Source organism: Papio anubis, chromosome 7 (genome assembly GCF_008728515.1).
Source record: "Papio anubis isolate 15944 chromosome 7, Panubis1.0, whole genome shotgun sequence".
In the NCBI taxonomy this organism is placed as follows: domain Eukaryota; kingdom Metazoa; phylum Chordata; class Mammalia; order Primates; family Cercopithecidae; genus Papio; species Papio anubis.
Window position 1 is genome coordinate 85,560,674 of NC_044982.1, and position 138,974 is coordinate 85,699,647.

A 138,974-nucleotide genomic window follows, 5' to 3' on the forward strand; every position below is an offset into this window, starting at 1 on the left:
CTGTTTATTGATACAGAATAGGGGTACATATTTTCAGGGTCCATGTGATAATTTAATACATTCATATAATATGTAAAGATCATCGGGGGGAAATTGGGATAACCATTACCTTAAATATTTGCTGCTTCTTTACGTTAGAAACATTCAAATGATTCTCTTCTAGCTGTTTTGAAGTGTACAGTAGATTATCACTAAGTATAGTCATCCTCCTGATCTATCAAACACCAGGTCTTATTTTTTATATCATTTCTTATATTTGTACCCATTAAGAAACCTCTCTTTATCCCCATTGCATTTTGAGCACATAAATGCATTTGCTGAGATTTCAGAGCTCACTGGAAATTATTATATAAGTTAGTGTCTCTGTAAATGAAGTTGTTATATAAATTTTGTGTCACAGTGATGTCAGGTGTAGATTGTGTATAGTCTTGTCCAGATACCAGCTCTGACTTTTTCTTTTTCTTTTCTTTTTTTTTTTTTTTTGAGACGGAGTCTCGCTCTGTCGCCAGGCTGGAGTGCAGTGGCGCCATCTTGGCTCACTTCAAGCTCCGCCTCCCGGGTTCACGCCTCCTGCCTCAGTCTCCCGAGTAGCTGGGACTACAGGCGCCCGCCACCACGCCCGGCTAATTTTTTGTATTTTTAGTAGGAATGGAGTTTCACCGTGTTAGCCAGGATGGTCTCTATCTCCTGACCTGGTAATCTGCCCGCCTCGGCCTCCCAAAGTGCTGGGATTACAGGCCTGAGCCACCGCGCCCGGCCAGCTCTGACTTTTTCCATTTGAAACTCTTACTGTAAGAGTTTTCCACGGCCAGGCGCTGTGACTCACACCCGTAATCCCAGTACTTTGGAAGGCAGAGGCGGAGGGATCACTTGAGGTGAGGAGTTTGAGACCAGCCTGCCGACATGGCGAAAACCCATCTCTACCAAAAACACAAAAATTAGCCAGGCACGGTGATGTGCACCTGTAACCCCAGCTATTCAGGAGGCTGAGGTAGGAGGACTGCTTGAACCCGGGAGTCAGAGGCTGCAGTGAGCCAATATCACGCCACTGCCCTCCAGCCTGGGATACAGAGCGAGACTTCCTTCTCAAAAAGAAAAAAAAAAAAAAAAAAAGATTTGGACGGTTACTCATCCTCTCTATGCCTCTGTTTCATAATCTGTAAAATGCAACAACACATACATTGGTTTGTACGGGAAATTTAATGTGGTAATTTGTGTGTGTGTGCACGAAATAACGAAACATGTAGCATAAAACATTGCAAAAGGAAAAAGAAATCTTCATAAGGACGATCAGTCTTAAGCCTCAAGGTGTTAGTGTAGTATCTGTTACTGCATTATCCCCTCTGTGGTGTTTGCAATAAGACAGTATGCTTGTTTCTTTTCCTTACTCCCCAAAGTGAAGGCATTAGAACTAGAAATCAGGGTTTTGTCTGTTTTTGACCAAGTGCTTCTTAGGTGGACAGCAAGTCATTTTGATAGGACCTCTGCTTCTCAGGGACCCTTACCCAAACTGAGATAGAAGAAATCACCTTTTAACATCTTGCATTTACTTGTGAAGTCAGAACAAAGGAAAAAGGATCATCATAAAAATTATATTTTCCATCAGTTTGGTGGTAAATTTGAGGAACTGTCTTAGCAGATAATTAGAGCACCTTTTCATGATAAAAGTATACTACCTGCATGATTTAGTCTCTGTTTTGTACAGAATTTGACGAATTTGACCAAATCATTGACCTTGAGCTTCATTTTTTTTCTACTGTCCTTGGATCCTTTATTCTTCTGTGAAAATATTTTCCAAGGTAGAATTGTTTAATTTACAGCTCTAGATGAAACAGCACACAAAATTATGAAACATGTACAACAGGTGGAAAGTGAGGTGACTGATGTTAGAAAGTACACATAGATAGTAAAAATTGTTCATTGTTATGCATTTCTTTTAATGGCAGTGAATAATTAACACATTAGTCCATAATGTTATGTATATTATTGCTTAGGACCATGTTGTAAAAATGCAAGAGTGAATGAAACCAATAATATTAGTTAATAGTACAAGTGGAATGGGGGCATGGTCCAGGGATGCCTGATGTCTGGGAAACCCTGAGATCAAGAGCTGGGCTTGCCTAATTCAACAGCCTACTTGCCTAAATTTCTCAATTTGTGATAATTCCTTTATTTCTCAACACTAGTCACTATGACTGGTATTTTTTAGTAAATGGTACCTTTTCTTCAAAGGGATTCTTGGCCTCTTACCCTGTCAAGACATGCTCTTCCTTTGAAACCAGGATATTTTCCTTCATGGAGCATCATTTCTTACTCCATCTCTTTGTATCTCCTATTTGGCTCACATCCTTCCCTTAAAAGGAACAAGCTTGGTGGTCCATCTAAAGTAATGGACTTAAAAAAGTAGATTAGAGTTTCACTCCAAACTCTGCTATTCACTAACATGGGACCTCAAACAAGGCACTTTTCTCCTCTTTTCTACCAGGGAAATGATATTAATATTCTTTGTTTCTTATATCACAAATACACAAACCTAGTAAGTCTGATGGTGGGACACTCTGCATCTTGAGCACAGGTGAAAGTCCATGGTGTCTCTAAAATAGTAGAAACAAGGGTTACCTACAAGACAGTCCTGTTGTGAGCCTTAATAAAAATGGCTTGAATGAAATGGCTTCACCCATGTGCTGTTGGGTTCCTTCTTTTTTCCAATGCTCAATGAAAAATTACAGTGTATGTAAATGTTCAGTAGGTGATGCTGAAATTTTCTTGGCTAGATAGCACCTGCCAAACAAAGCTTCCTCTTGGATGTAGTGAGTTTTGAGCCCCTTGATCACCTATTAGTCTAGAGGTAGGTGAAGGGAAGGGAGATAGCCAAGAAGAGGAACTATTACATTGTTGTTTGTTAACTGAGAGATATCTTCCAGGCTATTAACCAGTCCTCTAATCTAGATCTCAGGGGCTTGAGATCATCCTATAGTATCTGCGCTAATGCTTTCTCTTGCTCCATTAAATGACAGTTCTAAATGACAGGACCTCACATCTTCTCTACAATAAAATAGATTACAAGCATGTTTTTTTTTTGTTGCATAGTTTAAAAATAATGATGTAATCTGTATATAATAATTTTATCTCCTGACCTCGTGATCCACCCGTCTCGGCCTCCCAAAGTGCTGGGATTACAGGCTTGAGCCACCGCGCCCGGCCTGAAACCCCCATCTCTACTAAAGAAAACACAAAAATTAGCCAGACGTGGTGGCTCACGCCTGTAATCCCAGCTACTCAGGAGGCTGAGGCAGGAAAATCTCTTGAACCCTGGAGACAAAGTTTGCAGTGAGCCAAGATAATGCCACTGCACTTCAGCCTGGGCAACAGAGTGAGACTCTGTCTCAAAAAACAAACAAACAAACAAACAAAAAACAATATTGTAATAATAGATCATCTTATTCTTGGTCACGAGCTCCTAGCTATAAGCCCTCCAGTTAGCGAGGATGCGACTCAGGGGCTTCTGGACGGCATTGAGAACTTGTTGCCCATTCTGGCTTGGTTCCTATACCTGTACCACTTGACCCTGCTGAAACAGTGGTGACACCTTTTCACCACCTTGTTTCTTCTGCTCCTGTACTGATTGTCTCCCGTAACTAGACTTCTAGAAGTTGGATGGATCTTCCTGACCTCACACAACCAATGTAAGTAAAACCACTCACAGTTCCAATAGGCATAATTGTGCAATTCCCGCCACACAGCAAAAACAGTCAGAGAGATCAGAGAATGAACTTCTTGGACAGGTAGGGGGAGACTGGCAATAATATCCACTACCACATCAACCTTATCCCAAGTTCAGGTGTTGCTGTGCTCAGTGCTCTAATAAAGGATGACTGAATGGCAACAAAGGGGGATGGCAAATCAGAAACAAAAAAGGGAACAAGGGTTGGAGTTAGGACTACTTAAGGACTTACCCCAGGTGTTTTCAGCCTTCTTTTCACACAGACAGCATTGAGCACTGTAAGCAGGGTGACAGGACCACTTAGATAACCCGCGGAAGAGTCCACACACTTCTTTTCCCCCATGAGGTCTGGCACAGCTAGCTGTAAGATACACTTTGGGGTCCTAGAAAGATGACCTAGTCAAAATGGCAGAGATTGTTCCCCTCCAGGGCTAGGTTCCTGGATTGACCGGGGACTTACGCAGGTTACCTTGCAGAGAAAAGAAAGAAAGAGAAAGAAGGCTGGGCCTGGGGGCTCACGTCTATAATCCCAGCACTTTGGGAGGCGGAGGTGGGCAGATCACCTGAGTTCAGGAGTTTGAGACCAGCCTGGCCAACATAGCGAAAACCCATCTCTACTAAAAATACAGAAATTAGCCAGGTGTGGTGGCACTCGCCTATAGTCCCAGCTACTTGGGAAGCTTAGGCAGAAGAATTGCTTGAACCTGGGAGGCAGATGTTGCAGTGAGCCAAGATCACACCACTGCACTCCAGCCTAAGCAGCAGAGCGAGACTCTGGGGGAAAAAAAAAAAGAGAGAGAGAGAGAGAGAGATGGGTATGGGCCCAATGTAGATGCTACACACTCACACAGTCACAGATTCAGACAGTGCACTCCCAGATAGATCCCAACTGAGAGGGCTACATACAAATCTTGAACGCTTTTCTCAACCTCATGGGCCCATGAAGAGCCATGTTGCCCAGGCTGGTCTTGAACTCCTGAGCTCAGGCAATCCACCCTCCTCAGCCTCCCAAAGTGCTAGGATTAAGGCGTGAGCCACTGCACCTGGCCGACAATACTGTTTTTCAAATTTAACAAATCAGAAATAGAGAATAGAGAGTGTATCCAAATGAGACCCATGGGTTGCCCTGTGTCCGCATCAATGCCTCCTCTAGGAAATTGTTGAAGGGAAAAATGTTCTGCTGGAGTTAAAGTGGCTCCCTGGCCAAATTGGATGCTCCGACAGGTTTGAGAAGGGGAAACCATTCCTGCATCTCATCATTCCTGGTCTCTTGGTCCCCAGTGGGGACTATGACTCAGGTGCCAGTGGCCTGGCCATAGCTCCTTCACCAGGTGAAGGAGGCAGTGCCGACAGCTCATTTAACTGAACTAGCAAAGTACCATCATCCCTTTCCTATTACTCCAACAGTACAGGCTTAGTAATAGTCCCCTGTACCATAACTTTACATTTTTCTGTGTCAGCTTATATTGCCAAAGCAACACAGAACACTGTCTATAAGAGATTTCTTTCCACTTTTCTTCCTTGTTACAAAAGCAGTCTAGCTGCCAGATGACATAATAACTAAAGAATCTATTTTTGGTCACTTTTCCCCCACATTCTGATGGATGAAGGGGCCAGGTTGTATTACAAAAGTATTTTTTTCTTTTAATGGATTCTTAGGCAATGGATGCCCAATTTTGTGAAATGCAGCCTAACAGCCTGCCTGAGAGGACAAAATCAGCATTTTTCACATTAACCAAGATAAAATTACAATTAACATACAAAAAAGATGCAAACACCAGTTATTCCACTCAGTGTCTGAGTGCTTTTGATCCACTCCATCGGGGGAGGGATGACCTCTAGCCAGCAATGTAGTGAATGGCCACTCGTGAGGAAGAGGGAACAAATGGCCACCTTGAGCTAGGCCACCAAGATGCTGCTGGTTGGTCCTCGGCACTCACCAAAAGTAACTGTGAGGCAGAGAGGATGGGTTTCCTAAGTCAGGCCTACTGAGCTTCAGCTAGTGATTCCTTTAGGATGCCCCCTGACACACAGGTAAACGGGACAAACAAGAACAGTAATGAGACCTCACAAGTCAGAAATCAGATTTCAGAAGTGAGACCAAGAGGCCCAAGAGTAGTACCCCTGGACAGTGCCCTATGGGCTCCTTCCAAGTGGGAAAGATGCCCTTGAGCAGGTCCCTTTGTGTAGGTGGAGGAGAGTCGATGGGACCTCCAAAGAGGTTGTAAAACCTCTAAGAAGGCCAGTAGATTGGGAGAAGGAAATGGAGGATGTCACCTGTGCTTGGGAACACACAGTAAAGATTTCTTCCATTTCCAGAAAACATTCCTCCCCTGCAAGCAAGCCTGAGCTGAAGGTTGGCAGTGAAATGCTGGCAAGAAAGATTCCAGGGACTTCAGTGGATCTCCAGGTTCACCACAGTGGCAAGAAGGCATTGAACCAGGGACAAATGCCCATGAGGAGCCTCCAGGCTAGCTCTTGTTAAAAACAAGTTTTGGTGCTGCAAAAGGAATAGCACTCAAATGGAAATTTTCTCAGCAAGGCAAATTTACTTCTACAGAAGGATGCAGCTTGTGCCAGTCTCGATGGCAAAAGCACACTGAGCTGGGTAGGACCAGGGTTTTTATCCCTAATGCAATTTGTTCCTACTGCTGTGTCCTTTCTCCACTGGCTGGGGTTGGACTGCACAGTCTAAACTGACCCAATTGGCTGTTTGAAATTGAACACAGGTATCTAGGCAGGAAGGGGAAGGCTATCCCTTATGGCACAAGGCATGTCTAGGTTTGTCAGGGCATGTCAGGGTGCGGCAAGGGCAGAAAGGGTTGTTTACAGCATGAGTAACTAGAGAAACTAGAGAAACAGAGATCCCAGAAGAACAAGGAATTAAAGCCTTTTGAAAAGGAATTTATCATCTCTGACACTCTCCACTAAATTTTAACCACAATAGATTCATTGCCTGGTGCCTAGCAAGTCAACATACCAAATAATGGCAATAAAGGCAGAGAGATAGTGTAATATTCCGAGGGCAGACAGACAAGGGGATGAGAAGAAAACTCAAATCTGCCTCCCTCAGAGGTTTAGGGGTAAGGTTTGTAAGGGGTCTGGACCAGAGCTGATTCATCAGGGATCTCTGATTCATCAAGAAGTGAGGGGTGCAGTCATGGGACAGGGGGAAAAAGAAAACTACAATCTTGTGCTGAGCCAGTTCCTTGGTGGAGGTCTTTAGACCAGTTGGCACCAGCCACAACACTGAAATTCAAGATCTGAAACACCTTACGAAATTCTTGGCCGGGCATGGTGGCTCACACCTGTAATCCCAGCACTTTGGGAGGCTGAGGAGGGCAGATCACTTGAGGTCAGGAGTTCGAGACCAGCTTAACCAATATGATGAAACTCCATCTCTATTAAAAACACATAAATTAGCCAGGCATGGTGGTGGACACCTATAATCCCAGTTACTTGGGAGGCTGAGGCAGGAGAATCCCTTGAATCTGGGAGGCGGAGGTTGCAGTGAGCCAAGATCACACTACTACACTCCAGCCTAAGTGACACGAGGAGACTCCATCTCAAAATAAATAAATAAATAAATAAAATACTGTGAAAGGCAGAGAAACAACATAAAGCCAATATGCGAATTGCCTTTAAATATATATCACTTTGTATATCACATATACAAAGCTAATATATTAATTGACCTTAAATGCACTTTCCTCTTGTACTGTTTTGAACCACTATCTGCTAACCTTTTAGTAAAAGCAACTTTTAAAGAGCTACTTACATGAGTTACTTGTGAGAACCTATTTTAGGAGACCAGAATATGCCACCACAAAGTATGCTCTCTAGCACAAAGATTATTTTGAACTGCTTATTTTGAGAAACAGGATACACAGGAAATCTCTGAAAATAGAGTACACGTTACCCTTTTGCAAGGAAAATGTGCATTCATAAGGGAAACCTCCGTTCTTACAGATGTCTCCTTCTCTGTGCCACAAGGAGAAAGGTGACTCTAAATCACAAGAGACCTTTCTCAGTGGAGAAGGTACTTGACTCAAATCAAACCTTTCCCTCATTTACTCTACTTTTCTGGTCATCTCCCTATGACTTGCTCCCCACATGCATTTTCCTTAGCTTTAGCTGAAGATGTCATTGAAGCCCAAGTTCTAGCCATCCCTTTGAGTTACTCTCTGAGTTTCTCCTATGTGTATATGAGACATGCATGTTACCACATTTCTATTTGTTTTTCTCTTGTTAATCTGACTTTTCTTATGGGGCCCCTGCTAAGATCCTAAAAGGGTAGAAGTAAAATTTTTTTCCTCTCCTACACTATATTTTGAAGTGCATTTATCAAATAAGAAAAAATGGCATTTTTTCCCCATATGTAAATTGATCATTGATGAAGAGCTACTGGTTTAATACTAGCCTCTTCTGAGTTTGGTTGGTAGAGATTGTCATCCCCAGGTGTCTGCTCCTCCCCAGGTGCACTCAAAAATTGCAAAGTTGAGGAACTGCCTTTGGAACATGATGACCAATCTAGATACACTGACTACTCATTGAGACCAGAGTTACAGGAAAGTGTGCAGTCACCTCATGAATAATGTTGATACTTCGGTCTTTTCCCTGATTGTTTCAAGGCCAGAGCCCTATGTCTCTGCGAAGCGAACATGTTTATTATCAGATAAAATCATTTGTGCTAATGTCTTCTACTTGATGTGTCATCCTTAGGAAATGTAATGCCTTAGCCCATTTAACATGCACTGACCTTCTTAGAAACATTCTTAAGGAATTAAGTCTAATAGAGACATCTGTGAGTGTGTGGTTGATGGAGGAGGTGTTCTTTTTCATCCTGGGTGTGTACAGCTTTTATATAGATGACAACCTACTCTATTTTTGTATGAGAAATTCCCATCCCTAGGGTCAGGGACAGCAGATGATTGATGGGTACTTACAATGATTGTTTATCAAAATCGAAATTAAAGTACAAAACCAGTGGGTGAGATGGGAAAGGAAACAATTTTCACTGAGTACCTATTATAAGCCAGAAACCATGCCACGTGTTTTATACCCAGTCGGCTCTGCCTATACCCAGAAATCTGAGTGGAACTAAGTGTGTCACATCGTTAAAATCTACAATTTCAAATCTAAGTTGTTGGAACTCTAAATTATTGGGAACCTTAAAAGAATGTAATTATGGTGCTTGAGTCATGTGCCAGGCAGCTGTAACTAAGGCAACTGTATCTTGGTTTCTCTAGAGATTAAGCCTCGTTCTTACCTGCATTTGTGAAATGCTTTAAATGACTGAAGGGGCCCAGGGAAGACTCATCCCCTCTCAACTGCTGATGTTCATTATGGATTAACTTCCCTCTTCCCTTTCTCATGCAAAGACTTCATTGCTTTCACATTGTCTTTTTGTTTTGTTGTTGTTGTTTTGTTTTTGTTTGTTTGTTTTCGCGACAGGGTATGGCTTTGTCACCCAGGCTGGAGTGCAGTAGCACAATCTCGGCTCACTGCAGCTCTGTCTTCTGGGCTCAAGCCGTCCTCCCACCTCGGCCTTCTCAGTAGCTGGGACTAGAGGGACATGCCACCATGTCTGGCTAATTTTTGCTTTTCTTTTGTAGAGACTGAGTTTCATCATGTTGTCCAGGCTGGTCTCAAATCCCTGAGCTCAAGCGATCCGACCACTTCAGTCTCCCAGTTTCACATTGTCTTAAGATGGAATGTTAAATACACTCTTTTGAGTTGGAAAGGATTGAAAAACAACTATAAATAGAACAAGTCATGTGGTGGGGGCACAAAAGTGTAACCAATTAATTTGTTGTAACTCTTGAACCAGTCTGGTATAGAAAATGCCATTCTCTCTCACTTCTTTCTCTTTTTCCTACATAAAAAAGAACTTAACTTTTAACTTTGGAGTACTGACCCTATTTCTCTGGAGTCTGTGTGCCACAGAATGTCCATTCCCAGCCTTTCACTTTAGTAAATTCTTTTTATTTTTTTTTGAGACGGAGTCTTGCTCTGTTGCCCAGGCTGGAGTGCAGTAGCGCAGTCTCGGCTCACTGCAACCTCTGCCTCCCAGATTCAAGAGAATCTCCTGCCTCAGTCTCCCATAGCTAGAACTACAGGCATGCGCCACCAAGCGTGGCAAATTTTTGTACTTTTAGTAGAGACAGGGCCTTACCATGTTGGCCAGGCTGGTCTCGATCTCCTGACCTTGGGTGATCCACCTGTCTTGGCCTCCCAAAGTGCTGAAATTAGAGGCATGAGTCACAGTGCCCAGCCCGCTCTTAAAACTGGATTTTGACCTTTTTGATTATTTCAAATTGATACCATGATGAGTGCTTACATCACTACTTGTCTCCAGTTTAGCACACAATCATTTATATCCACATGATATACATAAATATATCACATACATTAGACCCAGATACATAAAGTGCACCCTAAACCCCTTGCACAGCCATAGGCAAAAATAGCCTAGATCACCCATACCCACACCAATCACACAATACATACTCTGCACACATAATATATATAAGTGTCACATATATTAGAATAATATATTTTATTTAAGAAAAAGAAGGTTGTTCAGCTTGGGTAGGTATAAAGAGAGTCAATATCAGGAAAAATCTTAGGTTAGTCAAGGATAGATGCCATAGGAGCTGAATCTTGGAAAAAATGTGGGTGTAAATTAGGCAAATTAGGACAAAATTGTATTACAGATACAGACACCACACAAAGATTTGGTATCAAGAAATCGCGAGGTACATAAACTCTAAGTACTTGGAAAACACTGACACATAAATGTAAGTGGGGAGTGGCTGGGGCTATTGATGGAGGCAGGGCCCACCACTTTGGAAGCACTAAATACTCTACCAATATCTGAGGATGTGCATAGACTTTCTAGTTGTTGATAGGTTCTATAATCTTCAGGTCTTCTATGTTATCAACATATCCATCTATGCCACAGTGGAATTCAATGTAGCTGAAGCTTCTGCTTTCTATGTACCTCCTGTTGTACTTCTCCCAGTGACACTCGAGTACTTTAAGGGCACCTGGGGCCCATACATATGCATTTCTATATCGGTTGCTCCCCTTCTCATCGATGCATGTACGCTGAATTTTGAACCATAAGCTATAGATGAATATATGAGACCTTTTGCCTTTCAGAGCTTCTTTTTCTCTCATGAGGACATCACACTTGTACCCTTTGAATTCTCTACTTGGACTTAAGTAATGAAGTTTTATGAATTCTCTCCAGTAAACGTCTTTACTGTATACACACAGCCTGCAAAGGATGTAAAGCAGGACCAAGAGCATGCCCCAGATCTTTAGAGAGGATGTCATCTCAGTCACCAGGGCCACCTGCGTGTCTACAGGGAAGAGAAAGAAAAACATTATCCTGACAATACTCAGAGAACTGAGCTCCACCTTAAAATTCCTTTCCCTGCCAAGCAGGCACTTGGGCACATATTATATTGCTATTTGTTTCCCTATTAGAAGATGATGATTCTCATTAAAGAATACAGTTTCTGGACCGGGCGCGGTGGCTCACACCTGTAATCCCTGCAGTTTGGGAGGCCGAGGCGGGTGGATCACCTGAGGTCAGGAGTTCGAGAAACACCCTGGCCAACATGGTGAAACTCCATCTCTACTAAAAATACAAAAAGTAACTGGGCATAGTGGCTGTAGTCCCAGCTACTCGAGAGGCTGAGGCAGGAGAATCGCTTGAACCCGGGAGACAGAGGTTGCAGTGAGGTGAGATTGCGCCTCTGCACTCCAGCCTGGGCAACAGAGCAAAACTCCATCTCAAAAAAAAAAAAAAGAATACAGTTTTCTAAGAACTAAAAATATGCTTTAGCGTGTGAGAGCCAAACACAAATTTGGAAAATATAGATCATGTACCTTTTGAGAATTTCAAATATCTCCTGTCTACCCTGTCTTCTATCCAATTTGAGGAGCCAATCACTATCTAGCTCTCTTTTACCAAATAAACTCTCAGGAGATCATGTGTCCAATAGAAAAATGACATTTTAAGCTTTTTGTCTGCAAAGTGGAAAAGATTGTTGCATTTTAAGGGAATGTAGAAGATGAGTAACTACTTGGGAGGTGGTTCCTAGGCAGAAGGCATTGGTTCTGGAAACCACAGCCCAGGTTGCACTTCTCTGAAAAATGATGTTTTTCCAACCTTGGCTTCCTTATAACACTTTCCCCAAAGCCTGGGTGAAACATGTGATCATTACTCACTATCCACATCCCTTCTCAGAGGCCATTTCCCTAATTATTGCTATTACAAATGATCTTCATTTGTTAGAGCTTATTGGCAATGCCATCATAAAAGGACATCAGTTTAGAACTGTTGCTGTAATCAATCAGGCACCAAGACTAAAACAGTCCCCCGCAGAGCTACTGTGGTCACAGCATAGGATGTATGGTCATTTGAAAAAGTTATCTCTTTACCAGCTCTCTGTCCTCATTTCCCATGAGGAGTATTCCTGGCCCTACTGAACCTCTAGCCTGATTCACAGCTCTGAGTATCGGTGTCCTCAGATAGGCCCAATAACAGCTTCCTACAGACCTGCGAGAGTCTAATGAGATGCAAGCATGTGAGAGCGCTTCTAACCATGTCAAATGCCCACATCAGACACAGGGTTCCTCATCCACGGAACCCTGTCCTAGTGATAAAGGCCTACACAGGATAGAAGAGTAGGATGCAAGCAGCTTTAATGCATTGTGGTTAGGAGGACTGGCGGTGAAGGAAGGGAGGAGCAGGGAAAGCCTGTATCAGTGGGACTGAGGCTGACCAGAATTCAGGCCTTTGTTTTCCATGATTTAGATCCTTCTCCATTTTTTGCTATCTGAAAGCTCAGTCAGCCCCCTTCTAGTGCTCCTGGCTGTACCCCGAGCATCCTCAGTAGAGCCCTTCTTACCCTACTCAGACTCCGAGTTCAGGTCACTGGTTGTAGTGGGGATCAGCGTGTGGATCTGAAGAGCAGAGTCTGCGTCCTCCTCCTTTTCTCAGAGCCCTGGAAATCTGCAGCAGTGGAGAAAGGAAGAGCAGGGGGAGCTGCAGCGCTCCAGCTGATTGGAGGGGGCGATGGGGAACAGCCTTATTATGTGAACTTGTTCTTGTATCGTTTCATCTGGAACACTTGGGTTCACTCAAAAAGTAGCCTCGAGCAAAGGCTACAAACATCAAAGGCTGAGCCCTGGGCACAAAATAATTGTAAGACCTAGGTGACCCCAGAAAGGGGTTATCTGGTGCTATCAGGAGACAACCAGAGACTTAGCATCTGCTCTCAATTCTAAGAAACTTCTGGGGAAGTCCCTGGAGGGTTATGACTTATGCCATGTTACACGGGAACTTCACTGAGGAAAGCCACTTTTTTTTTTTTTTTTTTTTTTTTTTGAGACAGAGTGTTGCTCTGTCGCCCAGGCTGGAGTACAGTGGCATGATCTCAGCTACTGCAACCTCTGCCTCCCAGGTTCACACCATTCTCCTACCTCAGACTCCTAAGTAGCTGAGACTACAGGCACCCGCCACCACGCCCAGCTAATTTTTTGTATTTTTAGTAGAGATGGGGTTTCACCGTGTTAGCCAGGATGGTCTCGATCTCCTGACCTTGTGATCCATCCACCTCGGCCTCCCAAAGTGCTGGGATTACAGGTGTGAGTCACCGTGCCCAGCCTTTCCTCCTTTCTTTCTTTTTTTTTTTTTTAAGACAGAGTCTTGCTCTGTCACCCAGGCTGGAGTGCAGTCGCACAAACACTACTCCTTGCAGTCTCAACCTGCCAGGCTCAAGCAGTCCTCCCACCTCAGCCTCTCGAGTAGCTGGGACTATAGGCGTGCAACACTATGCCTGGCTAGTTTTTTGTATTAATTTTTGTAGAGACATGATTTCATCATGTTGCCGAGGTTGGTCTTGAACTCCTGAGTCCAGCTAATCCTCAACACATTAGCCTCTGAAAATGCTGGGATTACAGGCATTAGCCACTTGGTCGGGCCAGAAAATCACTTTTAATGTTGTCAATTGTAAGATCTTCCTTGAGAGGTGAAAGAGTATCTAGTAAAAACAGTGGCCAAATAGCTATGAATGATTAGGTAGCTAGTATCTGAAATTTCTCTACTCAGTTCTTTAATTATAACCTTTAGCTGTTTGGTGACACTGTACTGCTTGCTATTAAAATGTCACATAACCTAGCCATAGTTTCCACAATGCTACTATACATAACATCTGACTGTGAAGTACAGGTAACAAGGTGCTGGTTAAGTTGTTTTTCAGGACCTCAAGATTCAGTCCTGAACTCAGCTCAAACTGACAAGACCACGAACTCTTCAACTGAGTTTGTGCAAGTGTTCAATGGGTTACCTTTAACATCACAACCTGAATTTTCCACCATATTTTTCATGCCAACTCCCTGCAAATTGGCAAATGTGACCAATACTGGTTCATCAACGCTAGTCAAAATTAAGATTTATGAATAAAGTAAGATTCTTGCAAATCTTTTCTATCAACACCTCTGAAGTCTGCTCTAGCCAAACCACCTTAGTTGATTTTCTCACTGGGCCACCTTATTGTTGGAATGACAGAAGGTTCAGTTTATATCCAGAACTTATCTTTAAGCTCCCGCTCCTGTCAAGCAATCTTTGAGTAACAGGAAATCATGTGCTGATAGACTGGGTGAACAGGAGATAGTCTCAGAGCAGGTTCTGTGCATCCTCTTACTCTCTAGGTCTTTGGGGGACAGGGGAGAGCAAAAAGGGAACAATTCTGGGCATCTGTATCTGGATGACTTGGGAGGTGATTCTGAGGGAAAGTCAGTTGTTTGTCGTGTGCCCACACATCCAGAGCTCTTTCCAACAAATGTGCATTATCTATTGAAGACTTAAATTCAAGCAGTGACTTAATGAATGTAGAGAGAGGTGGGAGAGAGAAGCCACCTGAGCCAATGTATGAGCCAATATTTCTCAAACAATTGATATTCCACTTTTAATATGGAAAAAAAATATGGACTCCAAGCATACATCCATGAACTCTCTTATGAGCTAAGCCCAAAGTCCTAAAGCTTTTTGGATATAAAACCAATTAGGAAGCAATCTAAACTAAACTGGAGAAAAATATATTGTTATATTTACAGAAATTAGCCACTACCAATGCAGCCCAGGAAGGTAGCCCAACCAGTATTTCTGGAAACCACTTAATGGGTCTACTTCCTAGAGTTGTCTGCCAGCTTCTGTAACAGAAGCTCCTTGGGCAGTGACTTTTGATTTCAGTTCTTAAGGAGGTATTCCCCTTTAAGTATAAATTTTAAATCTCTTGAAAATTATGTTCATCCTTTAAATATTGTCTTTGATTTTAAGTATTTTCTGTTAATTCCTTGATATGTCCTTTTATTATTATTATTATTATTATTATTAGGAACAGAGTTTCACTCTTGTCACCCAGGCATGACCCCAGCTCATTGGAACCTCTGCCTCCTGGGATCGAGCAATTCTCTTGCCTCAGCCTCCTAAGTAGCTGGGATTACAGGCACCCACCAACACATCTGGGTAATTTTTGTATTTTTAGTAGAGATGGGATTTTGCCATGTTGGCCAGACTTGTCTCAAACTCTTGACCTCAGGTGATCCACCCACCTCGTCCTCTCAAAGTGCTGGGATTACAGGCATGAGCCACCGCACCAAGCCAATATTTCTTTTGTTAGCCACTATTCAATTCTTAAATGTTTGTGAACTACTGTTTCACAAAACCATAAAAGTGACTTAGGTTCCTTATTCAGGGGATGACAATGTCTATAGGTGTCTTAATCTGTGATCCACGAACTTCCAAGGGTTCCATGGATGGAATTCATAGCATCAATGCAGTAGTGCAGTGCAGAAAATTACATCTCTATTTTCACTCACCCCTATTGAAATGTAGGGGCTGGGCATAGTGGCTCACACCTGTAATCCCAACACTTTAGAAGGTCAAAGTGGGGCCGGGCGCGGTGGCTCAAGCCTGTAATCCCAGCACTTTGGGAGGCCCGAGGCAGGTAGGATCCTGGAATAGAGATGAGACCATCCTGGCTAACCGGTGAAACCCGTCTCTGCAAAATACAAAAACTAGCAGGCCCGAGGTGGTGGCCTGTAGTCCCAGCTACTCTGGAGAGGCTGAGGCAGGAGGAGAATGGGGCGTGAGCCAGGCCGGAGCTTGCAGTGAGCTGAGATCCGGCCACTGCACTCAGCCACAGGCTGACAGAAGCGAGACTCCCGTCTCAAAAAAAAAAAAAAAAAAAGAAAGAAGGTCAAAGTGGGAGGACCACTTAAGCTCAGGAGTTTGAGATCAGCCTGGGCAACATAGGGAGAAATCTTCTCTCTACAGAAAATTAAAGCAATTAGTTGGGTGTGGTGGCACATGCCTGTAGTCCCTGGCTACTTCGGAGGCTGAGGTGGGAGGATCACTTGAGGCCAGGAGTTGAAAACCAGCCTGGGCAACATAGTGATAACCTGACTTTACCAAAAAAAAAAAAATTTTAAGGCCAGTAGTGGTAGCACGTGCCTGTAACCTCAGCTACTTGGGAAACGGAGGCAGGAAGATTGCTTGAGCTTAGAAGTTTAAGGTTGGAGTTTATGATAGCACCAGCCTGGGTGACTGAGCGAGAGCCTGTCTCTCAAAAACAAAACAAAACAAACAAAACAAAAACTAAAAAAAAAAAACCCCAAAACCCTAGCCCCATACTGCTTGACACACAGATGAGAAGATGAATATAGGCATCAGGCCACACACCTATCATGGTTACATGAGGATTCCCTTGGAGAGAGATAATGGTGGTTGTATTTTCACAATGCTCTGCTTTAGTCAGTTGAGAGAAGTCCAGATAAGATTTCTTACATGAGGACCAGCAAGGTCTATTGAGTACAAAGACTGGAGGAAATCAGACAACAAAGACTGAACACCTCCCCATACCTCTTCTCTCAGGTGGTATTGTTTAAGACTCAGCAGTGTCGTTCCTTCACATACTTTGGTACTGGGACTGCAGACTTAGTACTCTCTGGTTTCCCATCTGCCCAGGCATCAGTACCCACCTCTTCTAGGAATTCTCCAGGGATGAGAAAGAGATTCTGAGCCTGTTGCTGCAACAATGCAGCTTGCAAGGTATAGGCTTGATCTGCGGACACTGTAATATTCACCTATCCTGGGGAAAAGGTAACATTTGCATTCAGTTCAGTCAAAAGATGATGTCCCAAGAAATGGATAGGGTATTCAGGCATATATAAGAAGCGATGCTTTAAGCAGGTCTGTCATAGTTGGAAATCTAGGGGTTGCAGGAATGGTTCTTTTAGGGTCTTCTCTAAAACTGCCATCACTTTCATAGTTTCAGAAGACAATTTGAACAGGTGTGCATTTAATACTGAATAAGTGGCACTGGTATCTACTAGAAAGGCTAAATGTTGATTTCTCAGCATCATAATGACCCAGGGCTCCACGTGGGAAATATGGAGGGTACTAGCTGGGTCAGAGCCTGCCCTCGGACCCCATCATTTTTGATCCTTATTACAGAAGTTCTCAGGCCTAGATCCCTCAGGTATTTCAGGCATTTGGTGAATTGGAAGTTGATTTTTTCATTATTGGCCCCTTTGTGGTTTGGTCAATCTTTTTTTCCAATGGCCTTCCTGTCTGCAGTTGGCACGTGGAATTCAATAAGTAGAATGTTCCTACTTATAGGGAGCCTGGGTCCCAGGGGCTCCTAACTTAAATGGGGCTCCTGTGGTGGGTCCGTGTTATGGTCCAAGGGTTTCTTGAGCAGCTGCTAGCAAGGTGGCTTGCTGCTAAATGTTTTATAGTTCTCTCTGTTTCTGACCAGGTCTCTACCAGTGAACACCTTTGTTTCTACCATTTGAGACAAAGATATGTCCAGTGCCCCTTCAACTTATTGCAAATTTCACTGGATGTCAGGAACACTCTGGCTAATAAATGTCATGTTTATCATCTTTAAATATTCTAAGGCCTTTGGACCAATATCAGTGTATTCTTTGAACACTTCAAAATACAGTCCAGAAAACTTGAAGGGCTTTCATTGGGCTTATGCCTTACTTCTTGAACTTTCTTAAGGCTCCTCTGCTTTGGTACGCCCTTGCAGAGTCCAGGTTTGAACATTGGATTATGGGATATAAGATATAGAAGAAAACAATATGGAAGAGAACAAATTTTCTATTGGCTTTGGATCATCTCAATAGGTAGCCATACTATTTTTCAAATTTAATAAATCAGAAATAGAGAATGGAGAGTGTACCCAAATGAGCCCCATGGGTTGCCCTATATCAGCGTCAATGCCTCCTATAGGTAATTGTTGAAGGGAAAATTGTCCTGCTGGAGCTAAAGTGGTTCCCTCGCCAAATTAGGTTCTCTGGCAGGTGTGAGAAGAGGAAGCCATTCCTGCATCTCGTCATTCCTGGCCTCTTGGTCAAGTGCTGGTGGCCTGGCCCTAGCTCCTTCACCAGGTGAAGGAGGGAGAGCCAACAGCAGTGAGCCGAGATTGTACCACTGCATTCCAGCCTCAGTGACAGAGCGAGACTCTGTTTATAAAACAAACAAACAAAACAAAACAAAACAAACAGATTTCAGAACTGAAACCCATAGAGCCCATAGAGTGGAATAGTTCCGCTGTACACTGCCCTTGTGCTCCTTCTAATTGGTAAAAATGTCCTTGAGTAGGGCCCTTTATGAAGGAGGGACAACAGGGCCTCCAAAGAGGTGACAGGACCTCTAAGAAGGCCAGCAGATCAGGAGAAGGAAAAGAGGATGTTGGAACACTCACCAGAGATGTTTTCCCATTCTGGCAACCATTTCTCCCTTGCAGGTGAGCCTGAGCCATGGTTGGCAGTGCCATGCTGGCAAGAAAGACTCCAGATACTTCGGTGAATCTCCAGGTTTGCCACAGCAGCAAGAGAGTACCGAACCATGGACAAATGCCCATGAGGAGCCTCCAGGCTAGCTCTCCACTAAACTTTAACCATAATAGATTCATTGCCTTATGCCCAGTAAGTCAACATACTGAGATAATGGTGATAGTAGCAGAGAAATAGGGTCATATTTTTATGACAGTCAGACAAGGAGATGGGAGGAAAAGTCAAATCCACCTCCCCAAGAGGTTTAAGGTAGGGTTTGTGAGGGATCTGGACAGCAGCTGAAGTGTAGGGATTTTTGATTCATTGAGAAGTGAGGAGTGCAGCCTTGGGACAGAGAGGTTCCAAAGGTGCATTCTTCTGAGCCTGTTGCATGGTGGGGTCTTTAGACTGGTTGGTGTCAACCTCTCCACTGGAGTTCAGAATCTGAAATGCCTGAAGCAATTCTTGAGCAAAAAAGACCCACGATTCTTGTTTGTGAGTTTCTACCTATAGAAACAATGGGGGAGCATGTGGTCAGCATGCTACGTGACTCTTGGTTAGTTAGCAGCTGCAGGGAAGCTGCTCCAAGTGGACCACCATGCTATGATTAATGTGTAATTATAATTCTTCCTACTTTGATGAGCTGTTAATCCTTTCATTGTATCATTATCATTAGAGAATTACAAATTAACACAATAGATGTGATAATGCTACACATCTATTTCAATGGCTGAAATGCAGTACAAACTGACATCACCAAAGCTGGTGAGGATGCAGAGCTACACAAACACTAATTGACAGGACTTTGTATCGAGGCATATTTTAGGGTGCCATATATGTATTTCCTACAAAAGAAAGTTCAGTTAGCCTAGCTCGGATCTCATGGCAATTGCTTGACTTAGCAGAGGGGACTGCAAACCTTAGTGGACAGCCTTACCAATAAGGTCCACAAAAGAGGAAGATAGGTCCCTAAGGAAATTAATATGCAACTATCCAAATAAGGGATGGAAATCAGGAAAGCTAGAGCTTATAAAGCTCTGATATTTATCCCTGATTTGGAGAGCTGCATATTCATTCATTTCTGTATCAGTTTCACGTTCCACTGATACACAACCCTAATATACTAATTGCCCTTAAATGCACTTTCCTCCTATACTGTTTTGAATTACCTTCTGCTTACCTTTTAGTAAAAGCAACTTTTAAAGAGCTACTTACATGAGAAATTTGTGAGAATCTACTATAGGAGATCAGAATATGCCACCACAAGGTATGCTCTGTAACGTAAAGATTATTTTGAAGTGCTTATTTTGAAAAACAGTATACACAAGACAAGCTCTGAAAATAGAGTATGCATTGGCCTTTTGTAAGGGTAATGCGCATTCATAAGGGAAACCTCCATTCTTATGGATGTCTCCTTCTGGTGCCAGATAGAGAAAGGTGACTCTAAATCACAAAAGACCCTTCTCAGTGGAGAAGATACTTACTTAAATCTGCGTGACCAAACTTTCCCTCATTTACTATACTTTTCCTGATCATCTCCCTATGACTTGTTCCCCACATGCATTTTCCTTTGCTTTAGCTGAAGACGGCATTTAAGCCCAAGTTCTAGCTACCTCTTTGAGTTACTGTCTGAGCTTCTCCCATGTATACATGAGATACACATGTTACCACATTTCTGTTTGTTTTTCTCTTGTTAATCTGACTTTTCTTTTAGGGGCCCCAGCTAAGATCCTAAAAGGGTAGAAGGCAAATGTTTTCCTCTCTTACACTATATTTTAAAGAACATTTATCAAACAAGAAAAATAATTAGTATTTTTCCCCATGTGTAAATTGACCATTGAGGAGGAGCTACTGGTTTTCTTTTTTCTTTTTTCTTTTTTGAGACAGAGTCTCACTCTGTCGTCAGACTGGAGTGCAATGGCGCAATCTCGACTCACTGCAATCTCCGCCTCCTGAGTTCAAGCAATTCTTCTGCCTCAGCCTCCTGAGTAGCTGGGACTACAGATGCGTGCCACCACGTCCAACTAATTTTTGTATTTTTGTAGAGATGGGGTTTCACCATGTTGGCCAGGATGGTCTCAATCTCTTGACTCCGTGATCCACCTGCCTCGGCCTCCTAAAGTGCTAGGATTACAGGCATGAGCCACCACACCCGGCCTTGCTACTGGTTTGATACTAATCTCTTCTGAGTTTGGTTAGTAGAGATTGTCATCCCCAGGTGTCCGCTCCTCCTCAGGTGCACTTAAAAATTGCAAAGCTGAGGAACTGCAATAGGAACATGATGACCGATGTAGATACACTGACTCCTCATCAAGACCAGAGTTCTAAAAAAAGGTGCAGTCACCTCATAAATAATGTTGCTACTTCTGTCTTTTCTCTAATTGTTTCAAGGCCAGAGCCATTCAACATTGCAGGAGACTGAAGAACACAAGATACTTTAATGTTTAGCACTTTTCCTCCCCATAGTGGACCTAGGCAAAATTACATGAAGCAAGCATTTCTTACTTTGTATCTCTCTCCTACAGTTAGCAAACAGAATTTCACATGGTTCCTACCTGCCTGTGAGCTCAACATTTCTTTCTATCTCCTTTCTCATTCATTCCATGAACAAAATTTAGGTCTTAAGTCCACTGTTGAGAACCATTGTATTTTAAAGTCCTCCAACCTCCACCCTATGTTTCTGCCAAGTGAACGTGTTTATTATCAGATAAAATCGTTTGTGCTAATATCTTCTACTTGATGTGTCATCCTTAGGAAATGTAATGCCTTAGCCCGTCTAACATGCATTGAACTTCTTAGAAACATTCTTAAGGAATTGAGTCTAGTAGAGACATCTGAGTGTGTGGTTGATAGAGGAGATGTTCTTTCTCATCCTGCGTGTGTATAGCTTCCATACAGATGACAGCCTGCTGTAGTTTTGCATTAGAAATCCCCGGCATGTACGAGGTCCCCAGTTTACTCTCCCGCACCTCCACCAGTTTTGGGCTGGGTTTGGTGGCTCACACCTATAACCCCAGGACTTTGGGAGGCTGAGGCGGACAGATCACTTGAGGTCAGGAGTTCGAGACCAGCCTGGCCAACATGGCGAAACTCCACCTCTACTAAAAATACAAAAAAATCAGTGGGGGGTGGTGGTGTGCACCTGTAATCCTGAGTTACTCAGAGGCTAAGGTCGGAGAATCGCTTGAACCCGGGAGGCAGAAGTTGCAGTGAGCTGAGATTGCACCATTGCACTCCAGCCTGGGCAATAAGGGCTAAACTCTGTCTCAAAAAAAAAAAAAAGAAAGAAAGAAAGAAAAGAAAAGAAAGAAATTCCCATCTCTAGGCCAGGCATGGTGGCTCGCGCCTATAATCCTAGCACTTTGTGAGGCCAAGGCAGGCAGATTCCCTGAGCTCAGGAGTTTGAGATCAGTCTTGGCAACATGACAAAACCTCGTCTCTACTAAAAATACCAAAAATTAGCCAGGCATGGTGGCTCACGCCTATAATCCCAGCTACCGGAGAGGCTGAAGCTGGAGAATCACTTGAACCCAGCAGGCGGAGGTTGCAGTGAGGTGAAATTGCGCCACTGCACTCCAGCCTGGGTGACAGAGTGAGACTCTCTCAAAAAAATTTAAAAAATAAAAAATAAAAGAAATCCCCATCTCGAGAGTCAGGGACAGAAATGGTTGATGGGCACTTGTTATATTTGTTTATCGAAGTCAAAATTAAAGTAGAAAACCAAAGAGTAATATGAGAAAGGAAAGAATTTTTACTGAGCAACTACCATAAGCCAGGAACTATGCCACGTGTTTTATACCCAGTCAGCTCTGCCTTTACCCAAGAATCTGAGTGGAACTAAGTATGTTACCACCATGAAAGTAAGTAATTCAAAATCTAAGCTGTTGAAACTCTATATTATTTTGAAACTTAAAAAGAAGTGATGATGGGCCAAGCGTGGTGGCTCATGCCTGTAAATCCCAGCACTTTGGGAGGCTGAGGCAGGCAGATCACCTGAGGTTGGGAGTCCGAGACCAGCCTGGCCAATGTGGTGAAACCCAGTTTCCACTAAAACCCAGTTTCCACTAAAAATACAAAAATTAGCCAGGTGTGGTGACGCGCTCCTGTAATTCCAGCTACTCGGGAAGCTGAGGCAGGAGAATCACTTGAACCCCGGAGGCGGAGGTTGCAGTGAGCCTAGATCTGGCCACTGCACTCCAGCCTGGGCAACAGAATGAGACTCTGTCTCAAAGAAAAAAAAAAAGTGATGATGGGACCTGAGTCACGTACTAGGCAGCTGTAACCAAGGCAGGTGTACCTTGGTTTCTCTGATTAGAGACCCTTTCTTGCCTGCACTGTTGTGTGAAATGTAAAATGACTAAAGGGGACCAGGGAACACTTGTTTGCACTCCGCTGGCTGATCTTCATTGGATGGATGCCCTCTTCTGTTTTTCATGGAAAGATTTCATTGCTATCACATTGTCTTGGGATGGAATGTTAAATATGCTCTTTTAAAATTGGAACAGAAGTGAAGCACAGCTACGAATAAATGAAAACAAGTCATGGGGTTGGGGACAAATCTGTAACTAATTAATTTGTTGTAACTCTTGAACCAGCCTGGTACAGAAAATATTGAATTCCTTTTTAATTTCTTTGTCTTTTTCCTACATAAGCAAAAACTGAACCTTCTCTGGAGTCTGTATGTTACAGAGTGGCCTTCCTCTCTTTTCACTTTAATAAAATCATTAAAACTGGATTATGACCTTTTTGATTATATCAACCCAGGATTACAGGTGCACACCACCACCCCCCACTGATTTTTTTGTATTTTTAGTAGAGGTGGAGTTTCACCATGTTGGCCAGGCTGGTCTCGAACTCCTGACCTCACGTGATCTGTTCGCCTCAGCCTCCCAAAGTCCTGGGGTTACAGGTGTGAGCCACCAAACCCAGCCCAAAACTGGTGTCTACATCACAATTTGTCTCCAGCTTAGCCTATAATCATTTACATCCTCATGATACACACAAACGTATCACATGCAGAGACACAGCCACATAAAATATGCCTTAAACTCCTTGCACAGCCTAAGTCATAGGCAAACATAGCCTAGATCTCACACACCCATACCAATTACACAACAATTACTTTACATATATCATATGTAGAATGTCACACATATTGGATAATACAATTTATTTAGGGAAGGGAAGATCATTCACCCTGGGTAGGTTTAGAGTGAATATCAGGAAAAATCTTGGTTATCAAACATCAGATGCATTACAAGCTGAAGCTTGACAAATGTGTAGGAATAAACTAGGTAAATGAAGACAAAAGTGTATTCCAGGCAGAGAAACAACACAGGCAAGGTTATGGTATCAAGAAGTCATGCGACTCATAATTCTAAGTTTTGGAAAACACTGACACGTAAGTGCAATGTCAGGGGCTATTGATGGAGGCAGTGGCCACCACTTGGGAAGCACTGAATACCAATTCCTGAGGATGTGCATAGATCTTCTAGTTGTTGACAGGCTCCACCATCCTCAGGTCTCCTATGCTATCAACATACCCATCCTTGCAACAGTGGAATTCAATGTAGTTGAAGCTCTCTGTGTAGCTATTGTTGTACTTCTCCCACTGACACTCGAGTACTTTGATGGCACCCTGGGCCCATACATAGGCATTTCTACATCAGTTATTCCCACTTCAATAATGCATATATACTCCATTTTGTGCCATAAACTATAGGTGGACATATAAGAGCTCTTGTCTTTCAGAACCGCTTTTTCTCTCATGAGGGCATCACATTTGCAGTCTTCAAAATCTCGGCTTGGATCTAAGTAGTGCAATGTCATGAATTCTTTCCAGGAAACGTCCTTGCTATGTACAAGCAGCCTGCAAAGAATGCAAAGCAGGGCCAAGGGACTGCCCCAGATCTTCAGAGAGGATGCCATTTCAGTCACCAGTGACACCTGTGTGTCCACAGAGAAGAGAAAGAAAAGCATCATGTAGACAATGTCCAGAGAGCTGACATTTATCTTAAAATTCTGTTTCCTGTCAATGCAAGCACTCAGCATAATTTTACTATTTGGTTCCCTGATTAGAAGATAATTCTCGTAAGAGAATAAAGTTTCTAAGAACTAAAAATATGCTTCAGCTTATGTGAGCCAAACACAAAGTTGGAAAAAAATAGATGACGTTAATTTTGAGAATTTCAAACATCTCCTGTCTACTCTGTCATCCACCCAACCTGCAGTGGGTAGAATCACCCAATCACCCTCCAGCTGGCTTCTTTTCACCAGACCAACTCTCAGGAAGTCATGCGTCCACTAGAAAATGGCATTTTAGGCCAGGTGCGGTGGCTCACGCCTGTAATCCCAGCACCTTGGGAGGCCGAGGCGGGCGGATCACGAGGTCAGGAGATCGAGACCATCCTGGCTAACACGGTGAAACCCCGTCTCTACTAAAAATACAAAAAACTAGCCGGGCGAGGTGGCGGGCGCCTGTAGTCCCAGCTACTCGGGAGGCTGAGGCAGGAGAATGGCGTGAACCCGGGAGGCGGAGCTTGCAGTGAGCCGAGATCGCGCCACTGCACTCCAGCCTGGGCGACTAAGCGAGACTCTGTCTCAAAAAAAAAAAAAAGAAAAAAAAAAAGAAAATGGCATTTTAAGCTTTTTGTCTGCGAAGTGGAAAGGGCTGTAACTTTTTTTTTTTGCACATTAAATATTAAAGTTTATTAAAAATTGCTCACATTGAAAAACAAAGACAACAATTACACCCACCCCCACCAACACACACCACATACACAATCCAGACACAATTATGTTACTCGTGTCAGCTCAAAATCGTTAAGCAAATATTGAAATGCAGATAATTTCCAGAAAATAGCAAGCAGAGGCTAGAAAAATATTTATAAAGCTCTTAGTTGTCATGGCAACAGATAAACCCTGGCATCTGAAATTGTAGAAATCAGAAGTTGAACATTTGTGTGACATTGTTTTTCTATGGTTTTTCAAGGGATAAGAGGGAAACTTTTCCAATTAAGTTGTTCCAGGGCCTTCTTGAATTTAACAGATGGCTGCTACAAAGACATTAATTGAGGTTGTAGGACAAAGGATCAGTGGATATCTCCATTCTCAAAAGAAGTGAGCAGGTCTAAAGGCAGAGACTGACTTCCAGGTTAGGCAGCCTGCGAGCTAGTGTTAATCCATCCTCCTCTATCATGCTCCCCATGACAGCCATAAATGCATGGATGCTGAAGGCAATGCTGTTTTATGATTCTTGTTTTCATGCATTGCTCACAAGCTGCAGATGCATGCCATGGGCACTGTTGCCTGCCCTGCCCCTCTCCTTGCCCTCCAGGGCTGTGCCTTTGCTAATGTACCAGTCAGGATGCTTTTTCTTTCTTTTTTTTTTTCTTATAACCAACTTTTTTTTATTAGAGCAGATACAGTTGTGAAAACTGTACATTACACATTTTGGTTTCAAGAATTATAAATAAAGGAACTCACAGGTAGGGAGTTCTTTTTCACAGCAAGAAACTTTAAATAAACAAAGTCATGTTTTATGAAGTACATTGGCAGACTTCATGTGCTGTCCAAAATGTTGAGTACAGTATAACAACCCATTAGAAAGAGCCTTCATGTAAAATACAGCTGTGCACATTTTAGAAAAATACCAACAATTTGAGCTTTGTTTTAAAAAAGCTTATATATCATACATATATTTATAAATAGGACCAACATGCTCACTTTATAAACATAGAGGACGCTTTTTCTTCCTTTCTTCCCGTCTAGGTTTTCGTCAGCATCTTCTGAGTAATGAGGCTGCTGCTGGGCGGCTCCAGAGACTCCACTTCGGTTCCATCTGGCTGGAGAGGTCTCACAATCATGGCAGATGGCAAAGAGGAGAAAGTTACATCTTATGTGGATGACAGCAGGCAAAAAGAGCAGGGCTGTCACATTTTAGAGGAGTGGAGAAGATGAGTGACTACTAGGCAGGTGGTTCTTAGGCAGGAAGGCTTTGATTCTCTGAAATCACAGACCAGGTTACAATTACACTGACTCTGCAAAATGATGCTTCTTCAATATCTTGACTTCCTTTTAACACTTCCCCCAAAGCCTGGGTGGAACATATGATTACTACTAACTACCCATATTCCTTCTCAGGGGCATTCCCCTAATTATCACTATTACAAATGATCTTCATTTGTCAGAGCTGCTTATTGACGATGCCATCATAAAAGGACACCAGTTTAGAAATATAACTGTAATCAATTAGGCAAAAAGACTAAAACCATCCCCACCAGAGCTACTGTGGTCACAGCATAGGATGTATGGTCGTTTGGAAAAGTTACCTCTTTAGCCGGGCGCAGTGGCTCAAGCCTGTAATCCCAGCACTTTGGGAGGCCGAGACGGGTGGATCACGAGGTCAGGAGATCGAGACCACCCTGGCTAACACGGTGAAACCCCGTCTCTACTAAAAAATACAAAAAACTAGCCGGGCGAAGTGGCGGGTGCCTGTAGTCCCAGCTACTCGGGAGGCTGAGGCAGGAGAATGGCGTGAACCCGAGAGGAGGAGCTTGCAGTGAGCTGAGATCCGGCCACTGCACTCCAGCCTGGGTGACAGAGCGAGACTCCGTCTCAAAAAAAAAAAAAAAGAAAAAGTTACCTCTTTAAACCAGCTCTCTGTCCTCATTTGCCCTGAGGAGAGTTCCTGGCCCTACTGAACCTCTAACCTGATTCACAGCTCTGAGCATCGGTGTCCTCACCGATGTAGGGCCTAATAACAGCTCCCTACAGACCTGTGAGAGTCTAATGAGATGCATGTATGTGAGAGCACTTCTAACCATGTCAAATGCCCACATCAGACACAGAACAAAGGGTGGGTACTTCCTATCTGTGGAACCCTGTCCTGGTAATAAAGACCTACACAGGGTAGGAGAGTAGGATGCAAGCAGCTTTAATGCATTGTGGTTGAGACGACTAGGGGTGAAGGAAGGGAGGGACAGGGAAAAGCTTGTATCAGTGGGAATGAGGCTGACTGGAATTCAGGCCTTAGTTTTCCATGATTTCGTTCCTTCTCCATTCTTTGCTATCTAAAAGCTCAATCAGACCAGCCACAGTGGCTCACACCTGTAATCCCTGCACTTTGGGAGGCTGAGGCAGGTGGATCACTTGAGGTCAGGAGCTCGAGATCAGCTTGGCCAACACAGCGAAACCCCCTGTCTACTAAAAATACAAAAAAATTAGCCAGGCAGGGTGGCGTGTGCCTGTAACCTTAGCTACTCAGCAGGCTGAGGCAGGAGAGTCTCTTGAACTCGGGAGGCGAAGGTTGCAGTGAGCCAAGAGAGCGCCACTGCACTCCAGCCTGGGTGACAAAGCAAGACTCCATCTCAAAAAATTAACACTAATAAATAAAAATTAAAGTTCAATCAGCCTCCTTCCAGTGCTCCTGGTCATCCCCTGAGCGTCCTCAGCAGAGCAGTTCTTACCCTACTCAGACTCAGGTCACTACTCAGAGTTCAGGTCACTGGTTATAGTGGGGTTCAATGTGTGGATCTGAATAGCAGAGTCTGCATCCTCCTCCTTTTCTCAGAGCCCAGGAAATCTGCAGCAGTGGAGAAAGGAATAGCAGGGGGAGATTCAGCTCCTGAACTGATTGGTAGCAGAGGTGGTGATGGGGAACAGCCTTATTATGTGAGCCTGTTCCTGTATCGTCTCATCTGGAACACTTGGGTTCACTCAGATAGTGGCTTTGAGCAAACGCTACAAACATCAAAGACTGACTCCAGGCACAAAAGAACTGAAAGACCCTAGGTGACCCTGGAAATAGGTTATCAAGCACTATTAGGAGACAACAAGAGACCTGGCTCTTGCATGTAATTTCTAACAAACTTCTGGGAAGTCTCTGGATGACTAGGATACATTATATGGGAACTTCACTGAGGAAAACCACATTTAACATTGTGAACTTAGGGCCCTCATTGAGAGGTGAAAGAATATCTAATGAAACCAATAGCCTGACAGCTATGAATGATTAGGTAGCCAGTATCTGAAGTTTTTCTGGTCAGCTTATAACTGTGACCCTTAGCTGTCTGCTGACGCTGTAGTGCTTACCATTAAAATGTCACGTAGCCTAGCCATAGTTTCCACAATGTTCCTATATACAACGTCTGACTGTGAAGTGTGGGTCACAAGGTGCTGGCTAAGTTGTTTTTCAGGAACTCAAGATTCAGTCCTGAACTCAGCTCAAACCAGGCAAGACCACCAGCCCATGAGAGCGTCCAAGGGGTGACCCTTCCACATCACAGCCCGGATTTTTCACCGTATGTTTCATAACAACTACCCCAGAATTGGCAAATGTGACCAATAGTGGTTCATTGAAACTAGTCAAAGGTGTAATTTATGAATAAAATAAGATACTTGCATATGTTTCCTATCAGCACCTCCAAGGGCTGCTCCTAGTCAAGTCATCTTGGTTGATTTTCTCACTGGACCACCTCATTGTTGGAATGTCAGAATGTTTACAACCAGAACTTATCTTCAAAGTGCAGCTCTCAAGCAGTCCTTGAATAATAGGGAATCGTGTGCTGACAGACTGGATGGAAGGAGGATAGTCTTAGAGCAGGTTCTGTGCATCCTTCTACTCTCTAGGTCTTTGGGGAACAGGGGAGAGCAAAAAGGGAACAATCCTGGGCATCTGAATTTGGACAACTTGAGCGGTGATTCTGTGGGAAGATCAGTTGTTTGTCGTGTGCCCACACATCCAGAGCTCTTTCCAACAAGTGTGCACTATTTATTGAAGGCTTAAAATCAAGTAATGACTCAATGAATGTAGAGAGAGGTAGGAGAGAGAAGCCACCTGAGCCAATGTGTGAAGAAGCAAGCTAAGTAGGAGATCTATGTGAAAGCAGTTTTTAAGCAATATAGCATTGTGCTGATCTCTATTGTTGATAACATTACATGGTTGTACTACCTCAGACATGTCAACTAGTTAATCTAGTATTTCTCAAATAAGTGATATTCTACTTTCCCACTTTCCCCTTTTTTTTTTTTTTTTTGAGAGAAGTTCCAGGGTCTCCCTCTCTACTCCAGGCTGGAATGCAGTACAGTGGCATGATCTCGGCTCACTGCAGTCTCTACCTCCCGGCTCATAATTCTCCCACTAACTCTCCTAAGTAGCTGGGACTACAAGCAGGCGCCTACATCATACCTAATATTTTAATTTTTGTAGAGATGAGGTTTTGCCCAGGTCCTTTTTTTTTTTTTTGAGACTGAGTCTCGGCTGTCACCCAGGCTGGAGTGCAGGGCTGCATCTCGCTCACTGCAGCTCCTCGGCCCCAGGGTTTTCCATTTTTCATTCTCCTGCCTCAGCCTCCCGAGTAGCTGGGACTGCAGGCGCCTGCCACTGCCCGCTAGTTTTTGTATTTTTAGTAGAGATGGGGTTTCACGTGGGTTAGCCAGGATGGTCTCTGATCTCCTGACCTTGTGATCTGCCCGGCCTCTGCCTCCCAAAGTGCTGGGATTACAGGCTTGAGCCATCATGCCCGCTTGCTCCAGGTTCATCTGAACTCCTGAGCTCTCAAGCACCCACTCCACCACCTCAGACTCGCAAAGTGTTGGGATTACAGGAGTGAGCTCACTGCACCCAACCCCATATTCTACTAATGTGGAAAGTTTCATTGTGGACTCAGATACATCCATAAACTCACCTATGAGCTAAACCCAAAGTCCTAAAGCCTTTTGGATATAAAACCAATTAGGAATTAAGCTAAACTACGCTGAGGGGAACAGTATGCAGTAGTCTTCTATTATATTTGCAGAAATTAGCCACTACCAATGCAGCCCAGAAAGATAGGTTAGTCGGCATTTCCTCTGAAACGTATTTCACTGGCCTCACTTCCTAGAGCTGGGTTCACCAGTTTCTACAACAGGAGTTCCTTGGATAATGACTTCTGATTTGCATTATTAAGGAGATCTTTCTCTTTGAGAAATTTCAAATTACTTGTTAATCATATTTGTTCTTTAAACATTGTTTTTTATTTGAACTGCTTTCTATTAATTCCTTGGCATTTTATTTTGTTAACAGCTATTCAATTCTTAAATTTAGGTGTGCTACTGTTTCACAAAACCATAATAGTGACTCAGATTTCTTTGTGCAGAGGATGAACATGTCTACGGGTGTTTTAACCCGTAATCCATGAGATTTGAAAGGCTCTATGGGTAGAATTCATAGGATCCATGCAGTGGTGCAGTGCAGAAAATTACATCTTTTCATTCACCCATATTGAAACGTAGCAATTCCTTTACTAATGAAAGTAGAAAAAAATAGAAATCATAGACTTTTTATATCCATTTATATTTGTTGCCAATATCTCAAAATATTATTTCACATTGATCACTGCCTCAAAATTATAGTAGTAATTAGACTTGAATTTAAGTCTTAGTACTTAATGCATTAATAAACACATACAATACTATATCATACACTTTAAATGTTTGATATTTGATTTCCTTTGAAATCCCATGTTTTTGTTTTTGTTTTTGTTTTGCATTTAATGATATTTTTCAGAGAACAAGTATTACTGTTCTCTTTTTCTCAATTGTTATTGTTCTCAACTGTTTGGCTTCATCAGAATGCTGAAGGGGTGCATGACACAGAAAAGGTGAACACCTTTCTCCTAGGGGATGGCAGAGTAACACAATGAAAGAAGTCCGATTCCTAAATAACTTGCACTGCTTAGAGAGGAGCTCTCAAGTGAGAGGAAAATAAAATATTTTGCTTTTAAACTACTGAGCTGTTTTTGCAGCTCTTATCCTAAGTAACCCCATTGTGATTATCTTGATAGATGTATTAAATGTTTTCTTTTACTATTAATGATGTTATAATTCAACTTTGTCTTATCTATGTTAACCAGAAATGGAATATAAATATTTCAAAGAAAAAAAAGACAACACACTAGTTTGTTTTTGTTAGGCTTTGGGTGAATTTCTAAAGTACCAGTAAAGCTGCATTCAGGCAGAAATGCACTTATACCCTCATAATTCTCTAACTCCCAAGGCCAGATCTAATATTGTCTCCCTGTCTTTCTCTCTCTCTCTCTCTTTCTCTCTCATTCTCAATCTCTCTCCCTTGCTCCGTTTCTCACTCTTGCTCTCAGGAGGTCAAGCAATTTGGAGGAACTTAAGGAAAGGACATGACCACTGACCTTCTCTGTAAGTTAGATATTGACAGAATACCAAAAATGATCATGATAGAACAATAGGGAACAGCAAAGCTCACCTGATTGGGTCAGGTGTATTAAACACATACGTATCTGATCTCACAGGTTAAGAGCTGAGTCCCATAAGATGCCTCCTACTTTAGATGCCACTGGCAAGTCTGGGCCTCCAGTACTTCTGACCAACCAGCTATAAATTGGGGGTTCCAACCACTCCTTCCTTAGATTTGATAATTTGCTACAATGGCTCATAGAACTCAGCAAATCACTTTATTTATATTTATCAGTTTATTATCATAAGCACAACTCACGAACAGCCAGATGGAAGAGGTGCATACAGCTAGGTATGGGAGGGGAAAGGTGTGGAGCTTCTATGGCCTCTGGGCATGCCATTCATCCCATTGCTGAATACCTCCATGTATTCAGCAATCTGGAAACTCCTCAGATTGTATGTCCAAGAGTTTTTATGGAGCTTGATCTCCAGTCCCTGCCCCCTTTCTGAATGTCAGTGGGTTGGTTGAAAGTTTTAACCTTCTAATCCCTGGTCTTTCTGGTGCCAGCCCTATCCTGAGGTCATGTAGGGGCCCCACCTTAAGTTACCTCATTAGCATAATCTCAGGCATGATCCAAAGGGGCTCATTATGAAAAACAAGACACTCCTACTTAAGCTGAAATAGCCTGCTTCAAAGATGAATAGCCTCACCCTTTGCTTTGTTCAATATTTAACCATATACTTGCTTAAGAGATCCAGGGGGCAATCTTGAAATAAACCAAGTATTAAATTGAGATTGTAGAATCCTCCCTTCTCAGAAAAACCACTGAGTAGTTAGTTAATCCATAACCTGGTTGCATTCATGGTGATGCCAGCCAGACCTCCAGGTGGTTCATTACTGAAGATAGTCATCAGAATGAGACACGCAGTCCTGCGTCCTGCACCACTCCTGCTCATAGTTTCCATGCCTCCTTTTCCTTTAAAATCCCTTTGGCTACCTTAAAAATTTGACATAGTCTTTGAGGCACTAGTCCACCATCTCCTCAGGTTGCCATCTCTTGAATAAACCTGCTTTTCCTTCCACCAGCCCTTGTCTCTTGAGTTTTGCTTTCAAGAGGTGAGCAGCTAAACCTGAGTTTTGTAGGAGACAGTAAATTCCTCTTCAAAGTTTAGCCTGTTGGCCGGGCGCGGTGGCTCATGCCTGTAATCCCAGCACTTTGGGAGGCCGAGGCAGGTGGATCACAAGGTCAGGAGATCGAGACCACAGTGAAACCCCGTCTCTACTAAAAATACAAAAAATTAGCCAGGCGCGGTAGTGGGCGCCTGTAGTCCCAGCTACGCAGAGGCTGAAGCAGGAGAATGGTGTGAACCCGGGAGGCGAAGCTTGCAGTGAGCCGAGATCGCGCCACTGTACTCCAGCCTGGGGGACACAGCAAGACTCTGTCTCAAAACAAAGTTTAGCCTGTTAACGACTTCCTTTAAAATTCAAGAGGGAGAACAATTGTTAAGTACAATGAGCTCTGAGTTCCTCTTCAAAGAACCAATATATCAGTATGTTCAGCTTCCCTGTTCTTTGTTCTCCATTTTAAAGAACAAGCTTAACTTCCTTGTTCTTTACACCTCCTTGCCCCTAGTTTCAGTAACCAACCCCTTCCTAGCCTCTATCACCTGTTCTGTCCTTAGGTATCCTTAGTCACCTGTTCTGTAACTGTCCTTCCCTCCAGAACTACTCACCCCACCACTCCAGCTGGTACCCTCTTTAAAATAGCCAATTGGAATTAGCTTGGACTGTGTGGTCCAACCCTAGCCAACAGGGGAAAGACACAGCAGTAGGGACTAGCTGTGTTAGGAGTAAGACCCTCTTCCCCTCCCTTGTCTGGTGTGCTCTCACCTTTGCTCCATCCGTGAGATGCACCCTTCTATAGAAGTAAATTGGCTTGCTGTGAAAACTTTTGCCTGAGTGCTATTTTCACCCTGCGGCACCGAGCATTTACTTCCAACAAATTTGGGGGCCTTCCCAGGATCCCATTCTTCTCTGCTTCTCTGGGGAAAAGTCTCTGATCACCTCTCGTGAGGAGATGCGTCCCGCTCCCTCATTGCTGCGGCCTCGGGGTAAGGAATCGACCTACCCTGTGTGACGAATAAATCCGGACTCTCAGCAAAGCAGAAAGAAAAGGCCTACAAATAAATACCACGGCAACCAGGTAACTCTGTGCACAGACCAAGATAAGAAAAGCTGTGGGGGCAGTGAAGTATTTCCTTGGTGGTCAGGACATCCTGAAGGTTGAAAGTGTGTGACTGAGACACACAACTGAGTGTAGAGCGAGTGCAGAGTCCAGATCTGGTTCTGCGTTCACCTCATACAGCTTAAAGGCGGCTTGCCCATCATGGGGTTTATACCGACCTGCTCTAGTAGGAGAGATTGAGCCCCGCAGACTCGCTGGGGTGCAAGAAATCTCTAGTAAGAGAGACTGAGCCCTGCAGATTCAGCGAAAAACACTTTCTCCAGGATAGTAAATATAGCAGGTAAGACAAAAGATAGGAAAGATCATCATCATGATAATATGCCCTGTGGTAGTCCCCTAGGCCTAATGTTAGAATAGTGGAAGGGTAATGGAAGGACCCAACACAAGAAAAAGCAGCAAATGATAAAATACTGCTGTTTTATTTGGACTAAAGTACCTTCCTCTCCCCCAACGAGCTGCCACCCCAGACTCTTCCCTTAACCTAAAAAAGGAGCTTAAACCACTCTTAGATGATCCTTATGAAGTGGCAGATCAAATTGATCAGTTTTAGGACCCCAGTTATATACTTGGGCTGAGTTAATGTCTATCTTAGGCATCTTATTCTCAGGAGAAAAAAGGAGCATGATATGCAGGGCTGCTATGACCGTTTGGGAACATGAACACCCTCCTGGTCAGAATGTCCCAGCGGCTGAACAAAATTCCCAGCCCAGGATCCTTAATGGGATAACAACAATACGGCCCATCGAGGAAACATGAAAGACCTCAGGGAGATGGTAATAAAAGGAATTCGAGAACTGGTGCCCTGCACCCAAAATCTTACCAAGACCTTTAATAGAAAACAGGGAAAAGATGAGGGACCAATAGAATTTTTAGAAAGGCTTAAAGACCAAATGAGAAAATATGCTGGCCTAGAATCAGAAGACCCTCTTGGGCAGGGAATGTTTAGAACTTCATTTTGTCACTAAGAGTTGGCCAGATATTAACAAGAAATTACAAAACATAGAGAACTGGAAAGATAGACCTATAGAAGAGCTTCTGAGAGAAGCCCAAAAAGTATGTGTAAGAAGAGATGAAGAAAAACAAAAGCAGAAGGTGGAAACTCTGCTGTCCGCCATACAACAAAGTACTCAAGGGGCCAGAACCTATAAAGAACCTAGACCCCCACTCTCCAGGCAATATAAAGGGTACAAAAGAGTAAAGCCAGGAGACTCAAAGGTAGAGAGAGAAAAAAAAAAATCTTAGAGGAGACAGAAGTGACATATAAAAAACAATAAGCTAGTATCAAATTTTTGTTAATTCTGGAAACAGGGACAAATCTATTAGGAAGAGATGTAATGCTAAAATTAGGCGTAGGCCTCCAAATCAATCATGGAAAATTCCTCCCCTCCCTAAACTTGCTCACCACCACAGACAAAGAACACATTCATCCCGAGGTACGGTCAAAAGACGGAAATTGAAAGTTACAGATTCCTCTGATTCATGTTAAATTAAAAACCCCTGGGAAAGTAGTAAAGAGAAAGCGATACCCCATTCCTTTAAAAGCCAGGGCAAATTTAAAACCTCTAATTGAAGGTCTTCTCCATGATGAGCTTCTTGAACCTTGTATGTCTCCCTATTACACTCCAATACTGCCTGTAAAGAAGGCAGATGGGTCATACTGGTTAGTGCAAGACGTTAGAGCTATTAACCAGATAGTCCAAACTACACACCCTGTTGTTCCCAATCCTAATACTATTATCAGTAGGATCCCATACAGCCACCAGTGGTTTACAGTAGCAGATTTAAAAGATGCCGTGGTCGGGGGCTGCCGCGCAGTACGAGCGAGCGGCTCCAGGGCGGGCGCGCACAGGGATGCTCTGCGGGGCGGCTGCAGCCACCGTGTGGGCTGAGGAGGCTAGGACAGCGCGGGCCCCCGGGCTTCTCCTCTGAGCTGGCTGCCCCGGCAGCAGCCAAGGCTCCATCAGCCTCCGCCCCTTCAGCCTCGGGGCCGAGTCCGCTGCCACCTCTGCCCGCGGAGGCCCGGGCAGCCCCTGCCTGGGCCGCAGCTTCCCCCGTGGGCGTCAGGCCCGGGCGGGGATCCCGAGCCGCTGCCCTCCTCGCCGGCATGCGAGCCCCATTTCCTACTTTTTCAGTTTCCTTGGGAAGGGGCTGGTGGGTCTGGATGAATCGTCTCGGGGGGCCCCCACGAGGCGACCCAGGCGGCCCTGCCCTTTTTAGAGGTTCCCCTAGGGGCCCAGTGGGGAAGGGGTTGTCTTTGCATGGGTAGGGGACTTCCCTAGTCTGCCGGGACCATGACCTGAACTGTGTGAGTGGGACGTGTCCAAAGCCCAAGAACCAGCTCATCTGAGCCGCCCCCTCCCCGGCCAGCATGGCACCTGAAGAGGCCTCTCTCAGGGCATTGGAAGTCTGCTGACAGGAGTTTTTCACAACTGTACAACCGATGAAAGAAAACATGAGATAGAGGAACTTCTTAATAACTTTGCCTAACAAATAGGAGCCTGGAGATTCTGCCAGTACTTTCTCTCCAGCACTAGGAATGACTATGTAATGATGTACAGTTTAACAGTTTTTGAGAATCTGATCAATAAAATGTGGCTTGGGGTCCCATCTCAGGATGAGATGGAAATCCATAGCTGCCTGCCCAAACTCCTTGTGGCTCCCCATAAAACCTTACCTTCTTTTATCATGAACAAGCTCTGCAAAGTTATTGTTGATATTGGACGTCAGGATTGGCCCATGCTCTACCATGACTTTTTTACTAACATTTTGCAGTTGAACCAGTCCCCTGTGACAACCCCCTTGGGCCGATCATGTTGAAGACAACTCCAGAAGAGCTGGCTTGTCCCCGTGAGGACCTCACTGTGGCTGGGAAGGAGGAGTTGCAGAGGTGGCTACTGGACCAGGTGCAGACAGTGCTTGGGCTACTGACAGGTATCTTGGAGACTGTCTGGGACAAAGAGTGTTACTGCTGCCACTCCACCACCATCCCCAACCTCAGTAGACTTGCTGAGTAACCTGTTGCAGACTCCTAGTTCAGCCGAACTGTGGAATCAGCCAATTCCCATCCTTGATGTGGTGAGTGAGTATATCTGTTCCCTGGCCTTGGAGTGCCTGGCCCATCTCTTCAGTTGGATTCCTCTGTCTACCAGCATCACCCCATCCCTCCTTACCATCATCTTCCACTTTGTGCGATTTAGCTACGACATCCGAGCCAGAAACATGGTGTCAGTTAACGGCAGCAGCGAGAACTGTGTCTGGGTTCAGGAGTGGAGCCGGCTGAGGGTCCTGGCCATGTCCTGCATCAAGGAACTCATGTCCAAGAACTGTGTGCCTATGGAGTTCGAGGAGTATTTACTGTGTATGTTCCAGCAGACTTTCTACCTCCTGCAGAAAATCACCAAGGATAACAATGCCCACACGGTGAAGAGCAGGCTAGAAGAGCTCGATGAGAGCTATATCGAGAAGTTTAACGACTTTCTTCAGCTCTTTGTGAGTGTTCACCTAAGAAGAATCGAGTCTTACTCCCAGTTCCCTGTGGTGGAGTTTTTGACACTTTTGTTCAAGTACACATTTCATCAGCCTACTCATGAAGGTGAATTCTCTTGTTTGGATGTCTGGACGTTCTTTTTGGACTATCTGACAAATAAAATTAAAAGTCGTCTTGGAGACAAGAAAGCAGTTCTCAACAGGTATGAAAACGCCCTGGTGATCCTCCTTACAGAGGTGTTGAATCAAATCCAGTTCAGATACAACCAGGTCCAGCTGGAGGAGTTGGATGACGAGACTCTGGATGACTATCAGCAGACAGAGTGACAGCGCTGCTTACAGCAGAGCTTGGAGGTAGTGGACAAAGTGATGGAGCTTCTGCCCATGCACGCCTTCTCCACACCGTTCCCAGTTCTTCAGGATAATTTGAAGTTTATTTGAGATTACAGTAATTTATAGTTACTTCAGGGTCAGGAGACGGGTTGAACAATACCGTGGAGAAAGACTGCCGATGGCTGCACTGCTCCCTGAGAGACTTGAGCTCCCTACTGCAGGCCGTGGGTGACCTGGCAGAGTACTTTATCAGGGATGTGTTTGCTGCACGGTTCAATCATGTCCTCACATTCGTGGAGAGATTGGTCAAAGTTACTCTGTATGGATCTCAGATAAAATTGTACAACATTGAGCCGGGCGCAGTGGCTCACGCCTGTAATCCCAGCACTTTGGGAGGCCAAGGCAGGTGGATCACAAGGTCAGGGGACCGAGACCATCCTGGCTAACATGGTGAAACCCCGTCTCTACTAAAAATACAAAACATTAGCTGTGCGCGGTGGCACAAGCCTGTAGTACCAGCTACTCAGGAGGCTGAGGCAGGAGAATCACTTCAACCCGGGAGGCAGAGGTTGCAGTGAGCCAAGAACGTGCCACTGCACTCCAGCCTGGGCAAGAGAGCGAGACTCCATCTCAAAAAAAAAACAACACACACACAAAAAATTGTACAACATTGAAACTGCTGTACCATCAGTATTGAAATCAACCTCATTGATGTGCGTGCTCAGTCCCTGGCTGCGCTGCAAGCTTACTCTCACTGGTTAGCACAGTATTGCAGTGAAGCTCACCGGCAGAACATGCAGCAGTTCGTGACATTCATCCCTACTACCATGAATGCAATCACACCTCTAATCAGCACCAAGGCCTCGAAGCAGCAAAGCCTACACCTTTTATCTAACTCTGTCTCTCCTTCTGTTCCTATACCCATTTACTAGAAAATCTAAATATGACACAGAGTTAGATCCATAAATCTGTCCACTGTTATATAACTGTGTTATTTCACGTTTCTTTTTAGTTGTAGCCCACATGCATTCAAATACAACTTAACTTTTTTTTTTTTTTGAGATGGAGTCTTGCTCTGTCACCCAGGCTGGAGTGCAGTGGCATGATCTCGGCTCATTGCAAGCTCCGCCTCCCGAGTTCACGCCATTCTCCTGCCTCAGCCTCCAGAGTAACTGGGGCTACAGGCGCCCACCACCATGCCCGGCTAAGTTTTTGTATTTTTAGTAGAGACAGGGTTTCACCACGTTAGCCAGGATGGTCTGGATCTCCTGACCTCGTGATCTGCCCGCCTCGGCCTCCCAACGTGCTGGGATTACAGGCGTGAGCCACCGCGCCCGGCCACAACTTTACTTTTTCAGTTGTCTAAGCTCCCCATGAATACATGGGGAAAAAGTAAAATATCATTCAGATTTCCAGACTAAAAAGTTATGATACCTTTGAAACATTTTCCTTCGTGCGGTAAGCACAGTTGGGCATTGGTTGTGCAGGTACACCTCGTTTTGTTGCGCTTCCCTTTATTGCACTTGGCAGATACTCTGTTTTTTACAAGTCGAAGGCTTATGGCAACCCTGCATCAAGCAAATCTGTCAGCGCCATTTTTTCAACAGCATTTGGTGCTTCTGTGTGTCACATGTTGGTAATTGTTAGACTATTTCAAACTTTTTCCATGACTATATCTGACAGTGATTTGTGATCAGTGATCTTTGATGTTACTATTATAATTATTTTGGGGTGCCGCAAACTGAAGACGGCAAACTCGATTGATAAATGTGTGTGTTCTGACTGCTCCACTGACTAGAGCCTTCCCCATCTTCCTGTCTTTAGGCCTCCCTATTCCCTGAGCCATTTAGTTACCCTACAATGACCTCTACATGTTCAAGTGAAAGGAAGAGTCACATGTCTCTTACTTTAAAAATCTAGAAATGATCAAGCTTAGTGAGGAAGGCATGTCAAAAGCCAGGATAGGCCATAGGCTCTTGAGCCAGTTAGTCAAGTGGCAAATGCAAAGGAAAAGTTCTTGAAGGAGATTAAAAGTTCCGCTCTAGTGAACACACGAGTGATGAGAAAGTGGAACAGCCTTATTGTTGTTGATAAGGAGAAAATTTCAGTTGTTTGGATAGACCAAACCATCCACAACATTCCCTTACGCCAAAGCCAAATCCAGATAAGGCCTTTTAATTCTGTGAAAGCTGAGAGAAGTGAGGAAGCTACAGAAGAAAAGTTGTAAGCCAACACAAGTTGCTTCATGAGGTTTAAGGAAAGAAGTCATCTCCATAACATAAAAGTGAAGGATGAAGCAGCAAGTGCTCAGCAGAAACTGCAGCAAGTTCTCCAGAAGCTCTAGATAAGATCATTGATGAAGGTGGCCACACTAAACAACAGATTTTCAGTGTAGATGAGACAGCTTTATACTGGAAGAAGGTGCCATCTGGGACTCCCATAGATAAAGAGGAGGAGTCAGTGCCTGGCTTCAGAGCTTCAGAGGACAGGCCAACTCTCTTGTTAGGGGACAACTGCCATTGGAGACTTCAGGTTGAAGCCAGTGCTCATGTATCATTTGAAAATCCTAGGGCACTTAGGAATTATGCTGAATCCACTTTGCCTGTCTATAAATGGAACAACAAAGCCCCAATGATAGCACATCTGTTTACATCATGGTTTACTGAATATTTTAAGTTCATTATTGAGACCTGCTCAGAAAAAAACGATTCCTTTCAAAATACTACTGCTGATTGGCAATGTACCTGGCTACCTAAGGCCTCTGATGGAGATGTTCAAAGATACTAGTTTCCATAGTTTCCATGCCTGCTCACACACATCCATTCTGCAGTTCTGCAGCCCGTGGATCAAGGAGTAATTTTGTTTTCAAGTCTTATTACTTCAGAAATAGATTTCATAAGACTATAGCTGCCATAGAGAGTGGTTCCTCCAATGGATCTGGGTAAATAAATTGAAAATATTAATTCAAATAATGGAACCCATTTCACTGCACATATCGTTAAGAAATTAGCCCAAGCACTAGACATAATGTGGGAATACCATACTCCTTGGCAGTCACCTTCATCAGGAAGAGTAGAAAGAATAAATCAAACTCTGAAGAGTCACTTAACCAAATTAGTCTTAGAGACTCAGTTGCCGTGGACTAAATGCCTTCCCATTGCCTTGTTAGGAATCTGAACCACCCCTCAAAAAGATGTTGGCCTATCCCCATATGAGATGCTCTATGGGTTGCCCTATTTACACTCCTGCTGACATTTCCACGTTCGAAACAAAAGATCGGTTTCTCAGACATTATGTACTTGGTTTATCTTCCACTTTCTCTTCCCTTAGAACTAAAGGTCTTTTAGCACAGGCACCATCCCTGGAGTTCCCAGTACATCAACATTAGCCTGGGGATCATGTCCTCATCAAAAACTGGAAGGAGGAAAAGCTTGAACTGGCCTGGGAAGGACCTTACCTAGTGCTCCTAACAACTGAAACCGCAGTCCAGACAGCAGAAAAAGGATGGACCTATCACACCCAAGTCAAGAAAGCGCTCCCCGCTCCAGAGTCGTGGGCCATAGTCCCAGGGGAAAACCCTACCAAACTAAAGCTAAAAATTTTTGTTTGTTTGTTTGTTTGTTTTGAGACAGAATCTTGCTCTGTCGCCCAGGCTGGACTGCAGTGATGCGATCTTCACTCACTGTAACCTCCACCTCCCGGGTTCAAGCAATTCTCCTGCCTCAGCCTCCCCAGTAGCTGGGATTACAGGTGTGTACCACCGCGCCTGTGTAATTTTTGTATTTTTAGTAGAGACGACTATTTATTTAACGACTCATTCATCTGTTAAGCTGGCTGGAGTCAAACCCATGCATACATCACACTTGGGTAAAAATCACCCCTCCCCAACCTGACACGGCAGACAATCAACCTGGTTGGACTTGTGAGCCAACTGGAGAACTGAAGCTACTGCTTAAGAAAAATCTTTTTGTACTATAAGATGAAGTTTCTGTTAGCCCTTATCATAATGAGTAAACTTTTTTGACATCTGCTAAAACTAGTCTATTTCTACAGTGGGTACAACATTATGCAGATAGTCTACACTAAGATGCTTGCTGGGTATGTGGATTGCTACCTATCTCTAGGACTTCTGGGCTACTTTAGTGAGTATCACCCCTGCAGGGAACTGATGAGATACATTTACAAACCTATATGAAAAATTGTTCATGGGAAAATCAGGACCTTGGTACCTTAAGGTATTATTTTTTTAAAATGGCCTGGCATTAATATAACACCTCAGAACCCAGATCCTGGAAAACCCTTTGTTATAACCGAACTATCCAAAGGGCCTCTGTGTATGCAATCCCTCTCTTAAAGGAGTTTCCCTAGATGGCCCCTAAGATTTTGGCTACTAATAACCATTACACGGTAGGTGAGTTTTTGTCAAATTTGGGACAATTACCTCTGGATGATCTCCACGATTAGTCACTTAACCCAAATTGCCCCTTTATGTTGGGAATAAAGGAATCACTCTTAGGATCATTGGCCAAATGTTACTAATAATGTGGATTGGATGCCTCTACATCAATATGAACATTCTTTAGTGGTATATTAGACACACTTGTTTACCACTGACTGGACACAGACCCAAAATTTGGTGGCTGGTCCCCAGCAGAACTCAATAGTTACGTGAAACTCATCTTTAGCCATGTCTACCCGATGGATGGATAGGGCAGTGCACATTAGGACTACCATGGGTCCAGGACTGATAAACAAAAATCACCAGGCAGCCTGAACACTTTCCAAATGTGTTTTCCCTTGGTAAGACGATCTTCTGTCCCTTTTTTTCCTCCAAGCAGGCTTAGAAAGCATCATCTGGCATATTGAGGCACTGACAAATTATAGCAAGTGCTGAAAGACACATTTAAGGGCATCTTATTAGTAACCTCTGAAATGACTACGATGAGAAAAGTAGTCTTGCAAAACCACATGGCCCTTGATGTACTCACAGCTGCTGGGAGGGACCTTGAATCATAATTGAAACTAAACATTTTGTGTATATCCTAGATAATTTGCAAAACATCTAGTCAGCCCTTCAAGACATGCACAGACAAATCAATACTATGTCTGACCCCACGATGTCCCTAAAACAGTGGTTATCTTCATGGTTTGGATCAGGACCTACTTGGTGGAAAAAACTGCTGGTAATTCCAGCTATGATTATAGGAATAGGTATACTTCTCTGCTATGGGTTATACTCTTGTTGCACCATATGTGTGATATTGCAAGATTGCATTTCCCCTGAATGGAAAGGCCCCTAACTCCCAGGTCAATGATGCTGTAAAAAAAAAATCACTTCCATAAGTCGAGGAATGCGTGAATACTTCCAACCCCTGGTAAATAAATTCCATTATTCAGCTCCCTAGTGATGCCCCCATTCAGCAGGAAGTAGCTAGAAAGAAACTGACACCTGATCTCCCATAGAAATGAAACAGGAATTGGCAATGGGGAGTTTGTAATTGGAATAATCAGCCTGCTTCAAGAATGAATAGCCTCACCCTTTGCTTTATTTAATATCTAGCCATATCCTTGCTTAAGAAACCCATGGGATAATCTTGAAATAAACCAGGCATGAATTTGAGATTGTGGAATCCTACATTCTCAGAAAAATCACTGACAGGGGTTAATCCATAAGCTAGTTGCAGTCATGGTGATGCCAGCCAGACCTCCAGGTGATCCATTACTGAAGATAGCCATCAGAATAAGGCATGCAAACCTGCACCCTGCACCACTCCTGCTCATAGCTTCCATGCCTCCTACTTCTTAAAATCCCTTTAGCTAGCCTAAAAATTTGAAATAGTCTTTGAGGCGCTAGTCCACCATCTCCTCAGGTTTCTGGCTCTTGCATAAGCCTGCTTTTCCTTCCACCAACTCTTGTCTCACAAGTCTTGCTTTTGAGCAGTGAGCAGTGATTGGCTGATCCTTAGTTTGGTTACACTATCACTCAGGAAATTTCAAGGGTTTTAGGAGCTCTGTGGCAGGAACCAGGAACTAAGTTCAAATTTATTTTATATTAACCACAGGTCCCAACTCCCATGACTATCTGGATGGTGACAAGGACAGAATTCTCTTCTCATCGTTCTCTCTCACTGTAAATATACACAGACATGCTATTAGGAGGGAAAACTTGCCCTCTACCAACTTTGGTTCAGTGGATGGGAGCCTGTGAATTAACTATAGACAGGATAGCAGGGGGAAAGAAAATAAATGTATTCATAACTTGTGGAAGCATTAAGATGAAGAGGCTTGATGAAGAGCTAGAGATAAAAGTTTATTTATCAACTCATAGGGGAAAAGAAGGAGGGAGAAATGGCTTCTATAGGAAAACAAATGACTCTTGGGAAAGATAAATAGAAGCTTTGGATGAAGTTTCACACAATTTTCTTGGAATATCTCCTGTCTGGGTGAAACCATCTTCACACGGTTAACAAGAATCCTGGACAGAGATATAATTATAAGTAAGCATTAATCAGGCTACTCTTCGATCCACTTCCTTGTAACCAGAAGTCAGGAACATGAGATACTGATCATTTGCATTCTCATTGTTCCCATTGATAAGATCTTTGACATTAGAATCATAAAGCTTTTGTTTAGGAATTGTTTATGCAGATCCTGAATTCCAGCAGAACAGCTGACACCACTCACTTTAAAGAGCCCCGCAGATGAACTGATCAGCATGAGAATACTGTTTTTTAATCTCTCTGTACTATGACTTCACTCTGCATTCTTCAGCCAATTAGTGATCTCTCACTTCCACCTACTCCAAAACCCTTAAAAACTCCAGCCTCAAACTCTTTGAGGAAATGGATTTGAGGTTTCCTTCCATCTTTTGGTTTGGCAGCCCTGCAATGAAACCTCTCCCTCTGCTGCAACCCAGTGTCTTGGCATATTGACACGCTGTGCACATCAGGCAAAAGACCTATTACCATTACATGAGGACTCCTCTGGAGGAAGATAATGGTAGGGGCATTTCTGGGAGGTTCTGCTTTATTCAGGCAAAAGAAGTTCAGGTAAGATTTATTTCGGTATCTGCTGTAATTCAAATGTTTTCAGTTTTGTCCTTACACATGCACACACACACACACACTCACACTTCCCTTCTTAAGCACTTAGCATCTTCATGTATCTTTGTTCCTGTCACATGCGTATGGTGTGAAGAGACCACCAAACAGGCTTTGCGTGAGCAATAAATCTTTTTAATCACCTGGGTGCAGGTGGACTGTCTGAAAAAGGAATCAGCAAAGGGAAATGGGGTGGGGCAGTTTTATAAGATTTGGGTAGGTAGTGGAAAATTACAATCAAAGTGGGTTATTCTCTTGCGGGCAAGGGCAGGGGTTACAAGGTGCTCAGTGGGGAGGTTCTGAGACTCATTCTCTAGGAGAAGGAATGTCACAAGGTTAACTGATCTGTTAAAGTGGGGCAGGAACAAATCACAATGGTGGAATGTCATCAGTTAAGGCGGGAACTGACTATTTTCACTTCTTTTGTGGTTCTTCAGTTGCTTCAGGCCATCTGGATGTATACATGCAGGGTTGGGCTCAGAGGTCTGACATTTCCTGTCTTCTTATATTAATAAGAAAAACAAAACAGTGGTGAAGTGTTGGAGCAGTGAAAATTTTTGGGGGTGGTATGGAGAGATAATGGGCAACGTTTCTCAGGGCTACTTCAAGAGGGATTAGGAGTGGCGTGGGAACCTAGAGTGGGAGAGATTAAACTTAAGAAATATTTGGGGGTAAAGGGTGATATTGTGGGGTTGTTAGAAGGAGCATTTGTCATATAGAATGATTGGTGATGGCCTGAATGCAGTTTTGTATGAATTGAGAAACTAAATGGAAGACACAAGGTCCGACTAAGAGAAGGAGAAAAACAGGTATTAAAGGACTAAGAATTGAGAGGACTTAGGACATCCAATTAGAGAGTGCCTAAGGGGGTTTGGCATAATTATTTGCTTGGTTGGCGAGTTTTGGGACTCTATCCTTGAGTTTTTTTATGTGGTCATATACTAGGCCAGATTGATTTAGGTAAAAACAACACTCTTCATTTAAAAATATGCAGATTCCTCCTTTTTCAACAGTGAGTAAGTCGAGGCATATTCCTGTCTTCTTGTATTAATAATAAGAAAAACAAAACAAAATAGTAGTGAAGTGTTGGTGTCATGAGGGGAACAGGAAGCTGTTGGGTCCCATTTGCAAATTGATTTTTGGGGGTAAGGAAAACTAGTGTACATGTGCCTGTCTAATTAACAAGTACACACATGTAGGTGGAGGAGCCACAGGGAAGAAGAGACCTTGAGTAAGGCAAAACTGGAAATGTAAAGTGTAAAGATGAGAAGGAGAAAAACTGGCCATGATGGACAGAAGTTGAAACGCTAGATGCTTGTTTAGATACCTTATTAGCATAAGCATTGCCCTGAGCGATGGGATCTGATGCCCTTTGATGGCCTTTGCAGTGAATGGCCTCAGTTTTCTTGGAAGTAGAGCAGCTTTAAGAAGAGTTTTTATTAGGGAGGTATTAATGATGGAGAACCCTTATGTAGTGAGGAAACCTCTTTCTGCCCATATAACAGCATGGTGTTGAAGGATGTGGAAGGCATACTTGGAATCGTTATAGATATTGACACATAGTTCCATTGCAAGAATGAGGGCTCGAGTTAAGGCAATGAGTTCAGCTTGTTGAGAGGTAGCAGAAGGGGGCAGGCCCATAGCCTCAGTGATAGATGTGGAAGACACTATAGCATAGCCTGCCTTTGCCGGTGATTGGCAATTGGGCCTGGAAGAACTACCATCAGTAAACCAAGTGTGGTCTGGGTGAGGAACAGGAAAGAGGGAAATATGGTGAAAAGGGGAGAATGCCATGTGGATTAGAGGGATACAGTCATGGGGTTCAGATGTAGTATCGGGAATAAGATGAGAGGTTGGATTGAAGTCTGGACCAGGAACAATGGTAATTGTGGGAGATTCAACAAATAGTGAGTACCGTTGAAGGAGCCAGGGTGCAGAAAGTATATATGTCAAGTGTGAGGAGGAGAATAGATTTTGAAAGTTATGGGAACTGTAGAGAGTAAGGGGAGCATAGTCTATGATTTTGAGGGCTTCCAGAAGTATTAAAGTGGCAGTTGCCACTGCATGCACACATGAGGGTCACCCCAGAATTGTGAGGTCAAGTTGTTTTGATAGAAAGGTAACAGGTTGTGGGCCTGGTTCCTGTGTGAGGACTCTAGCAGCACAGCCTTGTATTTCAGCTGTGGGTAAGGAAAAAGACTGGGACGAGTCGGGGAGTGCTAGTGTCGAAGCTGTCTCCAGGGCCTTTTTGAGAGAGTGAAAAGAAGATAGCAAAGCCTGGTATCCAGAGTTGGAAATATCCAACAATGCCTAAGAAGGAAAGGAATTGTTGTTTGGTGGTGGGGACAGGGGTTTGAGAGATCAGCTGGACACAATCAGCAGGGAGAGCATGTGTGTTTTCATGAAGAATTATGCCGAGATAGGTAACAGATGAGGAAGAAATTTGGGCTTTGGAGGGGGATACACGATATCCTTTTGAGAATAGATGTTGGAGGAACAGGAGGATGTCCTGTTGAGAAGATTCATAGGAGGGGCTATAAAGTAGAAGGTCATCAAAATATTGAATAAGGTGAGAAGCAGATGGACAGACAGAAAGTAAACCATGAGAAAGGGCTTGACTGAAGTAATGGGGGCTGTCCCTGAAACCTTGTGGCAGTACAGTCCAGGTAAGTCGCCAAGGCTGATGGGTGTCAGGGTCAGTCCAGGTAAAAACTAAGAGAGGCTGGGATGAGGGGTGCAGGGGAATAGTGAAAAAAGCATCTTTAAGATCAAGAACACAACAGTGAGTTGCAGAAGAAGTTATTGAGGACAAAAGGGTGTATGGATTTGACACCACAGAGTGAATAAGCAAAACAATTTGGTTGATAAGGCACAGATCCTGAACTAACCTGTAAGACTTGTCCAGTTTTTGGACAGGTAAAATGTGGGAATTGTAAGGAGAGTTTATAGGCTTTAAAAGGCTATGCTGTAACAGGCGACTGATAACAGGCTTTAGTCCCCTCAAAGTCTGTTGTGGGATGGCATACTGGCATTGAGAGGGGTAAGGGTGATTACGTTTTAAAGGGATGGTAAGGGGTGCATGATCAATCGCCAAGGAGGGAGTAGAGGTATCCTATACTTGTGGATTAAGGTAGGGAGATGAAAGGGGAGGATGTGAAGGAGGCTTTGAACTAGGGAAAAGGGTGGCAATGAGGTGTGGCTATAGCCCAGGAATAGTCAGGGAAGCAGATAATTTACTTAAAATGTCTCGACCTTTTATAAGGGAGGTGGGCAGGTGGGGATAACTAAAAAAGAGTGCATAAAAGATTGTTATCCAAGTCAGCACCAGAGTTGGGGAATTTTAAGAGGTTTAGAAGCCTGGCCATCAATACCCACAACAGTTACAGAGGCAAGGGAAACAGGCCCTTGAAATGAAAGTAATGTGGAGTGGGTGGCCTCCATATTGATTAAGAAGGGGATGGACTTACCCTCCACTGTAAGAGTTACCCAAAGCATCTGTGATGGTCCAGGAGGCTTCTGAGGTGATCAAGCAGCATCAGTCTTCAGCTGCTAAGCCAAGAAGATCTAGGAAGGAGTCAGTCAGAGAGCCTTAGGCCAGAGTTCCAGGGGCTCTGGGAGTGGCTGCTGGGCGAATTGAACAGTCCAGTTTCCAGTGGGGTCCTACACACATGGGACACAGCTTAGGAGGAATCCCAGGGTGCAGGCATTCCTTGGCCCAGTGGCCAGATTTCTAGCACTTGAAGCAAGATCCTTGGGGAGGAGGTCCTGGAGGAACACCTGACCACTGCAGTTTAGGCATTTTGAAGTTCTTGTGTGCTGGAGATGTGGCTGGGGTTTCTCTCACAATGCAGGCAAGTAATTGCAACTCAGAAATACGTTGCCACTTGGCTGCCTCTTCTCTATTATTGTACACCTTGAAGGTGAGGTTAATTAAGTCCTGTTGTGGGGTTTGAAGGCAAGAATCTAATTTTTGGAGCTTTTTTAATGTCTGGAGTGGATTGGCTAATAAAATGCATATTGAGAATAAGATGGCTTTCTGGCCTTTCTGGGTCTAGCACAGTAAAGTGTCTAAGGGTTGTTGCTAAATGGGCCATGAACTGGGCTGGGTTTTTATATTTGATTAAAAAAAAAGAAAGAAAAAAAAGCCTAAATGCTACCTGATTTGGGAGAGGTCAGATAAAGAAAAAGGAGCATTAACCTTGACTATGCCTTCAGCTCCAGCCACCTTTTTAAGAGGAAATTGTTGGGCAGGTGGGGGAGGGCTAGTCACAGAATGAAACTGCAAGCTGGACCAGGTGTGAGGAGGGGAGGGGGTAGAAGGATTATAGGGTGGGGGAGCAGAGGCTGAGGAAGAATTGGGACCTGGCTCAGCCTGGCTGGTGAGCAGCAGCCTGGGGAGGGGGGAAAAGGTCAGATGGGTCTGTAGAAAAGGAGAATTCAAAGGACTCAGAGTTTGGGGTGGAGACTAAAGAAACAGGAGAGAAAGAAGAAAGATTTGGGATGAGTCGCATTAGGAGCAGAGACTAGGGAAGGACCAATGTGTGAAAGAGTGCCTGGATGTCAGGCACTTCAGATTGTTTGCCCGTTTTTCGACAAAAATCATCTAGGTCTTGTAAGATGAAGATATCAAAAGTGCCGTTTTCTGGCCATTTGGAACCAGTTGGGTTTGTATTGGGGCCAAGTGGTATTGCAGGAGAAAATAAGGCGTTTAGGTTTTAGGTCAGGGGTGAGTTGAAGAGGTTTTAAGTTCTTGAGAACACAGGCTAAGGGAGAAGAAGGGGGAATGGCGGGTAGAAGGTTGCCCATAGTGAAGAGGTAAGTTTAAAGAGAAAGGTAGAGACAGAGAAGGCGGTGGTGCGATGAGCAGCTCTGGGCCATAATGTGGGTGAGCAGCCAAAGCAGGCATCCCTGCAATTGACTTGCCACCAAGGGAATGTGGGTGAATGACCAAGGCAGGCATCCCCACGGTGATCAGACACCAATGGAATGTGGGGTGAATGATCAGGGCAGGCGTCCCCACGGTGATCAGACACCAAGGGAATGTGGGGTGAATGATCAGGGCAGGCGTCCCCACAGTGATCAGACACCAAGGGAAGACTGTCTTCCGGAGTCCATGACCAGCATCGGAGTTTTGGGTCCATGGATAAAATGTGTCTCCTTTGTCTCTACTGAAGAGGAAAACGAACTAGAATTGGAAGGACAGGGAAATTGAAGGTTAGCAAGACAGGCTGGAGAAGAGAGTGAAAAGACCGCTTACCTAATTTGAAATTGGTGAGATGTTCCTTGGACTGGTTGGTCTGAGGACCTGAGGTCATAGGTGGATCTCCTCATGGAGTGAAGGCGAAGACAGGGGACCAGTCTCCTGAAGGAGTCCCCCTGTCCCGGGTCTTCGGCACTAAATATCACATGCTTCCATATGAAGAGACCACCAAACAGGCTTTGTGTGAGCAATAAAGCTTTTTAGTCACCTGGATGCAGGTGGACTGAGTCCGAAAAAGGAGTCAGCAAAGGGAGATGGGGTGAGGCCTTTATAGGATTTGGATAGGTAGTGGAAAATTACAGTCAAAGTGGGTTATTCTCTTGTGGGCAGGGGTGGGGGGGTCACAAGGTGCTCAGTGGGGAGCTCCTGAGACTCATTGTCCAGGAGAAGGAATGTCACAAGTTTAATTGATCAGTTGAGGTGGGGCAGGAACAAATCACAATGGTGGAATGTCATCAGTTAAGGCAGGAATTGGCTATTTTCACTTCTTGTGTGGTTCTTCAGTTGCTTCAGGCCATCTGGATGTATAGTGCAGGCTTGGGCTCAGAGGCCTGACAGTTCCCTAATTTGTTTCTAAATATTCTAAGGGAGAAGGAAGGGCTGTGAGAATTGTCTTTGAGAGGAATCATTCTCTCTGGAGTAAATGAGATAAATCTTCAGTGTTATGGTCATGGATCTGATAGGCATTAGTCTTTGACCAGAGTTTATGAGGTTATTAAGGTGCATGCATGTTTATAAACTAGAGAAGAATTTTAAAATTGGAGAAAAAGATATAATACCATAGCACAGTCTTCTCAGGTACCTTCAGTTTAAGTCCTTTATTACAAGAAAAACAAAAAATCTTTCAGTCAGCAAGAGCACATGAGTCTTAATGATCTAGTACTTTTTTTTAATACTTTGACTTACTAGGGTGATTCAAAGGTTCAGGAAAAAGAAAATTCCCAATATCATTTTCTTAATCTTATTCAACCCAAACATAACAATGCCAAAAAATACAGAGCTCACATTTTGCTGGCGTACATTGCCAAATTTTTAATGCCTCCCCGGACAGGTGAATTTTGAGGATTAAAAAAAAGCAGAGACTTTAAAAACATTCCTTGTGATGAAGTAGAAAAAGCCCTGAATAAGTGGCCAGCTACACTGGATTTTTGTCTCAATTCTTCCACTAATTTTATAGTCTTCAGCAAATCCCTTAACTTTGAGCTTCTATATGTAATGACATCATTATAAGTGCTGTGGTATTAAAATGTGATAAACATAGATGAAAGCATTTTTGAAATGTTTGAAATACTACATAAATACACATAATAACTAAATTCCACAGGATAGGATCTGAGAGAGCTAAGCTGAGCAGTATTATAAAAGGAAGCTTATTACAGAAAAGCCCAGCCTCATTCATTATAGGTTTATGTCTCCATTTCTCTTTGGTGCAATGTATTTAATAGAATGAGTTATATAGAGAAAAAGAATAAGAAATGAGCTGAGGAGACAGAGCCTTGGACAGCTCAAATGCATTACTCACTGCTATTTAAGGAGTAAGTATAAGGTCAACCACTCGCGATAATCCCTACAGGGTGGCATCTAACTGTCAAAGTGCACAGGCACCTGTGGGTTACCCTCGCAGGCAATGACAACACGTCTAGTGCTCGCCATGGCCCGATATCTGCAGTTGGGTGCCTTGGAACTTCCTGTATCCCTGCAGTCTGTGACCTTCACTACACCCTCATGGCAGTTCATCTTGCCGTTCTTGCATTGGATATTGGTGGTGCTGCAGATACTACGAATGTTCCAGATATCTTCATGGATGAAGGTGTTGAAGCGCTTGCAATGATACAAAGTCATCTTCCGTCTTTGCATCATCATGTTGCAGTAGCGATCATTGCCACCTGTCTCCTCAGGGTGCACATGTTGCCTCAGGAATCGCTGGTACATGCCATTCTGGCCATAGGAGGGCTGGACCAGCCCCAGCCCCAGCAGGGTCAGCAGCAAAAGCAGAAGCAATGAATGGGTCCTCTGCAGAGCCATCAGTACCTTAGAGGTGCCTAGAAAAGAAAGCAAGGGGCAGGAGAAATAAGGTAAGAACTGGGCACTGGAAAAAGGTGTTGAGAATAGCAAGCTGGCATCCTGACTCCATAGTCTCCTCTTTCCTCCTTCTTATATGCTCCATCTCCCCACTCATCTCTGCTACTTTTCCCACCCTCGCTTCCCCAAGAGTGAGTAGTTTGCAAACATGATCTTTTCCGAAAGCAAGACCTTTCTCATTTACAGAGAGAAGTTGCTGCAGCCAGTACAATGACACAGGTCAGGGACTGACTGCGTGGCTGTGACTGCGTGGCTGCCAGGCTTGTGTGGTCAGAGTATAAAAAGAGAGAAAGGGTGAACCTACACGCAACTGCAGTTGTGTGTCTCTTGGGGGAATTCCGTATGTGTATGATCTTTGGGGAGTGTTTGGTTCCCAGGAAGCTCCAATTCCCGACAGTTTGGGTAGACTCAGGATACGTCAAAGAAAGTTTGTAAACTACTTTTAATACCTTACATCTGGGAATCTAGGTGGAGGAAGAGGACAGAGGAATATTTAGGCTTTGCCTTTCCTCTCATGACTATTCTTATTGTCATTAATTTTATTATTTTTCCTTTCTTTTTATCATGTGGCTATTATTCTAATGTGACTTAAAATATATTATTCTAATTCCAGAATAATATATGTTATACATTAATCTAAAAGGTATTATTCTAATTCTAATGTAAAATCAGGTCCTTTTGGAAATCCTTTTAATTCTATTAAAAAAAAAAAAAACCAGAGTACCCAGATAGAGTACTTAGAAGACAGTTGATAATAGCTACTGTTTGAATAAACTAATAAGTGAAACCAGTGAACTAATGAACAAATGCAATTAAATGGATAGAGTAAAGGTGTTTCCCAGGCTTATGAAATTGACTAATAAGAAAAGCTAAGAAATGTCTAAAAAATAAATTTAAACAGCACAATATCCTCAAAAGAAAACTTAGATTGTGTCTTCTTCTCCTTGCTGTTTCTATGCATACATAACCTAAAAAATCTAGGCCCTGGAGATACATTGCTTTGTCTTGCATCTATTCTTGATGTTCCTCCTGTCTTGTCAATAGTTGTTGGTAGCTGTCTGTCTTCTCTAGTTGCAGCATCATTGTGTTGTCACCTGTTGCAGTGAAAAATAAGCATATATTTTATAGCATTAAAAAAAAATCCAGAGCAGCAACAAAAAAAGCATTGCCATGTAGTTTCCGAACATTCGTTGCTTTCGTTGACAGATTAAAGAAAGGAATCCAGGCCTATCTTAGTCTATTCCCTGTGCTCTTTCCACTATCCTCTACTGCCTCTCTCATCCCATGCCCCAAATATTCAGGATATCAAAGACTCTATATATGCTCAGAATTGCTACTTCCCAGCAGCAGAGTTTAATCAAGATTGGAGGTGGAATCACTCACCAACTGACTAGCCAGATGCTGCCATCTGGCCGTCACTCCTGGAATTGACATGAATTGTGAATCGGCTTGACTCTTGCAGTGAAGCAGGTGAAGCAGGGTCGACTTACTACAGCAAAGAAAAATCATCCCTGATTCAACAGGAAGTGAGCAACCCAAATTAGCAAGGGCAATGTTTTGAGAGTCAGGCAGCCCAACTCTACATGGGCAGTCCAAGGACTGACCCCAGTGGAACTCCTAGTTTGATGTATATGGGTACTATTGTCTTTGGATTTCAAATTCTGCTTCATAATGGTGGATCACACTGTGTGAATGACTGAAATGGCTTCCAAGGGACCTGTACCTTACTTTGTTCTGCTGAAAGCCTACCTTTTGATTACTGATAATGAAAGCAGTATCAAACACAGATATTGTTCTTTTAAATGTCACCTACTTTATCCATAGCCACCTTTTGCCTTTGCGCATAAAGATATAAAGCTGTATGTCATATTTGTGTGCCCGCAGCTGTAGATGTGAGATACGATGTTAGGAAGAGAAAGAAGTAAAGAGGTTGTGGGAGGAAGGGCAGATGTTTGATTTCTTTTTTGCCTCAAGAACAATGCATACAACTTCTGAAGGTATACTTAGTACTTGGATTATAGCTTCAGCAGATCAATATACTTTGGCTTGCTTTTCTGGTGGCACCTGGAGTTTCCATAGTTTCATCTGCTTTCTCTTATCCTGATTCTTTGTGACCAAAAATATGGTTTAGCAAGATAACTGGCTACAGAGAAAATCTCACCTATTCATGTGAGAGCAGACCCAGGATGTCAGCTTTTCTACACTAACCAAGTAAACAAGACATAGAGAAATATTTGAAGACAGCAGGCCAGTGTGGACACCAATGGGTGCATCTACAAGAGAAAACTGAATGATCTCCACATCATCCCAACACATACTTTTGGGCCAGGATTTTCCCCAAACACTTTCTTCATTGCACTACCCTAACAGTAAGAACTTCTTTTGACACTGTGGTCTAAAAGACTGAGGCTGTGAGCATGAGAAAATTACTTAACCTCTCTCAGCAGATTCCCTCATAAGCAAAATACGCATACAATACCTACCTCTTAGGGATGTTATGAAAACAAAATAAATCTAAGTGCCTATAACAAGGCCTAGCATATAGTAAATGCTCAGTAAATGTTGGCAATTACTGCACTTTTTTTTTTTATACCACTTCCATTTTTCTTGGTTTCCTCTGCTTCCGTCAATCTGGATAAAATAATGAATGACTACAGAATTGCATATATTATTGACTCCTCTTTATTTCGTAGAGCTAACTGTAGTCTCAAGATATTGGAAGTCTGTTTTTAAACTATAAAATATCTCAGCTACTAGATCCCTAGAAAAATTTTTCCTCTCCAAATTGCATGGAATTTTCTTCCTTGTATGTCACTATTCTTCAAAGGACTTAGCATTTTGGAGTGTTCTTTCTTTTTCCTTGCAAAGCCAACAATCACAGCTGACCAGGACTTCAATTCTTCAAATGATTCACTCAGGACAAAATGACCTGCCTGTGGTTTGACATTTTATTTTAAACAGCTTGTGGTTGTGATAGAACAAAAGGCCCATACCAAAAAGGACTAGGAATGCTTGCCCAGATGCCAGTACCATCAGCAGCTCAGGAAACACCCCCATCCCACTGCCACGTGATTTCCTGTGAAAGAGCCATTTCCTTTAACACCAGAGCAAATGGTGCGATGATAATGCTCCAAGCAGATGTTTGGAGAAGATGTGAGTTTTCACAGCTTATGATGTGATCAATATAATAATGGTCCATGCCTTTGACTTGCCCTATCAAGGCCTTGAGTGGGAGCAATGATCTTGAGTAACTTTGCCTCACCTCAAGAAAATAGCACTGGTTGGAGAACTTAAGAAAAGGGCTCAAATAGTTTACCAGAAACTGGGACTTTCTCATTTCCTGAGAGTTTTTGAGATTTGGTAATATGGCAAATTTTCTAGTAAGAGAGGTTTGGAATACTTTTTCCTGTTTTCTTAAGGAATGACAGTGTTTTCAGTTTTGAAATAGACTAACCGAAGGAGGAGAGACTCCTGTGCTGAGCACACACCAGCAACCTACTTCTCAAACCCATTCCTAAATTTGAATACTTTCAGTGAGGCTGGGCTCTCCTAGGTGGTACCTGGACAGCGTTCTATAACCTGAGCATTGGGGAGCCAGGGCTTTTGGCCCATTTCAGGGCAATACCAGGAGTAGGAGAAGCCACCATAGGGAATACTGGGACCACAATAATTATGTGTTCAGAAGGCAGTGAAACTGGTGATTTATAACTAATTTATTGGCAACTACTTTCTAAATAACATATCCAGGTACCTGTTAACAGAAATTAGGTAACAAGAAGCTGACTACTGAGTCTGTAGATTGAACAGTGTATTTTACAAAGAGAGTGTTAACCTAAGTTATCTTTACAACAAATCTTGAGGAAGAATAAGGGATAAACTGGGAATCTTTCCTTTTTTTTTGAGATGGAGTCTCGCTCTGTCGCCCAGGCTGGAGTGCAGTGGCGTGATCTCGGCTCACTGCAACCTCTGCCTCCTGGGTTCAAGCGATTCTCCTGCCTCAGCCTCCCGAATAGCTGGGACTATAGGTACATGCCACTACGCCCAGCTAATTTTTGCATTTTTAGTGGAGACAAGGTTTCACCATGTTGTCCAGGATGGTCTTAATCTCTTGACCTCAGGATCTGCCTGCCTCAGCTTCCCAAAGTGCTGGGATTACAGGTGTGAGCCACAGCGCCTGGCCAGAATCTTTCTGTAACTTCCCCAAAACATCACACTTGCCAGACATTAGCTGACTAAGTAAAAGATTACAGAGTAAATAATGTAATTGGTTTTTGAATTTTATATAAAATAACCATGACAAGAGAATATCCTGGGAGCAATCCATTCAAACATCAAAACTATCTCTCGCTTAAGACAAAAAGGTGGCTACCCTGAATGAATTTTGGTATTCGTGCTGGATTACATATCTGTATGTGTGTGTGTGTGTGTGTGCGCGCGCGCGCGTGTGTGTAACAGAGAGAGAGAAACTAATAATCTGTTGGTATAGTGGTACTTGGTCCTTGGAAACGCCTCCTGAAGGTCTCGTATTTGTAGAAGTAATATTAGCTTATTATTTGACAGAAAAAACAATTTGCCTCTCTTAAAAATTCTGCTTAGTGGCTATGAGCCCTGGAATTTTTCCATCTCTGTAGATCAACTTACCATTCTTTCCCTCACAGAGAGGTAAAATCTACCTCCCTAATGACTTGTAAAAAACTGACTGATAAGGTAAAAGTGGCCAGGCTCGGAGGCTCATGCCTGTAATCCCAGCACTTTGGGAGGCCAAGGTGGGTGGATCGCCTGAGGTCAGGAGTTCAAGATCAACCTGGCCAAAATGGTGAAACCCTGTCTCTATTAAGAACACAAAAATTAACCAGGTATGGTGGTACATGCCTGTAATCCCAGCTATTTGGGAGGCTGAGGCAGGAGAATCACTTGAACCCAGGAGGCAGAGGTTGTGGTGAGCCAAGATTGTGCCATTGCACTCAAGCCTGGCAATAGAGTGAGACTCCGTCTTAAAAAAAAAAAAAAGAAAAGAAAAGAAAAGAAAAAGGCATTTCTATCCTATGCAGTCCTCTCAGGGAGCAACCAAGTAGAGAAAATGGGGGAAAGATCAATATGCCCAGAATCAGTGAGAAGACTCTGATTCTTACTGATATCAGCGACATTTTTATTTATTAAACATGTTGTCAGACAGAAAACAAAAGCTCCAGGTAGCTCTTTCTTTGGGCCCTTGGCAATGCATGTTGCCACACTGTTCTAGGGTGCAGAGGGGAAATGTAAGGCAAGGGCAGCAGAGCCAGCACTTGACCAGTGGCCCGCTGGTTACGGACGGAAAATGGACTCATCCAAGTGGACAGGTAGGCCATTTTCACAACCAACAACAATGTTTCTGGACCCCCGTGTGGCTCGGTACCGGCATGGAGGCCGGGGGGATCCTCCATGTAGCTTGCAAGTGGTGACCTGAAAAGGAGACTTGCTTATTCTTAGGTTTCCTCCGTAAGGGTTTCCATTCTCATCTCCACAGATGGCGTTGATGTGGTGCCTGTTGCCATGAATAAAGGTGTTGGTGTCTTTGCAGGGTGAGGTCAGGTGCCGTCTCCTCATCGTGCTTTCACAGTATCTGTCATTCCGGCCCTCTGGTGTGCCATCATAGTGCTTGGCCAGGAAGTCTCTGTACCTGAAGTTATCCTGAGCCAGGGTGGGTAGGGTCAGACCCAGACCCAGCATGAAGACCAACAAGAAAAGGCCCAGGCGCATCACCATCTCTTCCAACACAGGCTCCTGCCAAGGGCAAAAGGAGGAATGGTAGATGCAAGAACAGCATCACCGAATCAGGCAAAAAGGACAGGAGCTTTTCTCTCTGACACGGCATCATGAATCAGATCTTTTCCGCCACCAAATTATATATTCTATTCTCCCTTTCTCATTAACCTTACACCTGTTCTGAATCCATTCCTCTGGAAGGTCTATTTAATAGTTTCCTGAGCACAACCTCTAGCTCCAACCATTCTTTCCTATCCCTTAGAATCACTGAGTATTTCTCTATCAGTCGTTACATTACAAAATCCACTCTCACTAATTCACTTATTAATTAATTGAATAATGAACATTACATAGGTCCCTACTGGGTACCAGGGACTGTACTAGGTCCTGACGCACATTCAGACGTACCAAATGACGGCCGGGCGCGGTGGCTCACGCCTGTAATCCCAGCACTTTGGGAGGCCGAGACGGGCGGATCACGTGGTCAGGAAATCGAGACCATCCTGGCTAACACAGTGAAACCCCATCTCTACTAAAAATACAAAAAATTAGCCGGGCGTGGTGGCGGGCGCCTGTGGTCCCAGCTACCTGGGAGGCTGAGGCAGGAGACTGGCGTGAACCAGGGAGGTGGAGCTTGCACTGAGCGAGATCGCGCCACTGCACTCCAGCCTGGGCGGCGACAGAGGCAGACTCTGTCAAAAAAAAAAGACATACCAAATGCCTCCCTAATAGGAAATGAGGCATCCATGGGGAAAGGATGGGGGCTTCAGTGTACTGAGATGAGATAGTAATACAGGAGGTGAGAGATAAGAAGAGAGAGTTTTAGGGGAGTGGTCCCTAACACTTTTGGCACCAGGGACCATTTTTGTGGAAGACAGTATTTCCATGGATGGGTGGGGGATGGTTTCAGGATGAAATTGTTCTGGCTCAGATCATCAAGCATTAGTTTAATTTAGGGTCTCATAAAGAGTACACAATCTGGATCCCGCACATGCGCAGTTCACAATAGAGGGGTCCGGCTCCTGTGAGAATCTAATGCTGCCTGCTGATCTGACAGGAGGCAGAGCTCAGGCGGACAGGCCACAGACCGGGATTTGGGGACCTCTGTTTTAGGGAATCCTGAGCCCAGAGAAGGATCAACCATAAAATTGTTTACGACAGAATTCTAGCTAATTACTCAGCTAATGTGAAGAAAGCAGTTGAAAGCAGTTGCATCCTGAGTTGAAGGGAAGCAGACCTACTTCCCCAAGAAGTAGGTGGTTCGTGGCCAAAGGTGAATTTGTTCTGTACCATTTAGAAAGAAGAGGGAGGAGCATGGAAGAAGACACGCGATGTTTGGAAGATGGGTCTGGAATCAACCCTTACAGAGAAGAAAGAGGAATATGAGCTTATTCTTAGGAGCCTCTCACAGTGGAAGCAATTGAGATTATTCTAGATAATATTTTCTAGTTTCTCCTGCATATGTACATATGCTGTTACACAACAGGCAAAAGGTGCTACCATGTGGTAAAGAAATGCCTTAGACTTTTTTTTTTAAATCAAATCAAAGGCCTTACAGTTTGCTCTAATGATTTCTTAACATCTTCCTCAAAAGAAGAGAAAAAGAGGATTCCTGCCATCACCTCTCAAGAGCTGTCCCTCTCAAACTCTAGAACGCACACATCCCAGGAATGGTGCATCACAGACACTCAACACACCTTTAGGTAGATGCTTTAGGTAAATACGGTGCTTCTTCCTGGAGCTTAATTTTAACTCAATGACTGATCATTGACAATAGAACTAAACAAATATGAATTATAACAAAATAGAAAGCAAATTTCTTATGAACTTTTAAGATTCTATTTCTTATGAAAGTTGAAGATTAGAGAATTGAAAAGTATTTGGTATGTGCAACAAGTAGTTTCTGACTATACCTTTAGTTCTTTGGAGAAAATTTTAAAGACCATTCAGAGCCTTTAAAAATCATTACAGATCTAACCCACATTATATCTAATATATGTGAATGCCCCTATATTTGACAACAAAAATAACTTTTCACTGTAAAATTTTACCTGATTTTTGGAATTTTGCTTTTCAAATTGTTCATTTATGGGTAACTCATTGAATTTATGACTGGCTATGATTTCTTGGTAGTCATCACACATACTGAGAAATTCTCACAAAGGGAGAAAAATCTGATCTTCAAATTGTATTACATTCTTAAATGTAATACAATTCTTGTGACCCCTAAACGTAAAAATAAACGGTACACTTTCATAGACACTAAATTAATTATTAATTTTTATTTGGTGCTTCTCTTGTGTGTAAGTCAATGAACATCTTCATATCAAATAGTTCTGTAGCCTTTGCCGGAAGCACCAATGTTGTACAAGTTGTGGGGATGTTGCTGTCCACAGAAGGGAGTCTGAGCTTAAAAAGGCCATGGGTCCTAGCACTAGGCCTGTGCTGTGGCTAGCCTGTTCTGAGAGCAAGACTGTGGATCTAGAAAGACACAGGACTCCAGTGTTCTACGGTTACATGGGAAGACATGTGGGCTAAGTGGGCTCTCTTTCTAATTTGCATTTGGTGTTGATTCCATTACAAATTATAACCTATGAACTTAATGCAAACATTTCCAGCTGCTATTTACTTCATTATTGTGGAATGAAAAATTCCTTAGCATATAATTTGGTATTCTTCAGCAGTGTATCAAATTTGTCTGCACTGACGTTTGTCTATACTTGAGACGAGTTGCTATCTCTAAAAGTCTGAAATTCCATGCTGAAAGTGTGTTCTTGGGAGTTTAGCAAGAAAGAGGTACATGATTGCAGAATGGAGAGCCAGCCCTAAAGGAGTAACAAGTATTCACTCATGCAGTTGCTCCAATATAGCTGCTGGGCTGCCAAGCCACCCACTTCCCAAGTTCTTTACATTTACATCATGCTTTTCAGTCTCCTGCGTGTGTTTCCTGTTTCTAGTTTTTTAGAAGATCTTATCAAAGTTTTATTGATTTGTAATCAATTAAGTCTCTTGCTCTGTAATGAACAAATACTGACTTCTAATGTCAAAAGTCTCTTACATAGTCAACATCCCTCTGCCTGGTGCCAGAATCCCAGAATTCAAAAAATCAGGGAGCAGAACCAGAGCTGCTAGTACCTAAAAGAGTCATTAGGTGGCAGTGGTGGATAGGAATGTTACTAATGTCTCCTCTAGGAAAGAGACCGGACTTGGAAGAGGTGCCAATGCTGTGTAACTGGTGGGGATATTGCTGTTCACAGAAGCGAGTATGAGCTGGTGAGCCTGTTTAGAATCTCTGTCCAAACCCTCTCTGCATTAGATATTAAGACCAAGGACACCTCACCAGATATAAGTGCCAAAGTAAAAGCCACAAAGCTCAGGATCTACCCATAATGATATCACAAAATGAAGATCGACCTGTTGTCAGGTTTCACAGGTGCCATTTCCAAGCATGCCATTACCCATGTGATCCTGGATGAACAATGGACTATTTACTTGTGAGTGTTTCTTACTGGTGTATATTCTACAGAACTCATATTATTCACCTTGAATCAACATGCTTGCCTTATTATACCCCTTAATAGTTTTTAAATAATTGACTTCATTTTTCTCTCCAGGCCTGTCCATCAAGAAAATAAGAGAGTTGTTAGCTCTAAAAATCTGAAGTTTCATGGTTCTCATTAAGCATAATAGAGGCTTTGCTAGTTTCAATAGCAAAGGTCCAGTGACCTTCAGTTACAAAGACAAATTTTGTGTAAGTTTAGTTGGGGGCACAAGGCACCAACTGAAACAAGGAGATGACAGGGTGACCTGTGGCCCAATCTCATTAAGATGCATCATCCCATAAGGCTCAATGTGTAAGCCACGCTCACATAACACCTCTAGGTAAAGCACTGGACTACACGGGGGCTTTGCCTCCTAAAAAGCCACTTGTTTTTTTAGTATGAAGGCCCTCACATCCCAGTCTGCAGAGGTAAAAGGGTATCTTTGCTTCTGATTTGCAGAATATGCACATTCATTTTGTAACAAGTCAGCTAAGGTTTGCCCGGGCTTACTGTAATCTTGATTCCCTAAGACATCCAGGAGCCAAATCTCAGCAAGCGTACACCAAAACCACCAATATCTAACATCTGCTCCCTCACTCAAAACTTTCTCAATATAGTCAACTCTAAATTTCTCAAAAAGCAAGGTAAAATGGAATTGGGAGAAAACCAGTAAGAGACATATTATTTGTGGTGTAAAAGTGAATCTGCCTAAGCCAAGGGTGCAGAGCCTCACATCTGGTGGCGAAAGTCCTATAGACATATCCTTCTATACCCAAACATGTAACTGTCTGTCAGCTTTTTGTCAGTGGAATTAGCCCCAGCTGTTCTCTGTTCTTTTTTCTTTTCTTTTTCTTTTCTCTTTTTTTTTTTTTTTTTTTTTTTTTTTTGAGATGGAGTCTTGTTCTATCGGCCAGGCTAGAGTGCAGTGGTGCTATCTCGGCTCACTGCAACCTCCACCTCCCTGGATCAGGCAATTCTCCTGCCTCAGTCTCCCAAGTAGCTGGGCTTATAGGTGGCTGCCACCACGCTCAGCTAATTTTGTATATTTAGTATAGAGGGGGTTTCACCATGTCGGCCAGGCTGGTCTCGAACTCCTGACCTCAGGTGATCTGCCTACCTTGGCTTCCCAAAGTGCGGGGATTACAGGTGTGAGCCACCACACCTGGCCCCATCTGTTCTTTAGAGTAACTTTATCTTCTGTATCAAATGAATCTGTTAGTTTTCACAAGGATTAATATTGTCTCCCTCTCCCCACAGGCAATGTTCAATATTCAAGAGATTCATCAAATTTTACACACCAGTGAGTTAACTTGACAGTCTATGATGAGTAACTATAGTTATCATTTTCATCAATGTGGCTTCACGCTTTTATATATCCTAGGGCAAAATCCCCCAAAGTGAGAGCCTAACACCCAAGGCATATTCATCCCTTTATTGCTTTTCCTTCCTTCTTCCCTTCAGCCTGCCAGTGAGCCTTCTTTTGATCTTGGGATGTGTTCCACTTTGTTTTCAAAGAGCATCCAAAACTTTTCTAAGAAAAGAAATTAGCAGAGAAGGTTAGAAGGAAAGAATGCTAAAAACATACTTTCTGTTTCTTTCCTTGTTAAGCCACGTGTAATGCCTGTAACAGAGGTGGACGACGTGGGAGGACTCCCGATGCCCTTCGGCAAATGGCTCCCCCAAACCTTTGGGGATTTTATCACAATTTAGAAATGCCTCCTAAACTTCCACTTGCTCCCAGTCTCACTAATTTCTCTTTATCCACATATAGGCCATCCCAAAGGAAATCTGTTTTCATTTTAAACTTTAGAATCTGATCAATTTCCTTTTTAATTCATGAGCTTGAGCCCAGAGGCTTTAAAGGGAGGAAAATGGCTTCATTAAAATGGATAGATGACTAGAAATTATATATAAAACAAATAGAACAATAGATTACCCAGGAGGAAGAATCTTACAAAAACCTGGCAGTTTCCCTTCAATGGGAGATGGTTCCAGCTGTTTGTTCCTGGAGACGGGTTCTAGCTGTGTGAACCTGGAGGCCTCTCCAGGTTCTGATTATATAGTGTTCTAATAAGGGGGTGGAGAGAATAGAGCTAAGGACCCCCAATCCTGGCAGGGACATGAAAACCAAGGACACTGCTCTTGAACGAACGAGGAGGGTCATTCACCTTTTCGCTGGGCATGATTGGGTTAGATATTAACCTACCTGAATGGATTAGAGATTTGTTCTGGAAGACAAAGTTTGAGAAACATGGCCTTCTGTCCAAAAGTTACCTTTTTCTGCTGTCTGTGGTGCTTACTCTTGTCCATGGCAGGACTGAGGTTTCACTATTCACACATAATAGTCTGGATCCATAAGATAGCATCTCTGATCTCCCTGGGCCAACTCCAAGAACTGCCTTGGAAGATGTCACAGAGTAAGATATGGTCTTCCAGTAAGATGCTTTTCCACTGTACTTTCTATTTATCATTTATCATATCACATTCTATGTATCATATCACATCATTTGGTTTCATGAATGGATGCTAAGCACATTATTCCATCGATTTCATACAGCCAGGAAAGCACTTCTAGAGAAGGTTGTGTGACAGCTATTAGTACACTGCCCCTCCCCCTACACTCAACCTCTCAGCTTCTAACCTCCAAAAGTAGGCTTGCCATGTTTCCTGGGTTTCTCCTTCTTCCATCTTTACCTGTCCACAAGAGACTAACCCTGAACATTCAATCGTCTGGTCCTTATAATGTAGTTGCAAAATTGCTTATCTCCACCATCAAAGCAGGGCTGTAGATCCATTGCTTGCGTAAAAACAGTGGGCCAAAGGTCACCAGGATCACTTTATAGATCTCGTAGTTACCAATATCAGACAGCAGCAGGGTACCAACTGTTTCACAGACCCCCAGCATTTGCCCACAGTGGTGTTGGATCTAGGACAGTGTTATCTTTTTAAAAATCCTCAATCCTCGGTTGTCATCCACCTACCCGCAAGTATTCAGTCTGGCTGCACTTGAGAAGCTGTCAAGAAAGACAGGCTGCCTGCTAGTGAAACAAATGCACTTGAAATCACAATCATTATAATATTCAGTGCAGTCTTTCATTTTGTGAAGCTCTCACATACATGACTACATTCAACCAGCACCAGGACTGTGTGAGGTAGGCATTATGTAAATATGCTCTGCTCATGAGGAAACTCCAAGAACAAACAGCAGATGAATGATGGAGTCACACTTTGAACCCTTTGTAAACAAGGAGAAAACTGACCCGTCTTTCCAGACTTAGCTCAAGCAACACCACCTCTGAGTCCTGAAAAGCGGAACTCTGCCACAACATACAACCCAAGCATACACACAGCGCCATGGCCTGAAGCTCCAATTCAAGCACCAACTCACACAAACAGAGCAGCCTCTGATTTTAGAGTTCTGCAGTAGTGCTGGGCTGGGGCAACCAGCAGCCTCTGAATATAGTCAGGTCCCTTCTCTGCCTCTGGGCCTTTACTGGACAACCTTTGGAGGACTCACAATCTGCCCACAACGCCAAAAGACAGTTTTTTGTTTTTCTTTTAAACTTGGCACAAGGAAGTTTTGTTGAAACAAAAAGTAGGGTTTGGGGGAAAAATTACTATTTCATTAGAACGCATCTAGGTACTTAGTCATTTCTGTTTTAAAATACAACAAGGAATTATATTCTATGATTAAGGAACATCACATCTTTGTCAGTAATTTTAGTACAAATGAAGGAATTGCCAATTGCAAAAAACGTCATATATTTTTTAAATGTTCAGACAGCTTTAACTTGAAAGTCATTCCCCTGTCCTGGAGATTTTTTTCTCTCTCTCCCTCAAGCCAATAATGTCCCTGCACACACACACGGGATGCATGGGTCCTGTTTCCAAGGACTCTAGCGTTGGAGCACTTTCCTCCTTCATACAGAGTATCTATGTTTCATTCTGTCTCAGGACTAAAATTAGATGATGGGAAGAATGGACTAAATAGTTTCTAAATTTCTTTATTATTCTAACAGTTTAGGTCTATAAGCATGAAACTTAATCAGTAACGGAAGTAACAGGTAAAGAAGGAAAAGCCCCCGTGAAAAGAAGAACCACGTCTCCAGGAAGTGGCAACACTACTGACTGAAGGACAGTGGGGACAAAGTCCTGCTGACACGCCTGTATTTCCAAACAAAGACAAAAATTAAACATTTGCTTTTCAACCAACTCTGGGCTTTGTGCCCACTCCCTCTTTCCCAAGTATTTCATGGCATTCTTCTGGGAATAACTGTTTACAGAGAATTACAGAGAATCTGCCTAAATACAGATTAAATAAAAACTCCTAAAGAAAGGTTTCACTGGCCTTCACTGGTCCACTTTTTTATCCATCTACTTTAATTTGAGTCACAGTGACAAATGCTTCCAATAATAACTTGGCAAACCTCTTACACTTGTCTGCTTATAACCTGATTATCTGCTGTCAGCAATAGCTAAAGCCATTCCTCTTTTCCTGGAATGATTTTTTCCATCCTCTCTGCCAAACTATAGTTCGTCTCCACATTACTAGAGTGCCTCATATCCTGTTTCTAACATCGCGCCACTCCATGCAGTCACAGAACAATAGTGGGAGAGGCCTCTGAGACCGTCTGTCCACCCCTCATACTAAAGAAAAGGCAACTGAGGAACAGAGAAAGAGACATGTATTGCCCAAGGAACTAACTCATGGCATTCGCGGGACTAGAAGCTTTCCAATGCACCACACAACTGTTTTTTTTTGCTTTTTTTTTTTTTTTTGAGATGGAGTCTTGCTCTGTCACCCAGGCTATCGGCTCACTGCAACCTCCGCCTCCCAGGTTCAAGGGATTCTCCTGTCTCAGCCTCCCGAGTAGCTGGGATTACAGGAGCTCACCACCGTGCCCAGCTAATTTTTGTATTTTTAGTAGAGACGAGGTGTCACCATCTTGGCCAGGGTGGTCTCGAACTCCTGATGTCGTGATCCACCCACCTCGGCCTCCCAAAGTGCTGGGATTACAAGCATAAGCCACCGTGCCAGGTCCACACAACTTTTATTTTCCATACTAGTACTGTCTAGACAATCAAAGCTAACTTTAAAGGGGCCACTGAAAGTTGCTGTTCAAAGGAAACCTACAGTGACTATTACCATAAATTCAAAAAATATTTTACTCTGCTTGTCATCAGTAAAAGAATTGCTTGAATTGAAGCGTATATAACAAACCTATCCTCTTGCAAAACTAGTTAGTGGCTCTGTGGTTAAGTAAGTCTTGGAATACCTGCGGCTGCTTCTGGGAAGGTGGTCCTGTGCTGCAGATAAATATGTCACTTGGGTTTCTATTGATTACAGTATTACTTGATTATAGGATTCTCACTGTCACGAGGGAGGATCTTGGCTCATCTGAGATTTCCTTAGCCCCCTGAGTGGTGCTGAAATTGTTTTAATAAAGATGTTGCGCTTTACTCATGTGCTGCTGTTAGCATTTGACGTGCTGTCTCAGAGCGAAAAAACGGAGGATCCCAGCCTTCCAGTAGGAAGGCTTAAAGAGGCTGTTGGCAAGTGTCTCCAAGAATTGCACAACGTTTGTTGAGGATGGGTTAAGGGTGGGGAGGCAGAGGAGAGTAAACAGAAAATACCGATCCCCAAATGTTAGTTACGCTTGCAAAAACTAAGGCCTGCTTCAAAAATCTGGTGATTAACCTGAATAACAAGCAAAGCTTTCTTAGTTGTGGGCAAGTGCAGACCTCCTAGGGCTTCCCTTAGGTTCGGCGATTCTGTGGTCCCCCTCCAAGCCTACTAATCAATAGAAGCTAGCATCTCTGCCCAGCTGCGCAAAGTAAAAACCTGAGTGGGAATGTAAAGTCCTTAACTCATACAAATACTGGACTTTCACCTCCCTCCCCATTCCTCCCTCTCCAGCCCAGTCCCGCAAAAGCCTCCCCGAGGAGTCCCAAGCTGCTTCTACTAGGAAAGAACTCCCTGGCCACAACGCCCCTGATGTAGCTACCAAAGAGCAAGAGGAGCAGGAGTGTGAACGTACCTCGGCCTCTGAACAAGTTGGCAGAAACGGGCAGGACGGTAGAAAGAAGTTTTGTTTCTCACCAGCTTCTTCCTCCCTAGTACGACGATGGGGAGGCCGTAGAAAACGCAAAAATGTTCTTTTGAATCCTGCCTTGCATCTGGGTGGAGTGGCGTGCTTGCGTGAGTGTGTGTACACGGACGGAGATGGGGGCGTGGTGAGGAGTGGAGGGTAGGCTTACGAGCCTCTGCGTAGCTGGTACCGCGCCCTGCTTCTCCCAGGAGGCCTCTCCCGCCTGCATCCGCCCTTGGAGCTGGCGCCGCAGCAGCCCCGCCCCAGGGGCCGCAGGGGCAGCCCAGGCAAAGAACGAGTCTAGGATCCACGCTCCTTCCTCAGCTGGAACCCAACGGGCAGCAGCCGCGAGCGCACTGCCTCCACGGAGAGCAGATGGCGGGAAACTGGCTTCTGCTCCCAAGAGCCAGGCGGCCCTTAGGAGACTACTCCTGGCTGAGCGTCCAGGAACCCATGAAGCTCGGTCTTGACACTGGTCGGCAGCCCCATCTGCCACGTACTTACTTGGTGCTGCTTTCTTTAGCAGGACAGCCCAACAAGAGACAGTCTGTATTTCAAATTTAACTGAAACTTTTTTCAGTAGTTGCCAAAAGGGGGTGGAAAAAAACAGTAAACCTAAGGGCTCGTCCGGGATTTGAACCCGGGACCTCTCGCACCCAAAGCGAGAATCATACCCCTAGACCAACGAGCCACTGTGTTAGACAGCTCTTGGACCTGGGTTCATATCACTCTGAATTTCTGTTTTCCGCCTGCCGTTCTGAAGGTTTTTCTGTTTTTGTTTTTTTCTTTGTTGTGACATTTCCCTTTGGCCTTATTTAGTTATTCCTTCCATCTTTACCAAGTTTCAAGTATGGCTTATTGTCTGGCTTATTTTCCTCGATCCAGACGCAGGATGGGGTGAACGAAGGCAGCTTTTTAGACTTTAGACACCCTTGCGTCTCACTGAGCCGGGGAAGCGATTTAAGCCCACTAGAGCCTGGTGGGAACCTGGAGGGGTCTGAGATAGAGATCGAGGGCCAGAGCTGAGCTCGGTTGCAAGGCTGTAGGTTACTGAGCCCCAGGACAGACGCGCGCTACGTATGTACCTGCCGGCCTTTGGACTTAACGTAGAAGCCAAAATATAACACACTTCGGTAAGATAACAGTAACTTCCCCCAAAGGTTGGACGATTCGGGTCTACTGTCTTTCAGAGCTAGGTAACCAACTTTTCATGGCTTGAATAACGCAGCCCAACTCGTGGCTAAGCTGTTTCCTTCGGACAAGGGTAAGAGATAGAAAGAGATTTCATCACGTTAACATAGAGATGTATTGCACAAATGAAGAGCTACTGTAAACCCCAAAACAGCACCCTCTCCTTCGAGCCGGAATCGAACCAGCGACCTAAGGATAACGGTACGGTAAGTACTACAGTCCTCCGCTCTACCAGCTGAGCTATCGAAGGGAGTACGAGAAAACAGCTCCTAAAAATCCCTATTCCAGACATCCTTAACCAGAGACGGGAAAGAAAGAAATCTCTTTATATCTGGAAAGTGATTATTGCAGAGTCGCAAAGCCAACTTGTAAGACACCTGCGTCCAAGGTTCTGAGGACAACCTTTCTAAAGCTGGATTCCCCTGCTTCACTGAGGGGCTCCCAAGCAGAGCAGGTGCCCCTGGAACCTGGACATACCGAGACTGCGCATCCTCTGTGCGCCCGAGGCCTAGTGGCCTCACTGGGCTTGGACCCAGGGGCCTCGCGAGCATGGATGCGTGTGTTTGTGTGTAGGGTGGGGACCGGCACCTGGGCCTCAGAACTGGGGGCTGAGGCTGTGGGACGCACACAATTCTGACTGCGCAACTGTGAACGCCGGAGAGGGCGGGCCTCCAGGCTTAGGCCCGAGCTCTCTGGTGTCCTCACTTCCTGCGCTCCCCTCCCAATCTCGGCTCTTCCGCTTACACGTCCACAGACTCGGGAGGGAGAGGGTGTAGAATGGAGCAGTGGTCCCCAACTTTTTTGGCACCAGAGACCGGTTTCGTGGAAGACACTTTTTCCACGGACCTTGGGGGCGGGGAGGAGGAGTTGGGGGATGGTTTCGGGATGAAACTGTTCCACCTCAGATCATCAGGCATCACTTAGATTCTCATAAAAAGAGAACAGTTTAGATCCCTGGCATGCGCAGTTCCCAATAGGGTTCGCGCTCCTATAAGATTCTAATGCCACCGCTGATCTCACAGGAGGCGGAGCTCAGGCGGTACTGGTAGCTAGCCCGCAGTTCACCTCCTGCTGTGCGGCCGGGTTCCTAACAGGCCATGGACCGGTGTGCAGCCCAAGGGTTGGGAACCCCTGAAATAGAGGACATCTGGGCAAACCCAATGTTTCTGTGTGAATTCGCTTTTGGAGAAAATATTTTCAGCTCATTCAAAAGGAAAGCCACATTTCTCTGCTTCAAAATCAAGTTTAGTGACCCAAGTCTCGCCGCTAAAGTCGGGCCCTTAATTTCCCAAAACCCCACTGGCACATGAAACCTTGCCGCACAGTGTGCATCTATCTTATGGACACCTGGCAAGAGCGGTCATCGCTGGCTCTTCCTGTTTCAGAAGGGGAACCTTGATCTCTACTCCAAATATGCCCAGACTCGGGGCTTGAGAATAGCTTAAGGGGCCATTGTCTCGCCTAGCTGTCCCCATTTCCCTCCCGGCAGCGAACAGGGCTCTCGCCGCCAGTCCGCAAGCCAGGGCGTTGGCAGAGGCTGAGGACGATTTCCACCGCTTGTGTAATGGATTCCGCCGCATTCCAGGAGGTAAAGCAGCATTACTACTGGAACCTAAAGGAAACGTTCTGCTCACCTGGTGTTTATTTAGAAGCTCTGAACGGCGGCAAGAAGTTACAATCTGCCACGTATTCTCAGGGTCAGTTCAGAAAGACTAGGAGGGGAATTTAAGTAAAACCTGAATCAAGAAAGTAAACTCGAAAGGCCCCAGCGAGATTTGAACTCGCGACCCCTGGTTTACAAGACCAGTGCTCTAACCCCTGAGCTATAGGGCCTCACAGAAGAAAAGTGTCTTCATTTCATAGAAAAGGAAAAGATTTTCAGGGCTTCTGCTAAGATCTGAGCATAGAAACTAAGTAAAACCCAGATGTCGTCTCAATGCACTTCCCAACCATTAGACTTCAGTTCACAGACTTTGTTCTTGCTGGGGATGGTGCAAAGTGAAGGCCAGTGACAGGGACCACTACTATCCTAAGACTGGAGAAATCTGCCCAACGCGACACAGTCTAACACAGAAAAACTCTTCACTTGCCCACTTCAGACTGAAAATTAAGAAAGGAAAACCGGCAGAGGAAGGAGCTCACCACAGGTCTCACTTGAAACTGCTGACAGCCGCATTTTGTTTCCTGCTTGTGAGTCTCCCGCTGAGACTCACAGTTGCGAGTCTCAGTGCCAGAGCAGGCATTTGTTAATTTGCAGTTTAATTCATTTCTTCATTCAACAAACACTGCAGTCCAGTCTGTGCTAGGCTCTGCACTAAGAACTAGGGATCCAGATACGATCTTTATCCTGAAGTCACTGTCACAGTCTTGTGGAACAAAAGAACTTTAATTTTCATGAAGGAAAACAATGAAAAGTAGCTGTGCCAGGTGTGAAGGAGCGGTAGCCATGTCAAGGTCCACACATTTACAAAGTGAACTATCCGGAGGGGTGTCCAAGAGAGCATTGGCCTGAGCTGCACTACGAAGGGAGGTTAAGACTTAGACAAAAATTGGAGCAGGGTGTTCCCTGGTAGAATAAAATTACGAGCAAAGTCCGAGAAAAAGACTGAGACATTCAAGGGAACACTGGCTGGGGCAGCAGGTGAGAAGATTTGTAGAAGAAAATAGAAATTCACCAAACATTGATGAGTTTACGGAATGAATTGAAGGGACGAGCAACCAGAGTCAGAAACACCAGTGACTGGCCATGGTGCAGATGCTCAAACATAAAGCTGCAAAAGGGTAATCCTTATGGGACTAGAAAGGAAGGGATGAGTGAGAGAGATACAGGGAAGGGCGATTCTGCTGAACCTAGATATGAAGTGCAATCAAGAGGAAAGAGAGGGGACTCTCAAAGGTGTCTTTAAGAGGCAAGATAATACTTACAGAAAAAAGGAAGCCTACCTCTTCAGGGTATCTGGAGAGGGCGGAGGGGTGATGCTAGGATTTAGGTAAGCTGAATATCAAGTGAAGATGGAGCAGTTCACGGGAATTGTATGATAGCCAGAATACTCTTGTGTGTAGAGTTTCATGAATTGATAGATGAATTAATCAAATTACATAAGTCATCCATTGAGTTAGAGACTCTACGAGTCATGCACTCTTGAAGGAAAAGAATACAGAGGAAACAGCCGAGACTAGAATGTAAGCTTTGAAGAGCCCTGTTACAGGCGTATGTTACATTAGTGTGTGTCCAACATCCCTTAAAAATTCTCCTTACATGTGGATATTTCACATATTATAAGTCAGTCTGTCCTAGCACACTTGCTTTCCCAGCTTGCAACTGAGAATGGGCTTGTGACGTGGGCTCCACCAATCAGATGCATCGCCCAGGAAGCTTTCCGTTTGGAAACTTAAAACAGGAGTACAGGATACCATAGGGAAAACCCACGTTTTTCCAAATACGGTATCAGTGTCAAGTTTTTGGATATGGGTTTTCTTAAATCCATATACTACTGTTTTTCTTTAGCTCTGGATAATTCTCAGTCATTGTATTAGTTTGCTAGGGCTTCCATAATGAATACCACAGACTGGGCGACTTAAACAACTGAAATTCATTTCCTCACAGTCCTGGAGGTCAAAAATCCAAGACCAAGGTGTTGGCAGGTTTTGTTCCTTCTGAGGCCTCTCTCCTTCACTTAGAGATGGCTGGCCTCTTGCTGCCGCCTCAGATGGCAGTCCCTCTGTGGGTCTACACCCTTAGTGCCTCTCTTTGTGTCTAAATTTACTCCCCTTATAGGGACACTAGTCAGGCCCACCCTAATGGCCTCATTTTAACTTAATCTCCTCTTTAAACGCCTTATCTCCAAATACAGTTACATTCTGGGATACTAGGGATTAGGGCTTCAACATATAAATTTAGGGGGGATACATTTTAACTAATAGTAGCCATTATCTTCTCCTATATTATATATATATGTGTGTGTGTGTGTGTGTGTATATATATATTTTAGACTAGTCAAGTGAAGTAGTGGGAGTGGAGAAGGAACAGAAAGACCTGTAACCGATTGTGATCAATTAGTTGTAAACACCACTGCACTCAGACCAGCCAGCCTCCTATATTGTTTTTACCCTATTTTTTTCTCTCTTTTTAGAACTGAAATTAAATATCTATTAGAGCTTCATACCTTGTCTTCCTTATATATATGTGTGTGTGTGTGTGTATATATATATATATTTTTGTTTGTTTGTTTGTTTGTTTGTTTTTTGAGACAGTCTCCCTCTGTCACCCAGGCTGGAGTGCAGTGGCACGATCTTGGCTCACTGCAAGCTCCACCTCCCGGGTTCACGCCATTCTCCTGCCTCAGCCTCCCGGGTAGCTGAGACTACAGGCGCCCGCCACCACGCCCTGCTAATTTTTTTGTATTTTTAGTACAGACGGGGTTTCACCGTGTTAGCCAGGATGGTCTCGATCTCCTGACCTCGTGACCCACCCGTCTCGGCCTCCCAAAGTGCTGGGATTACAGGGGTGAGCCACCAGGCCGGCTTTTTTTTTTTTTCTTCCGCGATACAGTCTCACTCTTTTGCCGAGGTTGAAGTGTAGTGGTGCAGTCGCGGCTCACTGCAACCTGCATCTCCCAGGTTCAAGCAATTCTCCTGCCATAACCTCCTGAGTAGCTAGGATTACAAGTGAGTGCCACCACACCCGGCTGATTTTTGTATTTTTAGTAGAGACGCGGTTTCACCATGTTGGCCAGGCTGTTCTCAAATTCCTGACCTCAGGTGATCCAACCCACCTGGGCCTCCCAAAATTCTGGGATTACAGGCATGAACCACCGCTCCTGGCCTATTACAAATGCTTTTAGGGCTACAAAGGTCAATGCCCAGATAATTTCCCTTAACGCTCTGAATTCCACCTTTCCCTTGGTTTCTGGCCTATTAGTTGCTTATTCCCATATCAGCACTTTAATGCTTCTAAGGAGATTTGGTAAAAGTATTTACTTATCATTTTGGGAGGCCAAGGCGGGCTGATCACGAGGTCAGGGTATAGGGATCATCCTGGCTAACACGGTGAAACCCCGTCTCTACTAAAAAATACAAAAAATTAGTCGGGCATGGTGGCGGGTGCCTGTAGTCCCAGCTACTCGGGAGGCTGAGGCAGGAGAACGGTGTGAACCCGGGAGGCAGAGCTTGCAGTGAGCCGAGATTATGCCACTGCACTCCAGCCTGGGCAACACAGCGAGACTCTGTCTCAAAAAAAAAAAAAAAAAGATTTATTTATTTTATTTATTTTTGTTTAGAGATGGGATTTCACCATGTCGCCCAGGAAGTCTTGAACTGGACTTAAGCAGTCCTCCTGCCTAGGCTTCCCAAGCATGCTGGGATTCCAGGAGTGAGCCACTGCACCCAGCTGAGATTTGGTAAAAATCTTATGCAATATTTTTAATAACTTTTATTTCAAGAAGGAGTGGTCTAAATTAATTAGCCTACCAATGCTAGAAAGGAAATGGCCGTTGTGGGAGCTATAACATCAATCATAGTCCACCACACGGACTGAGAAGCAGAGAAAACAGTACTCCAGAGAAAGTTTAAGAGGGAGAGTGCCAAAGCACAAAATGAAAGAGCGGTGACAGCTGGAATAGAAGCCTGCTCTTTCTGGTTATATCATCCTTTCCAGAAGACATCGCTGGAAAAGGACAAGATGATTTAGCAGTGTGGCCAATTGGTCCCAGCAGTTTGGTAGTGTGGTTGAATGGTCTAAGGCACTATATTTAGGCTCCAGTCTCTTTGGGGGCATGGGTTTAAATCCCACTGCTGCAAGGGTCTTTTGTTTCTACATCAGTAATAAGTAATCAGTTTGTCTTCACTGGGGGGTTGACCTAATGTCAAACCCAACATGTGATTTTTCTCACTGCCTGGCTGGGCTGGGGGAATGGAACCACTGAATGAATGACTCACAGCCTACCCGCAGGGAGCTCTTAATTCAGTCGAACACTCAGACCACTAAGAGATGTACTCCCAACTTCTGTTTGAAAGGGAGCTGATAAGACCTTGCCAAAGAAATGACATTTGAGCTGGAACCTTGAAATAACTTTGAACGTGCAGTATGTGTTCCGTGAAAAGGAAGGATAAGGTAGGGGAGGGAGTAGAGGGGAGCAGGGAGTGAAGTGAGTCTTTGTTTCATTTGCTCCTAAGTGTTAACCTGGAGAAATCTGAGCAGTTGCACACAGAATGTAAAGTGTCCCTATGTCCCTGCTGCTGACTGCCTCTGGGAACCCCTGCGTTTCCTACAGGATGTTGTCTCTGGTTTCTTCACCTACCCGTGATCTCCTGCTACAACCCCTTCCCTCACCCACCATTTCTCCTTCAGTGTCTGTCCCTCTAGGTCCGTCACTAGGACAGTAAAAGAGATGGGTTAAGCAGAACACAAATCACCAAGGGAGGCAACTGCTCACCAGTTCGGGGAGGTGATATTTCAGAAGATTCAATGCTCAGGCTTGAGCCAACCATAGAAGACCACCCTGGCCGCCACCTAGACCACAAAGAGTCCAAATATGAGTTGAAGTCAGAATTTGAGCTCTTTAAGGAGCAACCTTACTTTCTGGCCTTTGAGAGCAGTGCCCTTCCTGCCCCATGTGATACCTTTGGCACTGGGCAGGATTTGGCATCTATCACATCCAAGTTTGACTCCAGGCATTGTCCCTACCTCAAGGCTTTGGGAAGAAGGAGATGGCTCGTTTTAGCAGGTGGTGATGGAAACTGATTGGCCAGTGCCTTAAGTAGGCAAGTGATAAGTTTATCCATGTGGCTCTTTACTGTAGTCATCCCTGCTATAGAGGGCTGTCCTGTGTATTGTAGAATACTTAGTGGCACCCCTGGCCTTTACTCACTAGATGTCAGTAGTAATATGCCCTCTCTACCCAACTGTGACATCAAAAATGTCTCTAGACACTGCCAAATGTCCCCTAGGAGGCAAAGCCATCTCTGAAGATGATTATCTCCCAGTGTGTAGCTTGTCTCTTACAGTGTCTTTACCAAGGCAGAGGTTTCTTAAATTTGATGAAGTTCTTTTAATTGTGTTTTTCTTTTGTGAGTCATACTTTCAGTGTTGTATCTAAGAAATCTTTCCCCAACACAAGTTGACAAAGATTTTATTATAAAAATTTTAAAGTTGTGGGTTTTATTGGTAGGTCTATGATCTACCTGAGGTTCATTTTTATATGTAGAGCAATGTAGGGATCAAAAATCTTTTTTTAATTAGCTGGGCATGGTGGTGCACACCTGTAGTCCCAGCTATTTGGGAGGCTGAGGCAGAAGTATCGCTTGAACCAAGGAGGGGGAAGTTGCAGTGAGCCAAGATCGCACCACTGCACTCCAGCCTGGGCAAGAGACTCCATATCAAAAAAAAAAAAAAAAAAAAAGTTGTTGTGATTTTTCTAAAGTTTGTTGAGAAAACTACCTTTCTCCACTGAATTGCCCTTGAAGCTTTGGCAACAGTCAATTGGCAATATGTATGTGGTTCTATCTCTGTACTCCTGCTCTATAGATCTATTTTTTTAAATTTCTTAATGCCAATATGACACTGTCTTAATTATAGCAGTTTTATAATAAATACAATAAAATATAAATAAGTCAGGCAGAGTGAGTCTTCCAACTTTGTTTTTTCCAAATATGTTTTGGGCATGCTGTCTTTGGATTTGCATATGAATTTTGGAATTAGCATGTCAACTTCTTTAAAAAATAACCAACCCTGTTGGGATTTTTATTGTAATTAGATTGAATCTATAAATCAATTTAGGGATAAATAATATCTTAACAACATTGAGTCTGTTCACGCACAAATATGAAATGTCTCTTGATGTATTTAGGTTTCTTTTCATTGCTCTTAGCATTTTTTTTCAGTGTACGAGTCTTGGACATATTTTATTCCTAAGTATTTTATATTTAATTACTCTGTTGTAAATTGTATTGCTTTTTAAAATGTCAATTTCTGATAGTTCATTACTAGAACATACACTTATACATATGTATATACAATTTATAAAATAATATATGCCAAGCCTCGCCAACATAGTAAAGCTCCATTTCTGCAAAAAATGTTTTTAAAAATTATCCAAGTGAGACTGGGCGCTGTGGCTTACACCTTTAATCCCAGGAGTCCACTCGGTCGGTTGTGGGTGCTTATAATTTGTTTGGCTTAAAAATAATTCATTTTCAACCCTCAGAGGCTAACTTGAGACACATATTCTAAAAGTATTAGCTTCTTTGTGACAGAGCTTATAGAAAAGATGGGACAGAGATGCTGCTCCCAGCACCAGCATAATTGCCTAATAGGTTCATCTTGACCCTGCCCAGAAAAGCTGATTTACTGAGACAGTGTTATTGCAGTAAAGAGTTTAGTAAATGCAGAGCCAACTAAATGGAAGACTGGAACTTTGTTATTACTCTAATCGGCCTCCCCGAAAATTCAGAGGCTAGGGTTTTTCAAGGATAGTTGTGAGACAGCCAGGTGAAAGATGGTCCCCGCAGATTCTCCAACCAGCCTGCTCACGGGGACGAATGCGCACCGTGGTGGAACCTCGGGAATTTAGTGCCATTCGCAGCGAGGAGAAGCATGGCCCCATCTCTTCCTGGGAGGAACCTGGGATTTGAAGGCCTGCGCGGCAAGTGCTCTAGCAGGGACTCTGGCCTAGCAAGAATTCCCCTTTTCTTCCTTTTTCACCCAATAAAACCCCGTCTTACTCACCATTCCAATTGTCTCCGAGCCTGAATTTTCATGGCCGTGGGACAAAGAACGCTGTCTTTCGCTGAACTAAAGAAAAGTCCTGCAACATTTGGGCAGCAGGGAAATGCTGATTAGTTGGGTCTGAGATAAAATCATAGTGAGTCGGAGCTTGTCTTCTTTCACTGAATCAGTTCCTGAGAGGGGGCCAGTTTACCAATCTCGGTGACGCCAGCTGATCCATTCAGAATGCAGAGTCTGAAAAATACCTAGAACAGCAATCTTAGATTTTACAATAATAATGTTATCTACAGGAGCAACTGAGGAGGTTAGGATCTTGTGGTCTCTGGCTATAGGACTCCTGAGCCATAATTTCTAATACTGTGGCTAAGCTGTTACTTTTACAAAGCAGGTCTGACCCCCAAGCAAGGAGGCGGTTTGCTTCATGAAGGGGCTGTTTTCATGTTTGTCTTAAAGTTAAACTACAAACTAAATTCCTCCCATGGTTTGTTCGGCATACGCCCAGAAATAAGCAAAGGAAGCTAGGAGGTTAGAAGCAAGATCGATTTGGTAGCCGGGTACAGTGGCTCACGCCTGTAATCCCAGCACTTTGGGAGGCCAAGGCGGGCGGATCACTTGAGGTCAGGAGTTCCAGACCAGCCTGGCCAACATGGTGAAAACCCATCTCTACTAAAATATACAAAAATTAGCCAGGTGTAGTGGTGCACGCCTGTAATCCTAGATGCTCGGGGGGCTGAGGCAGGAGAATCGCTTGAACCTGGGAGGCAGAGATTGCAGTGAGCCAAGATTGTGACACTGCACTGTAGCCTGGGCAACAGAGCAAGACTCCATCTGGTGGGGGGGGGGGGGGGCGGGGAAAGATGGAGTTGGTTACATCAGACTTCTTTCACTGTTATGATTTTTGTAAAGGTGGTTTCACCAGCTGCACTCTTCCCATAGCTTCTACTGAGAAACTGGGGAGACTGTTGGAGGTGGGCAATCTGGGTCTAGCGAAGGTCTCAGGCAGTCTGCACTGACACTGATTTTCCAGGTCAGGAGAGACAAAGTAGTCATAGTGGGCCTATGTTTCCCCAGCGTATCAACCCAAAAGGTTAAAATAATAGGGACTATGGACTTAAAGAAATCAAAATTAATTTTGTCCCAAACCAAATTTGAGAACCGTAGCCTGGAACACAAACAGCGCAAACTGAGAATGTGTCCCGGAATGGGTTACATGAGGCATGGTATTTACATGTTTTTTCTAAATAAAAAATCAAAGGGCCGGACGCAGTGGCTCACGCCTATAATCCCAGCACTTTGGAAGGCTGAGGCGGGCGGATCACGAGGTCAGGAGATCGAGACCATCCTGGCTAACACGGTGAAACCCTGTCTCTACTAAAAAAAAATACAAAAAATTAGCCTGGTGTGGTGGCGGGTGCCTGTAGTCCCAGCTACTCGGGAGGCTGAGGCAGGAGAATGGCGTGAACCCGGGAGGCAGAGCTTACAGTGAGCCGAAGTGGGGCCACTACACTCCAGCTTGGGTGACAGAGCAAGACTCCTTCTCAAAAAAAAAAAAAAAAAAAAAATCAAAGAAGGGGGCAGTGAAGCAAAGGTGACATTTTTACAATTTTGACTGATGTTTAGTGATGTTATACACAGACAAACCAAATGTGCGGTTAACATATATAGGGACAGAGTAACAAGTAAAGGAGTATGTACACATCTTAGGGTTTGGAGGGGAATGACTGACGTTATCCTGCTGTTAGAAAAAGGAAAATTCAAAGAAAATGTTAACATGGCTGCAGTTGGGCATATGGGTAATAAAACCCAGGCCTATAAAATAAAGCTGACCTCTTGCCTGTGTAACTGGAGTTTGTTAAATATTTCACTGACAGGGACTGGTCATAAACCTGCTTATCAGATGTAGAACAAAGACAGGATGGAGTTAGTCACCCTCTCTCCACCAGACCCTAAGATGCTTAACCTTTCTCCCTACTCACTCAACTGTATATTTATCTTATGTATGGTGTCACTGAGCACTCATCAGAATCACAAGAATGTAACGTTGTTTCAGTAACCACTTCTCCCGCCTTCTGTGCCACACATATCCCCCTTAGAAAATTTAAATATACTGCGCCGACCTATTCTAGGTCTATTCTAAGTCTGTGTTCTCAGGCATAACTCCTCAAACTTGGCTGAGAATAAATCTAACCATGACTTCTTTAAGTTCAAGTGCCTGTTACGTCACTTTTCAGTTGACACTGCCTCTGTGCTTCACCTGCTAGGCAAGGTTACAATCAGTACACGTCAGTGAAAACATTTGACATGGCTGGGCATGGTGGCTCACGTCTGTAATCCCAGAACTTTGGGAGGCAGACATAGGTGGTTCACCTGAGATCAGGAGTTTGAGACCAGCTTGCCCAACATAGCAAAACCTTGAGTCTGCTTAAAAAAAAAAAAAAGGTAGCCAGACATGGTGGTGCATGCCTATAGTCCCAGCTACTTGGGAGGCTGAGGCAGGAGGATCACTTGAACCCAGAAGGCGTCAGGTTGCAGTGAGCCGAAATTGTGCCACTGCACTCCAGCTTGGGCAACACAGCAAGACTCTGTCTCAAAAAAAAAAAAAAAGAAAGAAAGAAAGAAAGAAAGAAAGAAAGAAAGAAAGAAAGAAAGAAAGAAAGAAAGAAAGAAAGAAAGACAAGACAAGACAAAAAACAACAAACTTTAGCCTTTCAGGCTAGAGTTCAGCTTTAGCTCATAGGTCTAGTTTCTGTTACCTATATGCCCAACCTGCAGCCATCTTGGGCCACTTTTAAACATTGTTCTTTCAGATTTTCTTTTTTCTGACAAGTGCCATTCAGGAAAAATCAGGAGGGGGATGGGGACAAGGGCTTTGTCCAGGCAACATTTATGCAGATTGTATTCCTAGTCTGGTCTGGGGCCTTGTCTTCTTGTATGATGACTTTGGGAGGAGGGTTGCAATTGCTTGAGCCTAGAGACAAATATCTGTTCCTTTTTCCTTCTGTCAGTTTTCTTGGTTGTGGATCAACAAAATGAAGATGTCTCCTAGAAGAATAAAATAGTAAGGTCAGCAACTCAAGGGTTAATGCACCAGGCTGTAACAAAGGTGTGAATTCTAGCCTCCCTGGGGCTCCAGTTGCTTCAGTTTTTATGCTCCGGGATGTATTTACCAAGCTCAGATAACTTCACTGGCAAATTTCAATAAATGTTTCAGGAATAATGACAATTCTACACAACCTCTTGCAGAAAAATTGGAGATGAGATAATAATTCTCAACTCTTTACATGAGGACAGTGTATTCTGATATTAAAAGCAAAGATACTTCAAAAGAAAGAAAACTACAGATCAGAGTCTCTTAAGAACATAGAAGCCAAAAAGTTTAACATAACTTTAGCGAGTTGAATCCAGCAGTACATAAAATAATGATACATCAGAATCAAGGGGGATTTATCCCAGAAAAGCAAATTTGGTTTGATATTCAAAATTAATCAATGTACAAAGTATATTATATTAAAAAGAAAAACATGATTATATCAAAAGATGTAGACAAAACATTTGTCAAAATTTCACATTCGTTTATTTATTACTTACTTATATTTTTAGAGATGGGGGTTTCCCTCTGTCCCCCAAGCTGGAGGGCAGTAGTACAACCATAGGTCACTACAGCCTTAACTTCTTAGGCTCAAGTGATCTTCCTGCCTCAGCCTCCTGAGTAGCTGGGACTACCAGTGTGTGCCATCGTGCCCTGATAATAATTTTTTCTTTCTTTCTTTCTTTCTTTGCTTTTTTTTTTTTTTTTTTGAGATGGAGTTTCGCTTTTTGTTGCCCAGGCTGGAGTGCAGTGGAGCAATCTCACTGCAACCTCTGCCTCCCAAATTCAAGCGATTCTCCTGCCTCAGCCTCCTGAGTAGCTGGGATTACAGGGGCCCACCACCACACCCAGTTAATTTATTTTTGTATTTTTAGTAGAGACGGGGTTTCACCATGTTGGCCAGGCTGGTCTGGAACTCCTGACCTCAGGTGATCCACCCGCCTTGGCCTCCCAAAGTGCTGGGATTACAGGCATGAGCCACCGCGCCTGGTACCCTGATAATTTTTAAAAATTTTTCATAGACAGGTTCTCACTTTGTTGCCCAGGTTGGTCTTGCACTCCTGGGCTCAAGTGATCCTCTCATCTTGGCTTTCCAAAGCGCTGAGATTATAGACATGAGCCACCAGTGCCTGCTACACATTCGCTTCTCATATAAACTCTCAGCAAATTAGAAATAGAAGGGCCTTTCTCAATCTGATAAAGGGCACCTATGAAAAACTTTCAGCTAACAATATACTTAATGATGAAAGACTGACTAATTTCCCTGTAAGATTAGGACAAGCAAGGACATCTGCTTTCATCACTATCATCAGCAACGTATGGAGATTCTTGAACAGTAATGCAAAAAAATTAAAATGGAAGCCATCCATGTTTAAATGAAGAAGTAAAACTGTTTTATTCCGGGCCAGGCGCAGTAGCTCACGCCTATAATCCCAGCACTTTGGGAGGCCGAGGCGGGCAGATAACCTGAGGTCAGGAGTTTGAGACCAGCCTGACCAACATGGAGAAATCCCAAGTCTCTACTAAAAATACAAAATTAGCTGGGTGTGGCGGCACATGCCTGTAATCCCAGCTACTCGGGAGACTGAGGTAGGCGAATTGCTTCAACCCAGGAGGTGGAGGTTGCAATGAGCCAAGATAGTACCATTGCACTCCAGGCTGGGCAACAAGAGTGTAGGGTTCTCTTCCAAGGCAGGTTCCAACCAACCCAACACATATTGGACCTCTGGCATTCCAGTGACTTGGTGTCCTCCATTTGCAGAAAGTCCAGTGACTCAGCTTTACCTTTGTGTCCCCTTTGAGAGATCAGCTGGTAGAGTGGAGGACTATACACATCTGTGGACATCCTTAGGTTGCTGGTTCAATTCCGGCTCGAGGGAAGTGTCTGAATCTTTTGTGCACACACCAATGCTCTCTGGCTACACCTCTGCCTGGTCAAAGGCCCTGCTGTCACCACACTCTCCCAGGCAAAATCAAGCAAAGCCTTATCCAGATCACCTAGCTTGCCATGCCTGTGCTGTTGCCAGTACGCTTCAGCACAAAGTGCCCCTTACTTCTGCTTTGTGACCCAGCCAATCCCCATCCAAATGCTTACCATCTCAGGGCTGTTTCATTTTTATTCACAGGCTGCTTTTGAACCTAAGCACTGCTGGGGAATCTGGCAACACAGCTGGATTCATCTGTGACCAAGCTCTCCTGACCAGGCTGGCAAACCCTGGAAGGCCAAGCTCCCAGAAGACCATCAAGCATTCAGGACAATGCTGTAGGGCCAAGGACAACCATGATATCATCCGTGAACTCACCCTCTCCCTCTCATTTCCTTCTTGAGCTATTACTACCTCACCTCTGTCTCTGTCTCATTCTCTCTCTCTCTTTCACAATTTCTCTCTCTATCTCTGTATATTCCTCTCTGTCTGTCTCTCCCCTTTCTCCCTGTCACTCTGTGTCTCTCTCATTCTCCTTTGTCAGGAATGTATAGACTCATGCAGACAGAAAATGCTCATCCTTGCTATGTTGTGTCTACTTGGGGAGACAGCAGCCACCCTGAGAATTTTCTAAGGCAAAGAACCTCCATTGGCAAGGTCAGTTTGCCCCATGGGATGAGGACATGGTGTGCCTACCCACTCACCCTTGTCCCAAGTCCCTCAAGCCTCACCTTTCCTGAGTCTTCGCACTTTTTTATTTTGCTACAGCTGGGCTTGGCTCCTGCTGGAAGACTAAGGATACCTACTGCTCACCGCTTAGTTCACAGGTATCAAAAACACCTGCCGCTTAGGAGGCTGCGAGAGCCAGAAGGAAGTACAAAATGGCAGGCTTGAAAAGAGCGTCGGTGAGCTGGGAGAGTTGGGGATTGTTGGTCTATGACAGGAAACAGAAGTGAAACTTGAGTGACATCTGTCATCATACAGTGGCACACAAATTCACCTCCTTAGAAAGGCCACTGCCTGGTGGGTCTGAGCAGTTTGGACCTTTTACACTGGGATCTAGCAGCACAGTTGGGCTCCCCTACCTTTGAGAAAAATATGCTAAAGCCAAGTCAGAGAGAATGGATCAGAAATGGACCAGGCTTTCACCAACCAATGGAGCTTCACATCTGTGGAGATGTAGTGGGTTCGGTGGGTATGGGGCAGAGAAGAAAGCCAATGAGTGTCCCTTGGTCTCATCCCAAGAGCTCAGAAAAATGTGCATCAGACACTTGATGTACAGATGCAACCTATCACAGAGAGCACTCTAAGCCCAATGGTCCATGGGAGCATGGCCCTCTAAAGCCCTTTGAGCACTGGATCCCTGCCCTCCCCTACCCTCTATGGCCACAAGAACTGTTTCATTGTGGGTCTCAAACTGGAGACTCTATGTGTCTTCTTCTCCTGGAAAGCAGCAGATGGTCTCCCCCAACACTGCCTATTCCCCTCACGTTCCTCTGGCTGTGTTAATCTTTCCCACTTCTCACTGCTAATGAAAAAGAGCTAAGCTGTGGATTCACCAGTGCTCTGAGACGATTCTATGGCTGTGGAGCCACAGAGAAATCCCAGTCTCCAATGACACCAAAAACAGAGACCAGTGAACAGGGACCAAAGGTAGCACCTCAGGTCTTCATTAGATATGTTCCTGATGGGACATGGAGGCACGGGTCCTCTGAAACCTCAGTTTGGTGTTTTGAGGGCAAAAGCAGAAGGGGGCCAGGTAGTGGGCTTTGGTGACCAGCACAAGCGAGGGTGAACCCCAGATGCCCACTTTTCCAGTCTGGGACATAACAGAGAGTAGCAAGGGGTGTTCATGCATCTGACTCTCACCTTTGGCCATCCATACCCACTTAGCATAAGACAGGGAGAGGACTTAAACTCAGTGGAGGCTGGGTCCCTTGGGGGTAGGTTGCTGCACCCCCACTAGGTGTTCAGCTGGGGGATGGGTATCTCAGTGGTCTTGGGGTGGTGGGCATACACCAGATGGGATGTGAAACCTTTGCGAAAGACGTGGGGCCAGGAGAAACTCACACCTCTGTCCTCTACTGCCATTTTTTTGTTTGTTTATTTTTTTTTTTGCTTTTCCAAGAAACCCGCAGAACCTTGCTGATGTGGTTTGGCTGTGTCCCCACCCAAATCTCAACTTGAATTGTATCTCCCAAAATTCCAACGTGTTGTGGGAGGGACCCGGGGGGGGGGTAATTGAATCATGGGGGTCAGTCTTTCCTGTGCTATTTTCATGAATAAGTCTCACAATATCTGATGGGTTTATCAGCGGTTTCTGCTCTTGCTTCTCTCTCATTTTCTCCTGCCACTGTCATGTAAGAAGTGCCTTTTGCCTCCCACCATGATTCTGAGGCCTCCCTAGCCCGGTGTAATTGTAAGTCCAATTAAACCTCTTTTTCATCCCAGTCTGGGGTGTGTCTTTATCAGCAGCATGAAAATGGACTAATACAGTAAATTGGTACCAGTGGAGATGGGCATTGCTGAAAAGATACCCAAAAATGCGGAAGTGACTTTGGAACTGGGTAACAGGCATAGTTTGGAACAGTTTAGAGGGTTCAGAATAAGACACGAAAATGTGGGAAAGTTTAGAACTTCTTGGAGACTTGTTGAATGACTTTACCCAAAATGCTGATAGTGATATGGACAATAAAATCCAGGCTGAGGTGGTCTCAGATGCAGATAAGGAACTTGTTGGGAACTAGAGCAAAGATTATTCTTGTTGTGTTTTAGCAAAGAGACTAACAGCATTTTGCCTCTGCCCTAAAGATTTGTGGAACTTTGAACTTGAGTAAGATGATTTAGGGTATCTGGCAGAAGAAATTCTAAGCAGCAAAGCATTCAAGAGGTGACTTGGGTACTGTTAAGGGCATTCCGTTTTTTGTTGTTTTGTTGTTGTTGTTGTTGTTTTTGAGACAGAGTCTTGATCTGTGGCCTAGACTGGAGTACAGTGGTGTGATATCGGCTCACTGCAAGCTGCGCCTCCCGAGTTCTCCTGCCTCTCAGCCTCTCGAGTAGCTGGAACTACAGGTGCCCGCCACCATGGCCGGCCAATTTTTTTTTTTTTTTTTGTATTTTTAGTAGAGATGGGGTTTCACCGTGTTAGCCAGGATGGTCTCAATCTCCTGACCTCATGATCCACCCACCTCGGCCTCCCAAAGTGCTGGGATTACAGGCGTGAGCCAACATGCCCAGTGGCATTTAGTTTTATATGGGAAGCAGAGCATAAAAGTTTGGAAAATTTGCAGCCTGACTATGTGATATAAAAGAAAAACCCAACCCCATTTTCTGGGGAGAAATTCAAACTGGCTGCAGAATTTTGCGTAAGTAGCAAGGAGCCTAATGTTAATCCCCAAGACCATGGGGAAAATGTCTCCAGGCCATGTCAGAGACCATCACAGCAGCCCCTCCCATCCATCACAGGCCCAGAAGCCCAGGAGGAAAACATGGTTTTGTCGGCTGGGCCCAGGGTCCTAGTGCTGTGTGCAGCTTAGGAACTTGGTGCCCTGTGTCCCAGCTACTCTACCTGTGGCTGAAAGAGACTAACATGCAGCTTGGGCTGTGGCTTCAGAGGGTAGAAGCCCCAAGCCTTGGCAGCTTCCACATGGTGTTGAGCCTGTAGGTGCACAGAAGTCAAGAATTGAGGTTTGGGAACCTCCTCCTAGATTTCAGAAGATGTATGGAAATGCTTGGATGCCCAGGCGAAAGCTTGCTACAGGGGTGGGGCCCTCATGGAGAACCTCTGCTAGGACAATATGAAAGGGAAATGTGCAGTCAGAGTCCCCATGCAGAGTCCCTACTGGGGCATTGCCTAGTGGAGCTGTGAGAAGAGGGCCACCGTCCTCCAGACCCCAGAATGGTAGATCTACTGACAGCTTGCACCATGCACCTGGAAAAGCTGCAGACACTCAACACCAGCCCAGGAAAGCAGCTCAGAGAGAGGCTGTACCCTGCAAAGACACAGGGGTGGAGCTGCCCAAGACCATGGGAACCTACCTCTTGCATTACTGTGACCTGGATGTGAGACCTGAAGTCAAAGGAGATTTAAGATTTAAGATTTGACTGCCCCGCTGGATTTCAGACTTGCATGGCCTCTATAACCCCTTCGTTTTGGCAAATTTCTCCCATTTGGAATGGCTATATTTATCTAATACCTGTACCCCCATTGTATCTAGGAAGTAACAAGCTTGCTTTTGATTTTACAGGCTCATAGGCAGAAGGGACTTGCCTTGTCTCAGATGAGACTTTGGACTGTGGACTTTTGGGTTAATGCTGAAATGAGTTAAGGCTTTGGAGGACTGTTGGGAAAGCATGAGTGGTTTTGTTTTTTTTTGTTTGTTTGTTTGTTTTTGTTTTTTTTTTTTTTGAGAGGGAGTCTCGCACTGTCGCCCAGGCTGGAGTGCAGTGGCCGGATCTCAGCTCACTGCAAGCTCCGCCTCCCAGGTTTACGCCATTCTCCTGCCTCAGCCTCCCTATAGCTGGGACTACAGGCGCCCGCCACCTCGCACGGCTATTTTTTTTTTGTATTTTTTAGTAGAGACAGGGTTTCACTGTGTTAGCCAGGATGGTCTCGATCTCCTGACCTCGTGATCCGCCCGTCTCGGCCTAGCATGAGTGGTTTTGAAATGTGAGGACATGAGATTTGGAGGGGCCAGGGGTGGAATGATATGGTTTGGCTGTGTCCCTACCCAAATCTCAACTTGAATTGTATCTCCCCAAATTCCCACCTATTGTGGGAGGGACCTGGGGAGATAACTGAATCATGGGGGCCGGTTTTTCCAGTGCTATTCTCGTGATAGTGAATAAGTCTCACAAGATCTGATGGGTTTACCAGGGTGTTCCGCTTTTGCTTCTCTCTCATTTTCTCCTGCCTCTGCCATGCAAGAAGTGCCTTGGCCAGAAGCGGTGGCTCACGCCTGTAATCCCAACACTTTGGAGGCCGAGGAGGGCGGATCACCTGAGGTTGGGAGTCCGAGACCAGCCTGACCAACATGGAGAAACCCCAAGTCTTTACTTAAAATACAAAATTAGCTGGGCGTGGCAGCGCATGCCTGTAATCCCAGCTACTCTGGAGGCTGAGGCAGCAGAATCGCTTGAACCTGGGAGGCGGAGGTTGCAGTGAGCTGAGATCGCGCCATTGCACTCCGGCCTGGGCAACAAGAGTGACACTCCGTCTCAAAAAAGAAGAAGAAGAAGAGGAAGGGGAAGGAGGAGGAGGAAGGAGGAAGGAGGAAGGAGGAGGAGGAGGAGGAGGAGGAAGGAGAAGGAGAAGAAAGAAGGAAGAAGAAGGAAGGAGAAGGAGAAGGGGAAGGGGAAGGGGAAGGGGAAGGGGAAGGGGAAGGGGAACTTTTCACCCCCAGCCATCATTCTGAGGCCTCCCCAGCCATGTGGAACTGAGAGTCCAATTCTCGGGTATGTCTTTATCAGCAGCATGAAAACGGACTAATACACTTGCCCTACTTCAGAAAGAGGCAGCCTCTGGGGGAGGGGGGTGGGTGGGACGGGGTGGGGGGAAAGAGTTCTTGGTCGGTTTGCAGAGGAGGGAAGCCAAGCCCCAGGTGGGCGCTGGGGAGGAAGGGTATCACAGTGCATCTGCAAGCCCTGGGCGAGTTCTTCTCCCCTAGTCCCATTTGTCCTCTCTCTCACTTCCAGCACACTTGAATGCGCCAAAAAGTGAGCATAGGACACTGGGGGAAAAGGGCGGCGGCACACCGGGAGGGGGGGCGTGTGTGTTGGCCGAGAAGGGAGTAAGGGAGTAGGAAGACCAGAATTTTAGGAAAGGGCTCCTTAAGGACTTTCAGCAGACCCTGAAGCTGGTCTGTGGATAGCGGCCGCCCACTCAGAAGCTTTCTGAGTTCTTCTTTCCTCCTCCAGCAACCCCTGTCCCACAGGATTCACCCATCCACCTCGCCCATCCCCCTGACCGAGCCCTCTCACCCTCTTATTTTCTTTCACTGAGGACTGTCATTCTCACTTGGCACAGGTGGAGGAAGGCCACAGGTGAGAGCCTCCCCTCTTGGATCGTGGCTATCAGCGCCCCGAGACACGAGGAAACTACACTCAGAGGATTTGCTCCACCCTGAGAGGGGCGCGGTGGCGACTGGCGCAAGGTTCTCTTCTAAGGTGGGTTCCAATCAACTCAAAGTGTGTTGAACCTCCAGCGTTCCAAGGACTTGGCTTCCTCCATTTGCAGAAAGTCCAGTGACCCAGGTCTTGGAGCGTGCACCCTTCGATAGCTCAGCTGGTAGAGCGGAGGACTGTAGACTGCAGAGAAGTTTGTGGACATCCTTAGGTCGCTGGTTCGATTCCGGCTCGAAGGAGGTGCCTGATACTTTTGCACACAATGCCACCTGGTGCCTGGTCAAACACTCTGCAGCCTCCAACTAGTATCCACCCACACTCTCCCAGTCAAAACCCAGAGAAACCTTTCCTGATCACCCGGTTTCCATACCTGTGCTGTGGCCAGGAAACACGCCGGCAAGCCCACTCATCATTCTTCCCACAGTCCAGGGACAGGTACTCTTCAACGCAAAGCACCCCTTGCTTCTGCTTTGTGATCCAGTCAGCCCCTCTCCCCAACCCCCTTCGCACCCCCACCATCCAGAGCTCTTTCACTTTTATCCACAGACTGCTCTGGGTGCTGAGGGCCACCGACTCTAGAAACACTGTGTGCTCACCGTTGATAGATCTCTCGATCTATTAAACTAGTGGGTCCACCATCAAGTCCCAGAAGGTCAAGCCTGCTGGAAGAGAAAAGGGTCAGAGACAACTGTGACATCCTCAGAAAAATAAATAAATACATACATAACTTGCTCTCTATGCTCTCTCATCTCCTTCTCCAGGTCTCTAGCAATGCTTTTCCATCTGAGCATTCTCTCTCTCTCTCTCTCTCTCTGTTTTTCTCTGACTCTATTTCTCTCATTATATTTTGCTTGTAATGTATAGATGTTTACAGACAGAAAATGTTCATTTCTGTTTTGTTTAGTCTCTTTGTAGGAGAGAGCTGCCACCCTGAGATTTTCTTAATGAATAGAGCTTCCACTGGCTCCATAATGTTTTCCTTCAGGTTGAGAAAAAAACTGTGCCCCCTTCCCACATAGGCCAAGCCTCACATTTCCTGAGCCCTCACACCCTTTAATGTTGCTACAGTAACCTTTGGGTTCCTGCTGGAAGAAGAAAGATACCTTTCACTCAGTTCAAAGTCTGCAAAAACACCTACACCAAGTATCTTGCTAGTTGTGAAGGTTGTGAAAGAGGGAAAGAGAGTATAAAAGGGCAGACTTGGAAAGAACTTCAGTGACCCAGGAGAGTTGGGGGCTGTTGGGTCCATGGCAGGGAGCAGAATTGAAGCTTGGGTGGCAGCTGCCACCCTGCAGAGGCACACAAGTTCACCTCCTTAGGCCACTGGCTTGTTGCATCTGAGCAGCATGCTAACACTTTTATGTGGGGGCTCTAGAGGCACAGCTGGAAGCTTGCACCTTTACAAGAGGAAGATGGCTGGCACAATCTGAGAGCATGAAGCAGGAAATGGGCTTGACTTTCACCAACCAAGTGGGGCTTCACCTCTGGGAAGATGAAATGGGTTCATCAAAGTATGGGCCAGAGAGGAACCACAATGAGTGTCCCCTGATCTCATCCTATGCTCTGGGAAAAAAAAAAAAAAAAAAAATTTCAGACACTTGATGCACAGATGGAAGTTATTACAGAGAGCACTGCAAGCAAAACAGTGATGGAAATTTGGTTCTCAGAGGCCTTCTGGGAACCCGGGGGCCAATCTCCCCTAGCCGATGGGCATAACTGCTTTTTCACTCTGCATCTCAAACTAGAGACTCCACATGTCTTCCTCTCCTAGAAAGCAGCTCCTGTTCTCCCCCTACGGCCTATTCCCTACCTCTTCTCTTTGGTTTATACCGGATGTGTCCTTGATAAGACGTGGCGGTACCAGGGTTTTTGGAACCTAGGCTTGGTGCTTTGAGGGAAAAAACAGAGTGGTGTTTGGTCATCAGCAAAAGTGTGGGTGATCCCTGACCCTGACTTTTCCCCTATAAACTCAATGAAGGGTGGGTCTTTTGGGTTCGGTTTGCTATGCCACCAGTGCCTGTTTCACTGTTTGTGTGGGTGATGAGTGGTCTTGAGATAGTGGACACACACCATACGGGATATGAAACCTTTGTAACAATTTGGGGCCTAGGTAAGGGGTCCAAAGCTCGCCTGTGTTTCTATCAGCCCCTTTTTCTTTCTACTTTAGAAAGCAGCAGCCTCCGGGAAAGGATTCTTGGTCAGTTTGCAGAAGAGTGGATCAAAGCTTTTATGCCGGCCCTTGGGGTTACAGGTAGTGGGTATCACATGGTGATCTGTGAGTCGCTGGCCCTGGTCTCTCCCCACACATCCCTTTTATTTATTTATTTATTTATTTATTTATTTTTTATTTTTTTAATGGTCTCTTTCGCCCAGGCTGGAGTGCAGTGGCAAGATCACAGCTCACTGTAGCCTCAAACCCCTGGGCTCAAATAATCCCCCCACATCAGCCTGCTGAGTGGCTAGGACCGAAGGTGCAGGCCACCACACCCGGATATGTTTTAAAAGTTTTTCTGTAAAGACGGCTTCTCCCTATGTTGCCCAGGCTGATCTTGAAGTCCTGGGCTCAGGCGCCCCTCCCGCCTTGGCCCGCTAAATTGTTGGGATTACGGCGCCAGCCACCACGCCGGCCTCCACCTATCCTCCTGCATTTCCTCCCTCTCTTCCCATTGTGCCTCAGTACGCCAAAAAGTGAGCATAGAACACTGGGTAGAAGGGCTGAGTACATCGAGAGGAGTGTGTTTGAGGTGGTGGGAAGTAGAGGCCAGGCTGTTAGGGCAGTGCCCCCTTAGGGTCTTCCATCAGACCCTAAGGCTAGGTTAGGGGTTGGAAGCTGCTTACGCCACGCCCATGCGGGTTCTCCCTTTCCTCCTCCAGTGTCCCCTCCTCCACTGGACCCACCCATCAGTCTCACCAACCCCTCTGCCCTCGCAGTCTTACCTCTGGCCACTAAGCGCTGTCATCTTCACAAGTAGAGCGATGCAGAGGGAGAAGAAGGCCACAAGTGAGAGCTCCTCCTCGTGGATCGTGGCTATCAGCGCCCGAGAGACGCCAGGCACCACCCCCGCCCAGAGGATTTGCTCCATCCGGAAAGGGGCGCGGTGGAGACCGGCACAGTTCTCTTCCAAGCCGGGTTCCAATTAACTTAGCGAGTATTGGATCTCCGGCGGTCCAGGGACTTGGCTTCCTCTTATTTGCAGAAAGTCCAGTGAGTCAGTGTGAACAGCGTGCACCCTTCGATAGCTCAGCTGGTAGAGCGGAGGACTGTAGGCTGCAGAAAAGTTTGTGGACATCCTTAGGTCGCTGGTTCGATTCCGGCTCGAAGGAAGTGCCTGACTCTTTTGTGCACAATGCTGCCTGGCTGCATCTCTTCCCGGTCAAAGACCTTGCAGCCTTTGCAGCCTTCCAGTCATAACACTTTCCCACGGAAAATCCAGCAAAATCCTGCCTTTCCTGATCACACTCCTGGGAGCCTCCTCATTCTTCCCCAATCCTCTCTTCAGCGCAAAACAGTACCCCTTGCCTTGTGACCCAGCCAAACCCCAATTCGTGCCCCCACCATCCTATGCCTTTCCACTTGTATTTACGAACTGCCCACCCATCCCCCTGTCCCAAATCCCTCAAGCTTCACCTTTCCTGAGCCTTCACAACTTTTTATGTTGCTACAGCCAAGTTTGGCTACTGCTGGAAAAGTAAGGATGTCTAATAGTCAGTTCAGAGTCTGGAAAAACACTTGCACCAAGTGCCCTGCCTACTTCGGAGGGTAAGGGAAAGGGAAGGGGAGTACCAAAGAAGTGCAGACTTCAAAACAGCTTCAGTGATCCTGGAGGGTTACGGGCTATTGGGTCCATGGCAGGGAGCAGCGTAAAGCTTGAGTGACAGCTGTCATTATACAGAGGCACATGAATTTGCCTGCTTAGACAGGCCACTGTCTTGTGGGTCTGAGCAGTTTGGAGCATTTGCTCTGGGACCTAGAGGCACAGTTGGGTTCTCCTACTTCCAAGAAAAATGTGCTGAGGTCCAGTCAGAGAGAATGGAGTCAGAAATGCACTGAACTTTATCAACCAAGTGAAGCTTCACCTCTGGGGAGTTGGAGTGGCTTTGGTGGCGTATGTGGCAGAGAAGAAAGCCCATGAGCATCCTTTGGTCTCACTGTATAATCTTGGAAAAAGCTTCCAGACGTTTGAGGTAAAGATGCAACCTATCAGAGAGCACCCCAAACTGAATGGCCCAGGAAAGCATGGCCTTCTGAAGCCTGCTTGGGACTGGCTTGCCCCATCCACTACCTGCTGGGTCCACAGGAACTGTTTAATTGTGCCTCTCAAACTGGATACTGCACATATTACTGCACATATCTTTTTCACGTGGAAAGCAGCTCCTGGTATCCCGACACCACGTATTCTCTCCCACGTCACCCCGACTGTGTCAACCTTTCCTTCTTTTTTGGTGTCACCAGTGCTCCGGGATGATTCTATGGCTCTGGAGCCACAGAGAGATCCCAGCCTCCAATGACACCAAAGGCAAAGACCAGCTAACAAGGAGGGACCAAAAGTAGCACCTCAGGCCTTCATTGGATATATTCCTGATGGGGCATGGAGTCACCAGATCCCTTGGAACCTTTGCTCAGTACTTTGGGGGAAAACCAGAGGCGAACCAACAAATGGGTTTGGTAGCCAGCACAAGTGAGAGTGAACTCTGGTGCCCACTCTTCCCAGTTGTGCCATGGCAGAGAGTAGCAGGAGGTCTGTGAGGATCTGACCCTCACCCTTGGAGATCCACACCCACTTGCCATAAGACAGGAAGTGGACATAAATTCAACGGAGGCTAGGTTCCTTGGGTGTGGCTTCCTGTGCTCCTCTAGGTGTTCTGCTGCAGGGTGAGTGTCTCAGTAGCCTTGGAGTGGTGGGCACACGCCAGATGGGATCTGAAACTTTTGTCAAAGATGTGGGGTCAGGATAAGGAGTCCAAAGCTCACACTTCTGTCCTTTACCTGGCTTCTTGTTTTTCAAGGAAACCCACAGAACTTTGCCTTATTTCAGAAATCGGCAGCTTCTGACTGGAATTCTTGGCCTGTTTGCAGAAGAGGGTATCTCACATGTGCATCTGCAAGCCTGGGAGAGATTTCCTCACCTCACTTTCCAGTGCACTTCAATGCACCAAAATGTGAGCATAGACTCCTGTGAGGAGAAGGGCGGGGCGCCTGGGGAGGAGGGCCCTATGTGTGTGGTGGGGGAGGGAGTAGAGAGATCAGACTGTTACGGCAGCGCCCATTAGAGACCTGCACCAGACCCTGAGGTTGGGCTGGAGTTGTCAGCTGCCTATCCAGCGCCCATTAGGGTTTTCCTCCTTTCCTCCTCCAGCGTTCTCTCCCCGACTAGACCCATCCAACCACTTCGCCAATCCCTGTGCCCTCACTGACTCACCTCATTTTCTCTTAGGTCACGGGGGACTGTCATCCTCACCTGTAGAAAGGGGGATACTCAGGGACAGGAAGGCTGTCACAGATGAGAGCTCCTCCTCGTGGATGGTGGCTATCAGAGCCCGAGAGACGCCAGGCATCCTCGCCCAGAGGATTTGCTCTGCCCCGAAAGGGGCACGGTGGCGACCCGCGCAGGATTCTCTTCCAAGGTGGGTCCCAACCATATTGGACCTCGAGCATTCCAGGGAGGTGGCTTCCTCTGTTTGCAGAAAGTCTAATGACTCAGGTTTGACAGCATGCACCCTTCGATAGCTCAGCTGGTAGAGCGGAGGACTGTAGATTGTACAGACATTGTGGACATCCTTAGGTCGCTGGTTCGATTCCGGCTCGAAGGAAGTGCCTGACACTTTTGCACGCAATGCTGCCTGGCCGCACTTCTGCATGGTTAAAAGCCCTGCAGCCTCCAAGTAGTAACCACACTCTCCCGGGCAAAACACCCACAAAGCCTTTCCTGATCACCTAGCTTCCCACGCCTTGCTTCTGCTTTGTGACCCCACCAATCCTTCTATTCGTGCCATCCCCCACTTCCCCATCCTGTGCTCTTTCGCTTTTATTCACAGACTGCTCTCGGGCTTGAGCATCGCTGCTGGCTGCTGGCTGTGACAACACCGCTGTGCTCAGTTTTGACAGAGCTCTCCTGACCAGGTGGGCAAAACCTGGAAGGTCAAGTTCCCTGGAGAACATCAAGCTTACTTGACAAGGGTGTAAAGTGGGGATAACCATGGTATCTTCCGTGAAAACTCACCCTCTCACTCTCATCCGTCTCAGGCTCTTTATCACTGCGTTGAGATCCGACAGTCTCATGTCTGTCTCTGTCTCATTCTCTTTCTCTCTTTCACAGTTTCTCTGTCCCTGTATATTTCTCTTTGTCCCTGTGTCTCTGCCTCCCTCTCTCTCTCCCCCGACCCCTCAGCCAGCCCCTCTCATTCTCCTTTGCTGGAAATGTATAGACTTAGACAGGCATAAAGAAAATGTTCATTCCCACTTTGCTGTGTCCTACTTTGGGGAGACAGCTGTCACCCTGAGAATTTCCTGATCGTAAGAACTTCCATTAGCCAGGTCAGGTTGCCCTTTAGGTTGAGGACAAGGTGAGTCTATCCCCTATCCCCACAGCTTTTCCCAAATCCCTCAAGCCTCACTTTTTCTGAGCTTCACAACTTTTCATGCTGCTACAGCCGAGTTTGGCCCCTGCTGGAAAAGCAAGGACCTAATATTCAGTTCAAAGCCATCAAAAACACCTGTGTCAAGTGCCCTGCTACTTGAGATGGTAAGGGAGACAGAAGGGGAGTACGAAAGTGCAGGCTTGAAAAGAGCTTCAGTGATCCTGGAGAGTTAGGGGCTGTTGGGTCCATGGCAGGGCGCAGAAGTAAAGCTTGAGTGACAGCTGTCATTATACAGAGGCACACGAATTCGCTGCCTTAGGCCACTGCCTGGTGGGTCTGAGCAGTTTGGAGCTTTGGGCCTAGAGGCACAGATGGACTCTACCCTCACCCCGAAGGAAAACATGCTGAGGCCCACTCAGAGAGAATGAAGCAGGAAATGGACTTAGGTTTTCTCCAACGAAGAGGGGCTTCACCTCCAGGGAGATGGAGTGGGTTCTGTGGGCATGAGGCAGAGAAGAAGGCCAACAAACAATACTTGGTCTCATCTCATCATCTCGGAAAAAAACTCCAGAGATTTGATGCACGCATGCAACCTATCACAGAGAGCACCCCAAGCCAAACAGCCCATGGGAACGTGCCCCTCTGAGGCCCTCTGGGGACTGAGACACCGACTTCCACTACCTGCTATGGCCACAAGAGCTGTTTCATTGCGGGTCTCAAACTGAAGACTACACATGTCTTCCTCTCCTGGGAAGCAGCTCCTCATCTCCCCCCACCTCCCTATTTCCCCCAACATTCCCCTGGCTTTGTCAGCCTTTCCCGCTTGTCATTGCTAACAGAAGGAGGCTGAGCTATGGCATCGCCAGTGCCCAGGATGATTCTATGGCTTTGGAGCCACAGAGAGATCCCTGCCTCCAATGACACCAAAGGCAGAGACCAACAAACACAGACCAAATGTATTACCTTTGTCCCTTACTGGATAAGTTCATGATGGGATATAGAGACCCCAGGCTCTTTGGAACCTCTGTTTAGTGCTTTGTTGGGAAAATCAGAGGTGAGCCAGCTTTGGTGGCCAACACAAGCAAGGTTGAAACCTGGGTACCACCTCTTCCTGTTTGAGCCATTACAGAGAGTAGCTGGGTTCTGTGAGCATTTGACCCTTGCCCTCAGAGATCCAGACCCACTTGCCATAAGATGGGGAGTGGACTTAAAATCAATGGTGGCTAGGTCCCTTGGATGTGGCTTGCTGCACCTCCACTAGGTGTTCAGCTGGGGAGTGGGTGTCCCAGTGGTCTTGGGGTAGTGGCACACACCAGATCAGATCTGAAACCTTCGTCAAAGACATGGCATCAGGGTAAGCAGTCCAAAACTGACACTTCTGTCTTCTACTTCACCTACCCTCCAATTTTTTTTTTTTTTTTTTGAGACAGGGTCTCTTCTGTCACCCAGGCTAGAGTTCAGGGGCATAATCATAGCTCACTGTAGCCTTGAACTCCTGGCCTCAAGCAATCCTCCCACCTCAGCCTCCTAAGTAGCTGGGACTACAGGCTCGTGCTACCACACCTGGCTAATTTTTGTAATTTTTGTAAAGATAAGATTTTGCCATGTTGTGCAGGCTGGTCCTTGTCCCTTTGCTTTTTCAGACCCCACAGAGCCTTGTCCTACTTTTAAAAGTTGCAACTGGCAAAATATTTCTAGTCGGTTTGCAGAGGAGGCAAGCCAACCCCCAGATTGGCCCCGAGGGAGAAGGGGTATCACCTGTGCCTCTGCAATCCCTGGGAGGGGTCTCCTCACCTAATTCTATTTGTTCTTTCCCTCACTTCCCAGTACACCTCAACGGGCCAAAAAGTGAACATAGGATACTGTGGGTAGAAGGGAGAAAATGCATCAGGAGGAGGAACGGGGGTTGGGGGTTGAGGGGGTGGGAGAGCAGTGGAAGGTGAAGGGAGGTCAGAGCGTTAGGGAACGGCCTCATAACCGGCCGCCACCAGACTCTGCGGCTCGCCTAGGGTTGGAAGCCTTCTACCAGTGTCCATTCCAGTTCTCCTCCTTTCTCCTCCAGCAACCCTTCCCTCACCGGACCCCCGCATCCTGCATCCACCTCGGCGGGTTGGCCCTCTGCCTCTCACCCTCTCATTTTTTTTTTTTTTTTTTTGCTACTGAAGTCTGTCGTCTTCACCTGTAGAAAGGGGGATGCACAGGAGGAAGACGATAACAAGTGAGAGCACACTCCCACCACCACCCCCTCTCCCCCTTCCCGCTCGCCCCCTATCCGGCCCGCCCCTCATGGATAGTTGTTATTGATGCCGGGGGAAGCCAGTCAACCACACCCAGAGGATTTTGTTCCGCCGCAAAAGGAGCACGGTGGCGATCGGCGCAGGGTTATCTCTGTAAGGCGAGTTCCAACCAACTTAAAGCTTATTGGACGACTACAGTTGCAAGGATTTGGCTTCTTGCATTTGCTGAAAGATCAATGACCTAACCGGAGAGGCGTGCGCCCTTCGATAGCTCAGCTGGTAGAGCGGAGGACTGTAGCCTGTAGAAACATCTGTGGACATCCTTAGGTCGCTGGTTCGATTCCGGCTCGAAGGAAGTACTTTATGCTTTTGCGCACGCACGCACGCACCAAAACTACCAGGCTGCATCTCTGCCAGGTCAAAGGCTCTGCCAACCAGCATCGAACTACCAGGCTGCATCTCTGCCAGGTCAAAGGCTCTGCCAACCAGCATCGACACTCTCCCAGCTGAAACCCAGCAAGGCCTTTCCGGATCATCCAGCTTCCCACAGCCTATTTTGTGGCCTTGGGAGTCTGCTCATTTTTCCTGCAATCCAGAGACATGTACCCGTCAGCCCCATAGTGCCCGTTGCTTCTGTCTTGTGACCCAGCCAATTCTCTTAATCAGCACCCCACCGCACCTCACTCTTTCACTTTTGCTCATGGACTGCTTTAGGGTTTGAGCACTGCTCAACTAGAGTGAAAAGTCTTAGTTCACTCTAAGCTGTGATGGAAGGCAGCTTAGTAAATAGGGGAGGTTTTCTGGTAAAGCCTATGCTTATCAAAGTTGAGTCAATTGAGTTTTAGATCAGGAGTAGGAGTAGATCTGTGGTCAGAGAAGTAGGGTGGACACAGAAAAGTCTGAGCAAATAAACAGAAACCTGAAGAGTGTTGATTGTGCGTGTAACTAACTATATATAGTATCATTAGAACATACAAACAAGTCCAAGAGTATCAGGAAATGAGGATTTTAAAAGTTGTACATGGAATTTTTTTCTGTCATTACATCCCTGGAGTTTCAATTGCTACTCACTCCAGAAACAGAGAAGATTGCCCTACATCTATTTGAGTTCTCATAGACAGGGCACTGTAGCTATGAAACTTTATACATATGTATATGTATACATTTATGCACACATACGTGTGTGTATATATGTATATATACACATATGTATACATATATATGTATACATATACATATATGTGTGTGTATATGTATATATTATAATATATATATTATTCCCCAGAGCGACAAGCAGGAGAAAAAGTATATAATGTTCATGTTCTTCTGCATTCACCTCCACTCACTTCATTTCCAGTCCCATTGCCATTGCCTCTGCACATGCTTTGTGCAGCTGCCTGGCTTGGGTCAGCTGACAAATGAAGGCATGACTGATGCCAAGGGAGAAAAATCTTGTGTTGAATGTCTGCTTTTCCTGCTTTTCAGATTTGGCAGGAATGGGGAATTGGGAAATCTTCGTTCAAGATCTCTAAAAATTGTCTTCTCTCTTTTTCAAACTTTATCATATTATCTCTTTACTAATTGGGTGTCCTTTTCCAGCAATTACTACTCTTAGCTGGGGTCCTGATGCTTAGATCAATATCAGTTCCTATGTGGAACAGCCTCAGTGATAATCAAATGGTATGAACAGACTGTACATATTATTTTCTACCTTTAAATAGTGGGATTAATTAGAAACCAAGGCTTTTGTCACTCTCCCCTACCTCTCCACTCAGACTAATATCAGCAATCAAGAAGGATGTGGTCCAACACTGATAAAATGACTGTTTATATGTGAAATACATAAGCAAGAAACATAAGACCTGACCTCAAATTGCAACATATTCTGAACTATATTGGGTAAAAGGACAGTGGATAAGTGTTAGATTATTTTTCAGGTGGAAGCCAAGAGGTGTAATCCTTTCAGGTCTACCCTTTGCCTTCCGATCCCACAGTATATGCAAACTGAAATACCTCGAGACATTCTGAGGCAGTCTCCTTGTTTAAATATCAGAGTCTCCTCAAGTCAAAATTATTGGGCACTTTAAAGATAAACATTCTCTAAAAGAGGAGACAGTGGGGTCATAGAGGCTGGTAGCCAAAATAACATGTTGTCTCAGCCTCCTCAGGATCTGAAGGCACTCCTTTTTTTTTTTTTTTTAAATAAGGCAGAAGAACAGCGTCTGAGAAGCCATGCCTAGGAGAAAAGCCTTAAAAGTAAGCAGTTTCTTACTAGGCATAGCTCCTTGTTTTCTCATGTTGCAACCTCATGGTCTTTCAGATAATAAGGCATGAATTTGGTCACAAAAGAAAAGGACAAGTGAGTTCCTGCCTCTGTCTTACAGTATGACCCCATCATGGGAGGTCCACACTGTCCCAGAAGATGTATTCTTTTTACAGGCTTTCATATTTTACTGAAAATGTTGGAGAGCCAGAAATGGCACCTCTGAAGTAACCAGCTTAATGAATTTCATTTTCTCCACTCCCACCCAGACTCTTTTACTCAGCCAAAATGTACCATGTTTCCTGGGCTTACGAACGCAAGATGATAACAGGGTGCTTACTCTGTTTTGATCTCTCTGCCTCCTCTTTTGTCAATCTTCTCATTCTGTGTTACTCAAGGCAGGATCATCTTTTACCAGAACCTTTTCATAACTCCCAAGTCTTAATCTGGTTCTCTTCCTCTTTGTCTCTGATACTCCCTGATTGCTACATCTTCCCACCTATCACTCTATACTGATATTACACGTTAATATCTCTATCAGGAGTGAGCTCCTTGAAATCTGGGACAATGTCATATTCATTTTGGTATCATAAGTACCTTGCACAGTACCCTGCACAGAGTAGGCACCTGGAATATGATTATTTACTGGCCATGAGGTGTTTCAACATCAGCTCAAGAAAGATGAGAGCTCTGAATAAATAATTACATCCTGGGATTATGTGGAATCTGTAGATCAAATTGGGAAGAACTGATATCGGAACAATAGTCTTTCTATTTATGAACAAAATATCTCTTCATTTATTTATATCTTTATACTTCTTTCATCAGCATTTTATAGTTTTTCTCATATAAATCTTGTACATATTCTGTTAGAATTATACCCAAGTATTTTATTTTTTGGTGCTGATGTAAATTGCGTTATGATTTAAATTTCAAGTTCCGATTGTTCATTGCTGGTATATAGGAAAGCAGTTGACATCTGTTTATTAACCTTTTATCCTGAAACCCTGCTATAATCACTTACTAGTTACAAGAGGGGTTTTTTTGGTCAGTTCTTTCAGATTTTCTATAGACAGTCATGCCATTGGCGAACAAAGACAGTTTTATTTCTTCCTTCCCAATCAGCATGCCTTTTATTTTATTTTCTTGACTGATATATACTAATCAGGATTCCAGTAAGATGTTGAATAGAAGTGGTAAACTGGGGACATCCTTGTCTTGTGCCTATCTTAGCAGGAAAGCATCTAATTTCTCACCAATAAGTATGATGTTAGCTGAAGGGTTTTTGTAGGTGTTCTTTACCAAGTTGAGGAAATTCCTCTCTATTCTGGTTTTCTAAAAGTTTTCATTATGAATGTGTGTTAGCTTTTGTCAAGTGCTTTTTCACTATCAATTGATATGATTACATAGTTTTTCTTCTTTAGCCTGTTGAAGTGATGGATTATGTTGATTTTTGAATATTGAGCCAGACTTTCATAGCTGCAATAAATCATTCTTGGATGTAATGTGTATTTTTGTTTTATACATTGTTAAATTTGATTTGTCAATATGTTGTTGAGGATTTTTGTATCTATATTTGTGAGATTTATGGATCTGTAATTTTCTTTTCTTGTTATGTCTTCAGTTTTGATATTAGAGTAAAGCTGGCCTCATAGAGTAAGTTAGAAAGTGTTCCTCCTGCTTCTAATTTCTGTAAGAGATTGTAAAGAATTTGCCTCATTTCTTAAATGTTTGATGGAGCTTATCAGTGGACCCATATGGGTCTGTTGCTTTCTGCTTTAGAAGATTATAAATTGCTGATTCACTTTCATTCATACATACAGGCCTATTCACATGATCTATTTCTCCTTATGTGAGTTTTTGTAGTGTGTCTTTCAAGGAGGTGGCCCATTTCACCTAAGTTGTCAAATTTATGGGCATAAAATTGTTTTTAATATTTATTTATTCTTTTAAAGTCTGTAGGGCAAGTAGTGATTCCCCACTTTTATTTCTGATATTAGTAATTTGTGACTTTTCTCTCTTTTATTTTCGGTTAACCTGGCTGGAGATTTATAAATTTTATTGACCATTTCAAAGAACCATCCTTTGTTTTCATTAATTTTTTCTATTATTTTCCTGTTTTCCGTTTCATTGACTTCCTCTCTAATTTTTATTATTAGTTTTCTTCTTGTTTGAATTTAATTTTTGTTCTTCTTTCTCTAGCTTTCTTTCTTTCTTTTTTTTTTTTCCAAGACATGGTCTCACCCTGTTGCCCAGGTTGGAGTGCAGCGGTGTAATCACAGCTCATTGCAACCACAACCTCCTAGGCTCAAGTGATCTTCCTGCCTCAGTCTCCCAAGTAGGTGGGACTACAGGTGTGCACCACCATGCCTGGGTAATTTATTATTTATTTATTGTAGAGATGGGGCTCACTATGTTACCCAAGCTGGTCTCAAACTCTTGGGCTCAGGAAATCCTCCCTCCTTGACCTCCCAAAGTGCTGGGATTATATGTGTGAGCCACCATGCTTGGCCTTTTCTCTAGTTTTCTAAGGTGGAAGCTTAAATCATTAAATCATTGATTCTAGATCTTTCTTATTTCCTGATATATACACTCGGGGCTATAAATGTCTCTCTAAGCACTGCTTTTACTGCACTCCACAAATTTGATAAGTTGTATTTTTATTTATATTTAGTCCAAATATTGAGACTTCTTTTTTGACCCATGTGTTACTTAGAAGTGTGTTGTTTAATATAAGAATAGTTGGATTTTCTGTTACTGATTTCTTCTGTTATTGATTTCTAGTTTAATTTCATTGTGGTCTGAGAACACATCCTGTTATGATTTCTATTCACTTAAAGTATTTCATGTGTGTTTGATGACACAGAATGTCTATTTTGGTGAATGTCCCATGTGAGCTTGAGAGTAATGTATAGTCTGCTGTGGTTATATAAAGTTATCTATAAGTGTGCATATAAATCCAGTTGATTGATGGTGCTATTGAGTTCAAGTATGCCCTTACTAATTTTATGCCTGCTAGATTTGATAGATTTGTTAACTACTGGTAAAGGGATGCTGAAATCTCCAACTATAATGGTAGATTTGTTGATTTCTCCTAGCAGTTCTATCAATTTTTGCCTCATGTATTTTCAGGCTCTATTCAGCGTAAACACATTAAGGATTGTTATGTCTTCTTGGATAATTGACCCCATTATCATTATGTAATTTCCTCTTAATCCCGATAATTTTCTTACTCTGAAGACTTCTTTGTCTGAAATTAACATAGCTACTGTATCTTTCTTTAGATTAGTGCTAGCATGGAGTATCTTTCTGTCTTTATATTTAAAGTAGGTTTCTTGTAGATAACATATAGTCCGGTCTTCTTTTTAATCCACCCTGAAAGTCTTTGTATTGGTGTATTTTGACCATTCACAGTAAAACTAATGATTTATATAGTTGGATTAATATCTACCATATTTTGTATTTTAACTGCTTTGTATTTATTGTCCTTGTTCATTTTTTTCTGTATTCTACTATTTTTCTGCCTTTTGTGGCTTTAATTGAGCATTTAATATTATTCCATTGCAGTGTTGTGATCATAGCTCACTGCACCCTTGAATTCCTGGGCTCAAGTGATCCTCCTACCTTAGCCACCCAAGTAGCTGGGACCATAGGCACACACCACCATGTTTGATTAATTTTTTAATTTTTAGTAGAGATAGGTCTATGTTGCCCAGACTGGTTACAAATTCCTGGGCTCAAGCAATCCTCCCTCCTCGGACTCCCAAACTGGAATTACAGGCATGAGCCACCACACCTGGCCATATCTTCTTGATTAACTGATCACTTTACAATGTTGAAATGCCATTCTTTGTGTCTGGTAAAAGTATTTAGCCTGAAACTACATTCTCTAATATTAACACACAGACACACAGACACACAGACAGACACACACACACACACACACACGTGTATTAAATTAGGGTTCCCAAGAAAATGGAGAAAATGGAAAGGGGGACAAAAAACTTAAAAACTAGTTACTGAAAAATTTCAAAATATGACGAAAATTATAAACTCACAGATCCAAGTAGCTTAATGAATCTCAAGTATGTGCATACATTTCCGGGCGCGGTGGCTCACGCTTGTAATCCCAGCACTTTGGGAGGCCGAGACGGGCGGATCACGAGGTCAGGAGATCGAGACCATCCTGGTGAACACGGTGAAACCCCGTCTCTACTAAAAATACAAAAAAATTAGCCGGGCGTGGTGGCGGGTGCCTGTAGTCCCAGCTACTCAGGAGGCTGAGGCAGGAGAATGGGGTGAACGCGGGTGGCGGGGCGCCGAGACCGCCCAAAACCACCCCAACCAGGGCAACAAAGCGAACCCCCGCCTCAAAAAAAAAAAAAAAAAAAAAAAAAGTATGTGCATACGCATACACACACCCCTAGAAGAAAATTAATCAAAGGCACATCATAATCAATTTGCTTAAGACCAGTAATAAGAGAAAAATCTTACATAACAGTCAGAGGAAAAATCATGTTACGGGTAGGTACAGAGCAGCTTTTATTCCAGCACCGGTGCATTCTCACCATTTTCTTTGGTGTTTACCCAAAGTTGTGGATATTGCAAGGTCTTTATACTCTGGTTGGTGGGAGCATAAACCAGTCTTACCCCTATGTGGGATTGGGAATTGTTGAGTCTCCTGTTTTCCAGTGATTCTTTCCCTGGCCTTGGTAGTTTCCTTTCACACATAGTTCATTACTCAGTGAAAGTCTCATGTATCTCTCATCTGCAGATGTCAGAAGCTTTCTATTTGTGAAGCTCCCTTTTCTCCAGTATTCTGCTTCTTGACCTCCTCAAGCTCTAATCTTTGTCTTCTCAACTTAACAATAATGAAGTGTCTGTCTGGGCTGCCTCTATGTAGTTCAGGTTGGAAACTGCCTTTCAACTGAAAGCTGGGGAAATGCTTCATAGGATTCACTCTTATTTTTCTTCTCTTAGGGATCACAGTCCTTCACTGCCTGTTGTCTAATTTCTAGAAGTCATTGTTTCACATATTTTGTTCATGTTACAGTTAACTAGGGTTAAGATAAATCCAGTTCCTGTTACTCCATCATGGCCAAAAGTGGAATTTCTCCTTACATTTTTAACATGCATATAAAATAATAGTTTCTATCAATGGCTATGGTTAATTTAACTCAGAATAAGATGAGAAAGAATCTCAGCTTTCAAGTCATTACTTTCTTTACTATCTTCACATTTTTTTATATAATCTGAGATTTTTATCTCCAAGTCATTGATTTTTATGGCCATTAGGTGACACTATAACTGACATTCTTAGGAAACTAGATGAAATATTTGAATAAAATGTTAGAAAATTGAATTCATAGTATATTAAAACAATGTGTTAACATTTATTTACGTTTACATATAAGTTCTACTTCTTTCCTTGCTAATAACTTTTTTGCATCTCACTGTTTTATGATTTTATTTTTTTTTTATTTTCAGGAGTTCAACCTTGAGTAATTCCTTTAGAATGCATCCATGGATCTTAATGAAGATATAAGTTCTAGAACACACCCCCCCCCCCCACCAAGTGCCCTCAGTGTAGACTCTCTTTTGACTGCTATTTATGCTGAAAATAGAATTGTAGGTGTTATGGGCGGAACTGTGTCTCTACAAAATGTAATATGTTGAACCCCCTAATCCCCATACACCAGAACATGACTATAGGATAGCACCTTTAATGTGGTGATTGAGTTAGAGGCTGTTAGGGTGTGCCTGCCATAATCCAGCCTGACTAATATCCTTATAAGAAGAAAAAATCTGGACACAGACACCAGAGATGCATGCACGTGAAGGATGAACCGTGTAAGGACAGAGAGAGAAGGTAGCCATCTGCAAGCCAAAGAGAGGTCTCAAAAGAAACCAATAGCTTGATCTTGGACTTCCAACCTCTAGAATTGTGAGAAAATGAATTCCTGTTGTTAAAGCTACCCTGTCTGTGGTATTTTTTGATGGTAGCCCTAGAAAACTAATATACTAGACTCAAAATCATTTTCCCTCTTACTCCTGAAGATAACTGACATTGTTCTTGTTACATAGAGTTTTCATTGATGATGAAACTGATTTTCCTTATTTTATAGATAATTTTTTTCTTTTACATTTCAGGAAGCATTTAAGCTTTTGTCTTTATTCTTGGACTTTGGAGACATCACCAAAGTGTATATAGTTGTGGGTATTTTCATGTTCAATACTCTTCACTGCATGGTCTCCCAAATTTCAGAAGTGTCTTTTTTTAGTTCAGACAACCCTTATATTCTTTCTTTTTGGTGTGATCTTGCTCCTCACCTGTCATGAGCTGGAGACTGCAGTGGCGCTGATCTCACAGCTCACTACAAACTCCGCCCTCCCTGGAGTTTATACCATTCTCCTGCCTCAGCCACCTCCAGTAGCTGCTGTGAGGACTACATTACCATGCCAACCACCACGCCCGGCTAATTTTTGTATTTTTAGTAGAGAGGCAGGTTTCACAGTGTTAGCTTCTGGATGTCTCAATCCTTCCTGACCTACTAAAAATACAAAAATTAGCCAGGTGTGGTGGTGCATGCCTGCAATCCCAGCTACTTGGGAGACTGAGGCAGGAGAATTGCCTGAACCCAGGAGGCAGAGGTTGTGGCAAGCCAAGATCGTGCCATTGCACTCCAGCCTGCGCAGCCTGGGCAACAAGAGCAAAACTCCGTCTCAAAAAAAAAAAAAGAAAAGAAAAGGTACACCTGTCTAAGGCACTAACCGTGAATGGAGCTTTCATAACTGAAAGTTGCTCTGTGTGAGTCGTAAGAGTGACTGTGAAGGCCTAGGACATTACTCTTTACTACTGTAGGCTTTATAGAAACTGTATACTTAGGCTACTCTAAGTTTATTTAATTTTTTTCAATAATAAATTAACCTTAGTTTATTATAACTTTTTCTTTATAAACTTTTTAATTTTTTAAACTTTTTTACTCTTTTGTAATAGCACTTAGCTTAAAACACACACTGTGTATTTGTACAAGAATATTTTCTTTATGTCCTTATTCTGTAAGCTTTTTTATTTAAAAAATTTTTATTTTATTTTACTTTTTAAGCTTTTTTGTTAAAAAACTAAGGCACACACATTAACCTAGACCCTCACAGGGTCAAGATTGTCAATATCACTATATCACTGTCATTTGCCTCCACATCTTGTCCCACTGGTAGGTTGCTTTTCTTTCTTTCTTTTTTTTTTTTTTTTTTTTGTTTTTTGAGACCGAATTTCACTCTTGTTGCCTAGGCTGGAGGGCAATGGCATGATCTCAGCTCACTGCAGCCTCAGCCTCCCAAGTTCAAGCGATTCTCCTGCCTCAGTCTCCCGAGTAGCTGGGATTACAGGCATGCGCCATCACACCAGGCTAATTTTGTATTTTTAATAGAGACGGGGTTTCTGCATTTTGGTCAGGCTGGTCTCGAATTCCTGACCTCAGGTGATCTGCCCACCTTGGCCATCCAAAGTTCTTGCATTACAGGCATGAGCGACTACGCCTGGCCACCACTCGTAGGTCCTTGGGGGCGATAACATGCATGGAAATGTTATCTCCTATGAGAACAATGCTTTCTGAAATACCTCCTGAAGGACCTGCCTGAGACTATTTTACAGTTAACATTTTAAAAATATATAAGTAGAAAAAGTACACTCTAAAATAAACAAAAAATATAGTATAGTAAATACTAGACAATAGGAATTTTTCAACTCCATTACAATCTTATGGGACCACTGTTGTATATGCAGTCTGTCATTGATGGAAACATTGCTATGCAGGGCATGACTATAATTGATATGTGTGTACATATTATGTTAATTTTGATGATATCATCATTAATTTAAAGAACTCTTTGGTTCTTAGAAGTTCCTTTCTCATAACATCTATTCCTGGTTTGTTAATATTTACATTATTTTATTAATATAAATTTGGAAATGTAAAGATTGTTTCCATCATTTAAATATCTGTTTCCTCTAAGGTCACTCATTCTATTTGTTCATTTTTATCCTTCTCATTAACACTATGGTTATACTCAAGACCTGGTAATATTTGCATGTCAATTCAAATGGATAAATTAAGGACTATGGAGCAGATTTCTCCTGTTTGTATTTTAGACTTGTGTTTGTTTCTCTCTTTTTAAAAACTCGATTCCCTCTGCTATTTTTTCCTCCTAATAGTTCCTTTGCAATAGACTGAATGGCCATGTCCTCTTAAATTCATATAATGAAGCCCTAACCCCAGTGTGATGGTATTTGGAAATGGGACCTTTGGAAAATCATTAGCATGTAAGACTGGAGCCCTCATGAACGAAATAAGTCTCCTTATAAGAAGAGGCCACAGAGCTAGCTAGCTCTTTTTCCTCCATGTGAGGGCACAGCAAGAAGACTGCCCTCTGTAAACCAGAAAGAGAGCCCCACCAAGAACCCCACCATGTTGGCTCTGGGATATCAGGTTTCCAGCCTCTAGAATGGTGAGAAATAAATGTTTGTTGTTTACCTGTTTATGGTAATTTGTTATAGCAGCCTGAACGAAGACATCCTCTTACTACGAGACTTGGTAATAGCACTCTGTCTTGTTTTGCTATGTGTTAAAGAATAAAAAGAAAAAGGAAGAAAAGGAAAAAAGTTTAAGTTTTATATTAAAGAATTTGTCATAATGAAACAGATAGGTTCTGAAATCTGTTAACTCAATCAAATCTCCATAGGCCGGGCGGGCGCAGTGGCTCATGTCTGTAGTTTCAGCATTTTGGGAGGCTGAGGCGGTGGATCACTCGAGGTCAGGAGATTGAGACCAGCCTGGCCAACATGGTGAAACCCCCTCTCTACTAAAAATACAAAAATTAGCCGGTTGTGGTGGCGCATGCCTGTAATGCCAGCTACTCCGGAGGCTGAGGAAGGAGAATCACTTGAACCTGGGAGGCGGAGGTTGCAGTGAGCCGAAATAGCGCCACTGCACTCCAGCCTGGGTGACAGAGTGAGACTCAACCTCAAAAAAAAAAAAAAAAAAAAAAAACCTCATTCTAGACTGTGATTCTGTGTGTATGTGTGTGTTTCTATATTGCCTCCACTCTTTTTGAACCAGAAGGCAGGTTGTTGCTGAGAAAGTTAAGTTCCTCCTGGAGTTGGTAGTTCATTATAGTTCTGGCTCTGAGTAACCCACATGGTGTTTGACATTCTCCAGTGGCTGGCTGGTTAGTTTTGTGGAACTAGAGTTTCCATATTCAGGGAAGTATTTCACACCTTTATTAATTTTTAACTGGGAAAATCGTATTCTAAAAATTTAGAGTTTTCTTGAAATAGATACTTGATTTTCACTATATATTTGTGAGGCTTTTGATTATGAAAAATTTAAAACATATTAAAAATAGAGAGAATAGTATGATGAATCACAGTTACAGCTGACATATAGCTCCATGAATTACCAGTTCATGGCCAAGAAAGTTTTATCTATAGCCCTCACTTTATTTTGAAGAAAATTCCAGATATATCATTTCGCTTTAACTCATTTTTATTTACGGAGTGTCAATTAGATTTTTTGATACAATTCCCATTACCATAGGATTTTTACTAGCAAGGAAAATTGAAGCAAAAGAGATATCAAACAATGATTAAAGCAGACATGTAATTCAAGAATGTTGCAACTCATTCATTCAACAGATGTGTCATTCTAGTAGTCTTCTTGGTTTATACAGTTTTCTTTTGTTCTCTATGTTCTGACAGGGAAAGTTTTCCAGGGAAAAACAAGAAACAAGGTGCAGAACTGTGTAAGAAAGTCTCAAGTAAATAAATATTTTGTTATTTCCTTGTTTATACACAAAAAACACTGGAAGGAGGCCAATGAACTAATGAAAACGGTTAATTGGGGAGGGGGAGGGGGTGAATAGGAATGTGGGGGACTAGAACTTTTAAATTTATACATTGTGGGGAAAAGAAAGAGAGATCAGACTGTTACTCTGTCTATACAGAAAGAAGTAGACATAAGAGACTCCATTTTGTTCTGTATTTGAGATGCTGTTAATCTGTAACCCTACCCCCGACCCTGTCCTTGCAAGAGATATGTGCTGTGGTGACTGGGCTGTGCAAGATGTGCTTTGTTAAACAAGTACCTGAAGGCAGAGTGCTTGTTAAGAGTCATCACCATTCCTTAATCTCGAGTACCCAGGGACACATACACTGCGGAAGATCGCAGGGCCCTCTGCCTAGGAAAGCTAGGTATTGTCCAAGGTTTCTCCCCATGTGATAGTCTGAAATATGGCCTCCTGGGAAGAGAAAGACCTGATCATCCCCCAGCTTGACACCCGTGAAGGGTCTGTGCTGAGGAGGATTAGTATAAGAGGAAAGAAGGCCTCTGGGCAGTTGAGATAGAGAAAGGCATCTGTCTCCTGCCCGTCCCTGGGCAATGGAACATCTGGGTGTAAAACCCGATTGTATGTTCTATTTACTGAGATAGGAGAAAACCGCCTTAGGGCTGAAGGTGGGACTTGCTAGCGGCAATGCTGTTCTTTATGCACGAAAAATGTTTATGGAAATATTTGCATATGCATATCAAGGCACAGCACTTTTCCTTAAACTTATTCATGTCACAGAGATCTTTATTCATATGTCTTTCTGCTGACCTTCTCCCTACTATGAGCCTATTGTCCTGCCATCCCCTTTTCCAAGATGGTAAAGATAATGATCAATAAATACTGAGGGAACTCAGAGACGGTGCCGGAGCGGGTCCTCTGTATGCTGAGCGCCGGTCCCCTGGGCCCACTTTTTCTTTCTCTGTACTTTGTCTCTGTGTCTCATTTCTTTTCTCAAGTCCCTCATTCCACCTAACGAGAAACACGCACAGGTGTGGAGGGGCAGGCCACCCATTCAATACATTTTTATTTTTGAACCATGTGAGTATGCTTTAAAAATAAATACAATTTTTCTTCTAACATGGTTTACTTTTATTTAAAAACAAAACTGGGACATTCCTATGATCAAGTTAGTTTGAAAGTGTTATAAGTGGCCAGTGGTGATGCTTGTAATCCCAGCACTTTGGGATGCCAAGGCGGGCGGATCACTTGAGGCCAGGAGTTGAGACCAGTCTGGTCAACACGGTGAAACCCCATTTCTACTAAAACTACAAAAATTAGCTGGCGTGGTGGCAGACACCTATAATCCCAGCAACTCTGGAGGTTGAGGCAGAATCACTTGAACCCGGAAGGCAGAGGTAGCAGTGAGCCGAAATCGTTCCACTGCACTCTAGCCTGGGCGACAACAGAGCAAAAACGCTGCATCAAAAAAAAAAAAAAGAAAAAAAAGAAAAGAAAAGAATAAGAAAGTATTATAAGCTAAATACCAAAGCCGATGTCAAATGGGCAAATAGCGTTTTTTGTTTTGTTTTGTTTTTGATATGGAGTCTTGCTCTGGAGTGTAGTGGCGCTATCTTGGCTCACTGCAACCTCCACCTTCCAGGCTCAAGCCATCCTCCCACCTGAGTCTCCCTAGTACTTGGGAATACAGGTGGGCACCACCAGGCCCAGATAATTTTTGTATTTTTAGTAGAGATGAGGTTTCGCCATGTTGGCCAGGCTGGTCTCGAACTCCTGGCCTCTGGTGATCCACCTGCCTTGGCCTCCCAAAGTGCTGAGATTACAGGCCCGAGCCACTGCACCCAGCCTGTGTGTTTGTTTGTTTTAAAGAAATTACCTACCTTTGATCACATCTATTTCTGCAGTTTCCTTAGTCCTTAAGATTTGATTAAGGTTTAAAAACATGTGTGGCTTGGCCGGGAGTGGTGGCTTATGCCTGTAATCCCAGAGCTTTGGGAGGCTGAGGCGGGTGGATCACCTGAGGTCAGGAGTTCAAGACCAGCCTGGCCAACATGGTGAAATCCCGAAACCCCGTCTCTACTAAAAATACAAAAATTAGCTGGGTGTGGTGGCGTGCCTGTAAACTCCACTACTTGGGAAGCTGAGGCAGGAGAATTGCTTGAACCCGGGAGGTGGAGGTTGCAGTGAACCAAGAGCATACCACTGCACTTCAGCCTGGAGGACAGAGCAAGACTCTGTCTCGAAAAAAAAGTATGGCTTAAATGTGCTTTATTAGTTTTTAGACGTCATGGGTCTCTTTTTCAGACCCCTCCATCCCTCAGCTTAACAAACAGGAGTTGCAGTTTCTAGCTTAGATTTTTGTTGTTGTTTGGCTTAGCTCAGCCAGTTTCCCCCAGTCTTTGCTCTCACTCCTTTTGAATCTAGTGATAAACACTTCTCATGCTTCATTCCCTTTAGATATTTTCTTTTTTCTAGAAAGGAGTATGTCTAGAAAGGATGTAATTCAGCTAAACTAGTTCCCAGGAGCCCTGTGCACTCCTCCTCTCAGTTCAAAACTTAATTGGTGCCCATCTGACAAGGGTGGTTGCTCCTCAAGTCTGGGGTTCAGAGTAGTCTAGCTCACATGCCATTTGCCAAGCACCTAGTATGTGCCAGGAACTGTGATTGGTGCTAGAAATACAGAGATGAAAGTATTCCTGCCGTAGGAATTTGGGGTCTAGCAGAGGATACAGACAGAAAAGCAATGTTATAATACAATGGATTAAATATTAAGATTGTCATACCTCAGGTGGGAGAGTGGGTAAGGTGGTAGGACTGAGGATGGAGGGTAGGGGAAGCTGTCTCAGAAGACCGGATAGGCACTAGACTCAACTGAGTCTTAGGACAAGAGTAGGAAGAGTCAAGATTTTAGTCATGGCCATAGAATGGACACCAATGAAAAAGATGTGAACAATGGCCCAGAATTCTGAATAATGCTTTGGGTATGTGGAACATATATGTTTGGGTGAAGGAAAAGGGACAAGATGGAGGAAGGTGAACAAGATGGAGCAGTCCCTGTTGTTTCTGGGTTCTTCTTCACAGATTTTTGCGTGCCCGGGGAAAGAACCAAATCAACTGAGCATGCGCAGAATGACGTCAAGCCGAGGACACCGAAATTCAAGAAGCCACTCCTACACACACGCCCCAAACTCCTCCCCTTCCAGCTCCCAGGCATAAAAGTCCGCCGCCGGCAGGAGCCGGGGTGACTTCTTCGGCCCCCGCATTTGTGGACCGGAGAACATCACCCGAGAGCGCCGGGGCCACTTCCCTGGCCCCCCACACCTGAGGACCAGAGAACCTCCTCCGAGAGTGTATGCATATTTGCAATAAAAGACTGCCACTTTCTTATGTACTTTGGCCTCATGTTTAATTACTTAGCTCTCCTAAATTAAGTTAGATTAAATTAAATTAAAACAATATACATTACCACTAGGAAATAAGGTGCAAGGCTGGGAGAAGCAGTAGAATTAGCTAGAGATGAAACTGGGAAATTTCCCTTATCAAGCCCATGGGGCTCCTATCATTTCCTAACCCCAAAGCCAGGGGAGGGATTCCCAATATCGTTTTAAGTCATCAGGGAGAAAACACAATGTCTGTGTTACTTGGGATATAAACATCTCCCCTGGGTGTCATGCAAGAGAAAGGTGGATGATGGTCATAGCCTTCCATGATTGAACAAGCTCCATCCTCTTCTTCATTCTGATCGTTAATGGTTCCTAAAGTTTTGCAGTGACCTGGTTTGATGTAGTTGATAGACAAATGCAGAAATATTCCCCATCACCCATTCTTGAACAAAGGGTCAGGTTTTTTTTTTTTTTTTTAACAGAGTCTAGGAAATTTCCATTGAACGGCATATCTCCCCTGGGTCATTTAGGAATTTTTTTTTTTTCTTTCTCTGTGGTCTTACTTTCTCACTGCCTGATTAACCTCTCTCCAAAAAGCACTGCTGCTGGCTGGGCTCCTGATGTTCAGATTAATTCTGATGCCTAGATTAGTTCTCATCTGAAGATATCTCCATTGGAAACTAAAGTTATGCACGAAGGATCCCACCCTTCAGCAGAGAGATTAGTTAGAAACCAGTGACTTCAGCCTTTTCCCTTCCTGCCCTCAGGCTAATACCAGGAGTCAGAGAAGGTAAGGATCTGAAAGAAGAAAACTGATACTTTGTACAAAAGTTCCATTAGCAAAAAAAGTGAAGAGGCCACTTTAAGTGGAACATTTTTCCACAACTAGAGATGAAACAAATTAGGTAAGTGTGCTAAGTCTTTTCAAAGATAGGAGGTAAATGGTGTAACCCCTCCATATGTACCCCTTGCCTTCTAGCCCCATGTTGTTTTTGTAATAACATTTCTTGTGAGATAATTGTCTTTCACTTGTGAGATAATTGAGATAATTGTCTTTCACTTGAATTATGCCTGTGGAAATCTAAGACAGGGGTCACATTGCGGAAGGCATTGTTTCTACGTGGAGGGAAGGGTGGGGCTGTTGGCTGACTTACTCATGGACATAAGAAAGGCAGCATGACACAACCTCCCTAAGAGAAGAAAGCTCGTTTGTTCAAAAGGCAGAACGACAACCTGTGAGGAAATATACCAGAGAGGAAAGCTCAGGAGAAGAAGGAGATTATCCAATTTCTCCTTGTTTTCTCAAGTGCTTTGCCCATCCTCCCCTACTCCAAGGATGCGAACCTATTGTCAGCCTTAAGGTTCACCGTGTGGGAAGGACTCCCACACGGAACAGGACTCCCAGATGGAACTTGAATCATAAAAAGGAGAAAAAAAAATTTTCAGGGTGACCTCCACCCTCATGGAGACAACAAGGACATTCAGGAGGAGGTAGGAGGAATCCCTTCCATGTTCAGAGTTGAGAACTCATCTCCCTGTCACTTAAGATATAGTTTAGGTTCAGCTCAATGGTGGATTTTCACAGGGAGCAACAGAGTGCCAGACGGAGTCCCCTTTGGGGTGACCAGTCTCATCTGTTTATATTCCACCCCTTATGTTCTGTGCTGTAGCCCAAAGGTACTATGTTTACACACTGCTCTTTTCCATTGAAGACACTTCCTTCTCTCTATCAAATGCATACTCATTTTCTAGTACTTATTTCAGGCTTTTCCTTTCTCCAGAATACTGCCTGTCTCTCTGAGTTTCAGTTTGGTTCCTTTTCTGTTTCCCTGTGGTACCCTATACTTCCCTGCAACATTCCACCTGTCACACATCTTGATTTTTCTGTCATTCTTAGCGGGCAGTGAGCTACATGAGAGTAATGGCAATGTCTTCTATCTCTGAATCTCCAATTACAGCAGCATCTGGTACATAATAAATATGAAGCAAAAGTTGAATGACTTTACAGACAATAGGCAATTTCTATAGAAGCTGGAGGGAGCGGAGACTCTGAATGAATCCTCGGGGAGAAAGACCACAGAACTCTTTTATCCTAGAAAAAAGCTCCAGACATTTTCCTGTCTGGACCTGCGGGACCCACAGGAGAGAAATTGTAAGTAAAGAATCTAATGCTTGCTGAGAACAAAGACTGTTGGGGTGTGCTAGAGAACAATAGGGTTGGCCGGGGATGGTGGCTCACACCTGTAATCCTAGCACTTTGGGAGGCCGAGGAGGGGCAGATCACTTGAGGCCAGGAGTTCAAGACCAACCTGGCCATGATGGCAAAACCCTGTCTCTACTAAAAATACAAAAATTATCCAGGTGTGGTGACACGTGCCTGCAGTCCCAACTGCTCAGGAGGCTGAGGTAGGAAAATCACTTGAACTCAGGAAGTGGGGGTTGCAGTGAGCCAAGATCATGCCACTGCATTCCAGCCTGGGCAACAGAGTGAGGCTCCATCTCAACAACAACAACAACAAAAGATAACAATAGAGCTGACAGAGAACCAATGGTTTTAAGATCAGTTCTTATGTTTTGCATGGCTAAAGGTGTAAGAATTAAAGAAAGAAGAAAGAAACATGAAAGGTGGCTTGCCAGTCAAGACAGGTTTATTTTACAGAAAACAAACCTGAGAGGAGCTTCTGGTCAAGTTAGGTCAGAGGCACACTCTCTTACAGACTAAGAGTTTTTAAGAATTCGGGGTGGGAGAGTTTATCAGAGGATTGGACTGCTTCTGTGTCTCTGTTGTGCTTATCTGGGAGGGATAGTTTTGTGTCTGTTCCCATACATCTTTCTGTAGCTGCACGCATACTCCCAAGTGTGCTTTTAGCTTCCCTATCTTAGTGCACCTGAAGGGAAAGAAAGGTGCTTATTAAGGCCCACCGTTTTACTGGGGCCCATTATATGAGGGTGAAGTTTGGCAGTTACCCAAAAGAATTTCCCTTCACCTCCCTCTGTTCCCAAACCGTCTTATCTGTGTTTTACTGTCTGCTCTCCCTGGCTGCTTGTAGTTAGAAGAGAAATGATTTCTTTGAAATGCATGAGGCTAGAAAGGGAGCTGGAACTTAAAGTGGCAGTGTTTGTCCAAGATGATGGTGCTCCTGCTCTGTCAAAAGGGAACAAGGATTCTCCTGATACCTGAGGCATTTTTAAACAAGCCTATAATTGACTTGATTTTTCTAACTGGTGGCGGTCCTCAGAACTGCAAGGACTTGAATTGAAGAATAAGAATCAAAGCATAAGAACATAATTTGTTATTTTATTAACAGTTACAGTCAGAAATTCATAATTTAGCTCTGACAAATGTCTGACGGGGTTTCACCATGTTGGCCAGGCTGGTCTGGAACTCCTGGCCTCAAGTGATCCACCCGCCTCGGTCTCCCAAAGAGCTGGGATTACGGGTGTGAGCCACTGCATCCTGCCAAAAAGGGTAATTTTATATAATTTCATTAGGTATACTGATAGTCTAGATTCCTGTGATTCATTGCATAGTTGGACAGTTAAAGCACAAAGTGATAATCTTCCAAGGGTAATGGCAAGCCAAGCCTAGATTCTGGTGTCCTAACTTATAGCCAGGGGCTTTCTCTGCCACATAATTTTTAAGTTAAGTGCTAGAAACTCTTAAATTCTTTGCACTATTATATCATTTGCTCCTTACTGTATTTCACAACTGAGGAGCACCGAGAGGGTAAGTAACCTTGCCAAGGTTACTCAGCCAGTAAGTGGAGATGCAGGAATTTAAAACTACGTAGTCTGACTCCAGTTCTGATCCCGGTTGAATGGTGATCGTAGTCTTCACAAAATCGTTTTTCAGATATTTTGTCCAATTCAGATGCTCAGTGATATTGTTATTACAATAATGAGGTGTCTTATTTAAGATCTGAGAACAGGAGATGTGAAGATTGAGGAGATGGAGGCCCCTGGCATTTTCATACCTAAGTTTTGTTACCCTTTAGAGAAAATCTTCTCCAGTGCTAAAATCAATCAGATGATGACCTGAAGTGCTTCAGATCTTAACAGGACCTGCAATTGGAAAAACTGGGGATATGTGTCCCACACCATGATAAAGTAAATTTCAGGATTGTAAGCAGAGGACCTGTTCTTACCAGGACCATGTTTTTGTTGTTGCACAGGTGGAAAAGATAATGACTCCTGATGGGAACCAGAGTAGTGATGCAACAGAGTTCGTCCTGGCAGGGTTCCCACATCTCAACAACGCAAAAGTGGAATTATTTTCTGTCTTCCTTCTTGTCTATCTCCTGATTCTGACAGGCAATGTGTTGATTGTGGGGGTGGTAAGGGCTGATACTCGGCTACAGACCCCCATGTACTTCTTTCTGGGTAACCTGTCCTGCCTAGAGATTCTGCTCACTTCCGTCATCATTCCAAAGATGCTGAGCGATTTCCTCTCAAGGCAACACACTATTTCCTTTGCTGCGTGTATCACCCAATTCTATTTCTACTTCTTTCTCGGGGCCTCTGAGTTCTTACTGTTGGCTGTCATGTCTGTGGATCGCTACCTAGCCATCTGTCATCCTCTGCGCTACCCCTTGCTCATGAGTGGGGCTGTGTGCATTCGTGTGGCCTTGGCCTGCTGGGTGGGGGGACTCGTCCCTGTGCTTGGCCCCACAGTGGCTGTGGCCTTGCTTCCTTTCTGTAAGCAGGGTGCTGTGGTGCAGCACTTCTTCTGTGACAGTGGCCCACTGTTACGCCTGGCATGCACCAACACCAAGAAGCTGGAGGAGACTGACTTTGTCCTGGCCTCCCTTGTCATTGTATCTTCCTTGCTGATTACTGCTGTGTCCTACGGCCTCATTGTCCTGGCTGTCCTGAGTATCCCCTCTGCTTCAGGCCGTCAGAAGGCCTTCTCTACCTGTACCTCCCACTTGATAGTGGTGACCCTCTTCTACGGAAGTGCCATTTTTCTCTATGTGAGGCCATCGCAGAGTGGTTCGGTGGACACTAACTGGGCAGTGACAGTAATAACGACATTTGTGACACCACTGCTGAATCCATTCATCTATGCCTTACGTAATGAGCAAGTCAAGGAATCTTTGAAGGACATGTTTAGGAAGGTAGTGGCAGACTTTTTAATGAATCTTTTACTTGATAACTGTCTCAATGAGAAAGCAGTAAGGTGAGAGTGAAGAGACTGGTAACTAGTCTTTTTTTTTTTTTTTTTAGAGAGAGAAAGTCTCACTCTGTCGCCCAGACTGGAGTGCAGTGGCACGATCTTGGCTCACTGCAACCTCCACCTCCTGGGTTCAAGCAATTCTCCTGCCTCAGCCTCCTGAGTAGCTGGGATTACGGGTGCCCACCACCACACCTCGCTAATTTTTGTATTTTTAGTAGAGACAGAGTTTCGCTCGATGGCCAGGCTAGTCTGAAACTCCTGGCCTCAAGTGATCCACCCACCTCAGCCTCCCAAAGTGCTGGGATTACAGGTGTGAGCCACCATGCCTGGTCTTGTTGGCATTTTTAAAAATCATATTTTGAAATCCAGACATTCTCATTATCATGCTCCTTTCCATCATCATTATGGACATCACCAAAAGACTGAATTCTGGAACTACTAATGAATTCCCAGGTCATCAATTCACACTTCTCTTTCAGGCAAAATTTCTTGATCCTAGATCATACCTAATAATAATAATGCTTGTTATTATTATTATTATTATTGATATATCATGATCAATATCATCAACACTTCCTAAGACCTTCCAACCTGTGAGTCTTAACCTAAGAGTCCATGATCATGTAGGGAATCTAAGGATGGGTTTCAGAAAATGTATATGCCTGATAGGTATCTAAATTTTATGTGCTTGAATATATATGCATTTGTCTGAGAAGAGGAATCATAGCTTTAATTCAACATTTAAATCCATGTGTGCACTCTCTTCAAAAGCTAGAAACTGATTGAGAGTCTAAGTAGAGCCTTCCAACTGTTTATGCAAATCAAGAATTTTAAGAAAAACTTCCTTACAGATATAAAATGAAGTAAAAATAGATTATCTGTATATTTTTGTGTATACTTTTTAGAAAAATTTACATTTACTACTAGAGGAAACAGAGGTGAAGCAAATTTAATAAAGGGACTTAATTACTTCTCTGTGGTAATTCCAGGTGCCTTTGGAAAAGCAGATCAATGAGGGGTTTCTTGACTATAGCATTTACTGTATTCTTCTGGTGTGCACTTTATTACAGTGATAAAGACATCTCCACTCGTTTTCTCATTGGATTATGTTTCATTCATTTGTTCATCTTTTTACATTCTTGTATCTGTTGTGTTAAATCTTCTTTTGTTTTTAGTAAAATCAAGATTAGAAAAAGGAGCTTTCATATTAAAGAGTTAAGAATGCCACATAGGCTGGACGCGGTGGCTCACGCCTGTAATCCTAGCACTTTGGAAGGCCAAGACGGGTGGATCATCTGAGATCAGGAGTTCGTAGACCAGTCTGGCCAACATGGCGAAACCCTGCCTCTACAAAAATGCAAAAATTAGCTGGACGTGGTAGCGGGCACCTGTAATCGCAGCTACCGAAAAGGGCAATTTTATATAATCTTATTATATAAGGAGGGAGGAGAATCACTGAACCCAGGGGACGGAGGTTGCAGTGAGCCAAGGTCGTGCCACATCACTGCAGCCTGGGCGAAAGAGCAAAACTCCATCTAAAAAAAAAAAAAAAAGAAGAAGAATACCAAATATTATTGTATCTACCAAGAACTAAACTTTGTAGTAAATTTTATCTGCTTTATTGGACATTTGAAAAGGGAATGGGGATTCCTATTCATGGTGCCTTTGGAAATCTTAGAAACAAATATTTATTTATTCATTTCTTCATTCAGCAAAGGTCTGTGAAGAATCTTTGTTGAACACTGTGATATACGAATATATGCTAAGATGAACAAGAATAATTTGTAACCTCAAGCAGTCTGAGGGGAGAACTAAGGGACAGATAACAATTTAAGGAATGTGGATGATAAGGAGGTTTACAAAAGCTGCAAAACTGGCAAACTGAGTATTAGCATCAAAAGAGTTAGCCACAAGTGTCAGTGGGCATAGAAAATAGAAATGTTTTTATCTGGTTCTATTCGTAACGCATGCAAACACAGTAGATAATTTTATTCCAAAATATTTCTGAGTATTAAAGAAATGGAAAGAATGATTGATTCAGAGGGTGAAAATAACTCTTCTGGAGTGATCTAGAAGCGTTGCCCAGAGAGGAGATGAAACAGTGCCTTAAAAATTACCTAGTTTCATGAAACGTAAAAATCTGAAGTCCATTCCAGCCACTGGGCAAGGAAAGGAATTCATGTAACAATTTATAGCATTTCTTGAAGTAATTGCCCCATATTACGGCAATAAAGCATGTTAAACCATCCATTTTCAACATGTGTTTCATTGTGAAAAATAACTTTGGGCTCAATTTAATTCAATAAAATTTGTTAAATACTGTGTTCTAGGAAGTAAGTTGGTATGTTAGAGGTACAAATATTGGCCTCTGCCATCAAGGAATGCATAGACTTTTGGGGTAGACATAATACATGTGAAAATATAAATATATAATTTTTTTTCTGTTTTTGAGACGGAGTCTTGCTCTTTTGCCCAGGCTGGAAACCAATGGCATGATCTCAGCTCACTTCAACCTCTGCCTCTGGGATTCAAGTGACTCTCCTGCCTCAGCCTCCTGAGTAGCTGGGATTACAGGCACCCCCTACCAAGCCCGGGTAATTTTTGTATTTTTTAGTAGAAATGGGGTTTCCCCATGTTGGTCAGGCTGGTCTCGAACTCCTGACCTCAGGTGATCCACCCGCCTCGGCCTCTCAAAGTGCTGGGATTACAGGCATGAGCCACCGCCTGTGGCTCATAAATACATAAATATATGCATACACACGCATCTATCTGTCTGTCAATCAATCAATCGATCTATCCATCTACACATATGGGACTGTGGGCTAAAATGTAAAATATAGTAAGACTTCTTTTTTCTTTCTTTCTTTTTGTTTTTTTGAGACAGAGCTTTGCTCTTTGCTCTTGTCACCCAGGCTGGCGTGCAATGGCGCGATCTTGGCTCACTGCAACCTCCGCTTCCTGAGTTCAAGCGATTCTCCGGCCTCAGCCTCCGGAGTATCTGGGATTACAGGCGCCCACCACCATGCCCAGCTAATTTTTGTACTTTTAGTAGAGGCAGGGTTTCACCATGTTGGCCGGACTGGTCTCGAATTCCTGACTTCAGGTGATCGGCCCGCCTCGATCTCCCAAAGTGCTAGGATTACAGGAGGGAAACACTGCGCCCGGGGCCAAGACCATTTAAAATTTAAAAGTGACTCTAAGAAGATGTAATTATACTAACAAGGCATAAGATAATTGAACATGATTATGAAGAGAAATATCACAATAAAAACTATACCAGGAAGCAAAATTTTAAAAAGTATGAATACTTTGTAGTGTATCTGAGAAAGTAAATTTGGATCCATTTTTGAGAAGATAAATGTGACTATAAATTTATATAATGAACTAATTATTATACTGTGGACATAGGGGAAAAAGATTACTAAAAAAGTAAATGTTAGCCGGTGACGGTGGCTCACACCTGTAATCTCAGCACTTTGGGAGGCCAAGGCAGGCAGATCACAAGGTCAGGAGTTTGAGACCAGCCTGGCCAACATAGTGAAACCCCGTCTCTACTAAAAATAAAAATATTAGCTGGGCATGATGGTGAGTGCCTGTAGTCCCAGCTACCTGGGAGGCTGAGGCAGGACAGTCTCTTGAACTCAGGAGGCAGAGGTTGTGGTAAGCTGAGATTCCTCCACTGTACTCCAACCTGGGCAACAGACCCAGACTCTGTCTCAAAACAAACAAACAAACAAACAAAAATACAAAAATTAGCTGGGCATGGTGGTGCGTGCCTGTAGTCCCAGCTACTCAGGAGGCTGATACAGGAGAATCGCTTGAACCTGGGAGGCTGAGGTTACAGCGAGCCAAGATTGTGCCACTGCACTCAAGTTGAGCAACAGAGCAAGACTCCGTCTCAAAAAAAAAAGTGTTTTACTTTGCCAAGATTAAGATGGATCTGGCGAAATGAGCCCTTCTCCTGATATAAAAAATGTATTGGTTTAATAGTACATTGACTAATCAGATTGGTAATCACAGGGTTTCTCGAATTTCTTTCTTTTTTTTTTTTTTCAGAGATGGAGTTTCCCTCTTGTTGCCCAGGCTGGAGGGCAATGGCATGATCTCAGCTCATCGCAACCTCCACCTCCTGGGTTCAAGCGATTCTCCTGCCTCAACCTCCCGAGTAGCTGGGATTACAGGCATGTGCCACCACACCCGGCTAATTTTGTATTTTTAGCAGAGTCGGCGGGGGGGTTCTCCATGTTGGTCAGGCTAGTCTTGAACTCCCGGCCTCAGGTGATCCGCTTGCCTCACCCTCCCACAGTGCTGGGATTACAAGCGTGAGCCACCGCACCCGGCTTCAATTTTCTATAAAAGTACCATGACAAGCGCCTTTATTCAAACTATTATATGAAATAAATTTGCCTGAAATTTGGTATGATGGTATGTGTGGATTGAGTGCGCATGTGAGTGTGTGCTTGCATATAACAGTGATACAAACTTGTGTGTCCATTAAAGTTTGTGATTAAATAAAAGAATAAATAAAAATCTGTTTATTGATGTTTTTTTCTAAGCTTTCCTTTCTAAGATCTTACCTTCATTGACATGAAATTTGTATTTTGTTTTTAAATATACAGTTAAGACAGAACATACTTAGTTTAGAAGAAGTAGAAAATGCTTCTGTTTGCATTATTTCACATATAAAACTCTTAATAAGGCCAGGTGCAGTGGCTCATGCCCACAATCCCAGCACGTTGGGAAGCCAACAAGGGGGATTGCTTGAGCCTGGGAGTTCCAGGCTGCAGTGAGCCATGATCGCATTACTGTACTCCAGTCTGGGCTACAGGGTGAGACCTTGTCTCAAAAATTAAATATATAAATAAAACTCTTAATGACATCATCGATTATGACAATGATGCTTAACTCAGCAAGCTTATTTTACTCTTTATACTTAGCAGAGTTTGGCACGACTGATCTTGTCCTCTTGCTTGAAATAGTGTGTTCTATTTATTAGAACACACTGTTTTTGTTATTTATTTATTTTATTTCAATTGTTTTAGGGGAACAGGTGGTTTTTGGTTATGTGAAGTTCTTTAGTGGTGATTTCTGAGATTTTGGTGCACCCATCACCCGAGCAGTGTATACTGTAGGCAATATGGATTATTATTATTATTATTTTTTTTTTTTATTGAGATGGAGTCTCACTCTGTCACTCAGGCTACAGTGCAGTGGCCGGATCTCAGCTCACTGCAAGTTCCACCTCCCGGGTTCACGCCATTCTCTTGCCTCAGCCTCCCAGGCAGCTGGGACTACAGGCGCCCACCACCTCGCCCGCCTAGTTTTTTGCATTTTTTAGTAGGGAGGAGGTTTCACCGTGTTAGCCAGGATGGTCTGGATCTCCTGACCTTGTGATCCACCCGTCTTGGCCTCCCAAAGTGCTGGGATTACAGGCTTGAGCCACTGCGCCCGGCCGTAGTTGGTTTTTTTCTGGGTTCTCTATTCTGTTACATTGGTCTACATGTTTTGTTTTGTTTTACCAGTACTACGCTGTTTTGGTAACTATAGCCTTGCAGTATAGTTTGAAGACAGGTAATGTGATGCCTCCAGATTTGTTCTTTACACTTAGCTTTGCTTGGGGGCTATGCAGGCTTTTTCTTTGGATTCATGTGAATTTTAGGATTGTTTTTTCTAGTTTTGAGAAGAATGACGACGGTATTTTGATGGGAATTGTATTGAATCCGTAGATTGCTTTTGGCAGTATGGTCATTTTCACAATATTGATTCTATCCATCCATGAGCATGGGATGTGTTTTCATTTGTTTTTGTCATCTATGATTTTTTTCAGCAGTATTTTGCAATTTTCCTTGTAGAGATCTTTCACCTCCTTGGTTAAGCATATTGCTATTTTATTTTTTATTTTTGAAGCTGTTGTAAAAGGGATTGAGTTCTTGATTTGATTCTCAGCTTGGTCGTTGTTGGTATATAGCAGTGCTACTGACTGTACGTTGATATTGTATCCTGCAACTGTAGTGAATTCATTGATCACATCCAGGAGCTTTTTGGATGGGTCGTTAGGGTTTTCTAGGTATTCGATCATATCATCAGCAAACAGTGACAGTTTGACTTCCTCTTTTCCAATTTGGATGCCCTTTATTTTTTTCTCTTGTCTGATTGCTCTGGCTAGGACTTCCAGTACTACGTTGAATAGAAATGGTGAAAGTGGGCATCCTTGCCTTGTTCCAGGAGGAATGCTTTCAACTTCTCCCTGTTGGCTGTTGGTTTGTCATAGATGGCTTTTGTTACCTTGAGACATGTCCCTTCTATGCTGATTTTACTGATGGTTTTGATCATAAAGGGATGCTGGATTTCGTTAAATGCTTTTTTCTGCATCTATTGAGATCATCATATTATGTTTATTTTTAATTCTGTTTATGTGATGTATCACAGACACTATATCCAATTTCCTGTTGGGCATATCCACTGGCAGTTGTTCAGCAAAGACAAACTCCCAGGCTAGACATCTCACCTCTCCCACCCACCAGACAACCTGGAAGTCAGGGCATGTTGGCAGATTCTTCCTTTTCTCCTCCCTTCCTGTAATCATCCATCTGAAAACCCCTTATTTTCTTCTGGACACATAACTCTTCCAAGGGAAACCTCAGAAAGGACAAATATAATTGGGCTAGACAGAAATCCTGTTAAAATTTTCTCTTTTCTCTTTTTTTTTTTTTTTTGAGACAGAGTTTTGCTCTTGTTGCCCAGGCTGGAGCGCAATAGCACAATCTTGGCTCACTGCAATCTCTGCCTCCTGGGTGCAAACAATTCTCCTACCTCAGCGTCCCGAGTAACTGGGGTTACAGGCGCGCGCCACCATGTCTGATTATTTTGTATTTTTAGTAGAGATGGAGTTTCACCATGTTGGTCAGGCTGGTCTCCTGACCTCAGGTGATCCACCCACCTCGGCCTCCCAAAGTGCTGGGATTACAGGCATGAGCCACCGCGCTCGGCCTAAAGATTCCTTTCTAAACAAGCTACTTAGAAAGACAAGCAACTTTGAGGCTCTCATCATCCCAGCAGTTCATTGCGAGGACAACTTCTTCACTCCAGAATCGAACCACACTCAAGGATTATAGGTAGACACCCAACAGTAGAACCTGTTGATTGTTCAGGTGAGCTGTCAAAGAGCACTAAAGGGACTGGTGGATTCTTTCCAGAAGTGACAAAAACGACTATTCCTATGTTATACTGTGTTTTCGAAAATAACACCTGGAAATAATTCAATTGCGCTTCCTTGAACAAAATGAATGTCTGTGTCCTCTAAGCCCTCAAGTTCCCAGGGCTGCGACTTTGCATTCGAACGATGCAACAGCGCTTGCAACTGTGAGATAGGAAGTCTCACTAGAACAACCAAGAGTGCAACAGCGCGCTGTGGAGCAGCGCCAAGGCCAGGGCAAGGGCCAGACTCCATCCCGCGGCTGGATCACCGCGCAGTCAGGGACTCAGAAAGCCGGCGCTATCGGGACATTGTGACCCTAACACGCCTTCAGGTAGCAATCTTCTCCGTACGAAGTGACCTAGTGAGAAGTGCACTAGTTTGTTCCACACAAAATACTGGGTAAGAACTGCCCGAACACTCTCCTGCTGACAAAAGATCCTGTCAGAGCTGGTCTGGGAGCCTCGATCTGTGGTGAAGACCTTGGCGCTTCGTAGCACCTTCCTTGTATTTGATTCTTTCAGCAAAAGCCACCAGTTTGTTCAACAATCTCATCACCCGCAGGTCGAGCCTTCAAGCTAGGTGACCTAGCCGTGGCGGCGATTGCATTGTTAATTACTGGCCTTAAAGAGAGAAAGATGAAACAGAAAGGGGCTCGTCCGGGATTTGAACCCGGGACCTCTCGCACCCAAAGCGAGAATCATACCACTAGACCAACGAGCCAGAATTGGAATGACGGTTTTCTCTAAGAGTGTTCATTTATTTTAGTTGTTGTTGTAGCACAACACTTGAACAGCTTTGATTCCTTTCGAGGCCAGTGATTTTCTCCAGACCCCAAGAAAGCCAACGTGCGAGTTCGGAAGGATCCGAGCCGCAGCTTTCCGAAGGTAGAAACGTTCATTTCAGGATCCGGGCCGAGCTGTGTCGGTCAATGGACAGGAAGGGTCCGAGTACTCAAAGGGACTGAACCATTTAAGGTGGCCGGTGGTTGGAGGACCCAGGAAAAACAAGAACGACCGATTTCACTCGCCGAAAGATAAAGGTCACCGCGGGACTTCCAGGGGAAAATGTCGAACCAACATTACCAAAGATGTTGAGCTCTAAAAGCCACTACCTCAGACCTCTCGCCTACAGCACCCAGCACTCCACGTGGGTGCTTTGGCCTTTCGCTTTCAGCTTTAGTTGATTACCTCTGGATTATAGGTTTAGATTTAAGGTGTCTTTCAAGGGCGCCCAAGAGGTGCCGTCGGGGAAAAGTTGCTCTCTGCCCACACTCTCTTCTGTAGAAGCCCACTTCTCTACCACTCAAAAGGTGGTGGGAGGGTGGTGGGGGGAGGATTGTCTTCACTCGGCAGCCTTTTCTACTTGGGAACCGAAGCTCCCAGGCTCTTGCTCTAACCTCCCCAGGGCGCAGCAGTGTCTGCCTTGATTACATGGCTTGCCCTGCGCGGAGCTCGCTCCTGGCCAGTGGGAGCTGTCTAGTGAATGACTGAGCCTCCTGGTCAGGCTGACACCAAAGGAGATAAAAGAAGAGAAACTCTTCCTCCCCAACCTTCCCATGCGACGAAGCCCCTTTTATTCTTTCTAGACTTCAAGTTGGCGCTTAGAAAAGCCCGGAGGCCCAAAGAGAAGGAGCTGCCGCCCGGACTCCGAAATGCTAGGAAGAGGAGCGTTAAAAGGCCAAGGAAAGGGCTGGACCCCTTCTAGCCACCTCTGCTTCAGGTAACTTAGAGGAATCTGTGACCGAGCCTGACTCCGCTGAAAGTCTGGGGGAGATCTGGAAGCCTTCGCGCCCTCACTGTGTCTACCCCCAAACTGAAGGTCCGAGGGGTACGTCCTGTGCTTGAAGACAGCCGCCTCCCATTTCAAAACAACCCCAATCTCAGACTAAGAGAGTTGGATTAAGAATCCAAGTGGGTTGGGAGAATGTCTCTGATCACTCTTGCATTCTCCTCTATAATGAAACGCACCCTGACCCTGATATTGTTCGACAGTTGGGACTTGTCAAGCCTGATGCTGGGGAGCATGTAATGTGGAGCATGCGTTAAGATAGCAATATATATTAATGCTCGTGTCTTTTATGGTTTGTTTGTTCGTTTTTGATGAGCAAGCAAACTGAAAACTCATCTCTTTTAAAGAACGTAAGTCATTTGCCTAGCGAAACATATACTTTTAATTTTAGTAATAAAAATAGGGCCACTTTTAAAAGATAATAATTCAGCTATCTCCAAAGAAGCAAAAATCCAGAATTTAAAAGTTGGAATGAATAATCATTACTTTTTATTAAATAATTTTGTTACTCCCCATTTTACTCTTACAGTGACTTGCATTCCAGTCCGGGCCTGGTCAAGAAAATGTTTTTTCCTTGTATGTAAGAGTCACGTCCTTCAAAAATTCCTTTTAATGTATTTCTTATTTAGACGTAAATACTAGTTACCTAGTATTTTATCTGCATAATAGATTGATTGTTAAATAAACGCTGTTCGTTGCGGCTCCATAGCTCAGGGGTTAGAGCACTGGTCTTGTAAACCAGGGGTCGTGAGTTCAAATCTCGCTGGGGCCTTAGCGATAGGGTTGTTTTTGTTTTTGTTTTTTTTCCCCTTCACTCCTGCAAAAGAGCAGGAGCTTTTTAGCCTTTTCAATGCTGAAACAGACTAGTGAAGAAAGGAAGCACTTGATGATCTTTCCGTGAAAGCCAGATCCTGGATTTGAGACGAAGAAGTACGGCGTCGGGTTCCTATGAAGGATACCGGGAAAACAGGTGTTTGTACCCTGCAGTAAGCGAGGAAGAAACTAGATTGCTCACGTCTCTGGGAGAAAAGTGCTAGACTTGGTTTGTGTTTGTGAGGAAGAGATCTAACGTAATCTGCTGATAGCCATGATCCCCGGAGTCCTGCGCACTTCTCAACTTGCAGATTGCTTGGTGGTCCGTTCCTGCCATCCTGGGGCGAAAACTGGCTCGCAGATTATTCTGAAGGCAGCCTAGTTCCAAAGCTACGGAGATTCACCCCAAGCCGGTGGCTTCAGCTCTGTTTCCATTCTCACTACCTCCTACTCAGATCTCACTTCCTACTGCCTCAAGGCTGCTCCCGGGACTCAGTTCTATAGATCTGGCTCTCTGGAAACTTCTTGAACTCTAATCTGAGCCCAAATACAAAGAAGTCAGGAGTCTCACCAGCAGCTACTCAATGCACAAATATCTACACTAACATCTCTCATGGACAATTTTCCATAGCTCAGCTGGTAGAGCGGAGGACTGTAGGAGTTTATAACTACAGCCATCCTTAAGGTCGCCGGTTCCATTCTGCCCGTGTTTTCGTGTTTCAGTCTACTCAGCCAACAGAAGGTTTCATTAATGTATCCTAACCCAAAGACTGTGAAGCACTAATTGGGTTTCTATTTTCAGGCAACTAAAGAACATTTTGCTGACCATGAACCTTAATTTTATGCGTCCTCTGTGATTCTGCAGTAGATGTGATTCTGTTTACTCACGAGGTGTAAATTAATGATGTTCTTTTTAGATTTGAATCAATCTCCTAATCTGTAAGACTAGTTAATATTGAGTGGATAATGGGTAACATCCCTAAACCTCACCCCCAAACCCTACACTTTTTCATTACGGTGAATAATTCACACTAGACAATTCAGGGTTTAAGGAGAAATACTTTAGAAAGACCTGCCCCTCAAAAGGATCTAAACAAACGATACCGAGAATAAGCAAAAGGTCAAGTATGCATATGGAAAATCTTCCTTCCCTAATAAGAAATCAAATTGGAAACTATTTATTAATATCTAATACTGATAAGAACATTCTTGCAGAATGTCATGGCTTTCTGGAGGACAATTGGGCATTATAAATCAAGAACTCTAAAAAGACATTGTATTTAATCAAGTATTCTATTTCTACTTTTAGAAATTTATTATTCAAGAATGAAAAAGGATATATGCCAAAATCTGTTTATCTGTGGGTGACTGATATTCTTTATAATTTTATGTATTTTTCAAAATGTGCCACTTGTATACATTACATAAAAAAAGTTTTTTACTTTATAAAATAAAGTTTAAAAATACCCAGTGCCATTATGGTAGACAATTTTTGCAGTTTCTTACAAAACCAAATACATGTTTCTCATACAATCAGCAATCACACTCTTAGGCACTTATCCAAATGAGTTGAACATATGTCCACACAGTACCCTTCACAGCTTTATGTATAATTAGCAGCTTTATGTATAATTGCCAAAACTTGGAAGCAACAAAGATATCCTTTAACAGGTGAATAGATAAACTGTGCTATATCCACACAATGGAATATCAATCAGCCCTTAGAAGATACATGTTATCAAGAAATAAAAAGACATGGAAGTAAATTTAAAGGCATATTACTAAGTAAAAGAAGCCAATCTGAAATGCCCGTATACTGTATGATTTCAACTATATGACATTCTGGAAAAGGCAAAACAATGTAGACAGTAAAAGCATCGGCAGTTTCCAGGAGTTAGGTGAGAGGGATGAATGTGTGGAGCACAGAAGATTTTTAGGGCAGTGAAACTACTCTGTATGGTGTTATAATAGTGTATATATGTCATGATTATGATGCATTTGTTCAAGCTCATAGAATGTACAGCACCAATAGTGAATCTTGATTTAAACTACAGACTTTGTTTAATGATGGTGTATCAATGTTAGTTGTAACCAATGTACCATACTGGTGCAGGATGTCCTTGATAAGGGAGGCTGTGGGGACAGAGGGCAGAATGTAAGAACTCTCCGTACTTTCCACCCAGTTTTGCTGTAAACTTAAAACTGCTCTTGGATGTAAAATCTATTAATTTTTTTAAAACTTGGTGACTTACGTTTAATTCACAGTTTAGTTGAAGTAACAAAATAGGTAACGCTGTGTTGATTTATTGATACTGCCATAAAGGTTTACGAAACGATATAGGACCACATTTAAGACAATGAAAAGGAGGGAACAGAATGGTGAGGAGGAACTAACTGAAGAGAGCTTCCTGAAGTTGAATTTTGAGCTAGAATTTGACAGAAATATTGATGCAAGCTTAAATGAGTTAGGGAGCTTTCCGATATGTGTGTGTGGAGACAGATGTGTTGGGGGAAATGCCAGTAAGAGTGCCAGAGAGGAGTAGGGGTAAGGGATGTGGCAGGGGTGGTAGAGTAGAGCTGGAGGAGAGGCTGGTACTATCAAGAGGAACAAGAGGAGGGGACAGCAGGAAGGATAGGGGTTCAGAATCATTTTGGTGGTGCAGAGGTGATGGAGGCAGAAAAAAGGCAGGAATGGTGAGTGGCATGAATGAGGGGAGATAGAAACAAGTCAGCATCCTTCCATCAACAGGAGAGGGAATTACCTGAAACTAAGGGACAGTGAAAAGAGTAAAACAATATAAGCAAAAACATTCTGAGGTGGTGCTCTTGAGAGTCTGGGGAATGCTAGTGTCCTTGGTGGAGGGAGAGAATGCTGGAATGTGGAAAATGCTGGCCTGGCGGGGAGGAGGAGTGGGAGAAGGAATGGAGGAAGTTTCAGTGCGCTTCGTTTCAATGGAAATGATGGCCTCTATGGAGCTGAAAACATCCAGCTGATAGATCAGGTTTCTGGGAGTCACTAGAAGGAGATGAACAGAAAAACAAAAATTAACCCAGTCTCAAGATAATGCACAGAATTACTTTTCAGGAAGAAGGGAAAACAAACTGTCAGCTTGAAATAATCAAAAGGGTAAGACTCTAATTTAAAGAGAGTTTACTCAAGCCAAAACTGTGAGGATGGGCCACCTGGAAATACCAACTCCAAAGGAATAGGGTCAGCATTCTGAAGAAGGAAAGTTGAGGTTTCATTTGTATAGGCAGAGACAGAGGAGTTTTTAGCAGGATTACAACATTATTCATGATTCATACACTATTCATACAAGGTTGGCACATAGTTACAGCCATTTGATTGGTTATAGGCAGTGTTTCTTTTTGGCAAGGGTACATTTAACATTTTTTGTAGAGGGCATAATAATCATGGGTTTTCTGTTATCTGGTCTAAGCAAACAAAGCAGGACAAGACAAAGGGAAATTCATCTATAACGAGGGTCATTAATTAAGAAGACTGTAGGTTTTTTTTCTTGATGTCCTTTAATTCTCTCTGGTACACACAGAACCAGAAAAATAAGAAAGTGAGTTAATCTATAATCTGAGAAAGAAGTTGTAACCATATGTGACTCAGATCACAGTCACATCTCTCTGAAGGCTTAGAGCATTGTGGCGGTGGGTGGGGGCGTTCCAACAACTTTTAAATTTGACTTATTTTCATAAAACAGAATTGGAAGACAGAACAATTGCCTTGTGGAAAAAGGAAGAACAATGATACAGAAATTATGCAAACAGGGAATTTTATAAAAGTGCCAGGAAGGTCCAATTTATCCACAGATATAGAGATATTTCCCCCCGACTAGGCACTGGGACAAAATATGCCTTGTCTCTCGATTTCTGAGAGAAGCAAAACAAAAGGCTTTTGTGAACATCTTGGGGGCCCAAGATATTTCTTGGTGATAGGTGGGTGAAAAAGAAGGGAACTGGTCTGGAGGAGTCATCAAAGTGAAATGGAAGATGTTCTGGGAGTGCACGGAAGAGGATTTTGAATGAGGAGGGAGGAAGATATAAAAAGGAGGGCAGAGTCAAAAAGTGGCTTGACGCTAGGCGCCCAGGAGTTCGAGATCAACCCGGGCGACCTAGAGAGACCATGCCCCTCCCCACTGCCCCGCCCCTCCCAACTCCCACCCAATCCCTGGGCTCTACCAAAACAAACAAGCAAGTAAGCAAACAGCCGGGCGTGGGCGTGATAGTGCAGAACTGTGATCCTAGCTCCTTGGGAGACAGACAGGAGGATCGCTTGAGCCCGGGAGCTCGAGGCTGCAATGAGTAGTGATCGCACCACTGCACTCCAGCCTGGGTGGCATGACACTTGGTTCTTGCACAGAGTCGCTGTTCTCTGCTCAGTTTCTTTCATTCATTCCTCATGTCACGGCAGTGAAATCTCTCCCCGAGGAAGCTGCCCGGCCAAATCCATTAGTACTTCTGTAGGTGACGGGCTGTAGTCGTTAAAAAACGCAGTAAGACAACCATTCTGAGACGATACCACTAAATAGGCCCTGAGTGTAACCCTTCTAATTTTCCACAGTGGGTTAGTTTCTACGCGAGTATTGTAGCTGGGTAGTTCAGAAACCCGAAATGTCGCCACCACCGTAACCTGATTCACTGGGAAGGGGCAGGAGGGTGACTAAACCCACAACATTCACAGACACCCCCGGGCCCAATGAACGGAGTTAGTCAAGAATCCGTTCTGAAGTGTTTTTGAATCACAAACTCAAAATAACTGTTTACTTGTCTTCTCCCCATTCTCCATGAGATAGTGATCTCTGAATGAGAGCATGAACCTTGCTGAGTGTATTTTTTAGACGGAGTCTTACTCTGTCGCCAGGACTAGAGTGCAGTGGCGCGATCTTGGCTCACTGTAACCTCCGCCTCCCGGGTTCAAGCGATTCCCCCGCCTCAGCCTCCGATGTAGCTGGGACTACAGGTCAGTCCGCGCCACCACGCCCGGCTTTTGTATTTTTTTTTACTAGGACGGGGTTTCACCATGTTGGTCAGGATGGTCTCGATCTTCTGACCTCTTGATCCGCCCGCCTCGGCCTCCCAAAGTGCTGGGATTACAGGTGTGAGCTACTGCGCCCGGCCGCTGAGTTTTTGCTTTATCCATCCATCCATCCATTCATTCATCCATCCATCCATCCATCCATCCATCCATCCATCCATCCATCCATCATGTTCAATTACAAAAGTAACGTGGTTAGAAGCAAAATAGGGTCTGGGCAGGATATTTCGCGAGCACAGAGTTGCAACTCCTAAAGCAGTCTCGGCCGCGGACTGATGGGACCAATGGGAAAGTTTCTGGAAAAACTTCCTGACCATCTTATGCTTAAATTAGGTAATGACAATAATTCAATGCGAGCGTGTATTTTAGAAGAGAACCGAACTTTCCTGATTGCGGGAACCCAAATGGTGCAGTGCAAAAACTGGGATCCAGAGAATCAGTACAACGAGTAAGGCAGCAGAGACCGCGGACGAGGAGAGGAGGCCTGCCTCCCTAAGCGACACTATTCCCAATTGGAAACCGAGGTGATTTTAATCTTGAACACAGAGTTCAAAGGAACTAACGGTCTGTAATCCGGCAGCGTCCTGGGGAAGGAAGATTTAATTTTCTTAATAGCTAGAATTTGTTAGTACTTCAGAATCCTTGCTGTATAAAACATACCACTGGCAGTGGTGGGATTCGAACCCACGCCCCCGAAGAGACTGGAGCCTAAATCCAGCGCCTTAGACCGCTCGGCCACACTACCACACAAGCTATCGCTGTTTGCAATTACCTTCTTCATTCTCTCAACATTTTGCCCCAGCGTACCAGTGCAAAATTCTGAATTTCGCGGAAACAGAGCTCCGGATAGCATTTTAATTCATCCTTAGGAATTCAAGCAAACGCAGGGAGAGGAGGAATTACTGAATCTTCACTCGCCCCGGGAAGTGTGGGCTAGCAGGTAATCGACGATTATTAGCGTCAATGTCTCTGGAAGACCTTTATCTTTTCCTTAACCTAGGCAATAAAACACAGAAACTTTAAAAATCCTACGGTGATGTGCAAGTTATTCCAGAAGACTGAATAATAAGAACTCTTTGCTGTTGGATCGTGGTTCTGTGGGTGCAAATATTGCTTAGAGTGCCATGGGTTCGAAGTTCAGGTCACTTAATAGGCGCCCTTTGGTTCACAGACCTGTAAGCCTGTCACTGCGTTCAAAGGAAACTCCCTCCTGCAGTTTGAGCATGGCGAGGCTGGGTGTAATTGCCGGGCTTCTTGTTGAGGAAGAAGGCCGCTCTGCACCCTCAGGTAGACCGACGCCCATACCCACGGTAGAATCACGGCTTCCTTTCATAAGGACCGAAGCGACCCCCAGAAGGCGGTCATATTCCAAGGGCATCCCCAGCTCAGAAAGGGTGGTTCCCGGGCTTCCCTGGAGCCCTGGTGCTGCTCATTCTCTTTTCTTTTCTTTCCCTTTCTTTCTTTCTTTTTTTTTCTTTCTCTCTCTCTCTCTCTCTCTCTGTCTCTCTCTCTCTCCCCTCCTCTTTCTTTTCTCGGCATCTCTGTCGCCCAGGCTGGATAGGCGACACCCATGGCAGTGGTGCCATCTGGACTCACTGCAACCTCCACCTCCCGGGTTCAAGCGATTCTCCTGCCTCAGCCTCCTGAATAGCTGGGAATATGGGCGTCCGCCACCACGCCCAGCTAATTTTTTGTATTTTTAGTAGAGATGGGTTTTCACCATGTTGGCCAGGCTGGTCTCGAAGTGCTGACCTCAGGTGATCCACTTGCCTCGGCCCCCCAAAGTGTTGGGATTACAGGTGTGAGCCACCACACCTGGCAGCTTATCAGCTTTCTTAAGCTTTTGGGCTGAGATGAGGCAGTTTTCTAGATACAGGATCATGTCATCTGCAAACAAGAATAGTTTGACTTCCTCTCTTCCTATTTGAATGCCCTGTATTTCTTTCTCTTGCTTTATTGCTCTGGCCAGAACTTCCAATACTATGTTAATAGGTGTGGTGAGAGAAGGCATCTGTGTTTTGTGCCTGTTCAAGGGGAATGCTTCCAGGTTTTGCCCATTCAGTATGATGTTGATTGCGGGTTTGTCACACATGGCTTTTATTATTTTGAGGTATGTTCCTTTAAAACCTAGATTATTGAGGGGTTTTAACATGAAGGGATGTTGAATTTTACAGAAAGCCTTTTCTGCATCTTTTGAGATAGTCATGTGTTGTACCATTTCTTTCTAAAGGAACAGAGGGAAAGCTAGAAAACAGTTTCGGAGGTGATACTTGGGGTTTCCTGCACCCAAAGCGGGAATCACTGACTTGCCAACAACCCCACTGGGTGCAAAGCCCTGGATTATGTATTATTTATATTCATTTTTGCTGTTTCCACTTGGCTGTTTTCTTGGTCTGTGGATCCAGAAATTCTCCTGGGAGTCTAACTAAAGTTAACTAATTTTAAGTGCTCCCTCTGTCCTCCATCTCAATCACTCAAAAAACCACAACCCTTTCTCGCCCCTCCTGGCCCTAGGCCTCTGAGGTCTCTCCTGAAGCTCTGGTGACCCAACGGGTCAGGTTGAGGGAGAACAGAAAGGACAAAAGCGTTCTTCCCTGGGCCTTCGCGGGGGCGGGGGCGAAGTTCCTGCGAGTTCACGGTCACCGCTGCCAGGAGTTGGGGGAGGCGAGCAGAAAGGAAGTTCTTAAAAAGCAGCTTTAAAATAGGGCTCAGGGAGCACCGAATAAACGTAGAACCCAGGCAGGGAAGCAGGGTCAGCATAGGAAAGGGATGGGACATTCAGAGGTCGGAGGCCGGCTCCTCCCGCCTGCCACCCACTCTAGTCTGGGCTCCTCACGGTGCCTCCCAGACTCACCCGGTGTTACATCCGCCTCTTCATGCCTCGTCGCTCTCTGGCGCCAGCACCCTCCTCCCCAACCTCCAGCTCATGGGCAATCTAAGCTCACTGGGTACCCACCCCGTAGGCCCTGACCAGGTCTCTTTCTCCCTAGAAGGAGGAGGTCAGCACCCAAGGCCCGCAGGCAGCATCTCCAAGGTTTTGAATCCAGCCGGATGGTCAAAGATATGGCCTCCTAGGCCTCACTTAAGACAGAGAGATTAAAATACCCATTGCCAGCCCCTTTGGCTGAATGGATTTTCACACGCCTCCGTGTGAAGAGACCACCAAACAGGCTTTGTGTGAGCAATAAAGCTTTTTAATCACCTGGGTGCAGGCTGGCTGAGTCTGAAAAGAGTGTCAGTGAAGGGAGATGGGGTAGGGCCGTTTTATAGGATTTGGGTAGGTAAAAGAAAATTACAGTCAAAGCGGGTTGTCCTCTGGTGGGCAGGGGTAGGGGGTCACAAGGTGCTCAGTGGGGGAGCTTTTTGAGCCAGGATGAGCCAGGAGAAGGAATTTCACAAGGTAATGTCATCAGTTAAGGCAAGGACTGGTCGTTTTCACTTCTTTTGTAGTTAAGGCAAGGATTGACCATTTTCACTTCTTTAGTGGTGGAACATCATCAGTTAAGGCAGGAACACGCCATTTAAATTTCACTTATTTTGTGATTCTTCAGTTACTTCAGGCCATCTGGATGTATACGTGCAGGTCACAGGGGATATGATGACTTAGCTTGAGCTCAGAGACCTGACATGTATGACTACTAAGAAATTTCACATTGTGTTTTCAAGCTTTGAAGGAAGTGTAAGGTAAACTGAGGCTGGAGCCAAACCAGGAATGAAGACACAAGGCAAATGGCAGTGAGAATAGCCTTTATTAGGACTCGCGGGCGAGGTTCCTCTGTCCAAAGGTGCTGGCCGAGGAAGTCGCGCTGAGGGAGGAGGGTAGGGGCTTTTTATAGCTCGAGAGGTAAAACTGGTTGTACAAACAGGGCCTGGGGGGTCTTGAAACTACTAGGGCAGGAATCGAGTAAGGGTCATGAGGAAGGGGTCTTTGGAAACTGTCAACTGGAACTGCTGTTTACGAACTTGTGGAATGCAGGTGAGCTGCAGGTCATGGGGGAGTGTGGTTGCCCAGCCGGAACCTTTGACGTATGCAAGTCTGCCGGTGTGTTCAAAGAGGAAGGGAAGTCTCGAACAGAGGGCCTCCTACGCCGGGTGGTGCCACCATGTCGGGTCTAGATCCCTGCCTAACAGGAAGCCTTAGGGAAAAAGGAGTGTGAGCTTACTGCCTCCATCAGTATATGCAAGTCTTTGCCAGGGTCAGAAGTGGAAAGACTAATGTTCTTCTTAAGCTAGAGAGAATCCCTAGGAATTGTGTGCCACCATCTCAATGTGTAGGCCCGGGAAGCATCAGCTTGAAAGAAAAAAAAAAGTGCCTGGGGCTCTTTACTACTTGAAAGAGCTGTGGAGGGTGAATGGGAGGGGAGAGAACAAATATTTAAAGTATCTGTTGCACTATTATGCCTAGCATTGAGTCAATAAGAGACTTAGGGCCCATGAATGGGCCTCATATTGAAACTTTTGATGAAATCTCCAGATGAGATTTTAGAGTCACATTTATGTCTTTTTGTGTTTAAGTGTTAGTCTGATAAACATACCCGCTATGGTTTGGATACGGTTAATTTGTCCCTGCCAGAACTCATGTCAAAGTTTGATTTCCAATGTATCAGGCTTGGGAGATAGGGCCTAGTAGGAGGTGTTTGGATCACAGTAGTAAATTCCTTATGAATGTGTTGGTACCCTTCTCTCTGTAGTGTGTGAGTTCTGGCTCTGGTGAGATTGGATTGCTTCCTTTGGGAACGGATTAGTTCCCTGGGAGAGTGGGTCGTTATACAGCCAAGATGTCCTTTTTTTCTTTTTTTCCTCTTTGTATGTGTCTGCTTCCCCTTTGACCTTCTCTGCCATGTTTTGACCTAGTATAGTGGCCCTCACCAGAGGCCTGGCTGATGCTGGTAACATGCTTCTCCTACTTCCCAGGCTGCAGAACTGTGAGCTAAATAAATCTCTTTCTAAATTACTCAGCCTCAGGTATTCTATTATAGCAACACAAAACAATACTCCTTTGGCCAGGTGTGGTGGCTCACACCTGTAATCCCAGCATTTTGGGAGACCAAGACAGGCAGATTGCTTGAGGTCAGGAGTTCAAGACCAGCCTGGACAACATGGTGAAACCCTATCTCTACTAAAAATACAAAAATTAGCTGGGCATGGTGGCACGTGCCTGTAATCCCAGCTACTCAGGAGGCTGAGGCAGGAGAATTGCTTGAACCCAGGAGGTGGAGGTTGCAGTGAGCCAAGATCGCACCATTGCACTCCAGCCTGGGCAACAGAGACTCCAGCTCAAAAACAACAACAGCAACAACAAAAACCTCATAATACTCATTTAAATAACCCATTGTTTCTCTATGTATTGACTTTTTTTTTTTTAATATTAAGATTCTCATGTGATGGAAGTGATCTGAGCCCATCTTGATCTTTTTTAGTGCCAGATCAGGCAATAAAAGGAACCATTCAACAGGAAAGAACCTAGTCATCACAGCAGAGCCCTCTTTGATCCTGGAATGCTGCAGGTTCAAATTCCTCAAACTGACAGGTATCAGAGCACTTTCTCATCAAGAGAGAAAGTACCACACTCTCCTGTTCTTGGCTGAAGTTCCTTTACTAACAAGTGGGGATGGCTTCTCCTATTCAATTTCCTATTCAATGTTGCTCGAGTACCTATTTCCTGCTTTGTGCTCATAGGATCCTTCAGTAGGGAGGGAGGAAACTTGGCCTGTTCCTTTCAAGAAGTGGGTTGCACAGCTCAAACAGTAAGTGCCCTGAGACCCATAAGCCAGGTGTCTTGGCTTTCCTAGCAGAATGCCAAATTTGCTGCATACTTAATTGCCCAGCATCTAAGGCAAATGGATAACCACCCTTTTGGAAAGATGCCTGATACAAATACATGCAATGTGTTCGTCTGACTGGCACATGTCTATTCCTTCAGTCTTCAGCACGGGAATGC

At 44.1% G+C, this 138,974-nt stretch overlaps 5 protein-coding genes, 1 long non-coding RNA gene, 10 other non-coding genes and 1 pseudogene across 20 annotated transcripts; 8 read left to right on the forward strand and 9 right to left on the reverse strand.

Annotated features, from left to right (window-relative positions):
- Positions 1 to 10,268: 10,268 nt before the first annotated feature.
- Positions 10,269 to 12,754, reverse strand: LOC101010240 (epididymal secretory protein E3-alpha). 2 transcript variants are annotated; one of them, XM_003901499.4, is made up of 2 exons: positions 12,649 to 12,754; positions 10,269 to 11,091 (listed from the first exon to the last, which is right to left on the reverse strand). In XM_003901499.4, exon 2 carries the CDS (start codon positions 11,063 to 11,065, stop codon positions 10,622 to 10,624), a length of 444 nt encoding a protein of 147 aa, XP_003901548.1. In that variant the 5' UTR covers positions 11,066 to 11,091; positions 12,649 to 12,754; the 3' UTR covers positions 10,269 to 10,621. The 2 variants fall into 2 exon arrangements, with proteins under 2 accessions (XP_003901548.1, XP_031524131.1); XM_031668271.1 differs by lacking the exon at positions 12,649 to 12,754 and having other exon boundaries at positions 10,269 to 11,215.
- A 10,987-nt stretch (positions 12,755 to 23,741) lies between these two features.
- On the reverse strand, positions 23,742 to 26,522 carry LOC103886102 (epididymal secretory protein E3-beta-like). Its single transcript, XM_031668272.1, has 2 exons — positions 26,312 to 26,522; positions 23,742 to 24,532 (listed from the first exon to the last, which is right to left on the reverse strand). The coding sequence occupies exon 2, from the start codon at positions 24,512 to 24,514 to the stop codon at positions 24,113 to 24,115; it is 402 nt and encodes a 133-aa protein (XP_031524132.1). The 5' UTR covers positions 24,515 to 24,532; positions 26,312 to 26,522; the 3' UTR covers positions 23,742 to 24,112.
- A 6,705-nt stretch (positions 26,523 to 33,227) lies between these two features.
- On the forward strand, positions 33,228 to 38,771 carry LOC110743644 (annotated as a pseudogene).
- A 12,222-nt stretch (positions 38,772 to 50,993) lies between these two features.
- RNASE4 (ribonuclease A family member 4) lies at positions 50,994 to 68,150 on the reverse strand. 3 transcript variants are annotated; one of them, XM_009211055.3, is made up of 2 exons: positions 67,607 to 68,150; positions 50,994 to 52,241 (listed from the first exon to the last, which is right to left on the reverse strand). In XM_009211055.3, exon 2 carries the CDS (start codon positions 52,222 to 52,224, stop codon positions 51,781 to 51,783), a length of 444 nt encoding a protein of 147 aa, XP_009209319.2. In that variant the 5' UTR covers positions 52,225 to 52,241; positions 67,607 to 68,150; the 3' UTR covers positions 50,994 to 51,780. The 3 variants fall into 3 exon arrangements, with proteins under 3 accessions (XP_009209319.2, XP_009209320.2, XP_021796661.2); XM_009211056.3 differs by lacking the exon at positions 67,607 to 68,150 and adding an exon at positions 63,505 to 63,609; XM_021940969.2 differs by lacking the exon at positions 67,607 to 68,150 and adding an exon at positions 52,586 to 53,644.
- On the reverse strand, positions 57,407 to 68,186 carry ANG (angiogenin). Of its 2 annotated transcripts, none has more exons than XM_009211057.2 (2): positions 67,607 to 68,186; positions 57,407 to 58,044 (listed from the first exon to the last, which is right to left on the reverse strand). In XM_009211057.2, the coding sequence occupies exon 2, from the start codon at positions 58,024 to 58,026 to the stop codon at positions 57,586 to 57,588; it is 441 nt and encodes a 146-aa protein (XP_009209321.1). In that variant the 5' UTR covers positions 58,027 to 58,044; positions 67,607 to 68,186; the 3' UTR covers positions 57,407 to 57,585. The 2 variants fall into 2 exon arrangements, with proteins under 2 accessions (XP_009209321.1, XP_009209322.1); XM_009211058.3 differs by lacking the exon at positions 67,607 to 68,186 and adding an exon at positions 63,505 to 63,609.
- A 90-nt stretch (positions 68,187 to 68,276) lies between these two features.
- TRNAP-UGG lies at positions 68,277 to 68,348 on the reverse strand. Its single transcript has one exon. It is a non-coding gene; the product is annotated as a tRNA-Pro (tRNA).
- Positions 68,349 to 69,009: 661 nt separating this feature from the next.
- TRNAY-GUA lies at positions 69,010 to 69,098 on the reverse strand. The gene is given in 2 exon segments: positions 69,010 to 69,045; positions 69,062 to 69,098. It is a non-coding gene; the product is annotated as a tRNA-Tyr (tRNA).
- A 1,510-nt stretch (positions 69,099 to 70,608) lies between these two features.
- TRNAT-UGU lies at positions 70,609 to 70,681 on the reverse strand. Its single transcript has one exon. It is a non-coding gene; the product is annotated as a tRNA-Thr (tRNA).
- An 11,570-nt stretch (positions 70,682 to 82,251) lies between these two features.
- LOC116275747 lies at positions 82,252 to 94,317 on the forward strand. Its single transcript, XR_004184974.1, has 3 exons — positions 82,252 to 82,954; positions 88,612 to 93,869; positions 94,145 to 94,317. It is a non-coding gene; the product is annotated as an uncharacterized LOC116275747 (long non-coding RNA).
- TRNAY-GUA lies at positions 88,855 to 88,948 on the forward strand. Its single transcript has 2 exons — positions 88,855 to 88,891; positions 88,913 to 88,948. It is a non-coding gene; the product is annotated as a tRNA-Tyr (tRNA).
- On the forward strand, positions 91,940 to 92,033 carry TRNAY-GUA. The gene is made up of 2 exons: positions 91,940 to 91,976; positions 91,998 to 92,033. It is a non-coding gene; the product is annotated as a tRNA-Tyr (tRNA).
- A 110-nt stretch (positions 94,318 to 94,427) lies between the features above and the next one.
- TRNAY-GUA lies at positions 94,428 to 94,520 on the forward strand. Its single transcript has 2 exons — positions 94,428 to 94,464; positions 94,485 to 94,520. It is a non-coding gene; the product is annotated as a tRNA-Tyr (tRNA).
- A 3,266-nt stretch (positions 94,521 to 97,786) lies between these two features.
- TRNAY-GUA lies at positions 97,787 to 97,880 on the forward strand. The gene is made up of 2 exons: positions 97,787 to 97,823; positions 97,845 to 97,880. It is a non-coding gene; the product is annotated as a tRNA-Tyr (tRNA).
- Positions 97,881 to 115,466: 17,586 nt separating this feature from the next.
- On the forward strand, positions 115,467 to 118,214 carry LOC101004344 (olfactory receptor 6S1). The gene has a single exon (XM_021940302.2). The coding sequence runs from the start codon at positions 117,199 to 117,201 to the stop codon at positions 118,192 to 118,194; it is 996 nt and encodes a 331-aa protein (XP_021795994.1). The 5' UTR covers positions 115,467 to 117,198; the 3' UTR covers positions 118,195 to 118,214.
- A 7,819-nt stretch (positions 118,215 to 126,033) lies between these two features.
- TRNAP-UGG lies at positions 126,034 to 126,105 on the reverse strand. Its single transcript has one exon. It is a non-coding gene; the product is annotated as a tRNA-Pro (tRNA).
- Positions 126,106 to 127,872: 1,767 nt separating this feature from the next.
- TRNAT-UGU lies at positions 127,873 to 127,945 on the forward strand. Its single transcript has one exon. It is a non-coding gene; the product is annotated as a tRNA-Thr (tRNA).
- A 5,751-nt stretch (positions 127,946 to 133,696) lies between these two features.
- TRNAL-UAG lies at positions 133,697 to 133,778 on the reverse strand. The gene has a single exon. It is a non-coding gene; the product is annotated as a tRNA-Leu (tRNA).
- Between the last annotated feature and the right edge of the window lie 5,196 nt (positions 133,779 to 138,974).

Excerpts from the sequence above, each read along its gene's own strand:
- ANG (XM_009211057.2), bottom strand. The coding sequence starts at position 58,026 with ATGGTGATGCGCCTGGGCCTTTTCTTGTTGGTCTTCATGCTGGGTCTG.
- LOC103886102 (XM_031668272.1), bottom strand. The coding sequence starts at position 24,514 with ATGGCATCCTCTCTGAAGATCTGGGGCAGTCCCTTGGCCCTGCTTTGC.
- LOC101010240 (XM_031668271.1), bottom strand. The coding sequence starts at position 11,116 with ATGTTTTTCTTTCTCTTCCCTGTAGACACGCAGGTGGCCCTGGTGACT.
- RNASE4 (XM_009211055.3), bottom strand. The coding sequence starts at position 52,224 with ATGGCTCTGCAGAGGACCCATTCATTGCTTCTGCTTTTGCTGCTGACC.
- LOC101004344 (XM_021940302.2), top strand. The coding sequence starts at position 117,199 with ATGACTCCTGATGGGAACCAGAGTAGTGATGCAACAGAGTTCGTCCTG.